Source organism: Eucalyptus grandis, chromosome 4, assembly GCF_016545825.1.
Source record: "Eucalyptus grandis isolate ANBG69807.140 chromosome 4, ASM1654582v1, whole genome shotgun sequence".
Taxonomy (NCBI): domain Eukaryota; kingdom Viridiplantae; phylum Streptophyta; class Magnoliopsida; order Myrtales; family Myrtaceae; genus Eucalyptus; species Eucalyptus grandis.
The window spans coordinates 27,577,998-27,712,966 of NC_052615.1; the positions used below are offsets into that span (position 1 = coordinate 27,577,998).

Genomic DNA, 134,969 nt, shown 5'->3' on the forward strand with positions numbered 1-134,969 from the left:
AATTGGAAATTTTCAGTTCTTTTCCTACTTTAATAACTCGATTTAATAGACATGCAACCTCTATTACTTGATTTTCATCAACGATATCAAAATATATGGAGAAACATAAGTCCAGAAAGTATTTTCATAGTATTTTCTTTTACAAATGGATTTCCATTATTAAGTAATTGAATATTGACTGATTAAATCAAATGGCGGAGAAATTTTATATCTTCAATGAAAATTTTCATCTCTACATATGTAACGATGATTGGTTAATGAAATGCCGTTGGTCTTATTAATGTCATTGCTGTCCTATCTCAGATTTCTCAGTATTGCTAAAATTCCATTTTCATACCAGCACTCTTTGCTTCGGCCAACCAAAAGAACAAATTGATCTTCTCTTTTGACTGATCTTGACCTCGAGAAACCTACCAATTTTGCTGTCATTTAACTGCATCTATCGGTCCAATTTTAGCGTCCAGTCATAAGTTTACCTGTACCTGTAAGTCAATCTTCAAGAAAACCGACAAATGAAGGGAGGTAAAAAAAGGGCAGGTAAGGATTTCAAGATAAATGTACTTTGATCACCAAAGTGGCAAGCCTAGTATTAACGAGATACATTGTACTTCACAAGATCAAGCGAATCTCAGAATAAATATCTAGTTACAATGTATCTTGTATAGATATACATCTCAACTGATAGAATTTTGGTGGGATGTAATGAGCTTACCAAGTGGTCAGAAACTAAGAATCCATGCAAGGTATAGGACCCTTATGATAGCCCAAAGGACGTCGCTAGCGAGCTAACCGCCCCTCCTTTTTTTTTTTTTTTCAAGAAAAGAAAAGTCTAATTTGACTTTTCTTTTTCTTTTTTTTGCTTGTCGTACATACATGACTCATAAGTATTTTGTTTGTACATATCAAAAAGTTAGAAAGATATAGAATTTTTCTAATAATCTAAGGGCACAACCGTAAAGACTCAAATATCTAAAAGACCACGTAACTCTCTTAAAGTCCATGAATCGGTTGAGTTCAACCTTTTTGACGCGTGCGCATGGTCTTAATCGAGAGTAGCTTTTCACGCGATCGGTGCTTTCCAATAATTGGCCTCAAGCAGCGGTTATCTCTTTAGGAACAGTGTCGGCCACATTCTCTTCTGCGGTAAGAAAGGCAAGGCACATGGGTTCCTAGCACTTTTGTCCACGCTGAGCTGCAATGTCGACAGCATCATAATCGAATCATCCAAGGATACAGCCGAGAAAGGGACCATTTCTCTCCACGCTCCAATCTTTAAGGAGTTCCGATCGCTTTCGAGTCGATATACGGCTCGTGTCTTGCCCGTCAAGTGCCCTCGTTCTTCATCCGCTCTTTCGGCCTGTTTCGATCCTCATTTTCAAAGGCGTACGCATGCAGGCGTGCGCTTTTATATACACTGTCATTAAGCGATTTAGGCACATTTTTTTTAATCTTTCTTCAAAGTGTAGAACTATGCGAACACACTTATGTTTAAATTTTTCACTGTGGATAATTATACTTTTTCAGCTATTAAGTGCCCTCCTCCATTCCCCATCCACTACCCACATAATTCTTCTAAATTTAATAAGTTGGGACCACTACAGGATGAAGAAATCGGTTCGGGCCTTCTAGAGAATAGTGAGAGTCGAGTTTCCGATGCTCTGTCCCTAAAGAGTAAAGGGGCTGATGATCGACACTTAATTGCTGAGGTCCAATCTCCATCCCAATTTGTTTCAAATGACCCTTTTCCTAATGCTTAATTGGATCTCCGCTAACAGCAGTGTCGGGGCAACCCATGAGATGTGAAATGAAAGCCGTTGTTAGCCCCACGGTTCCCTACGCGGCAACAATTCTGGAGTACCAGACAACCGAGGTACTCGAGCTCACTGGGCAACGCAAACAAAAGACCTGAAGGCGAAGAGGATGACCATCGAGTTGTTCATGTGACAAATTGTGACGAACGCCCGGGAGTATCTTCTGGATTTCTGCCCCAAAAAAAAATGGACTTTCTATGTCAAGCTGGCCAGCTCGGAGTCTCGGACAAGAGAGAATTGGACCCGTCGGTCCGGTGAGGAGTGACCGGTGTCGATGATCGACTTACATTAAAAGTTTTCACACCGCCCCTCACCATGAGCAACGCGGTAGGGCAAAAGATGACGAGGATGCAACGTCAGTGGAATTTCAGTATTTCCGCGATGAAAATTTTCATAAGTAAAGGCTATTACAACTTTCTGCATCTCCCAAGTATACAGTAAGGCTATTACCACTTTCTTGCTACTCTAGTCTCTCACAAAGGGGTGCATTGGCATTTAGGAATCACAGAATAAGTTTCACACTGCCGTCTTAACTCATGAGAGAGACGTTTGCCACCTTCGCAGGATGGATCCTTTGCCATTGCTCCTGCATACTTAGCGCAAGAGAATGTGGTGGAAAGGGAATTACCGCAGGAATGAATGCGAAATGAGGAACCGAAGGAATACTAACGAAATGTGAGGCATGGAAATGTATGAGCTAGTGTGCAGAAATTTTGTGGCAATCCAAAATCATTTGACTGTAATATCGAATATGCACCCCAAAAGGAAAAATGACTAATACGATCCATTCCATTTAGGATGCTCACTCCATTGTTAAATATTTTCTACCTAGCGAGAGAAAAGAGTCCAGGCTGCAATCACAATTCGCATCCCAGCCCTGATTCAGCATATGCTAAACATCTACTCGAGATCAATTAACACAGGCAATATAAAAGCATGGGTAGCACGTCCAAAAGTTGCGAACAAGGGCCGTGCACACTGCATTTATACATGGTGAAAGGTTTCATGTCCACTGGACAATTAAGAGATGAAATTTAACCTCAGTGTTGATCCAGCTGGCTTCTCAAGGAAACATAGTGTAGGTGCTCATCATCTTTGTGATCGAGAAAAGTTGAATCACCAGATCCTTCAAACATCTCCACATATATTCAGTGCATCGATGCCTAACTACAGATGGGTCATCTCACTAGCTCAACATCTACTCACGCTCTATCTGAATAGTGACATGACTGATGTTATATTCTCTTCTGATGAAGTCAACAACCTTGTTCAGCACCATGTCCGCATTGGCTTCACGCTTTATTTTAACATGGCAAGCCAGCAAGACTTTCCCGACTGTTATTGCCCAGATGTGCAACTCATGCACTGCAGTCACATCATCCATCTCGCACAGACCCTGTGCCAGCCTCGTGGCATCAATCTCCCTCGGTGTGCTCTCCATGAGAACCTCCAAAATATTCCGAAGCATTCTTATTGTAGTGCAGCACAATCACTGAGAATATAAGGGTACATATCAAATCAATGATCTTCCACTCAGGCTTATACCATATGATCGCTCCACCAATCATCACACCAACACTCTGAATCGAATCTCCTAGCACATGAAGATAAGCACCCTGTACATTGATATTCCATATCTTCTTCTGTTTCAGCCCACTCTCTTTCTTGTTATTGATATCACAGCAAGACTTGACCAATGGCTCTGTAAGATCTGTTTCATGGCCATGATGATGATCATGCTCATGATGATGTTCCAGAAATTCTTTATCATGATGGTGGTGATGTGCATCAGCTGTGACTTGGGGTTTTGGGTTATGTCCAGCATGATCCTCATCATTATGGTCATGGCTTCCATGGTCATGACCATCTCCACTATGCTGGTGATCGTGATTATGGCCTTGACCGTGACCGTGTGCATCAGCTGTGACTTGGAGTTTTGGGTTATGTCCAGCATGATCCTCGTCATTATGGTCATGACCATCTCCACTATGCCGGTGATCGTGATCACGGCCTTGACCGTGACCGTGACCATGTTCGTGACCATGGCCGTGACCGTGGCCGTGACCGTGACCGTGACCGTGACCGTGACCATGTTCTTGACCGTGACCATGACTGTGACCATGACCGTGGTTGTGACCGTGGCCGTGACCCAGCAAGAGTGCCATGGCAATATTAACCAATAAACCAAAGGCAGAAACAAGAAACATTAGAAAACCCTGAACTTCACCTGTATCATGGATCAGCCTTTCGATGGCTTCATATACGAGAATCCCAGCAAGAAGCCATATCATTTGAATAGACACAAGAGCACCAAGAATCTCAATCCTGAAGAAACCATAGGATTGACAAGGTGTTGCCTCCCATCCCAAAGCCCACAGAGAGAATAAGGATATAGCAAATGCAGCAACGTCTGACAATAGATGAGCTGCATCTGTTAGAATTGCTAGACTGTTCGCTTTGATGCCTCCAACAACCTCTACGGCCATGAATACTATGCAGAGGACAACTGCCACCAAAAGTTTCCTCATAGATGCTGACCGCTCCTTTTCATCTTGAGAACTGGCACTAGAATCTTTAAATCCACAGGGTGCCTCACCACAAATTTTCATCCTGCCTGCGCCTGTTTCTGCTGGCACTTCCCCACAAACTTCAATTATATGTCCACTTTCACCACTCCGAGCTTCCATCTGAAAACAATCCCAGAATAACATGTCAAAGGATTTAATGCAAATGCCAAGTATTTCATATAACATATATACCCACTTTACATTAAAACAAGAGTAATCTAGAAGAATCTCTAGATAAAAAATACACGCACATGAAAAACAGATTAGCATAAGAAAATGTGATGTCAAATGGTTGAATAATAAAATATGCAGCTTGCAGAGTCATTTGATTGTGACGTGCCAAATTATAAGCCCCATGCCACATAGAATCAAAGAAGAAACTTACACTTCAAAGGCTGGATCACTCTATGCTAAAAGCAGAGAATAAAAAGAAAGAAAAAGGAAAAAGTAGCTTACCCTAAAATTCCAGTCTAATACCAAAAGACAAGTATCTTATGGAAACTTATCGTTTGAATTTTCTCTATTTCATATTCCAGTATTTCAATCTGTGAATAGCACTGAGTCTAATCTTAAAAAGTATCACAATTTAATACCTCAGCAATCTTTTTTTGGTAGATGCAAGATTCCCAAAAGACAGATTCCAAAGTACACCTTCATATCCATCAAAAAGGAAGCCTCAAATGCCTCTCAATGAACATTTAGAATTCTAGTTACTTCAAAGTTCAAACCAAAGCCATTGAACATACCATCATGACCGTAAACTAATGCACTTTAAATGAGTATCTAAATCTACGTATAGAATTTTCAACACATATGTCAATGGCCCAAACATCGCCTCCTATCTGAATACTCACCTTTTGACTGATATACAAACCCAACTGGAAAGCATATTAATTTCCAGATAACTGGGACAATTCTGCATGTGGTCTCTAAAGCATATACCATAATGCAGCAAGATTCTCATCTAGTTGTCCATTCTTTGGAAGCATGACATGTAAATTCCTAATTGATGCTAGTGATGCAACTACTGTTGGCCAAACCACAGCCTGCAACTATTAATGTAATGATGAAACTAGCTTGAGGAACAGTATTCACTAATGCCGAATTATTATTATCTTTCTTTTTGCTAACCTATAAGTTCCTCGATTACCATGATGCAAAAATTAGTAGCACTCCACAAAATTAACTGGTGAGTGCGCAACTGAATGAAAAGTAAACAGGAATTTTATTCAAAACAAAAATTGTTAAGCTTGGAATCTTACCAATGTCTTGACACACATATGGATTGTGTAACTAATTAATACCATAAAATTCTAAAAACGTACAGCTATACCAAAATGTCATAAATGAGTGCAAAACTGAGATTCCCACTCCAGACACTTTTCTCCCCATCCCTCTCAAGTATATACAATGCCGCATCCTTTTCGCATCTATATCAGAGGAGACTCTAAAATCTAGAAAACAATAATTGAACTCTATATACTAATCCCATACATGACAATTAAACACTATCCAAGATTCTCCAGCGTCCATGTTTCAGACTAATCAGACTTCGGATTGGGACATTTGGAACTAAATAAGATTGTAACTCACATCCTTATAAATAATTTGAAAGCCAGAAATATCTGAGACTTGCAAAGATTCAGTAACAATGAGTTTTGAGCAGATGTAATTAGTTTGACTCAAGCCATAACTGATAGAGCATGGTGCGAAATCTACTATCCCATGGACCATGTCCGTGACTGGGTCCCTTTCAGAAGTTTTGTCCACTTTTCACTATATTTTAATCCTCCTGGCTCTTTTCAATCATCATCCATTTATGCTGTCATTATGCAAGGCATCAAAGCAGAAGTTCATCAAATGTTATGCATTAAAGTAGAATAAAAAACTCAGAGCAGCCAAACTCTGAAAAGCAAGGACACTTTGCTCAAAATACATTGAATCCAGCATAGTCAACTCAATGGGTCACCCTGATAGTTATCAAAAAAGCACAAGCGACACAGAAAATAACTGGCGTTATCAACCATCCAAGCAACAATCGCCACTGAAATTCAACGTGCCATCACAAATTTTGGATCCACTCTGTTTCAAGTAGAAGAAAACACCACTCAAGCATGTAAACCAAGCAAAAATATCGCAATCATAGAAACCTATCCACTCCGGCAAATCGGATGCACTCCTCAATGACTTCCACCACATATACAAACACTGAAACCTAAAATTATGCAAGGAAAACCCAAAAAACCAGGCATGTGGAGCAAATTGACAGTAAAATAAATAAATAAAACAAAAACACAGAGCAAAGAATTTTCACAAGGTCCAACGAACAAAACAACCGCAGAAACAAACCTCGAACATACGAATTCTCAATTGCTGAATCTCTATCAAGCGTGCGCGTAAACACAACAAACAAAAACATCAACAACAACAAAAAAAGAAACCCATGTCCGCAACCAGGAAAATACAACACCCCTCGCAAAACTCGACGCAAGCAAGTCTTCCAGAGATAGATGCTGAGAATCACGCGACGCATCAGCCATGCAAAGCCCAGAAACTCGCACTGAACCCACCACAACCAAAACCCATCTCGCAAAATACCCACAGACACGCCCTGCACACCGCCGAAAAGTCCAAAGCCTCCTCCTCCCGCTACAAATCGACATAATCTCTCAGACTGCATTCGCAAAACAACCCATCGATCGAATTCCCACGAGCAAAAGAAGAACCCGACGAGAATCAAACGACGACTAGAACACGCAGAGAGGACCACGCAAGAAGCCATCGAAGGAAGCGATCGACTTTAGCCTGGCGACGTCAGGCAAGCGAGCAACTACCGTCTCCTCAAATTTCCACGGCGGTTCGACTTCTTGGACATGTTCAAGATACCCTCGGCTTAGAATTTATTCTAAACTTCGGTCTTAGAGTTTTAGCGTTGGTGTGGAGAAAAATCAGGTTGTTCCATATAAATAAATTATCGTGTCAATTTATTCTAAACTTCGAGTTGTGGAGCATTACGGTACATGCATTTTTATAACACAATATTTGGCCAAGACATCGGACGGCAAGATTGAGTTGTCCATTTTGATGAAAAAGGCTGATAGGGTCAAGCATAGGGAGTGAGAACGCACAAAGAAGAAGAAAGAGCAAAGAGAACTTTTGGCACACGAAAAAAGATGAAGCTCTTGAACACACCATGATTTGTACCGTGAGATCTGCATCCAATTGAATAGTTAATTTAAGTGTGGAAAACACTCAAATATATAAATAATTGTAACTCTGAAACTCCGATTATTAATGAATTATTTGTTGCTAATTTTTCTTTTTAGAGTAGGTATCAATATTTAAATCAAATTACGTAAATCTCGAATGTTTTTATTATTTAATGTTTATTTTTCTAATGATTTCGCATTAATTTAATTACAAGATCCAATTGTTTTCTGCTTTAATCTCGAAACACATACTTTGTCCACCTGAACGAATGTAATTTGACATGACGACCTATGGAAAATGCCTTGGTAGGCAAATACGAGATCACATCAAGGTCAAGACAAAATCGACTCTTCCTTTTATATTTTAACTACTTTAAAGCACACGGCTCTCCAGTGGGTGGGTTCCAAGTGAAGTTTTTAAAAGTCGGGAGCATTCTCCAAAATGTAATTTTCTAGAGTCTGATATTTGTATAACAAAATGGAGCAACATCGAGAATCTCTCAACAGCTAAAGTATTGGACCCAATTCGACCAAAAAAAGGCATAAGACCCAAGAAATAAAAGGGGAAGAAAGCGTACTTTTCACCAACAGACGGTAATTAAAGGATGATGCTAATCGAATCTACCATCAAAATCCAGAAAAATTCACTGGCCCACCCGGGAGAGGAAAGAAAAGGTACATTTTCCAGTGATTGATTTTCACTAACACGTCAGAATTGGAAAAACAAGCCTACCAAAAGTTGACCTCGATTCTTCTTTTAAAATTGGGTAAATATCATGAAAAATCCAAAATCCAGATTTTGTGACAAATTTACCCCATGCTATTTTTTTTTTTACCACCAAAAACCCTAAAATAGTATACATTTGACAAATTTACCACAAACTGGTATATTTGTGATAAATTTACCATATGTTAGTTTTTGTTAAATTTTACCGTCAAATTATTAAGTTAAATAACACGTGACAATTGACTCGGTTTACCAATTTTGGATTTTACACTCCATTTGTCATCGTTTACAATTTTTGTGATTTTTTGTGGTACTATTTCAATTTAGCAGAGGGTATATTTGTCACAAATTTATCGGTTTGGAGTTTTTTCGAATAAATTAGTTTGGGGTAAGTTTGTCATAGATGTACCAATTTAGGATTTTTTATAGTCAGTCAGGGTAAATTTGTCACGGTATACCGGTTTGGAGTTTTTATGGTAAAAAAAATAGTTTTGGGTAAATTTGTCACAAGTGTATCGGTTTGGAGTTTTTAAGGTGTTAACCCTTAAAAATTCCAAGTGTGCCGACATAATCTGTCGGCACATGTTTACTGTTGTTGCTAGTTCAAATCTTTTTGGCTAGCAGAAAGTGACGCGGGTGAGTACTGCACAATAGCAAGAGAGAACCGGTGGGCAATCCATTGGAAGCCGTATCATAAAGGCCTCATTTGACTAACCATTCCCAAGTAACTTTTAGCCCCAAAAGTCCTTGGGAAAAAATTTAGATATTTGGTTCGGTATTTGAAAATGTCATTAGCCAAATGTGACCTTTAAATGCTTTGAAAGCCCAAAGCAAGTGACCCGCTTTGGGCTTTTAGCATTTCCAAAATGCAAGTCCATCTTTACTATTCATTCGTTAACTTTTTTTTTTTAAACCAATCATCTTCCCCACATCCCAACCGCCGTTGATCGGCGACGGAGTTTTATCGGATTTTATTTTATTTTAAAAAAAATAATAAAACTTTTTGCAAATGGTGGGTTCACCTTTTTTTTTTTTTTTTTTTGTTATTTTTATCTTTTGACAATCAATAGCCCAACTTTTATCAATACACTAGAATGATCACTAATTAACAAAGATGATTAATACTACAATAATTTTAAAAAAAATATTCAAAGTTGAAAACAAACCTAAAAGAACCCTAGACGAAAAGTTGAGCTTTGCATCTCCTCTATAATCAAATTGTTTTAATATAATTTTTAAATAAATTTACTAATATATATCTTTTATATTACTTTTAACATGAAAATATAAAAGGTTATATAGTCATTGTTTCTTTTTGCAATTTTAAAAATACTAAAACTAAAAATTTAATTTGGTAACACTAAAAGGTTTTTCAAATATATGTTTACCAAACAGTCTTACATTTCCCTAAATCACTTTTTAGTTATAGTTTACCAAACAGATCTATTTCACGCCCCAATCCTCGAGCATGCACACATCCTTCTCACTTGGTCGATTTTATAATGCGATATTCCAGGACTATGTATCGCCGACCCTTTTATTTATTAAGCACATGCGGAAGCAGTTATAATCTCCAGACAATAAATACGATGGGATAGAAAAGCAATGCCATATTTTTCATATTGAAACTTATAACCTAACTTTTATACAAAACACAAACCAAAGTACTTCATTACTATTCACATCAAAATTGAGATCTCAAAAGAAGATGGAATCTCAGTCCAATTCAGTTCAATCAGTCAATCCATGACAAACGAATCAAACCATATCAATGATTTCATCTATACTCGATAATTAATCTCAACATTCCCATTCAACATTCCCACTCAAATATAGGCTCAAGGCGCTAGAGGTGACCCCAACACAAAGTCTCGTCATCGTGCAGTACTTAGTCATTGACCACAAATAACAATAGTATAAGGCGCTAGAGGTAACTCACACGAAATCTCGCTGTTGTGTAGTACTTAGTCCTTCACTACAAAATGCAATAGGATAAGGCGCTAGAGGTGACTCACACAAGATCTTGCCATCGTGTAGCACTTAGCCATTCACTATGCATAACAATGATGTAAGGCACTAGAGGTACTTCCCATGCGACTCAGGTCGTCATGTAACACTTAGCCCTTAACTACAATAAGCAATGGTATCAGACGCTAGAGGTAACTCACACGAAGTCTTCTACTTGTGTAGTACTTAGTCTTTTACCTGCTCATGATCCATTGGTTTCCCTCAACACAACACACATCACATCACATCAACTTCCAATAATCATCTTGCTTCAACTATAAGCCAACACACAATTAATCCCTCACGGCCCAATGACATTATGCCTCGCAATTAACTTCCTCAATTAAAGTAATGTCTTGACCTCATTTCTTCGTATTAGAAATATTCAATAAAATATCGTGCGTGGGCACACAGCTGGCCTTAGCCAAAATCTAATATTTTCCTTTCCATAACTCCCACATTTTCTATAGTCCGCTCAAATAGTTTTGGCATTATCAACCGATGTCCGGTTATTTTTCAATTAATAACTAATGATTTTCCAATTAAAGAATAATTCCATCCTTCGCAAATAATTCAATTCAACACAAAATAAAGCTCCATTAAATAAACGAACTTCACCGCGACGATCATCATGAAATTTCGGTCGTTGACTAACCCGACCTTAATTTCCGAAAAATAAATCATTAATTAATTAATTTCGAAAATTAATAATTAATTACAATAAATCCAATTTAGCTCAAAATAAAGCCCAATTAAATAAACGGGCTGCACCACGATCATCAGCATAAAAATTCGGCCACTAGCCATCCAAGTTGAATTTCCAGAAAATAAATAATTAAATAATTAATTTCGAAAATTAATATTTAAATACAAGAAATTCAATTTAGCTTAAAATAAAGCCCGGTGAAATAAACGGACTTTGCCATGGTCATCAGCATAATATTCCGATTACTGGCCATCACTGTTGAATTTTCGGAAAATTAATTAATTAATTAATTAATTAATTAATTAATTAATTAATTAATTCCGAAAAATAATATTTAAATGCCAAAAATTCCACTTAAGCCCGAATTACCAAATTGAAGCCCGATTAGGATCGGGAAAATCCCGGGCTACCCTCAATAAATAGTAGACCGCGTCTACTTGCTAAATACATATTCAATTTGTCTAATTTGTATCACAATTGACTAATAAACACTAATCTAACAATCTAAATCTAATTAAATAAAACTAAAAAACCAATAAGTGTCATTAGCTCACTAAGCAAGGATTAGTGAGATTACTCACCGGAATGGCGCGCAAATCGGATCAATCCGACGGGGACGGCGCGATGAACGATTCCTTCCAAAGCACGGCTCGGGTTCGAGGCCTGGAAATGGCCCAAAACCACCCACGAGTGTGCTGGAAACCCACTCGGTGGGTTGCTGGTTTGGCTGCAAAACAGAGAGGAAGTGAGTTGGTTGGGGGCGGCAAGGGGTCGGGAAGGTAGGTGGCGGCTTGGCAAGGCCGAGCGGTGGCCCACGGTGGCCGGAGGTGGTCGGATCGTGGCTTGTGATGGCTGAATCGAGCTGAACAGAGGGCGGCACGGGCGGCTAGTCCAATCTTCGGTGAGCTGCTGTCCTTCCTCCGTTTCTGGTTTTCACGAGCAAGAAACAAGAAGAAGGGGAGCTTTCGGTCACGAGGGGGAGTGGGGGAGAAGAGAGAGGAGAGAGAAGAAGAGATAATGGTTGAAAAGTCAAATGGGGAAGAGAAAGCAAAGTAGAAAACGGCAAGGGAAAAGGAGAGAGAGTCGGCCTGAGGAGGGGGTGTCCGCACGAAGGAAAAAGGAGGGAAGAGAGAAAAGAGAGAAAGAAAAGGGAGAGAAAAGAAGAGAGAGGGGAGAGAGAAAAACAAAATAAAATAATATCCTTGCTCTTATTTTATTTTTCTTTTCTCTTTTCCACTCTAATTTCTTTGGATCTTCGATTTTTCCTCCGATAATTTCTTTCCTGAAATTTCGGGCTCGTCAATAATTTGACGGACGATGAGACGGTCCTAAAAATGAATTGTGACACGCTCGAATATTCGATTCTCAAAACCAAATGAAATTTCATGATTAAAATCAATTGGACGCGATTTTAGTCCAATCCAACAAATTAGGTAGCTTTTAGGGATTTTACCGCGGATATATCCCTTAACAGCTTCACCCAATAGGTTAGTTAACTCATGAATGATCGGTTCGGAGAAAAAGGACCATAGGCGCGCCGACAATATGCACATTTCATTTTATCGAAACGAGGTCGAATTTCAGGATGTCACAGTCTAGCATTTCGGAAAACCCATTTCCCTCAAAGGTATTTACATTCTCCCAGGAGCATTTCCCCAAAGCTGAACCAAATGGGCCTAAAAGCTGGAGCTTGCAAGGGATTGCAAGAGCAAGAACCTGAAAAAACATAATCAGCACATGGCATTACGTTGTGTCTGGTCCACAGCCAAAGCTACTGTACGGGTTGCCGAGGCTATAGTGACCAGAATTTGATCGCTATCCTCCTTCAGGATGATACACTCGACTTACAAGTTCTTGGAGATGGAAAATGGGTTGCTTTCAATCCCATTCCCAGCACTTTCGTTCCAACATAGTAAAAGAAAAATAAAAGGTTGAGATGGAAGTTGCGCATTTTTTTACTCAAGCTGGAGATCAAAAGTGTACATTTAATTGAAGAAAATAACAATAAATAATCACAGTAGATGGATCGGTTCCATCTTTTTGTCAAATCTTCATACAAGTACTAGACCACACTTTAGAGCCATGGTGAACAACTGTCACGACCTAACCTCAGGTGTTCCACCTAAGATTTGGCTAATGGACATAATTTTATCAAAGAGTCGCCACTAATCAGTTTATAATAAATCGATCAGACACATGAGTATAACTCTTACGAACTGGATAAATTGGATACGGGGACTTGATTACACTAGATTTATCTAATACTCTTTTGGTACCATTCTTTTTATTTTCAACAATTATCTTTGCGGGCAATCTGGATTGGTTTTAACCTAAATCATTGTGATGCAATGGGGTGATTATGCGAATGCACAACCATTATTAAACATTCAATGAATCAAATAAATTGCATTAAAAGAATTATACACACAAAGCAAGCAATTTTTTTTTTTTTGTATTTTCTTATCTTGAAATTAGAACTTTACTATATGACGTGCGCTTTAACTATATGACCTAACTCTATTGACAAGCAATTTCTAATCAAATGAACTTAATATACAGACTATTTGACATGCACCTAATATTTTTTGTATTTTTTATTAAAATTCGTAATAAAAAAAACCTAATTAAACTATCTAAAATGAATAATTTTCTAGTCTATTTTAGGGACTAATTTGACTTAACCATGTCCTATCTTGGAAAACTATATTAGACCCTATCTATATATAATATAAAAAAATGTTTTTAGATTCTATCCTAATCTGTTACAAAATTATCTAAGCGTGCAATTAAAAAAAAAAAAAATGAAATCCTAATTTATGAAGGCATCATATTCCGATGCAAGATTTGATTTTTTTAGTATTTTCCAAAACAAGCAATCATCATATATAGGCATTATATCCAAGCTACTCAAGATATTCATCAAATGAAGGGTTAGCATAATTGAAAAATTCACAGATTAAATTAACAATTATTCTAATCCCAAACATCACAACATGTAAAAAGTTCAAAATAATTAAAAATTTAATTTGAAATCTTACGGATCAAATTAATAATTATACTGAATTAAAAGTTAAAATACTATCAAAGTGCCAAAAAATCAATATAATTAAAAAAAATATCCGACATTTTACGGATCGAATTAGTAATTGTAGTGATTTCTAGATGACAATACCCTACGAATAATGCCTAAAACATTCATATAATCAACATTAGCATCGAATGTTCCAATTTAAGCCATAATACCGAAACTTGATTTAAGAAAAATTACCTTGACTGAATTTTTATTCTCTAAACGGACCGGTGCTGGGATTCGCAAATGACGATTTGCGTCGGGGTCGGCTTAGTGATAGCGGGTGGTAGGAATGCAACAGCAGCTCCCGGTCAAGCTCGTCGCGGCTTTGTGATGGCAGCTCGGGCGCAAAGCAACTCAAGAGGAAGGGCTGGTAGGCTAACGAGCAGGCCGGTGTCGGGCCAACGGGCTCGGGACGGCGGGGCTTGTAGCCGGGGGTGCTTGTTAGATATATGCCCTAAATGAATTGATTAATTAATTATTTGTTCATTTAATTAATTAATTAACACTTTTTAATAACCAACATAAATTATATAAATATATATATATATATATATATATATATATATATATATATATATATAAAGCTTCATGCATGTGCACGAAGCACATGCATGAAACTTGGATGGTCGGCAACCGCCGACCATCATCCACGAATTCGTGCATGAACGGTCAGCAAGTTGCTGACCATCATGCACGAAGTCGTGCATGAGCAACCGCTCATACACGAAGTCGTGTATGAGCAACCGCTCATGCACGATTGTTCGTGCATGAGTGGGGACGATCAGCAACGGTTGCTGATCGTCCATCGATCAGCAATCGTTGCTGATCGGTTTATATGTTTTAGTTTAAAAAGAGTTGTTTTTGAAACACTAAAACGAGTTGTTGAAAAACAGAGAAAAGAGTTAGTGTTTTTTTTTGGTTTTGTTCGAGAGAAACACAAGCAAGAAATCAGTGATGCTTTGCTGAAAATAGAAAGCAAAGTGCATGCGTGTTCTTTTGTCTTTGAGACACGAGGAAGAGAAACAATTCTCTCGTTCGGGCCGTGACTACTATACACCAAGAATACGACGGATTCTTTTCACGTGATTGCTAGCACGATCGAAGTGGTGGATATCCGAAAGTTCTCCCTTCCGTTCAACGTTCGTTGTTGGTGTGTCCGAACTAGAGGTCCGACGCTTGTGGGACTCGTCTTTGTAGAACATCCGAACCGACTTGTTTCAAAGCGCTTCAAGAGGTATTTCATTTAACTCCCTTTTATGTTTAGATTTTTGATTAAAACGCACGAACAACGCCTAAGGAGAATCATGTGTAAAATATATAGTTGTTTCCGCTGCGTTTATTTCGTTAATTTTCTTATACATGATTCATGAAAACCAAACAGTGGTATCAGAGCCAACCTTAGGCGTTTTTGTGCGTTTAATTGATTTATAGTTCAAATATATTTTTGCATTCTAATGGCCAATTTACTTTTGTTAAGAGAATTGGTTCTCTTGCTCTTATGTGGCCTATAGAAGTTGATTGATTTATGTGATAAATTTAATCAACAAAGCAAAAAAAAAAAAAAAAAAAATTAGAACTAAATCAATTTTGAATCAAAAATCCGTAACTTGTTATACTTTGTGTTTATATTCTACAAATGATATGCAAAATTTTATGCATGCCTTCCAGAGCTTTAAATTTTGAATTTATGGCTCGTAAGGAAGGGTGGTGATCATGGAAAAATCCCTAATTGTTGTGATTATTGTATGGATGAATGTATGATGATTACGGGTATTCTTTTTGGGGATGTAATTATTAAATGGAGGCTGCGTCCTTCTTTTTATATTTATTTTTATGAAATGTAATTTAAGTATAGTGTAGTATTTCAATTATTGATGTAAATACTACAAGAGAGGAGGAGCCATTGGAGGAGCCATTAAACCGGTGAGCTCTCTGGGCCCGGTCTTTGAAGAGTTCAAAGATTGAAGAAAAAGTGAAGAGCAGGTCCATATTATTAAAATATTAAAATGGCTAAATGGGTCTCTTTGGCTCGAGACCCATTGAACCATAATTCCATGATCACCACATAGGATAGATATTATGTGATATCTATTTATTTATTGTGTTTATGGTATCGTGCATGTTAAACCGGTTAATGTGCAAAGTGAGACCGTTAATAACGACCTAAATCTCCTTACAAAGAATATTAAGTCGAAACGGGTTTCGGACTCATGGCCTTCCATCGTCGTGGTTTGATCCAATATTATAGTGGTTAATTAACCGGTTATGGATACATAGGGTTAATTACCATTTATAATATTGGACCACTCCATTATGCATATGATGTTGTGGGGTTGGAGCCAAATGATTTCCAATAACTGTTAGGTGAGGGAATTATTTGTGTTTTCAATACTTGCATGAGACGATGGGCTAGACTTAACTATGATCATGATGCCAATAACTGTTAGGTGAGGCTTTCATGGTTTAGAGGCCGAAGTTATGATTGGGACTCGCATATGATGCGTTGAACAAGCTGGTTCACTCACTAAGTTCATAGGACACCAATAACTGTTAGGTGAGGTGGACTTTGGGCTAGTGGGACTCCAATCCCCACTAGTAATATTTACCCAACAAAGATTACCGCTTCCCATCTTAAGGAGTATGGGATTCGAATATAAATTTAGTGGGAGGATCTATTTCATTTAAAGGCCAAAATGAAATAGCTACTTTGAAAGATACAACGGCTAACAATTTATTTTCTGCAACAGATATATTATTACTCTGAAAAATGGTGACCACAAACCCACTCGCTTCTATACTTGACAAGAATTGTTTGACTGGACCAAATTTCTTGATTTGGGTGAGGAATTTGAGAATTGTTCTCAATTCAGAAAAATTGGGTATGTGCTTGATGAAAAGATGCCAACCTCCTTTCCCGAGGGTGGGACCCAAGAGGAGCGTGTCACTTATGATAAGTGGCGTGATGATGACTTAAAAGTTAGGTCATATATGCTTGCTTCAATGAACAATGAATTACAGAAGAAGTATGAATCTATGGAAGATGCTGGATCGATCATTTTGCACTTAAAGGAATACTTTGATGAGAATGGTCGAACCTCTAGATATGAGATATCTAAGGCATTGTACCGTATGAGGATGGCTGAAGGATCATGCATTAATGATCATGCTTTGAAAATGATCGGCACATTGAAGAATTGGCTAGGCTGAATCTCGTTATGGACAATGAGTTAGCTGTGGATTTGATCCTCCAATCTTTACCCGATTCCTTCTCTGGTTTTGTCCAAAACTTCCACATGCATAAGATGGAGAAAACTCTTGCTGAGTTACATAGCATGCTGGTAGTTTATGAGAAGGAAATGCATAACACGAGGCCAAATGTAGTGGCTATGGCTAAGGCTTCTTCTTCAAAGGGTAAGACTGTTTTAAAGAAGAATAAATGGAAGAGGCTTGCCAAACCTGTTGTGCAACCAAAACCCATGATTGATAAAGGGAAATGTCATTACTGTGGTGTCAAAGGGCACTGGAGGAGGAACTGCAAGAGGTACCTTGCGAGCTTGAAGGTCAAGCCCAAGAACCGACCTTATGAAGGTATGGTGTCTATGCTTATTGAAACCAATCTTATGGTTAGTGCTGAATCCAGCTCATGGGTTCTAGATTCTGCTGCAACTTCACATATTTGTATGTCTTTACAGAATCTGGAAATAAGCAGGATGCTAGGGCGAAATGAGATTGTCCTGACGTTTGCTAATGGAGCAAGAGTTGCTGCATTAGCTGTAGGGACTTTTCGTTTATGTTTGCCTTCTGGACATGTATTGGTTTTAAAGAACTGTTTGCATTATAAGAATGCTGTTAGGAACATCATCTCGTACCTCGTTTGGGTAAAGAGAATTATGAATTTTCTTTTGCTGATGATGTATGTTCTATTTATCATAATAGAATATGTGTTGGTTCTAGCTTATTAACCAACAATCTTTATACCATTACAATGTCCGGTAATGCGATTACCAATGCCAATAAGCAAAATAGAATTGATATAAATGCCATAACTAATAAACGCCCTAGAGACGGTCCAAATAAAAAATATGTTTGGCATCTCCGATTAGGTCATATTGGAGAAGACAGAATTAACAAGTTGAGTAATGATGGATACATTGATCCTTCAAATTTTGAGTCATACTCGACTTGTGAGGCATGTCTTCTAGGAAAAATGACCAAAGCGCCTTTGTGGGACAAAGTGCGCGAGCTGCTGACATATTAGAATTAATACATACAGATGTATGTGGACCGATTAATGAAACTGCTAGAGGTGGTTATAATTACTTCATTACTTTCACCGATGATCAGTCACGGTATGGTTATTTATACCTCATGAAGTATAAATCTGAATCCTTTGAAAAGTCCAAGGAATTCAAGGCTAAAGTTGAGAAACAAACGGGAAAATATATTAAGGCTCTTCGATCGGATTGAGGAGGTGAATACCTTAGTATCGAATTCTTAGACTTTCTTAAAGAGAATGGCATTTTATCACAATGGACACCTCCGGAACCCGTAACATAATGGTGTATCCGAACGAAGAAATCGTACTTTATTAGATATGGTACGGTCTATGATGAGTTACACCGATTTGCCAATATCCCTTTGGGGATATGCCCTTGAGACTGCTGTATATATACTGAATAGAGTGCCGTCCAAATCTGTTCCAACTACGCCCTATGAGATATGGCATGGTAGGAAACCCAGTCTTAATCATATTAAGATTTGGGGTTGTCCAGCTTTCGTGAAAAAGCTAAAAATGGAAAAATTGGAGGCAAGATCTGAACAAGGTCGCTTCATTGGATATCCAAAGGAAACTCTTGGATATTATTTCTATTTTCATTCAAACCAAAGAATTTTGGTATGCAAGCATGCTTCTTTTTTGGAGAATCAGTTCGTCCAAGAAAGTGGTGCTGGGCGGAAAATAGTCTTACAAGAAGAAAATAATAAAGTACCAAACAATCGAGTTCAGATACCAATCTCTAATTCAGTGGAAGCTTCTGATACACAACCTCTTTGGAGAAGTGCGAGAACGTCTCGCCCACCTGCTCGTTATAGACACTCGGTTGATCATATTGAACCATTATTCATTGTGAATGATAGTGATCAACCCGGTGATCCTAAAACCTATGAGGAGGCGATGTTGGACATCGATTCGGTAAATGGCTAGAAGCCATGAAATCCGAAATGGATTCAATGTATTCCAATGAGGTATGGACCTTGACTGACCTGCCTGATGGTATTGTACCAATTGGCTGTAAATGGATCTTCAAGAGGAAGATGAATGTTGAAGGTCAAATTGGAATTTACAAAGCACGGCTGGTGGCGAAAGGATATCGTCAAAAAGAAGGAATTGATTATGACGAAACTTTCTCACCTGTGGCCATGCTAAAATCTATTCGGATTATGTTGGCTATAGCTGCACACCTTGATTATGAGATATTCCAGATGGATGTCAAAACGGCTTTTCTAAATGGTTTTCTCGATGAGGACATCTATATGGAACAGCCACGGGGTTTTGAATCCAATAGTGAAAACGAAGGTGTGTAAGCTTAAGAGATCCATTTATGGACTCAAACAAGCCTCGAAGTTGGAACATTCGTTTTGATGAGGTAGTCAAATCATTTGGCTTCATCAAAAATCCGGATGAACCTTGTGTATATAAGAAGATCAGTGGGAGTGCAATTGCATTTCTGGTTTTGTATGTAGATGATATACTTTTGATTGGAAATGATGTACCAATGATATCATCGATAAAACTATTCTTGTCACAGAAATTCTCCATGAAAGATTTAGGAGAGGCAACCTACATTTTAGGTATCAAGATCTATAGAGATAGATCAAGACGATTGATTGGCCTCTCACAATCTACGTACATAGACAAAGTGTTAACACGGTTTAACATGCAATGTTCCAAGAGAGGATTATTGCCTTTTAGGCAAGGGATCCGTCTTTCTAAGGAGATGTGTCCCAACACTCCCGAAGAAAGAGAGCGGATGGCAAAGATACCATATGCATCCGCTATTGGAAGCATAATGTATGCTATGCTATGTACTAGACCTGATATTGCGCATGCTGTAAGTATTACCAGCAGATATCAGTCTGATCCAGGAGAAGAGCATTGGATAGCAATCAAGAATATTCTTAAGTACTTGCGAAGGACTAAAGATTTATTCTTGATATATGGAGAAGGAGAATTTAAAGTTGTAGCTTATACTGATTCCGATTTTCAATCGGATCCTAATGATTATAAGTCTACATCCGGGGGTTTGTCTTTACATTCAATGGTGGTGCAGTTAGTTGGAAAAGTTCCAAACAAAGCATAACCGCCGATTCCACCACGAGGCGAGTATGTAGCTGCTTACGGCTTCGAAGCAAAAAAGCAAAGGAAGCCGCTTGGATGAAGAAGTTTATTTCTGAACTTGGAGTCGTTCCTTCAATTGAGCAACCGATCACATTGTTTTGTGACAACAATGGGGCGATAGCTCAAGCTAAGGAACCAAGGTCTCACCGAAGTCTAAGCATATTGAGAGACGCTTCCATCTCATCAGAGAAATTGTTGGGAGAGGTGATATCGCCTTGCAGAAAATTGCCTCAGCAGAAAACGTGGCGAGATCCCTTCACTAAGGCCTTACCTCGTCTTCTTTTGAAAGACATATTGACAAAATGGGTTTGAGGTACCGAGACAAGTTGGCTTTAGTGTAACCGGGAAATTGTTGGATGTATGCCCTAAAGCTACTATGTAATAGTTACATATTAGGGATTTCAGTTGTACTTTCATTATTATTATTTAATTAATGGCAATGACGTATTCATTCATTTGTCCAATTATTTTATATTTATGAATGATTCCATAAGATCAGTTGCAACTAGACCTATTCTTGAGACGTCAAGAATATATGTGACGGGTTCATAGTTAGACTGAATCTTTAAATTGTTCCGGTCGATGGATTATTAAGTGGATATTAATAATCCTGTTGAGACCGGTGTGTTCTTAACTTCGCCATTAAGTATTGGATACTTAAGGGAATGATGAGTCACATGTCATTGGGTATTATGATGCCTGAGTTAGAACACAGGTGTTTGTATTAGACAAATTCACTGAACGTGACGCATATGGAACGATTAGCAACATGGAAGCTTTTAGCGTGGTCAATGTCTAATTGTTCATGCTTTGGTCTTGTGTAAATAATCCTTAGACCTGAGGCACAGTGTTAACTTGTGTATCGAACAACTATGGTTCACGGGTGCACATAATGCCGGGTCGTCGATCCGTCTTTATACTTGATGGTCATAGTTTGTTCATATACGAAGTTACACGTGTGCGCAATATGAAATCTGTTTCCTTATTACATGCAAGGTATAATAATGATGTCCTATGCGATCTAGTTATGACAATGCATTGAAATCCTCGGCCGGGGTTATAACCAAGAATAATTTTTTTTTTATGTCTTGAATAAAATGTATGTCAATTAGATTTGTGCATATGATCGAATTAGTGATTTGACAAATATTCCATGGTCTTTATTTGATCGAGACATAGTAAGGCAGAGGGATTGAATTACACTATAGCCAAAACTAACGGGTTCATTATGTTCTTAAAGCATTCACACTATCACTATCTGAGTAGCCATGACATATTGCTAGATGTCAATCGTGGGTTGTAGGACCTAAAAGATTAATCGGGACAATTAATTCTTTTGAAAGTACTAATGTGTTAGTACAAGTCTTACTACCAGCTTAGTGATGAACCTAGGGATGTCACACACCATAAACAACTAGGATGACGTGGAACAAGAGAGAAATATTATTGCAAATGTGTTTGCAATTACTACAATCGAATTGAGTCGATTTGAAATTAAATTAAATGAGATTTAATTTAATTTGTATCATAGTCACGAGCCTACTTGCATATGATGCACACGCATACCCAAAGTGGATATATGTTAACATACCAAACAAGTTGGCTTTAGTGCAAGTGGGAGATTGTTAGATATATGCCCTAAATGAATTGATTAATTAATTATTTGTTCATTTAATTAATTAATTAACACTTTTTAATAACCAACATAAATTATATAAATATATATATATAAAGCTTCATGCATGTGCACGAAGCACATGCATGAAACTTGGATGGTCAGCAACATCCACAAAATTGTGCATGAACGATCAGCAATTGTTGACCATCATGCACGAAGTCGTGCATGAGCAACCGCTCATACACGAAGTCGTATATGAGCAACCGCTCATGCACGATTGTTCGTGCATGAGTGGGGACGATCAGCAACGGTTGCTGATCGTCCATCGATCAGCAACTGTTGCTGATCGGTTTATATGTTTTAGTTTAAAAAGAGTTGTTTTTGAAACACTAAAACGAGTTGTTGAAAAACAGAGAAAAGAGTTAGTGTGTTTTTTTGGTTTTGTTCGAGAGAAACACAAGCAAGAAATCAGTGATGCTTTGCTGAAAATAGAAAGCAAAGTGCATGCGTGTTCTTTTGTCTTTGAGACACGAGGAAGAGAAACAATTCTCTCGTTCGGGCCGTGACTACTATACACCAAGAATACGACGGATTCTTTTCACGTGATTGCTAGCACGATCGAAGTGGTGGATATCCGAAAGTTCTCCCTTCCGTTCAACGTTCGTTGTTGGTGTGTCCGAACTAGAGGTCCGACGCTTGTGGGACTCGTCTTGTAGAACATCCGAACCGACTTGTTTCAAAGCGCGCTTCAAGAGGTATTTCATTTAACTCCCTTTTATGTTTAGATTTTTGATTAAAACGCACGAACAACGCCTAAGGAGAATCATGTGTAAAATATATAGTTGTTTCCGCTGCGTTTATTTCGTTAATTTTCTTATACATGATTCATGAAACATCAACAAGTGCTCGGGAGCGCGGCGACGGGCGGCGTTCAGCGAGGATCAGCCAACAGCGCGACAGGAGGAGGCGCGGCGATGGGCGCGGTGACGGGCGAGCTTCGGCGCGGCGACGGGGGACGGGCGAGCGTCGACGCGGCGACGGGTGGAGCGACCGGCAGGGCGCGGCGATGAGTGCTGTAGGTTGCGGGCGCCGGGCGGAGGGCAGCAGTAGCGACGGCGTTCGGAGCTCCGGCGACGAGCGGGCGGAACGAGCGGGCGGACTGCTGCGGCTTCAGCGACGGAGCTCGCCGGTAGGAGGGAGGCGGCGGCGAATCAGCAGCTGCGAGGAGCCGGGGGGACCTGAAGAAGACGACCTCTCCTCTCTCTCTCTCTCTCTCTTTTTTCTTTCTTCTTTTTCTCTACGTCTCGCGTCCACTCTCTCCTTCTCTCTCTGTACTTTGCTGACTCCTCCTTTTCTCTGCACTTTGTAGAGAAGAAGAAAAAGTGGCTACCTTTTGTTGACTTCTATGGATGAGGGAGATGGACGAGGGAGAGACTCTTTTTTTCACGAATTGTGACCCCCCTTTCCGTCCGTAATCGAGCCCTCTTTTATAGGCCAAGAAAGGATTTTATTTGAATGTTTCATTTCATTTTTCAACTTTTCCCAGCTGCCCATATCAGCTTCAAATTTCCTTTTCTCAATATGCATGAAAATCAATTTTTGCTCGCTCATAACCTCCTGAATATATCGTCGATACACATACACATATCCTCTTTTATCTCTTTTCAATATTTCATCCGAAACCTTTATTTTTGCCAAGAAATATCTCCCGGCATATCATCCAATATTGTAAGAATAGAACAAATCCTTTCCAAAATATATCTATCTTCAAATCATAAAATTAACGCTCATTTATCGTCAATCAATCCAATGCAAATGCAATAAAACAATAATATAAACTAAATAATGAATGCTTCTAAAACTATATGTTATTTTTGTTTAGGGGTTAAAAATTAATCCATAATTTTTAATGCGATAAATAAATGACTAGGTTGCCAAAATTTAAGTGTCAATAGCTGTGATCGGCAAAAATATCCATCCCGAAATTTCATTGCCCATCTCCAAATGCACTTATTAGACATGCTCGAGACTTGATTGATTATGAATGTCCTACTATCTACAAGACCTTTACATACGAAGATTACTATCACAGATTATGGGATGGAGGCTTAGCTCTGAGTGTTGCTCAGACATGTTCAAGACACCCTCGGCTTAGCGTTTATTTAAAACTTTCATATGATTCCGAATCTAGTACCGGGTCTAAGATGAAACTGAGAATATGTGTCTATTTCTTTACCGGTTATTATTATTTTATTTTTTTGGTCGAAAAAAGAGTTTCATTCTTAATCAAAGATTTAATAGATACCCAATTAGAAGGGAGGGTGTTTTAGATTTGGATTTTGACCACCCAATCTGCTACCTTATGTTGGGTCTGCGAGCAAAGGGCCAGCCGAAGGCCTTTACTGCTGATAAGGACATAGTGGCATTCCTCGATTAACCCATCGTTTGAAAGGATTTTAAGTGAGGGAAGAAAAAGGTAGTAAAGAAATAAAGATAAAGAAAATTGAGATAGAAAGATAAAAAAATAAAAAATAAATAAAACAGTTTGTTTATTGTTGTTTGGAATGGGAGGAAAGCGAAGTGTAAACAAATGATTGAGATCTGAAATGTGTTGTTGGAAAGACGTGAAAAATGAAGGAAAAAACGAATTTTATGTGAATTTACCATTTTTCCTCCCATTAAAGATAACGACCAATTTTATTTTGTAAAAAAGAAGGATAAATTTGAGATTGTGCACATCCTATGAGAATAAAATAGGTTGTACTCTTCATATTGAAATTGATGAAAACCACTTGATTTCCAATAAAAAAAAAAATAAGTATGGACACATAGATTCGCAATTTGAACTTGTTTTTTTTTTTTTTTTGGTCAGAAACGAAGGAAACTATATTGACGTAGAGAACCCATTACATCCGGCGGCAATAGCATCCGCGCAAATAAGGTCTACCAACTGAAAAGGGGGAAAAACAATCCAACATTGGACAGAGGAAAAAAGATCATGGGCCTTTGCAGCCCAATCAGCAGCAACATTTGCCTCCCTCCGGCAGTGCCCTAGCGAGAGATTAGGAAAATTGGAGAGTAAAGAGGCGGCTTCGAGAAAGAGGGACCGAGCTTCCCATGGCGGTTTGCGGCGAGATTTGAGGACCTCAACCACAATTTCGCTATCAGATTCAAGAACAATCAGAGCATCTGATAAGGCCTGGCGCTGGAGACGTTGTAGGGAGAAGGACACCGCTTGGATCTCAGCTTGAAGGGCAGACGCTGCAGGAAAGCTCCTGGAAAAGCCATCAGTAAGTCTTCCTTGATGGTCTCTGCATATACAGGCCATTGTACCTTCTCGTGATCCAATCTGATACGACCCATCTACATTAACCTTCAAGGAACCTGGATCTGGAGGCCTCCAAAGAGATCCCCTGTTCAGTAAGGAGCAACCCTTTTGCGTTAGCGACGAAGTCAGCAGACGAGTAACATGGGAATCCGCAAGTGCAGCCTCAGCCACCCGAGCCGACCGAATGCGTTCTTGCCGGAAAATGAAGCCATTCCGGGCGCGCCAAATCTGCCAAAGAATTGAGGCCAAAGTCTCCAAACCAGGTACGAAAGCTCGAGATTTTACTAGCTGGACTATCCAGTCATCAATTCTGTGAAGTTGCAAAGGAGATATTTGAATATGAATACCAGGGTGCGTCCATACCTGCTTAGTCCACGGACATAACAAAAATAAATGTTCAAGGGTTTCCGAAGTATCTTGATCACAAAGGAGACAACAGGGGTTAGTGATAATATGTTTGTGAAACAAATTAGCCCTTGTAGCAAGGGCATTTTGATAGATCGACCATAGAAATGCTCGAATTTTTGGGGGGGAACGCATTTTCCATATTCTGTTCCATAACCAGCTGGGATTCTGATAAGATGAGGAAGAGTTATTTACTGGCTGTTGTGTTGCTGTTGTTGTGAAAGAATGATAGGCGGATTTAACAGAGAAATGACCATCTTTAGTGGCAGTCCAAATCAGCTGATCAACGGTAGATAGCGGTCGGAGAGGGATAGTTGTGATCTGCTCTATAACCGGAGTGTCGAAATACCTATGTAGTAGGCTGGCATTCCAGGTGGCGGTGGGTTGATCAATAAGATCAGCCACCAAAGAGGGTTCTTCACGGTTTGAAGGGCCAGGTAATATGCCAATAGGGAGCCACAGATCACCATGTATCCTGATTGATGTACCATCACCTACAGACCAACGTGTGTTGGGTAGTATGGCATCCCGACCAGTGAGAAGACTCTGCCAGCCCCAAGATGGGCGAGAGCCTTTGTCCGCATACATAAAAGATTTGGAATGAAAGTATAAACCTTTAAAAACTTTACTCCAGAGAGACGAAGGTTGATTAAGTAAACGCCAAGCTTGCTTGGCCAACATAGCTCTATTAAACTGAATAAGATCTCGAAATCCTAAACCTCCATCTGCTTTCCGTTTTTTCAGAACATCCCAACTTCTCCAATGAATTCCTGATTTATTTCTGTCATTCTGCCACCAAAATCTGGCTATACTTCTTTCAATAGATCTGCAAATAGACATAGGCAACTTGAAAGTAGACATTGCGTACTGAGGAATAGCTTGAATAACATTTTTGAGTAGGATTTCTTTCCCGCCCTTTGAGATCAAATTGGCTTTCCAGCTCTCCAACTTAGAACGAACTCGGCTTAATATCCAGGAGAACATATCCTTTTTCGAACGTCCCCAATCTAACGGTATCCCTAAGTACTTCCCACATTTGTTAGAATAGGAACCCGAAGCTCTGAAGCCAAATTCTGCTGCAAACTGAAGGGGCAATCTTTTGCACAGTAGATACCTGATTTATTTCGGTTAATTTCCTGCCCTGTTGCAAGACAATACTGTTGTAGTATATTTGATAGGTTTTGACATTCAGTAATAGTACCATGAAGAAAGAAAATGGCATCATCCGCAAAAAAACAAATGAGTTAAGGAAGGGCACCACCGATTAAGTTTAATTCCTGTGATATGATCAAGAGCAACAGCTTTCTTAATAAGTGTAGAAATGAGATTAGCCAACAAAATAAACAGGTAAGAGGAAAGAGGATCCCCTTGTCTTAGACCTCGAGAAGGGTGGAAATAACTAAGATGTTCCCATTTAATTTAACACAGACGATTGGGTGGAAATGCATTGCATAGCCCAATTCACCCAAATAGGATGAAAACCCAATTTTAATAAATAATCTTAGAGAAAATCCCATTCAACCCTGTCATACGCTTTCCTCATGTCCACTTTCAACACAGCTGGATAAGTAGACATTCCTTTCTTAATTCGAAGCTGGTGTAGGACTTCTTGAACCAATAGAACGTTATCCTGAATTTGTCTAGCCCCCACAAAAGCCGACTGTTCCTCTGAGATAAGGTCTGGAAGGATGGGTTTTAATCGATTGGCAATAATTTTTTAAATGACCTTGTAAGCAAAATTGCACAAACTGATAGGACAATACTGATCAAGACTTTTCGGGTGAGGAACTTTAGGAATCAGGGTTATCAAAGTTCTGTTTAAGTAGGAAGGCATAATACCAGTAATAAAGAACTCATGAACCACTGCAAAAAGATCAGATTTAATGATATCCCAATGCGTCTGATAAAATAAACCACTAAGTCCATCAGGGCCTGGAGCTTTAGCTGCTCCTAATTGAAAAGTAGCCTGCTTTACCTCTTCCAGGGTAAGAGCAGCTATTAACTGAGCATTCATATCCTGATTTACCAAAGGATCACATTGATCGAGGATGGGAACATAATGACGACTTCCTACGGAGGTATATAGAGAAGAAAAGAAAGTCGTTACCATTTCTTTAATGCGGGTAGGATCCTGCTCCCATAAGTTGTCATCATTCTTAAGCATAGTAATCCGGTTGCACTGACGTCGTTGAACAGTTGTTGCATGAAAAAATCTGGTGTTCTTGTCTCCCCATTTTAGCCAGTTTAGTCTCAAACGGATAGCCCAATATTGTTCTTCTCGACTCCATACCCTCTGCAGTTCTTCTTTCAACGCTTTAACTGTTGTCTGGTCAGATAAGATATGTCGTTGATTTATAAGGTCTTTGTAGCTGCAGCTGCAACTCATCAGCCCTGATTCTGTTATGTGAAAATTTCGAACGGCTCTATTTCGTTAAAGCATAAGAAACTACTTGAATTCTCCCGTTGAAAGAAAGCGTGTTCTTTGTGGATAGAGTGCCAAGAAGTAGTAATAATGTCCCTACATTCCTCATCCTGATTCCAATAGGACTCATACTTAAAGTAGTATCGTCTAGAGCCTCTCATTGGGAAAGTGTCAAGGATCAGAGGGCTGTGGTCTGAACCAACAGCAGGTAAGGCAGAAACCTCAGCCCTAGGAAAACGAAGTCGCCATTCCAGTGAGCATAGTGCGCGATCAAGACACTCCTTGACTAACTCGTTTCCTTGACGATTGTTTGTCCACGTAAACGCGCAACCCTTTGCTTCAATTGACATTAACGAACAATCATTAAGAACAGATTGAAAAGATGCCAACCTAGTAAAATCTACTGGTCTACCTCCATACTTTTCCCAGTGAAAAAGAATCTCATTAAAATCACCGATGCAGGCCCAAGGAAGAGTATTAGCAAAGCTGATGTTGATGAGATCCTGCCAAACATCTTGACGCAGACGAGCACCAGCAGGGGTGTGAAGACACGTGAGGCGCCAAGTAATATTTCCTACTACTTCTGTACATAACATGTCAAAGTAATTCGGTGTCGAACGCTCAAAAGAAAGAGAAACCGAATCATTCCATAGAACTGCTAAACCCCCTGCTAAACCGACCGGATTATAAACGAAGGTGAGAAAAACGCAACTTAAGCTGCAACTGAGTTAGGACAGCTTCACCGTTTTTAGTTTCCATCAAAAATACAAAGTCAGGTCGTTCCTTGAGAACTAGGGCCTTTAAATGCCGAACTGTCAGGGTATTGCCCAACCCCTGGCAGTTCCAACTGATCAGTTTCATTTGTGAGTAGGGGGCTGTTGAGGGCCAGCCACCCATGCCCAACTTCCATTGCCAGGAGCTTGCACTACTGGAGTGTCCAGTAATAAAGATTCATCCAGATCATCAGGTACAACTCTTAGTATATCATAGGGGTTATATCGCTTTAGTTTTTTAATAGGGCCAGCTCTTGAGAAATGTCGAGAAGTTTTTAAAATCTTATCCTGTTGAAAAGAATTTGTGTTAAGCTGAACCCCTTTCTGCTTTGCTGATGCTGGAATCAAGGCATTATGTAAGCCTCCAACCATTTTTTATGCAGGGGGAATCTCAGTTGCACAAGGCTGCAAGGGTGGAGATGCTCCAGAGGAAGGAATAGGCGGCAGCAAAGGAAAGGGTGGAGCAACTGTTGGGGGAGTTTCGGGTATCACTTCTTCCACAATATCCTCCACTGCTTCGGTCTCATAATATAGTTTCCAGTACGGGCTATGTTCCTTGAGCTCGGCGCGCAACCATTGTCCATACGGCAACTTATCCTCCCCTATTAAAACATCAGCAAGTAATGATTTCTCGGGACAGAGGTAATATAATGTCAGCTTGCCACATAGATAACAATAATGAGCAAGACGTTCATATCTAAAGTCGAGCCAAAGAGTCTTATCATTTATTCTAATTAGACGACCTATCCGAGAGGATGCCGAAAGTCAATCTCATTCCGAGCACGCCCGATCTCATGGTAAATGTATCTTGACCATCAACTCTGACTTCTAAGACTTTCCCAACTGTCATAACTGCTTTTCTAATAGTCGGCTCTGAACACAATTCCATGGGCAGGCCAAAGACTTGCACCCAAAATGTACAGGTGGAGAAGTCATAGCAATGCAACGGTGTATTAGGGATCCAAGGCTTAAAGACGACCAAACGACCAGAGAAAACCCAGGGTCCCCCCTCTGAAACCCGTTGTTTATCAGTAAGTAATTTAAATTTCGCTGCATATAAACCGTCTTCACGCTGAGATATATCCACCTGTTCTGTACGCCACACCTTTTTCATAATACTCTGAAAAGCCTGAAAATTAACAGGAGAGTCAGCAAATACCTTGCCAATCAGAGTTAAACGGCATTCATTCAATTTCGCAGGAGTGGGCTCATCATCCCAAACTTCCAAATCATGAGGGGAGCACAGTCGTCCCAAGCTCGACACAAAAGCGGCGGACGAGTCGAATTTTCTTCATCACCTTGTGCCATATCAGCGAGAGGCAGAGTAACGGTAAAACCGAGCAATCAAAGAGAAAAGCAGGAAGGCGGAAAGCATTGGGACCCAAGATAAGTGGGAGGAGGTCGCATGCAAGTAGTTTGATGGGTGACCAGAGGAAGGGAAGCAGTGCGAATTCGGAGAGAAAAGATGGAGAAGAAAAGGAGCAGAAAGAGAGAAGGTGACAACGTAGAGCAAATCAACACTGGAGATTGGAATAGTGCGAAGTGGTGACCTGTACCGAGAAAATTAGCTGGTAAAAAAGAAAATCCATTGAGAGATCCAAGGTAAGAAGAAGAGATTAGGGTTTAAGAAATCCAGAAATTCGAAAGAGAAGCTCTGCATGCGCAAGAGAAGAAGCTATCCCTGAAGGATAGAGAGAACTTTTTTAATTGTGTAATGCAATTTGAACTTGTTGACGGTAAAAAATTTCAAGTTCCTAACCGTCAACTCAGATTGGAATAGATTGACCAAGGCACGATTGACATAAATTTTGTTAAATCTTTTTGGTTGGTAACTACAAATAATCGACAAAGGTGATGAGAAGTTGCTATCAAGCTACAGAAAATTATTTAGTGTTGAGTCATGAAATGTTGATAAACGACACTCGGTTCAATTGATAGAAAAATTAAAGTTGAAGTGAAGATGGATAAATCAATAAAAGGATAAATGTGTCATGGAGCCAAAATTTTGACTACAATCATAACGACCCATTCAATGATGAAGCCAGCACGATCACCATTATATGGAGCCGAAAATCTAAAAAGTCCCAAATAATAATAATGGTCGAGAAAGGCTATTATAAAGGGCGGAAAAGAAGTTACAAGCTGCAGAAGAAACTAGCGGCCTTGGGCGAATGATGAGGAATATTCAAACTACAAATGAACCAAAACTTTAGAGTTTCTCATAATATTACTTTCTTGGGCTCCCATTTAAAATGTAATCTACAGATTTATAGACAGCGGCTGACGATGAAATTACTGCCCACCTCGAGATATTTAAGTTTTGATCTCATTCGTCGACATTGGATCAATTTTTATCGCGGCTAAGCATCAAAAGGCGAAACGAATTCTCCTTTGTCACTCCTGTCGCTTTTAATATTTTCGTCCTCGAAAACTCGATATGGAGAAGATCTGTCGTGGCCATCATCGTCGCCCAATCTCGCCATCTCAATGCGTACGAAAGAAGCTAATGACGGGCAAAGTTCTCGTTGGCGTGGTTAAGTACAGCTCTTGCCTGGGCAATTTACAAGCTGACGTCGGCCACCCCCACGTAAGCATGATCACGTCATCGTCCTTTTTTAAGTCAATGATTAATGGTGAGAATGAGAACGGACGAATAGTTCTCGTCTCCCTTTCAAACGACGCCTAACTGCATCGAGAGCTCATCTTCACATTGGCTGACATAGGGCTGGTGACATCTTCACCTACGTAGGCTTATCTCCTGCACTATCAACCTTCTAGTCGTTTGGATGGGGAGTACACGGATCTGCCAGAATGGGTCATGTTTTCTCTATAAATGCAGACTCCCACGAGTTCTGTGTCCAGCAAAAAGATATATCATTTGCAGTGCTGAGCAGGATGGCTACGCCCGCCACTAAGCTCTTGCTCATCGACCGCGTGCCCAACAATTACATCCGGCCCCAGGCTGACCGCCCTAACCTCACTGAGGTCGAGGCCTCAGATGCCTCCACCATCCCACTCATTGATCTCCAAGGCCTCTTTGGTCCCAACCGTGATGATATTATCAGACAGATTGGTAAAGCATGTCGACGAGATGGTTTCTTTCAGGTACGACATAAGAATATTACACTGCGGATTCGCCAAAAAATGCTAATTAAGCAAAAGGGTATCAGTTAAAACTTGATGGATGCGATCATTCCATAATGAGTTTTTGCTCTGTCTCATGTGGTTCTGCTCATTATTTTCTTTGGCAGATCAAGAACCATGGGATACCGGAAGAGGTGGTGCAGGCCATCATGAACATAGCGGAGGAATTTTTCCGGTTGCCGGAGAGCGAGAGGCTGAAGAATTACTCTGATGACCCGTCGAAATCGACCAGGCTTTCGACTAGCTTTAATATCAAGACCGAGAAGGTGTCTAACTGGAGGGACTTCTTGAGACTCCATTGCTACACTCTTGAAGAATACATGCATGAGTGGCCAACCAATCCTCCATCGTTCAGGTAATAAACAAAGCTTATTCTCATCATGTGATTTATTTATCTTTTACTCAAATATTCGACATTAATTAATGTTTTATTTTAATATATCTTTCTGATTAGAATGGTTCAGTAGTTACAGAACGAATTTGTGTATCCTTAAAAAATCCACAACGGATTTAATTATCACTATCATCACTCGTAAACAATTTCTATTCAGATCATCCATTCAGATTATGACTCGATCTTATTTGATCCACAAGATTTATGGCTATTTTACAAGCCCGAGATTTTTCCATATCAGGTGGAGCTTCCTTCTAAATAGACATGCATGATTTTCGTGACATTCAAACGATTGAAGATTCCCGTTGATCATGAGGATTTCACAAGCTTTCACCAGTGAAGTTTGGAAAATTAAAGGCTTGATCACTGTAATTTCTAAAGTCTGATATTAGCTAAACAAAAAGATTGAAAGATAAGAATCTCTCAACGGAAGAAATGTAGGACCCAAGAAAATAAGGGGAAGAGCCTGATTTTCACCAATAGACAATACTGATCCACGTGGAATGTCAGCCACTCAAGAAAAAGAAAGTGGTACTTTCCAGTGATTTATTATGACTACCACGTTGCGGAAGTTAGAAAGAGCATGTCTAAAAGTTCTCTATTTTTTCGCCAAACTTCAAGTGTCTTGGCTTGCTGGCACACTTTAACTGCATTACCGGTTAAATATTCTTGACTAGCAGGAAGGAGGTGGGAGAGTATTGCACAAGAGTAAGAGAACTGGCGCTCAAACTGTTGGAAGCCATATCAGAAAGCCTGGGGCTTGAAAGGGAATACATAAGCAAGAACTTGGGCAAGCATGGTCAGCACATGGCTATGAACTACTATCCGCTGTGCCCACAGCCCGAGCTCACCTACGGGTTGCTGGGCCACACTGACCAGAACTTAATCACCATCCTACTTCAGGACGAGGTGCCCGGGTTACAAGTCCTTAGGGATGGAAAATGGATTGCTGTCGATCCCATCCCCAACACCTTCATTGTCAACATAGGAGATCAAATGCAGGTACTTTGGCTACACTCTTTTGAAACATGTCCAGGATGAGACTCTAAAGCTAATGAGGAGAATTTGGTACAACATATCATAAAAACAGGAAGGAGCGGCTTTTTTTTTAGCTTAGTAAGAGAAACAAAAATTGCATGATTGTTCTGGCTGATGAAGATTGATTCCATCTCTTTGCACAAGTTCATCATTTGTTTTTTCAACGAGCCTTGGAACTGGACATGATTTTTTTACTGATTCAGGTCATTAGCAATGACAAGTACAAGAGCATACTTCACAGAGCAGTGGTGAACTGTGACAGGGAGAGAATCTCCATTCCAACCTTTTATTGCCCATCACCAGAAGCCCTATTTGGACCTGCTCAGGGCTTGATTGACCACGAAAATCCTGCGGTTTACAGGAGCTTCACTTATGAAGAATATTACCACAAGTTCTGGAACAGAGGACTCAGGACTGAATGTTGCTTGGACATGTTCAAGATACCCTCGGCTTAGAATTTATTCTAAACTTCGGTCTTGCAGTTTTAGTGCTGATGTGGAGAAAAATGAGGTTGTTCCATATATCACACCCTCCTCCGCCACACACACCCCCCACCCCCACCCCCACCCCCGGTCATCCTCCTCTCTCTCCTTCTCTGAACCTTTCTTCATCTCTTTCACTTCTGATGGGGAAGGATTCGACCTAAATCTCTCTCCCTTCTCCTAGTTCCTTTTCCTTTTATTTTCTTTTGTTTCTTTTCTTACTCTTTGATTTTGATTTTGATTTAGATCTTGTAGTTTTGCTCTTCCAATCTTAAATATGGAGCTTTTCTCTCCAATCTAAATCTAAATTTTGGAGTTTTAATGAGTAAATACTCCGCCTTCCATTTTAATGGTGTTCACAACAGTTTAGATGTCTAATCTATGATCATCAACCCATTTTCATTTAGAGTTTTGGCACTTCTCATTGGCTTAAGAGCCCACTCTCACGGGTGTCACGGGTGTCAAATCTAAGTTTTTCCAGCATGTTTATGATGTCCCCATATGGTGATGGTGTTAAGAATACCAAACCTTGTCACACACCACCGAAAGGCAAAGTTGTAATTACAGATAAAGATCCAAGCATGTGCTTGTCACTGATGGTGCTATGAGATTCGGCGATTGGCCATCAATCCTTTTGTTTAGATGCAATCTCAAATCTGTTATTGAAAGACAAGTCTGTGATTATCTCTGATAATCATGCTCTAATGAAACGCCTTATTTATGTTTTTTTTGTTTGTTTTAGAGTCTATGAACTTGCTATGTTAGTTTGACTTTAAGGTCCCCTTTCATGTATTATTTTGATAATGAATGGAAATTTCTTATCGACCCAAAAAAAAAAAAAAAATCTTATTGATATCAAACAACATGGATATACAACCTCTGATTCACAACGCAATTGGAAATTTTAAGTTCTTTTCCTACTTTAATAACTCGATTTAATAGACATGCAACCTCTATTACTTGATTTACATCAACGACATCAAAATATATGGAGAAACATAAGTCCATAAAGTATTTTCATATTATTTTCTTTTACAAATGGATTTCCATTATTAAGTAATTGAATATTGACTGATTAAATCAAATGGCAAGGAGACATTTTATATCTTCAACGAAAATATTCATCTCTACATATGTAACGATGATTGGTTAATCAAATGCCGTTGGTCTCGATTAATGTCATTGCTGTCCTATCTCAGATTTATCAGTATTGCTAAAATTCCATTTTCATACCAGCACTCTTTGCTTCGGCCAACCAAAAGAACAAATTGATCTTCTCTTTTGACTGATCTTGACCTCGAGAAACCTACCAATTTTGCTGTCATTTAACTGCATCTATTGGTCCAATTTTAGCGTCCAGTCATAAGTTTACATGTATCTGTAGGTCAATCTTCAAGAAAACCGACAAATGAAGGGAGGTAAAAAAGAGAGGCAGGTAAGTATTTCAAGATAAATGTACATTGATCACCAAAATGGCAAGCCTAGTATTAACAAGATACCTTGTATTTCACAAGATCGCGAGTTCAATTCTTGCCGTAAGCGAATTTCTGAATAACTTGTATTATACAACCTAGTTACAGCGTATTTTGTATAGATATACATCTCAACAGATAGAATTTTGGTGGGATGTAGTGAGCTTACCGAGTGGTCTGAAACCGAAGAATCCGTGCAAGGTATAGGACCCTTATGATAGCCCAAAGGAGGTCGCTAGTGAGCTAACCGCCCCTCCATTTTTTTTTTCAAGAAAAGAAAAGTCTAATTTGACTTTTTCTTTTTCTTTTTTCTGCTTGTCATACATGCATGACTCATGAGTATTTTGTTTGTACATATCAAAAAGTTAGAAAGATATAGAATTTTCATAATAATCTAAGGGTACAAGTGTAGAGACTCAATTATCTAAAAGGTCATGTAACTCTCTGAAAGTCCATGAACCGGTTGAGGTCAATCCTTTAACATGTGCGTGTGGTCTTAATCGAGAGTAGCTTTTCATGCAATCGGTGCTTTCAAATAATTGGCCTCAAGGAGTAGGTCCCTTATCTCTTCAGGGACAGTGTCGGCCACATTCTCTTCTGCGGTCAGAAAGGCAAGGCACATGGGTTCCTAGCACTTTTGTCCCCGCTGAGCTGCAATGTCGACAGCATCATAATTGAATTATCCAAAGATCCAGCCGAGGAAGGGACCATTTCTCTCCACGCTCCCATCTTTACGGAGCTCCGATCGCTTTCGAGTCGAAAGCTCATGTCTTGCCCGTCAAGTGCCCTCGTTCTTCTTCCGCTCTTTCGGCCTGTTTTGATCCTCATTTTCAAAGGCGTACGCATGCAGGCGTGCGCTTTTATATACATTGTGATTAAGCGATTTAGGCACATATTTTTTTTTTAATCTTTCTTCAAAGTGTAGAACTAGGCGAACACACTTGTGTTTAAATTTTTCACTGTGGATAATTATACTTTCTCAGCTATTAAGTGCCCTCCCCCATTCCCCATCCACTACCCACATAATTCTTCGAAATTTAATAAGTTGGGACCACTACAGGATGAAGAAATCGATTCGGGCCTTCTAGAAAATAGTGAGATTCGAGTTTCTGATGTTCAGTCCCTAAGAGTAAAGGGGCAGATTATCGACACTTAATTGCTGAGGGTCAATCTCCATCCCAATTTGTTTCAAATGACCCTTGTCCTAATGCTCAATTGGATCTCCGCTAACAGCAGTGTCGGGGCAACCCATGAGATGTGAAATGAAAGCTGTTAGCCCCACGGTTGCCTACGCGGCAACAATACTGGAGTACCAGACAACCGAGGTACTCGAGCTCACTGGGCAACGCAAACAAAAGACCTGAAGACGAGAGGATGACCATGGAGTTGTTCATGTGACAAATTGTGACGAACGCCCGGGAGTATCTTCTGGATTTCTGCCCCCCAAAAAAATGGACTTTCTATGTCAAGCTGGCCATCTCCGAGTCTCGGACAAGAGAGAATTGGGGCCGTCGGTCCAGTGAGAAGAGTGACCGGTGTCGATGATCGACTTACATTAAAAGTTTTCACACCGCCTCTCAGCATGAGCAACGCGGTAGGGCAAAAGATGACGAGGATGCAATGTTAGTGGAATTTCAGTATTTCCGCAATGAAAATTTTCATAAGGAAAGGCTATTACAACTTTCTGCATCTCCCAAGTATACAGTAATTGACCAAAAAAAAAAAAAATATATATATATATATATATATATATATATATATATACAGTAAGGCTATTACGACTTTCTTGCTACTCTAGTCTCTCACAAAGGGGTGCATTGGCATTCAGGAATCACAGAATAAGTTTCACACTGCCGTCTTAACTCATGAGAGAGACATTTGCCACCTTCGCAGGATGGATCCTTTGCCATTGCTCCTGCATCCTTAGCGCAAGAGAATGTGGTGGAAAGGGAATTACCGGAGGAATGAATGCGAAATGAGGAACCGAAGGAATACTAACGAAATGAGGCGTGGAAATGTATGAGCTAGTGTGCAGAAATTCTGTGGCGATCCAAAATCATTTGACTCTAATGTCGAATATGCACTCCAAAAGGAAAAATGACTAATACGATCCATTCCATTTAGGATGCTCACTCCGTTGTTAAATATTTTCTACCTAGCGAGAGAAAAGAGTCCAGGCTGCAATCGCAATTCGCATCCCGGCCCTGATTCAGCATATGCTAAACATCTACTCGAGATCAATTAACACAGGCAATATAAAAGCATGGGTAGCATGTCCAAAAGTTGCGAACAAGGGCCGTGCACACTGCATTTTATACATGGTGAAAGGTTTCATGTCCACTGGACAATTAAGAAATGAAATTTAACCTCAGTGTTGATCCAGCTGGCTTCTCAAGGAAACATAGTGTAGGTGCTCGTCATCTTTGTGATCAAGAAAAGTTGAATCACCAGATCCTTCAAACATCTCCACATATATTCAGTGCATCGATGCCTAACTACAGATGGGTCATCTCACTAGCTCAACATCTACTCACGCTCTATCTGAATAGTGACATGGCTGATGTTATATTCTCTTCTGATGAAGTCAACAACCTTGTTCAGCACCATGTCCGCATTGGCTTCACGCTTTATTTTAACATGGCAAGCCAGCAAGACTTTCCCGACTGTTATTGCCCAGATGTGCAACTCATGCACTGCAGTCACATCATCCATCTCGCACAGACCCTGTGCCAGCCTCGTGGCATCAATCTCCCTCGGTGTGCTCTCCATGAGAACCTCCAAAATATTCCGAAGCATTCTTATTGTAGTGCCCAGCACAATCACTGAGAATATAAGGGTACATATCAAATCAATGATCTTCCACTCGGTCTTATACCATATGATCGCTCCACCAATCATCACACCAACACTCTGAATCGAATCTCCTAGCACATGAAGATAAGCACCCTGTACATTAATATTCCATTGCTTCTTCTGTTTTGGCCCACTCTCTTTCTCGTTATTGATATCACAGCAAGCCTTGACCAATGGCTCTGTAAGATCAGTTTCATGGCCATGATGATGATCATGCTCATGATGATGTTCCAGAAATTCTTTATCATGATGGTGGTGATGTGCATCAGCTGTGACTTGGGGTTTTGGTTATGTCCAGCATGATCCTCGTCATTATGGTCATGGCTTCCATGGTCATGACCATCTCCACTATGCCAGTGATCGTGATCATGGCCTTGACCATGACCGTGACCATGTTCGTAACCGTGGCCATGGACCGTGTCCGTGACCGTGACCGTGACCGTGACCGTGACCGTGACCCAGCAAGAGTGCCATGGCAATATTAACCAATAAACCAAAGGCAGAAACAGGAAACATTAGAAAACCCCGAACTTCACCTGTATCATGGATCAGCCTTTCGATGGCTTCATATACGAGAATCCCAGCAAGAAGCCATATCATTTGAATAGACACAAGAGCACCAAGAATCTCAATCCTGAAGAAACCATAGGATTGACGAGGTGTTGCCTCCCATCCTGAAGCCCACAGAGAGAATAAGGATATAGCAAATGCAGCAACGTCTGACAATAGATGAGCTGCATCTGTTAGAATTGCTAGACTGTTCGCTTTGATGCCTCCAACAACCTCTACAGCCATGAATACTATGCAGAGGACAACTGCCACCAAAAGTTTCCTCATAGATGCTGACCGCTCCTTTTCATCGTGAGAACTGGCACTAGAATCTTTAAATCCACAGGGTGCCTCACCACAAATTTTTATCCTGCCTGCGCCTGTTTCTGCTGGCACTTCCCCCACAAACTTCAATTATATGTCCACTTTCACCCCTCCGAGCTTCCATCTGAAAACAATCCCAGAATAACATGTCAAAGGATTTAATGCAAATGCCAAGTATTTCATTTAACATATATACCCACTTTACATTAAAACAAGAGTAATCTAGAAGAATCTCTCTAGATAAAAAATGCACACACATGAAGAACAGATTAGCGTAAGGAAATGTGATGTCAAACGGTTGAATATTAAAATATGCAGCTTGCAGAGTCATTTGATTGTGACGTGCCAAATTATAAGCCCCATGCCACATAGAATCAAAGGATAAACTTACACTTCAAAGGCTGGATCACTCTATGCTAAAAGCAGAGAATAAAAGAAAGAAAAAGGAAAAAAGTAGCTTACCCTAAAATTCCAGTCTGATACCAAAAAGACAAGTATCTCATGGAAACTTATCGTTTGAATTTTCTCTATTTCATATTCCAGTATTTCAATCTGTGAATAGCGCTGAGTCTAATCTTTAAAAGTATCACAATTTAATACCTCAGTAATCTTTTTTTGATAGATGCAAGATTCCCAAAAGACAGATTCCAAAGTACACCTTCATATTCATCAAAAAAAGAAGCCTCAAATGCCTCTCAATGAACATTTAGAATTCTAGTTACTTCAAAGTTCAAACCAAAGCCATCAAACATACCATCATGACCATAAACTAATGCACTTTAAATGAGTATCTAAATCTATGAATAGAATTTTCAACACATATATGTCAATGGCCCAAACATCGCCTCTATCTGAATTACTCACCTTTTGACTGATATACAAACCCAACTGGAAAGCATATTAATTTCCAGATAACTGGGACAATTCTGCATGTGGTCTCTAAAGCATATATCATAATGCAGCAAGATCCTCATCTAGTTGTCCACTCTTTGGAAGCATGACATGTAAATTCCTAATTGATGCTAGTGATGCAACTACTGTTGGCCAAACCACAGCCTGCAACTATTAATGTAATGATGAAACTAGCTTGAGGAACAGTATTCACTATGCCGAATTATTATTATCTTTCTTTTTGCTAACCTATAAGTTCCTTGATTACATGATGCAAAAATTAGTAGCAGTCCATAAAATTAACTGGCGAGTGCGCAACTGAATGAAAAGTAAACAGGAATTTTATTCAAACCAAAAATTGTTAAGCTTGGAATCTTACCAATGTCTTGGCACACATATGGATTGTGTGACTAATTAATACCATAAAATTCTGAAAACTTACAGCTATACCAAAATGTCATAAATAAGTGCAATACTGGGATTCCCACTCCAGACACTTTTCTCCCCATCCCTCTCAAGTATATACGATGCCGCATCCTTTTCACATCTATATCAGAGGAGACTCTAAAATCTAGACAACGATAATCGAACTCTATATACTAATCCCATACATGACAATTAAACACTATCCAAGATTCTCCACCGTCCATGTTTCAGACTAATCAGACTTCAGATTGGGACATTTGGAACTAAATAAGATTGTAACTCACATCCTTATAAATAGTTTGAAAGCCAGAAATATCTGAGACTTGCAAAGATTCAGTAACAATGAGTTTTGAGCAGATGTAATTAGTTTGACTCAAGCCATAACTGATAGAGCATGGTGCAAAATCTACTATCCCATGGGCCATGCCCGTGACTGGGTCACTTTCAGAAGTTTTGTCCACTTTTCACTATATTTTAATCCTCCTGGCTCTTTTCAATCATCATCCATTTATACTGCCATTATGCTAAGCATCAAAGCAGAAGTTCATCAAATGTTATGCATTAAAGTAGAATAAAAAACTCAGAACAGCTAAACTCTGAACAGCTAGGACACTTTGCCCAAAATACATTGAATCCAGCATAGTCAACTCCATGGGTCACCCTAATAGATATCAAAAAAAGCACAAGCGACACAGAAAATAACTGGCGTTATCAACCATCCAAGCAACAATCGCCCCTGAAATTCAACGTGCCATCACAAATTTTGGATCCACTCTGTTTCAAGTAGAAGAAAACACCACTCAAGCATGTAAACCAAGCAAAGATATCACAATCATAGAAACTTATCCACTCCAGCAAATCGAATGCACTCCTCAATGACTTCCACCGCATATACAAACACTGAAACCTAAAATTATGCAAGGAAAACCCAAAAAACCAGGCATGTGGAGCAAATTGACAGTAAAAAAAAATAAAACAACAACAACACAGAGCAAAGAACTTTCACAAGGTCCAACGAATAAAAACAACCGCAGAAACAAACCTCGAACATACGAATTCTCAATTGCTGAATCTCTATCAAGCGTGCGCGTAAACACAACAAACAAAAACATCAACAACAACAAAAAAAAGAAACCCATGTCCGCAACGAGGAAAATACAACACCCTTCGCAAAACTCGACGCAAGCAAGTCTTCCAGAGACAGATACAGATAATCACGCGACGCATCAGCCATGCAAAGCCCAGAAACTCGCACTGAACCCACTACAACGAAAACCCATCTCGCAAAACACCCACAGACACGCCCTGCACACCCCCGAAAAGTCCAAAGCCGCCTCCTCCTCCTCCCGCTACAGATCGACATAATCTCTCAGACCGCATTCGCAAAACAACCCATCGATCGAATTCCCACAAACAAAAGAAGAACCCGACGAGAATCAAACGACGACTAGAACACGCAGAGAGGACTTCACGAGAAGCCATCGAAGGAAGCGATCGACTTTACCCTGGCGATGTCAGGCGAGCGAGCGAGCAACTGCCGTCTCCTCAAATTCCCACGGCGGTTCGACTCCTTTATATACATGCGGACAAAAACCATCCCACTGCCCATGTGTCCCATTTTTTTTTTTTTTTTTTTTTTTTTTGTCTTTGTATGTCTAATGATTCACTATTTATTTCTGCTGAGACAAAAGGTGTGGCCCCAAAAACCAAATCAATTAATGAGGATGCGAAAAAAAAAAAAAATTTTAATGATTCAATCAATTCAGGGTTGGAATAAGTCTAAGAGAAAATTATACAAATAGTAACTTTCCTGTGACAAAAATATGGCATGTGTGCAATTTAGTCCTTACACTAGATAATCTAGGGACTAGATTGAAATCAAGGAAATAATAATTCAGGTATTAAATTGAGTATTAATTAAAATTTTATGGATTTCATTTAAAAATTAAAATTTTATGAATTATATTAGATATTAGATAAAATTCATTAGTATATGTGTAATTATCCAAAGTCTGACGATGGAGATTTTGTTTGGCGGTCATTGAATGGCCACGAAAATGCCTTAAGATAGTACCTTCTTTTATTAGTTTTGCAGCGTCAGACCTCGTTGTCCGCTTTTGTTTTGGTTTTTTTCTTCTTGGGCGGATACCGATTGGATATTCTCAATCCACCAGCATACATTGCTTTTCCTTTTTAGAAAAAGGATTTTGTATTTTTGGTATAAAAAAATTAGGGAGAAAAAAAAAAGGATTAGGTGCAATGTTTGCGTATCATGCAAAACTGGGGACCAAAAGATTCCAGAAAATAAAATAAATATTACATTTGTCGATGGTGCAATTAAGGGGGCGGATGAGTCATCTTGAGAGGGTGGATGAGTCATATACTTATCTTTAAATTGTAATGCTTAATGGGAAAAAAGAGTTATTTCCTATTAAGTGAATGTGATCCGTTGCATGTTTTGGTAATAATCTATGTTCTTAGAATTTTAGTAAGGGTTAATACCACGAAATCGTACACTTGTCACAAATATATCTCAAAGGTAAAGGCTTGTGAAAAATATTATGCCTTAATATTTTCGTAGGGAGGATTATAGTGGAGACAATTTCATTTTAGGAGTGGGTATCGATTCCCACGCCCTACAATGGGGTAAGGTAAAAGTCTGAGAGTGAGGGTTAAAGTAGGATTAGAGTAGGACCAATCAAAGAAAAAAAGAAAAGTAGAGGGCTGGAGGGAGGAAAGCCCAATAATGGATAAGCAAGAAACGAGTGAGTCCTTCATGTACACATGTCACATGATGAATTCATGAATGGACTAATAAAAAAAGACTTGGCACTTTCTCCGGTGGATTCCTTGCCGACCTGAAGATATTTAAATCTTTGATCTCTCTCGTCAAACGTCGAGTCAATTTTTATGTTGTCGGTAAGCATCGAAAGGGCAGACAGAGTTTCCATTTTTCGCTCTTTTCTCTTTCCACATTTCCATCGTTATATAAATGAAACATCTGTCCGTCACCCATCATCTCGGCATCCCCCACGCGGTCCACATGTAAGCACGATGGCAATCAAAGTGTTCGTTGGCATGATTAATAGAGCTAAACAGCTGTGGAGCATATTCTATGCTGACGTCGGCGGCTCAAATCAACACGATGACGTCATACTCTGCTTTAGGTCGACGATTTGGTGAGAATGAGAAAAGTACGAATTTGTTTCTCTTGCATCCTTTTCAAATCAACAAGGCGCAATTGCCTCGAGACTAATTCCAGTTTGGCTAAGGTAAGGCTGGTGACGGATTCCCTTACGTAATCGTTCTCTTTCTAGATGGAAACGTGTACATGAGAAATTAGATAAGCTCAAGTTATAGATGTCTGCAACCATGCCACTTTTACATTAAATATCAGCTCGGCACCGAAAACGGGGATAAAAGGAAAAAGAATAAGAAATCAGTCAGAATTTATATACTGACCACACGGGAAGAGAGGTATTTATATTCTTTTTAGTTTTTCGATCATATATTTCTTTATAAATACAAAATTTGTTGTGCGTCCACCAAGCAACATTTGCAGTGCTGCGGTACGTGGCTCCAGCTGCTGCAAAGCTCTTGCTCACCGACCTCGCGTCCGGCATCGACCGCGTGCCCGACAATTACATCCGGTCCGAGGCTGACCGGCCAAACCTCACTGAGGTCGAGGCCTCAGATGCCTCCTACATCCCTCTCGTAGATCTCCAAGGCCTCTCTGGTCCCAACCGTGATGATATCATAAGACAGATTGGTCGAGCATGTCAACAAGATGGTTTCTTTCAGGTGCGATATTTGTATATTACTCTGTGCGTCGGCTTAAATATGCTAAGTAAGCGAAAGGGTGTCACTTAAGACTATCTGATCATCCCATGATGAGTTTTTGCTCTGTCTCATGTGATTCTTCTCAACATTTTCTTTGGCAGATCAAGAACCACGGGATACCGGAAGAGAAGGTGCAGGCCATCATGAACATAGCCAGGGAATTTTTCCACTTGCCGGAGAGCGAGAGGCTGAAGAATTACTCCGATGACCCCACGAAATCGACCAGGCTTTCGACTAGCTTTAATCTCAAGACAGAGAAGGTGTCTAACTGGAGGGACTTCTTGAGACTCCATTGCTACCCCTTGAAGAGTACATGCACGAGTGGCCGACCAATCCTCCATCATTCAGGTAAAAAACAAAGCTTATTCTCATCATGTGATTTGTTTATTTTGACTCAAATGTTCGGAATTTAGTGATGTCTTCTTTTAATATATCTTCTCGATTGGGATGGCTTAGTGGTTAGAGAATGAGCTTATGCGCCTTTATAAGATGCCCAATGAGTTTGATTATTCCTATTATCACACGTGAGCAATTTCTATTAGGATCGGATCTTATTTGATCCAAAAGGTTTCTATTTCATAGGCCGAAGATAATTACCATATGAGATGGGGCTTCCTTCTAAATAGAAAAAAGGGAAATATGTAGACGCACCTGATCTTTGTAATATTCAACCGTTGGAAGATTCGTGTTGATCATGAGGATTTCACAAGCTTTCTCCTGTGAAGTCTGGAAAGTTAAAAGCTTGCTCGCTGTAGTTTCTAAAGTCTGATATTTGCCAAACAAAAAGAGAGCAATATCAAGAATCTCTCAACAGAAAAAATGTAAGACCGAAGAAAATAAGGGGTAGAGCACACCCTTCACCAACAGACACTACTGATTCAAACGAGGCGTGGGCCAATCAGAATTAAGAAAAAGAGAGTGGTACTTTCGACTGATTTTTTATGACTACCATGTCGTGGAAGTACGAAACAGCCTCCCTAAAAGTTCCCGATCCGAACTTCAAGTGTCTTGACCGATATCATCAGTGGGCACGCCTTAACTGCATTGCTGGTTCAATCTTTTTGATACGCAGGAAGGAGGTGGGTGAGTATTGCACAAGAGTGAGAGAACTGGTGTTCAAACTGTTGGAAGCCATATCAGAAAGCTTGGGGCTTGAAAGGGAATACATAAGCCAGAACTTGGGCGAGCATGGTCAGCACATGGCTATGAACTACTATCCACCATGCCCACAGCCCGAGCTCACTTACGGGTTGCCCAGCCACACCGACCCAAATTTGATCACCATCCTTCTTCAGGACGACGTGCCTGGTTTACAAGTCCTTAGAAATGGAAAATGGGTTGCTGTCAATCCCATCCCCAACACCTTCATTGTCAACATAGGAGATCAAATGCAGGTACTTTGGCTACATTCTTTTAAACCATGTCCAAGTATGAGATTCTAAGCTAATGAGGAAGAGAATTTGGTACGACAATTTATTAAAAGTGAAAGTAGCGACTCTTTTAGCTAAGTACAAGAAACAAAATCGGCATAATTATTCTGGCCAATGAAGATTGATTCCATCTTTTTGCACAAGTTCATCAGTTGTTTTCCTAACAAGTCCAAGAACTGGACATGATTGTTGCTTGAATCAGGTCATTAGCAATGACAAGTACAAGAGCGTCCTTCACAGAGCAGTGGTTAACCGTAACACAGAGAGAATCTCCATCCCAACGTTTTGTTGCCCATCCCCAGAAGGCCTAATTCAACCTGCTCAGGGCTTGATTGACCACGAACATCCACCAGTTTACAGGAGCTTCACTTGGGAAGAATTTTACCAGAAGTTTTATCACCGAGGACTCAGGACTGAATGTTGTTTGGACATGTTCAAGATACCCTCGGCTTAGGATTTATTTAAAACTTCTGTGACAATATATCAGGTCTACATTAAGCATTACTATGTGTCAATCTGTTTGACGTTGGGGACATGATATTATCAGGAATAAAGAGTACCAGATAACAGATCCTTTTTCTAGAGTGGCCGAAAAAAAGAGCTGTATCTGTAAGTCCATAGTTAAAAAAGGGGAAACGAAGGGAGGAAGAATAAGGGTAGGTAAGGATGAATTCAAGATAAATGTTAGTTGATGAATGGTCACTTATATTCCTCGTCATCACGAGAGCAATTTACTTTGTGATCGAAATTCTAAATGGCTCATACTACATTACCTAGCCGGGGCACAACTTGTATGGAGATATGTCCTGACGGCTTGCATGTTGGTGGGCACGGCGGTGTGGATCTAACATTTCGTAATCAGTGTGGGACTCTTTTGATAATGCCCAAAAGGAGGCACCAGCGAATTGGTCGCTCCTCCCAACCCTTTCAATTATCAAGAAAAGAAAAGTGTCCTTTGAATTTTTCTTTTTTTGTTTTTCGCTTGTCATTTATACATAGACTTATAAGCATTTTGTTTGTGCTTACTAAAAAGTTAGTACAAATTAGAAATATGTTGAATTTTTTTTATAATCCAAGAGCACGGGTGCAAAGGACCATGTACGTCTCTTAAAGCGTATGAACTGAATAAGTCCAACCCTTTGACATGTATATGCAGCCTTGACCAGGAGTAGTCTGTACATATTTGGCGCATCCGAACGATTGTTCTTGAGCTGCACGTGGATGCTGATCTCGCTTGGAATGGTCTTGACCACATCCTCTTCTACTGTCAGAAAGCAAGAGACGTGGGTTCCTAGCGCTTCAGTCTACGCCTGAGCTGAAGTGCCGCCAGCATCACGAGATTGGAACTCTTCCTCGGGCCACTGTTATCTCTTGGCCTACCCCCATGTGTTGGCACAGTGTATGGCCAATCCCTCATGATGAGAAAAGATTCCGCGAACGGCACCCGTTCCATTCGCACTTGTATCTGCAACTCGATCCAAGGATGATCAAGAAGTCATCCATAGGCACATCCTCAAAGGGAGCGTCCTGTTGGAAGTAGTAAAATTGATTTAGATTAAAGAAAATTTTACTTGGACATGTCCTTGTACGTGGCATAGACGGTTTGAGTGCAGGAATTGGACTGTGTTGGAGTTCCCACTCTCAACCGACTTCAACTCTAATGAAAAAGAAGAAAACAGCGTGCATGAAGATAAGTGGTGGACCCGACATTTAAGACCTGAGTTGCTTTTTTTTTTCTTTCGACAAAATGAAGTCGGTTAGCATGCTGAAGTTGGACTTGGCCTTTGATAAAATTTCGGCAACTCCCATTCACACTGAACACGGCAAACAAGAGGAAAAGTTCAACTTTACTTCTTGTTTTGTAGTCAAAGGCGGTGAAGTCCAGGTGGTGGAGATGTTTATAAATATATGACGTTAGTTTTTTTTTTTAGAGAGAGTGGGAGAGGTTAAGAAGCATATATATATAGAGAGAGAGTTAAAGCCTAACAAAGCTTGTATTGTTAAGTTTGTAAAGGTGCATTTGGTTCAGCTTTGCAAAGGGATTTTGAGTGTAATGCAAATGTTAAAAGTCAAAGCTATTTGAAGAAATGCAAATTATATTTGGTAAAAACTCTTTATAAATGGACTTTGAGTTCAAGTTATGTTTGGTAAAAAAAAACTTTTGTAATGAGTTTTGGGTATATATTTTTATTAAAAAAGATCTAAACCCTTCACCGGTCCAACGAAAGGTTACGGCCACCGACGAGTCAAATCTGGCAAAGACAACTATTGGTTGAGGTCGCCCAAAGTAGTGGACCTAGGTGCCGACCTTCGGCACCTGGGTCTTGCAACCTTAGTTGAGGGTTGTCGAAGGTCGCACAGGTCATGTAACCTCTGATGACCCTTGCTTGAGGTCATGCGACCTCCAACAATGGTCGCTTGGGGTTGCGCAACCCTTGTGAGACCTAGGCAAGGGCTCATCCAACCCCAAGCAGCCGCCACCTAGGTCGTGTGCTGTGTGGGTTGAGTGACCCTCCCTGGAGCTCGCCCGAGGTCTAGTTCACCAGCAACTGTAGCCCTTCATCGGATCGGCGAAGGGTTTAGGTCATTTTTTTAATAAAAAAAAATATAACAAGGGACAAAATTGAAAATTTAAATAATTTGTGATAATAGGTTTGGATAAAAAAAAAACTAGTTTGAGCATTTGGTGAAATTCTAAAAGGCCAATGCTAGTCTCAACTAGCATTAGGCTTTCAACTTTTCCAATGCCAGCTTTCAACCGAAAGCTCCTCCGGAAAAATTACCAAACACCCCAATAGTTCTCCAAGAGGCTTTAGAGGTCAAAAGTCCTTTGAGAAAGTTTTACCGAACACACTCTAAGAGTGTGGCGTGTACTCCATATTAGGCCTTCGCAAGGCATTTTGAATACTATATTCTCTCTTGTGTGTTTACATTCTCTCCTCACCAAAGCCTTGAAAGCTCCTTTATCTTTTGGGTTCCAACACCAACGCTCCAATCTTTACAGAGCTTTGATTGCTTTGGTATCGATATTTGACGCATCTATCCTTGTTCTTGATTAGCTCATTTGGCACGTTTTGATATTCATTTTCAAACGCATACCAATGTAGGCATGTATTTTTATATATATCGCAATAAGAAGTTGTTCGCGCTTCTCATTGAGGTCAATTATGAAATATAGATAGACAAAACAAATGAAAAAGCCTATATTGAATAGATTTTTTATTCATAATTTGAAAATGAATCGTCACATATATATTGTCATTCAACTGCAAGGTATAAAACACAATGGATCTCTTCAACTCATTAATATAACATATGAGCTCGCTATTAATTGGGGTCGCGAATGTTGTATGGCCATAAGTAATGACCATCAATGCTAGAATTCACTTTTCAGCTCATTGAGGTCAATTATGAAATATAGATAGACAAAACAAATGAAAAAGCCTATATTGAATAGATTTATTATTCATAATTTGAAAATGAATCGTCACATATATATTGTCATTCAACTGCAAGGTATAAACACAATAGATCTCTTCAGCTCATTAATATAACATATGAGCTCGCTATTAATTGGGGTCGCGAATGTTGCATGGCCATAAGTAATGACCATCAATGCTAGAATTCACTTTACAGCGTCCTCATACGGATGTAAGAGCGAGTCTTCAACTTACTAATTCTCAATGCCCCTTCCTCTAGGGTTTGTATGACACCATTCATCTTTCAAGTGGTACGAGTATGAGCAGGAGTGGTTTCTGCGGAATCGAATGAAGGATGGAATGGATGCTGGAATGAATGAAGCCTACCCAGGTAGGGTAGCGCAGCCTCATTCCTGCCCTTCATTCAATAGGTCGCTTAGCTCTACTTCTCAGTCAAACCCCTTTGTTCATGGTTAAAGTGAAGGGCGAGGTTCAAACGAGGAAAGGCTTACGGTGGATACCTAGGCACCCAGAGACGAGGAAGATTTTTTATTGTGACACTTTTTTTACCTAACACTCTTACATTTGCATCTGTATTATAACATATTTCCGATGTGACACTTCTTTCACCTAACACCTTTACACACGCACCATAACAAATTTCTCTCTCATGTTCAAACCACCTATGTGTGACCCGCTCTCTTAATTGGAACATTCTTCTACACCAACATTATATCGTTTAAAATTGGCGAGTTCTAGTCACTTTTGTTGCTTACTTTGTTTTTTGTTTTCTATATCACAAAAGGTCGAGTCGTTTTTTGAGTTTTATATGCATTATTCTCTCAAGGGAAAGATATAGATGCTTTGATACAATGTTTGGAGTATGTAATATCTCCTAATCCGTTTCATGTATTAACTAAAAGCTTGAGTAATTCATAATGTTGACTTATCTATACAGATAAAGCGAAATTATAAAAAAATATACAACAATTGATATAATCAAGAACGATTTCATAACTTTTCCTTATAGACAAATGAATAAGATGATTAAAAAAATACAAATCCCTAATTACCTTTAGCCAAGAGAAGAACAAACAAAAAATAAGTACAAATCATTTTATTAAAATATAAAAAAAAAAATTCCAGCTTAAGAAAAGGAAAAGAGGAAACCCATATTGGCTCACGTAGTCATCCGCCAATCTTCATGGAGGCACATGATTGTTTACAACCCAAAGGGAAAGTGATTTGGGAGGATACCTAGTGTATTTCGGATGGCTCAAAAAAAATCTCAAATTATGGTCACATTTACTTTAAATAATTTTTTGTTTCACAAAAAAATATGAATTTTATCAAATTTTCACAACTTAAGGGAGCTCTTAGGGAAAATTAATAGATTCTAGTAAATTTTTCAATCAAAGATTTTGATGATTTGCATTTTTCTATGACACCAAAATTAATTTGGGGTACATGTAACACTAGTATATCTGTTTGGAATTTTCTATGACATAAAAATAAATTTACGATAAATGTGGCTCAGATGTCAATTAGAGATTTTTTGTAGTATTAGCCTTTAATACCACATGGTACTGTGCTGATCATGATAACTTTTAGAGTGTGAAAAGTTTCTCATATCACCTTAAGAGGTCCGTATACTTTTTATATATGTATTATCTCTTTCCGGTTTAAGTTTTTTTGTTGTTTAAACTCTATAACAAAGAGACCTGGACACAAGTTATTCAAAAGGGGAAAAAACAAGTAATATTTTTGTGTTGCACTTGTAATAAAACCGGTTTAACACTGGATAAGAATTTTGTAAGTCTGAAAGGTATCGGGCCAGCCCAAGATGATTTTGAACATGCCTCCTTTTTTGTGACCTCAGTTCCAAAGCCTACACAACGTGGGAAACGAAATTTAGTCCTTTCTATGACCGAAGGTTACGGATCAAACATGTAAATTTAGTCATTAAAAAAGTTGTTTTTGTTCTCGAGATTTCAATCCGGTGATGGGAGGAACCGTTCGAACATTTGATCACTTATCTCGATCAAGCCTCACTCGGCAGATATCGAAATTACACAGCTCTGCAATTTGCTTTAGAGTTTGACACACTCGCACCGGAAAAGATAAAGGTGGGAACTTGAAGGTTATCGTACTCGGCTTTCGATTGCCTTGTTTTATGAATTCTCAGTGTCGGCATCTTTCTCTGGCACTTTAACCATCGATTCCCCACCCACGTGCATAGTTGCGTCCTGCTCGGTACTTACTGCCAAGTTTAGTGCGGTTGGCCTTTCTGGTCCAAAGTACTGAACCTGTCCATGCTTGCCAATGCTGGGTTTGGAGTCCAGTGGACATTGCTGACTGAATGTAGTTACACCAAACACTCTGCTTCCAACGAAGTTTGCATTCTGTTTCAGGGGCACTCACTTCATCCCAAAGGTAGTAGGAAGAATATAAACACTGGTAGAATGAATTAAAAGTGGGTGGACCTAACATATGGAGGAAGAATGATTAAAACTCAAAAGAGGGCAAAATCCATGGTCTGATGATGTATACTTTGTTTAAAGAACTGACCATCAAAGAATCTTTAACTCGGGCAAGAAGGCAGATAGAACATGTGACATGTGAAGTGACTCAAAAGTTCCATCTTAGAAAGCTCACAGTTTGCCGGTGGTGAGAACAGGATAGATCGTTGCTTGTTTTTCTGTTTGAATTATTAAGTTGATCAGTGGGTGTGGGTTTCTGTTGGTTTTAGTGGCAGCTTCATGTGCGATGAATTAGTACTTTAATGTGGGTGACATTCTCCTAGTGCTTGTATATGCTGCTGCTACCGATTTTGCTTTTCTAGTTATGTCTCGATTTTGTTTTCTTCTCATGATTTACTTATTTTTGCTTTCATTTATTTGTGCAGACTGTTCTGGGAAAGTGCTTCGAAAAATGCATTACTAAGCCAGGATCAAGTTTGAGTGGAAGTGAAAGTAGTTGCATTTCTAGGCGCATGGAACACCACATTGAAGCCACTGGTATCTTTAGTGGAGCTATGCTTCGCGCCCCTCATTGATGTTTCACTTCAGATTTCGTTCTTGAAGAATGTTCAAGGCTGCGATATCACCAAGTCATATGGTGCAGAAATTGTCTGGCATTTGATATTCCATCTTAGTGGAACAGTTTCCCTTTAGATGACTTGGATTCTCCCTTTTTAATTATCACTAGCGAAGCACTGTCTGTACTTTCATCAGGTATTTGTGCAATCAAAAGTTTGAAGCTTAATCATTGTTGCTGGTTGATATTCATTGTCATTTGGTCTTCTTCGATGAAACCTCATCGAAACTAATACTATAATACGAACTGAATACACAAAGAAGCAGTGAAACACTGCTTCAGTCAATGCATCTAAGCAATTGGCTAACATTTCTTGGAACCCGTTTTGCCTCATCATCTCTTTCTTCTGAAAGTCATGGAGAAGCGATCCCTTTCATCTTAGGCTGTGTAGTCCTCGAGCAGTTAATAACTTGAGTGAGAACCATCAAGATTTTCCTTCTATTGACTTGCATTCCCGTTAGTTCTTCAATGTGCACGTTAATAACCTCAAATTCCAAACACATAACGCTTTCCGCTAATCTGCACCTGGCTTGCGATTGGGCCAATTTGTGAGTCAGTATGCCTTAAACGGGAATAATGCACCCTAACTGCGCTTTATAGACATTATCGCAAGGCCAGGTCCTTTGCAGCGAGATTGGTCTCCACCTAAAGAGTTTCGGAGGATTTCATTTTCTTCTTGTCTAGCTGCATGCAGCTTAATCTTAAGTTGTTCTCTAGTTCTTTGCTATGATCTCTCTGATTCATATACACCGTTACATTCAGAAGACAGATCATAATCTTCTGCTTGATTGACATGAACATCGGCAGCGTGATTGCTTTGGTGGAAACTCAAGACGTCCATTTGAAAGGGCGTTCAGGGAACTGCCTTTTGAGGTTTCCGCATTGACGACCCACTGATTTTTGGAAATGCCTGTGTCATTGGGAGCTCCCATTTCAGGTATTCCTACTATTCCTCTGAAGAAGATGCATTTATTCTGGTAAGTAGACATCTTCCATGGACACATAAACAAAGATTAGTCACCATGGGTCCATGTGTGCAGTATAGCCTTGGAAATATACGTTTCTTCATTTGATTTTACATTGTCTGTAGGCTTTTTACCAAACTAATACGACAACTGATGTTTGATGTCTCAATTAGGCGAATGGATGCTTTCTAGGTTGTTTTTTCCTGAAAAGTCCGCTTCACGTCTAAACTGCAATAAAATCCGTACCTAAATGACATTATGCAATGCATCTAGGCATTCGTGAGTCTAGAGAGGTAGCCATGTGGTGTACTAGTTAATCAAACGCATTCTCTCTCCAATTGCATGAGTTCGAATTTGAATTGAGGTTCTTTGTCAGATTTGTAGACATTTTCTGGCGGAAGGGACTACATTTTCAACTCTTTCCGGCATATCTTTTTGAAAACTAGAAAGGTGGTACTTCAAAAGATGATTGCCCAAGAACATCGGTTGGTCGCCTCTCTAGCTCAAGTAAGTTGGGCCTTGATGTTAGGCTGATTCATTGAGATAAATGCTCCTGGGAAAACAGAAAATCAGTCTGCCGGAGTTGTGCACTGTCACTTTCTTCACCTCTGTTCCTCAGCTACATAGACTCTTTCACTGTTAGAATGAAATCGACTGTGATTACGGATTCGAAAGGTCCCTCTTGCTCTTAGAGATATTTTATGGTAGTTGATGTTACCCATTTGTATGGGAAAAAACTGCAAGCTGTAACGGAAAAACAAAACGATACATTATCGCCATGTCTAATTGCATATTCTGCTATGACGTTATAGGTAATAGGTCTTTACATGTTACATTATTCGCTTGCAGTAATCTTACGGACATATCACGAACAAGTAAAACTGTAATAGTTAGTATAGGACATTTACGCAGCATATCATATGATAGCTATTCCGATCACTGATGGATACTCTCTCTCTCTCTCTCACATACACACTGTCAAGGAGACCTAAGGATGAATGAAGACCCAAGTACACTTCCAGAAGGTCTTACTCTACCTATCCTCTACCTAATTTTTTTTTTTTTTTTTTTTTTGGTAAAGCCTCTACCTAATTATTGAGCTTCATAGAATTATACAAACCACCTTTTTTTTAAAGCCTTACCTAACTAATCAATTTCATGATAAGAAAGTGGCTAGCCTCCAATCATGAAAAAGCAAACCCTCCACTTGTGTGATCTATTTTTTCTTTTTAATAATATATCCTGTATAACTCAATACAAAACCAAAAGGTCATTCAATCAAGATAAGGCTTCCTTCCTCCATCTTATCGCATAATTAGTCTTTTTGAAATGCTAAGGGATTTCCCTAAGTTTTTGTACCTCATCGATTAATGATATTCACATATTTGCATAAAAAAAAAAAAATTAGGGTAAGCATGATAAGAACAAATTGATTTCCTGCTTCCTCTTGGAACCATGCACACCTGCTTCAACATTAATTCCATTTTGGCCAAAGCCGGGTGACTGACCACTTCACTTACGTTATTGGATGACAAGATAACCATGTCTTCGTAAGAGATTGAATGGCAAGTGTCGAATTGGTGAAATTCTGGCACAAATGAGTGTGTGCATATTGTTCACGTTACTTTTAGATCCGCAAATTCTCATGAGACACATTCGGTTTTAAAATTTGTTTTGAATTTATGTTTGCCTTAGCTGATTAAAGGAAATAGAAAACACGATTCAAGTAGGTTTTCTATTTTGGATTCAAATCTTTCATATATAAGAAGTGAATCTTCTTTGTGAAGAGCATCCTAGAGGCGGTTTCTTCGTGAATTACACCTTTAAGCACTCCAAGATGAACTTTTGTCTGTGATAATCAATTGTTTGACATGCCTGTACCTTACATCTCTAGTGTTTGAAATCGTGACAATCTTGTGTTTAGAATTTGTAAATTCCTTTGGGAGATTATTTCATGAAGAAGTATAAGGGCTAAACATTATTGTGAGGTATTGAATGTAATTGGAAGTTGGAATTACTTGAAGTGTTTGAGTGACTCGGGTATTATTGTAATCCCATTGTGTCGCTTAATTCACAAAGAAATTGGGTGCTTCTCACATTGTGGAGTAGGTCCCATCAATCAAACTACATAAATTCGGCATCCAATTTATATTTTTGTTATATATATTTTATTGTTCGATAGCTTGTTTTTCTCAATAATGGGATTGTATTGGATAAGCATACATTCCTCGGTACAGTATTCACTGTAATGTCAAGACCGAGAAGGCGTATATCTGGAGGGACCTCTTGAGACTCCACTGCTACCTTAGTGGCTTGCCAATCCTCAATCGTTCAGGTCATTGACAAATGTGACGTTAATTATTCTCATCCTTCGATTTATTTTAGTCTCTATCAACTTTTCATAAATGGGTTTGTGCGCACGAAAAACAGGAAGCCTTTGAGATTGGCCCTAGCGGTCAAGCAATAGTTTCGTGTTTGTTGATAAGGCAAACGACGGTAGGTTCGAGTTTGGCTCGTGTCTCACTCAGACCACTAGGGAAAAATATTAGGTCGAGATATATAGAACGCTAGTGATCTCTGAAGTATTCATGGGTTGAGGACTCTTATCAAACAAGACAGTGATTCTCTAAAATGACGTTGAAGCCCAATTGAAAGGGATGCAGCTTGGTAGCTTGTTTGTTTTTGGTACAAAATATTTTTCAGAGTTCCAAAGGCACGCGAAAATACAAATCCATCAAAAATGGTAAGACTTTTGGCGCAACAAGAAGAGGCTAGCCCGTATTATCATGACTTAATTTTGATTCCTCTATTTTAAAGAATACTATTTTTCTGGCCCATATCGCATCTAACATGTTGAGCAAAGGAAGGGAGATAGGTGGTTCAGGGCTTACTATCATAATATTAACGTGGAAACTGATAGGATCTTGCAGTTAAATTAACAATAAAATTGTTAGATAATAATTACACAAGCAAAAACTCAAATCAAATTCCAAAAAATATGATCTTAAGCTCTAATACCAATTGTTGTCGGAAAATATCAAATCTTGTAATTATGTTTAGAGCAAATGTAGAAATTAAGAAGTTTGATGGGAAGAACGACTTCAGGTTGTGGAGCATTAAGGTACATGCATTTTGTTTTTTTGATAACACAATATTTGGCCAAGACATTGGACGGCAAGAATGAGTTGTCTATTTTGATGAAAGAGGCTAATAAGGTCGAGCATAGGGATTGACAACACACGAAGAAGAAGAAAGAGCATAGAGCACTTTTGGCACATGAAAAAAGGTCGAGCTCTTCATCACACAATGATATGTACCGTGAGATTTACATCCAATTGAATAGTTAATTTAAGTGTGAGAAACACTCAAATATGTAAATAATTGTAACTATAAAACTTCGATTATTAGTAGATTATTTGTTGCCAACTTTTCTTTTTAAAATAAGTACCAACACTCGAATCAAATCACATAAACCTCTTGTATCTTTATTGTTCAATATTTATTTTTCTGACGATTTCGTATTAATTTAATTATAAGATCCGGTTTTTTCCTGCATTAATCTTAAAACACATACTTCGTTTACCGAACAAATGTAATTTAGCATGACGACCTATGAAAAATGCCTTGGTAGGCAAATACGAGATCACATCAACATCAAGACGAAATTGACTCTTCCTTTTATATTTTAACTACTTAAAGCACACGGCTCTCCAGTCAGTGATGGGTCAGTTCTCAAGTGAAGCTTTTAAGAGTCGAGAGCATTCTCCAAACTGTAATTTTCTAGAGTCTGATATTTGTAGAACAAAAATGGAGCAACATCGAGAATCTCTCAACAGCTAAAGTATTGGACCCAATTGGACCCAAAAAAAGGTATAGGACCCAAGAAATAAAAGGGGAGGAAAGCGTACTTTTCACCAATAGACGGTAATTAAAGGATGATGCTAATCGAATCTACCATCAAAATCCAGAAAAATTCACTGGCCCACCCGGGAGAGGAAAGAAAAGGTACACTTTCCAGTGATTGATTTTCACTAACACGTCAGAATCGGAAAAAGAAGCCTACCAAAAGTTGACCTCGATTCTTCCTTTAAAAATTCCAGGTGTGCCGACATAATCTGTCGGCACATGTTTACTGTTGTTGCTGGTTCAATCTTTTTGGCTAGCAGAAAGTGAGGCGGGTGAGTACTGCACAAGAGCAAGAGAAAACCGGTGGGCAATCTGTTGGAAGCCATATCATAAAAGCCTGGAGCTTGAAAGGGATTGCAGGAGCAAGAACCTGGAAAAACATAATCAGCACATGGCTTTACGCTGTGTCTGGTCCGCAGCCAGAGCTACTTTACGGATTGCCGAGGCCACAGTGACCAGAATTTGATCGCTATCCTCCTTCAGGATGATACACCCGGCTTACAAGTTCTTGGAGATGGAAAATGGGTTGCTGTCAATCCCATTCCCAGCACTTTCGTTCCAACATAGTAAAAGAAAAGTAAAAGGATGAGGTGGAAGTTGCACATTTTTTTACTCAAGCTAGAGATCAAAAGTGTACATTTAATTGAAGAAAATAACAATACATAATCACAGTCGATGGATCGGTTCCATCTTTTTGTCAAATCTTCATACAAGTACTAGACCACGCTTTAGAGCCGTGGCGAACTGCGACACGGCAAAAATATCCATCCCGAAATTTCATTGCCCATCTCCAAAAGCACTTATTAGACCTACTCGGGACTTGATTGATTATGAACGTCCTGCTATCAACAGGACCTTTACATACGAAGATTACTATCACAAATTCTGGGATGGGGGGCTTAGGTCTGAGCATTGCTCAGACATGTTCAAGACACCCTCAGCTTAGCGTTTATTTAAAGCTTCCATATGATTCGAAATCTGGTACTGGATTTAAGATGAAACTGAGAATATGTATCTATTTCTTTACCGGTTATTTTTTTTGGTCAAAAAAAGAGTTTCATCCTTAATGAAATATTTGATGGATACACCAATTGAATTTCAGAGTATAATAAATCCAAGATGGCTTGAGGAGGGTCGGAAACCCAATTATAAGGGAAAATATTTTAGATTTGGACTTTGACCATCCAATCTTACCTTATTTTGGGTCTGCAAGCAATGGACCAGCCAAAGGCCTTTAAAGCTGACAAGGACCTAGTGACATTCCTCGATTTACCCATTGTTTGAAAGAATTTTAAGTGGGCGAAGAAAATGGTAGTAAAGAAATAAAGATAAAGATAATTGAGATAGAAAGATAAAAAAAAATAAAAATAAAGAAAACAGTTTGTTTTTGTTGTTTGGAATGGGAGGAAAGCGAAGTGTAAACAAATGATTGAGATCTGAAATGTATTGTTTGGAAAGACATGGAAAATGAAGGGAAAAAAACGAATTTTACGTGAAGGTACCATTTTTCCCTCAAAGAAGGGTAAATTTGAGATTGTACACATCAATGACAATAAAATAGATTGTACTTTTCATGTGGAAATCAATGAAAACCACTTGGTTTCCGACGAAAAATAAGCATGGACACGTAAATTCACACTTTGAACTCGTTGACAGTAAAAATTTCCAAATTTCTAAGTAAAAATTTCCAAATTTTAATTGTCAACTCATATTTAAAAAAATTGAACAAGACAAAATTGACAAAAATTTTGTTAAGTCTTTTTGGTAGCTATAGATAATCAACAAAGGTGATGAGAAGTTGCTATCAAGCTAAGAAAATTATTTAGTGTTGAGTCACGAAATGCCAATAAATGATACTCGATTCAATTAACAGAAAAACTAAAATTGAAGTGAGGATGGATAAATCAATAAAAAGATAAGTGTCCAAGTCATGGACCCAAAAATTTCGACTCCAATCATAACGACCCATTCAATGATGAAGCCAACACGATCACCGTTATATAGAGCCGAAAATCCAAAAGCCCCAAATAATGATAATGATCGAGAAATATAGGCTATTATAAGGGCAGGAAAAGAAGTGACAGGCTGCAGAAGAAACTAGCAACCTTGGGGGTTTTCCCATAATTAGTTAATTTTCCGAGGATTTATTATTACTCAAATGAACCAAAACGAAGTAATTTAAGGATTTGCTCAAATTCGATATTACCAAAACATTAGAGTTTTTCATTTAATATTACTTTCTCGGACAGATTTATAGACAGCGGCTGAAGATGAAATTACTGCCCACCTCGAGATATTTAAGTTTTGATCTCATTCGTCGACATTGATCAATTTTTATCGCGGCTAGGCATCGAAAGGCGAAACGAATTGTCCTCTGTCACTCCTGTCGCTTTCCATATTTTCGTCCTCGAAACTCGATATGGAGAAGATCGCCATCTCAATGCGTACGAAAGAAGCTAATGACGGGCAAAGTCCTCGTTGGCGTGGTTAAGTACAGCTCTTGCCAGGGCAATTTACAAGCTGACGTCGGCGACCCCCACGTAAGCAAGATCACGTCATCGTCCTTTTTTAGGTCAATGATTAATGGTGAGAATGAGAACGGACGAATAGTTCTCTCGCTTCCCTTTCAAACCACGCCTAACTGCATCGAGAGCTCATCTTCACGTTGGCTGACATAGGGCTGGTGACATCTTCACTTACGTAGGCTCATCTCCTGCACTATCAACCTTCTAGTCGTTTTGGACGGGAGTACACGGATTTGCCGGAATGGGTCATGTTTGTCTCTATAAATGCAGACTCCCACAAGTTCTGTGTCCAGCAAAAAAATATATCATTTGCAGCGCTGAGCAGTATGGCTACGGCTGCCACTAAGCTCTTGCTCATCGACCGTGTGCCCGGCATCAACCGCGTGCCCAACAGTTACATCCGGCCCGAGGCTGACCGCCCTAACCTCACTGAGGTCGAGGCCTCAGATGCCTCCACCATCCCACTCATTGATCTCCAAGGCCTCTTTGGTCCCAACCGTGATGATATTATCATACAGATTGGTAAAGCATGTCAACGAGATGGTTTCTTTCAGGTACGACATAAGAATATTACACTGCGGGTTAGCTAAAAAATGCTAATTAAGCAAAAGGATATCAGTTAAAACTTGATGGATGCGATCATCCCATAATGAGTTTTTGCTCTGTCTCATGTGGTTCTGCTCATTATTTTCTTTGGCAGATCAAGAACCATGGGATACCGGAAGAGGTGGTGCAGGCCATCATGAACATAGCGGGGGAATTTTTCCGGTTGCCGGAGAGCGAGAGGCTGAAGAATTACTCTGATGACCCGTCCAAATCGACCAGGCTTTCGACTAGCTTTAATATCAAGACCGAGAAGGTGTCTAACTGGAGGGACTTCTTGAGACTCCATTGCTACCCTCTTGAAGAATACATGCATGAGTGGCCAACCAATCCTCCATCGTTCAGGTAATAAACAAAGCTTATTCTCATCATGTGATTTATTTATCTTTGACTCAAATATTCGACATTAATTAATTTTTTATTTTAATATATCTTTCCGATTAGAATGGTTCAGTGGTTACGGAACGAATTTGTGTATCCTTAGAAAATCCACAACGGATTTGATTATCACTATCATCACAAGTAAACAATTTCTATTTGGATCATCCATTCAAATTATGACTCAATCTTATTTGATCCACAAGATTTATGGCTATTTTATAAGCCCGAGATTTTTACCGTATCAAGTGGAGCTTCCTTCTAAATAGATGCGCCTGAGTTTCGTGACATTCAAACTATTGAAAATTCCTATTGAACATGAGGATTTCACAAGCTTTCACCAGTGAAGTTTGGAAAATTAAAAGCTTGATCACTCTAAAGTCTGATATTAGCTAAACAAAAAGATTGAAAGATAAGAATCTCTCAACGGAAGAAATGTAGGACCCAAGAAAATAAGGGGAAGAGCCTAATTTTCACTAATAGACAATACTGATCCACGTGGAATGTCAGCCACTCAAGAAAAAGAAAGTGGTACTTTCCAGTGATTTATTATGACTACCACGTTGCGGAAGTTAGAAAGAGCATGTCTAAAAGTTCTCGATTTTTCGCCAAACTTCAAGTGTCGCTTCTGGCACACTTTAACTGCATTACCGGTTAAATATTCTTGACTAGCAGGAAGGAGGTGGGAGAGTATTGCACAAGAGTAAGAGAACTGGCGCTCAAACTGTTGGAAGCCATATCAGAAAGCCTGGGGCTTGAAAGGGAATACATAAGCAAGAACTTGGGCAAGCATGGTCAGCACATGGCTATGAACTACTATCCGCCGTGCCCACAGCCCGAGCTCACCTACGGGTTGCCGGGCCACACTGACCAGAACTTAATCACCATCCTACTTCAGGACGAGGTGCCCGGGTTACAAGTCCTTAGGGATGGAAAATGGATTGTTGTCGATCCCATCCCCAACACCTTCATTGTCAACATAGGAGATCAAATGCAGGTACTTTGGCTACACTCTTTTGAAACATGTCCAGGATGAGACTCTAAAGCTAATGAGGAGAATTTGGTACAACATATCATAAAAACAGGAAGGAGCGACTTTTTTTTTAGCTTAGTGAGAGAAACAAAAATTGCATGATTGTTCTGGCTGATGAAGATTGATTCCATCTTTTTGCACAAGTTCATCATTTGTTTTTTCAACGAGCCTTGGAACTGGACATGATTTTTATCGATTCGGGTCATTAGCAATGACAAGTACAAGAGCATACTTCACAGAGCAAAGTGGTGAACTGTGACAGGGAGAGAATCTCCATTCCAACCTTTTATTGCCCATCACCAGAAGCCCTAATTGGACCTGCTCAAGGCTTGATTGACCACGACAATCCTGGGGTTTACAGGAGCTTCACTTATGAAGAATATTACCACAAGTTCTGGAACAGAGGACTCAGGATCGAATGTTGCTTGGACATGTTCAAGATACCCTCGGCTTAGAATTTATTCTAAACTTCGGTCTTGCAGTTTTAGTGCTGATGTGGAGAAAATGAGGTTGTTCCATATATCACACCCTCCTCCGCCACACCCCCCCCGGGTCATCCTCCTCTCTCTCCTTCTCTGAACCTTTCTTCATCTCTTTCACTTCTGATGGGGAAGGATTCGACCTAAATCTCTCTCCCTTCTCCTAGTTCCTTTTCCTTTTATTTTCTTTTGTTTCTTTTACTCTTTGATTTTTTTGATTTAGATTTAGATCTTGTAGTTTTGCTCTTCCAATCTTAAATCTGGAGCTTTTCTCTCCAATCTAAATCTAAATTTTGGAGTTTTAATGAGTAAATACTCCGCCTTCCGTTTTAATGGTGTTTACAGCAGTTTAGATGTCAATTCTATGATCATCAACCCATTTTCATTTAGAGTTTTGGCACTTCTCATTGGCTTAAGAGCCCGCTCTCACGGGTGTCACGGGTGTCAAATTGAGTTTTTCCAACATGTTTATGATGTCCCCATATGGTGATGGTGTTAAGAACACCAAACCTAGGCGCACACCGCTGAAAGGCAAAGTTGTAATTACAAATGAAGATCCAAACATGTGCTTGTCACTAATGGTGCTATGAGATTCAGTGATTGGCCATCAATCCTTTTGTTTAGAAGCAATCTCAAATCTGTTATTGAAAGACAAGTCTGTGATTATCTCTAATAATCATGCTCTAATGAAACGCCTATTTATGGTTTTTTTTGTTTGTTTTAGAGTCTATGAACTTGCTATGTTACTTGACTTTTAAGGTTCCCTTTCATGTATTATTTTGATAATGAATGGAAATTTCTTATTGACCCAAAAAAAAAGAAATCTTATTGATATCAAACAACATGGATATACAACCTCTGATTCACAACGCAATTGGAAATTTTCAGTTCTTTTCCTACTTTAATAACTCGATTTAATAGACACGCAACCTCTATTACTTGATTTACATCAACGACATCAAAATATATGGAGAAACATAAGTCCAGAAAGTATTTTCATATTATTTTCTTTTACAAATGGATTTCCATTATTAAGTAATTGAATATTGACTGATTAAATCAAATGGCACGGAGACATTTTATATCTTCAACGAAAATATTCATCTCTACGTATGTAATGATGATTGGTTAATGAAATGCCGTTGGTCTCGATTAATGTCATTGCTGTCCTATCTCAGATTTCTCAGTATTGCTAAAATTCCATTTTCATACCAGCACTCTTTGCTTCGGCCAACCAAAAGAACAAATTGATCTTCTCTTTTGACTGATCTTGACCTCGAGAAACCTACCAATTTTGCTGTCATTTAACTGCATCTATTGGTCCAATTTTAGCGTCCAGTCATAAGTTTACATGTATCTGTAAGTCAATCTTCAAGAAAACCGACAAATGAAGGGAGGTAAAAAAAAGAGGCAGGTAAATATTTCAAGATAAATGTACATTGATCACCAAAATGGCAAGCGTAGTATTAACGAGATACCTTGTATTTTACAAGATTGCGAGTTCAATTCTTACCGTAAGCGAATTTCTGAATAACTTGTATTATACCTACCTAGTTACAGCGTATTTTGTATAGATATACATCTCAACAGATAGAATTTTGGTGGGATGTAGTGAGCTTACCGAGTGGTCTGAAACCGAAGAATCCGCGCAAGGTATAGGACCCTTATGATAGCCCAAAGGAGGTCGCTAGTGAGCTAACCGCCCCTCCATTTTTATTTTTTTTAAGAAAAGAAAAGTTTAATTTGACTTTTTCTTTTTCTTTTTTCTGCTTGTCATACATGCATGACTCATGAGTATTTTGTTTGTACATATCAAAAAGTTAGAAAGATATAGAATTTTCATAATAATCTAAGGGTACAAGTGTAGAGACTCAGTTATCTATCATGTAACTCTCTGAAAGTCCATGAACCGGTTGAGGTCAACCCTTTAACATGTGCGTGTGGTCTTAATCGAGAGTAGCTTTTCATGCAATCGGTGCTTTCAAATAATTGGCCTCAAGGAGTAGGTCCCTTATCTCTTCAGGAACAGTGTCGGCCACATTCTCTTCTGCGGTCAGAAAGGCACGGCACATGGGTTCCTAGCACTTTGGTCCCCGCTGAGCTGTAATGTCGACAGCATCATAATTGAATCATCCAAAGATCCAGCCGAGGAAGGGACCATTTCTCTCCACGCTCCCATCTTTACGGAGCTCCGATCGCTTTCGAGTCGATAGCTCATGTCTTGCCCGTCAAGTGCCCTCGTTCTTCTTCCGCTCTTTCGGCCTGTTTTGATCCTCATTTTCAAAGGCGTACGCATGCAGGCGTGCGCTTTTATATACATTGTGATTAAGCGATTTAGGCATTTTTTTTTTTTAATCTTTCTTCAAAGTGTAGAACTATGCGAACACACTTGTGTTTAAATTTTTCACTGTGGATAATTATACATTTTCAGCTATTAAGTGCCCTCCCCCATTCCCCATCCACTACCCACATAATTCTTCTAAATTTAATAAGTTGGGACCACTACAGGATGAAGAAATCGATTCGGGCCTTCTAGAAAATAGTGAGATTCGAGTTTCTGATGTTCAGTCCCAAAGAGTAAAGGGGCAGATTATCGACACTTAATTGCTGAGGGTCAATCTCCATCCCAATTTGTTTCAAATGACCCTTGTCCTAATGCTTAATTGGATCTCCGCTAACAGCAGTGTCGGGGCAACCCATGAGATGTGAAATGAAAGCTGTTAGGCCCACCGTTGCCTACATGGCAACAGTTCTGGAGTAACAGACAACCGAGGTACTCGAGCTCACTGGGCAACGCAAACAAAAGACCTGAAGACGAGAGGATGACCATGGAGTTGTTCATGTGACAAATTGTGACGAACGCCCGGGAGTATATCTGGATTTCTGCCCCCCCAAAAAATGGACTTTCTATGTCAAGCTGGCCAGCTTCGAGTCTCGGACAAGAGAGAATTGGGGCCGTCGGTCCGGTGAGAAGAGTGACCGGTGTCGATGATCGACTTACATTAAAAGTTTTCCCACCGCCTCTCAGCATGAGCAACGCGGTAGGGCAAAAGATGACGAGGATGCAATGTTAGTGGAATTTCAGTATTTCCGCAATGAAAATTTTCATAAGGAAAGGCTATTACAACTTTCTGCATCTCCCAAGTATACAGTAAGGCTATTACGACTTTCTTGCTACTCTAGTCTCTCACAAAGGGGTGCATTGGCATTCAGGAATCACAGAATAAGTTTCACACTGCCGGCTTAACTCATGAGAGAGACATTTGCCACCTTCGCAGGATGGATCCTTTGCCATTGCTCCTGCATACTTAGCGCAAGAGAATGTGGTGGAAAGGGAATTAATGGAGGAATGAATGCGAAATGAGGAACCGGAGGAATACTAACGAAATGAGGCATGGAAATGTATGAGCTAGTGTGCAGAAATTTTGTGGCAATCCAAATTCATTTGACTCCAATGTCGAATATGCACCCCAAAAGGAAAAATGACTAATACGATCCATTCCATTTAGGATGCTCACTCCGTTGTTAAATATTCTACCTAGCGAGAGAAAAAGAGTCCAGGCTGCAATCGCAATTCGCATCCCAGCGCTGATTCAGCATATGCTAAACATCTACTCGAGATCAATTAACACAGGCAAATATAAAAGCATGGGTAGCATGTCCAAAAGTTGCGAACAAGGGCCGTGCACACTGCCTTTTATACATGGTGAAAGGTTTCATGTCCACTGGACAATTAAGAGATGAAATTTAACCTCAGTGTTGATCCAGCTGGCTTCTCAAGGAAACATAGTGTAGTGCTCATCATCTTTGTGATCGAGAAAAGTTGAATCACCAGATCCTTCAAACATCTCCACATATATTCAGTGCATCGATGCCTAACTACAGATGGGCCATCTCACTAGCTCAACATCTACTCACGCTCTATCTGAATAGTGACATGGCTGATGTTATATTCTCTTCTGATGAAGTCAACAACCTTGTTCAGCACCATGTCCGCATTGGCTTCACGCTTTATTTTAACATGGCAAGCCAGCAAGACTTTCCCGACTGTTATTGCCCAGATGTGCAACTCATGCACTGCAATCACATCATCCATCTCACACAGACCCTGTGACAGCCTCGTGGCATCAATCTCCCTCGGTGTGCTCTCCATGAGAACCTCCAAAATATTCCGAAGCATTCTTATTGTAGTGCCCAGCACAATCACTGAGAATATTAGGGTACATATCAAATCAATGATCTTCCACTCGGGCTTATACCATATGATCGCTCCACCAATCATCACACCAACACTCTGAATCGAATCTCCTAGCACATGAAGATAAGCACCCTGTACATTAATATTCCATTGCTTCTTCTGTTTCGGCCCACTCTCTTTCTCGTTATTGATATCACAGCAAGCCTTGACCAATGGCTCTGTAAGATCTGTTTCATGGCCATGATGATGATCATGCTCATGATGATGTTCCAGAAATTCTTTATCATGATGGTGGTGATGTGCATCAGCTGTGACTTGGGGTTTTGGGTTATGTCCAGCATGATCCTCGTCATTATGGTCATGGCTTCCATGGTCATGACCATCTCCACTATGCCAGTGATCGTGATCATGGCCTTGACTGTGACCGTGACCATGTTCGTGACCATGGCCGTGACTGTGACCGTGACCGTGACCGTGACCATGACCATGGTCGTGACCGTGGCCATGACCCAGCAAGAGTGCCATGGCAATATTAACCACTAAACCAAAGGCAGAAACAAGAAACATTAGAAAACCCCGAACTTCACCTGTATCATGGATCAGCCTTTCGATGGCTTCATATACGAGAATCCCAGCAAGAAGCCATATCATTTGAATAGACACGAGAGCACCAAGAATCTCAATCCTGAAGAAACCATAGGATTGGCGAGGTGTTGCCTCCCATCCTGAAGCCCACAGAGAGAATAAGGATATAGCAAATGCAGCAACGTCTGACAATAGATGAGCTGCATCTGTTAGAATTGCTAGACTGTTTGCTTTGATGCCTCCAACAACCTCTACAGCCATGAATACTATGCAGAGGACAACTGCCACCAAAAGTTTCCTCATAGATGCTGACCGCTCCTTTTCATCTTGAGAACTGGCACTAGAATCTTTAAATCCACAGGGTGCCTCACCACAAATTTTCATCCTGCCTGCGCCTGTTTCTGCTGGCACTTCCCCACAAACTTCAATTATATGTCCACTTTCACCACTCCGAGCTTCCATCTGAAAACAATCCCAGAATAACATGTCAAAGGATTTAATGCAAATGCCAAGTATTTCATATAACATATATACCCACTTTACATTAAAACAAGAGTAATCTAGAAGAATCTCTAGATAAAAAATACACACATGAAGAACAGATTAGCATAAGAAAATGTGATGTCAAACAGTTGAATATTAAAATATGCAGCTTGCAGAATCATTTGATTGTGACGTGCCAAATTATAAGCCCCATGCCACATAGAATCAAAGAAGAAACTTACACTTCAAAGGCTGGATCACTCTATGCTAAAAGCAGAGAATAAAAGAAAGAAAAAGGAAAAAAGTAGTTTACCCTAAAATTCCAGTCTAATACCAAAAAGACAAGTATCTTATGGAAACATATCGTTTGAATTTTCTCTACTTCATATTCCAGTACTTCAATCTGTGAATAGCACTGAGTCTAATCTTTAAAGGTATCACAATTTAATACCTCAGCAATCTTTTTTTGGTAGATGCAAGATTCCCAAAAGACAGATTCCAAAGTACACCTTCATATCCATAACAAAAAAAAGCCTCAAATGCCTCTCAATGAACATTTAGAATTCTAGTTACTTCAAAGTTCAAACCAAAGCCATTGAACATACCATCATGACTGTAAACTAATGCACTTTAAATGAGTATCTAAATCTACGTATAGAATTTTCAACACATATGTCAATGGCCCAAACATCGCCTCCTATCTGAATTACTCACCTTTTGACTGATATACAAACCCAACTGGAAAGCATATTAATTTCCAGATAACTGGGACAATTCTGCATGTGGTCTCTAAAGCATATACCATAATGCAGCAAGATCCTCATCTAGTGTCCATTCTTTGGAAGCATGACATGTAAATTCCTAATTGATGCTAGTGATGCAACTACTGTTGGCCAAACCACAGCCTGCAACTATTAATGTAATGATGAAACTAGCTTGAGGAACAGTATTCACTAATGCCGAATTATTATTATCTTTCTTTTTGCTAACCTATAAGTTCCTTGATTACCATGATGCAAAAATTAGTAGCACTCCATAAAATTAACTGGTGAGTGTGCAACTGAATGAAAAGTAAACAGGAATTTTATTCAAACCAAAAATTGTTAAGCTTGGAATCTTACCAATGTCTTGACACACATATGGATTGTGTGACTAATTAATACCATAAAATTCTGAAAACTTACAGCTATACCAAAATGTCATAAATGAGTGCAAAACTGGGGTTCCCACTCCAGACACTTTTCTCCCCATCCCTCTCAAGCATATACAATGCCGCATCCTTTTCACATCTATATCAGAGGAGACTCTAAAATCTAGAAAACGATAATCGAACTCTATATACTAATCCCATACATGACAATTAAACACTATCCAAGATTCTCCAGCGTCCATGTTTCAGACTAATCAGACTTCGGATTGGGACATTTGGAACTAAATAAGATTGTAACTCACATCCTTATAAATAGTTTGAAAGCCAGAAATATCTGAGACTTGCAAAGATTCAGTAACTATGAGTTTTGAGCAGATGTAATTAGTTTGACTCAAGCCATAACTGATAGAGCATGGTGCGAAATCTACTATCCCATGGACCATGCCCATGACTGGGTCGCTTTCAGAAGTTTTGTCCACTTTTCACTATTTTTTAATCCTCCTGGCTCTTTTCAATCATCATCCATTTATGCTGTCATTATGCTAAGCATCAAAGCAGAAGTTCATCAAATGTTATGCATTAAAGTAGAATAAAAAACTCAGAGCAGCCAAACTCTGAAAAGCAAGGACACTTTGCTCAAAATACATTGAATCCAGCATAGTCAACTCCATGGGTCACCCTAATAGATATCAAAAAAAGCACAAGCGACACAGAAAATAACTGGCGTTATCAACCATCCAAGCAACAATCGCCACTGAAATTCAACGTGCCATCACAAATTTTGGATCCACTCTGTTTCAAGTAGAAGAAAACACCACTCAAGCATGTAAACCAAGCAAAAATATCGCAATCATAGAAACCTATCCACTCCGGCAAATCGAATGCACTCCTCAATGACTTCCACCGCATATACAAACACTGAAACCTAAAATTATGCAAGGAAAACCCAAAAAACCAGGCATGTGGAGCAAATTGACAGTAAAAGAAAAAAAACAACAACAACACAGAGCAAAGAACTTTCACAAGGTCCAACGAACAAAACAACCGCAGAAACAAACCTCGAACATACGAATTCTCAATTGCTGAATCTCTATCAAGCGTGCGCGTAAACACAACAGACGAAAACATCAACAAAAAAAAAAAAAAAAAAAAAACCCATGTCCGCAACCAGGAAAATACAACACCCCTCGCAAAACTCGACGCAAGCAAGTCTCCAGAGACAGATACAGAGAATCGCGCGACGCATCAGCCATGCAAAGCCCAGAAACTCGCACTGAACCTACCACAACCAAAACCCATCTCGCAAAACACCCACAGACACGCCCTGCGCACCCCCGAAAAGTCCAAAGCCCCTCCTCCTCCCGCTACAGATCGACATAATCTCTCAGACCGCATTCGCAAAACAACCCATCGATCGAATTCCCACGAACAAAAGAAGAACCCGACGAGAATCAAACGACGACTAGAACACGCAGAGAGGACTTCACGAGAAGCCATCGAAGGAAGCGATCGACTTTACCCTGGCGATGTCAGGCGAGCGAGCAACTGCCGTCTCCTCAAATTCCCACGGCGGTTCAACTCCTTTATATACATGCGGACAAAAACCATCCCACTGGCCATGTGTCCCAGTTTTTTTTTTTTTTTTTTTTTTTTGTCTTTGTATGTCTAATGATTCACTATTTATTGATGCTGAGACAAAAGGTGTGGCCCCAAAAACCAAATCAATTAATGAAGATGCGAAAAAAAATGTATTTTTTTAATGATTCAATCAATTCAGGGTTGGAATAAGTCTAAGAGAAAATTATACAAATAGTAACTTTGCTGTGACAAAAAATATGGCATGTGTGCAATTTAGTCCTTACACTAGATAATCTAGGGACTAGATTGAAATCAAGGATATAATAATTTAGGTATTAAATTGAGTATTAATTAAAATTTTATGGATTTTATTTAAAAAATTAAAATTTTATGAATTATATTAGATATTAGATAAAATTCATTAGTATATGTGTGATTATCCAAAGTCTGACGATGGAGATTTTGTTTGGTGGTCATTGAATGGCCACGAAAATGCCTTAAGATAGTACCTTCTTTTATTAGTTTTGCAGCGTCAGACTTCGTTGTCCTGCTTTTGTTTTGGTTTTTTTCTTCTTGGGCGGATATCGATTGGATATTCTCAATCCGCCATCATACATTGCCTTTCCTTTTTTAGAAAAAGGCTTTTGTACTTTTGGTAAAAAAAAAATTAGGGAGAAAAAAAAATGATTAGGTGCAATGTTTGCGTATCATGCAAAACTGGGGACCAAAAGATTCCAGAAAATAAAATAAATATTACATTTGTCGATGGTGCAATTAAGGGGGCGGATGAGTCATCTTGAGAGGGTGGATGAGTCATCTTGAGAGGGTGGATGAGTCATATACTTATCTTTAAATTGTAATGTTTAATGGGAAAAAAGAGTTATTTCCTATTAAGTGAATGTGATCCGTTGCATGTTTTGGTAATAATCTATGTTCTTAGAATTTTAGTAAGGGTTAATACCACGAAATCATACACTTGTCACAAATATATCTCAAAGGTAAAGGCTTGTGAAAAATATTATGCCTTAATATTTTTGTAGGCAGTGAAAACAAATTTCATTCATTTATTTTGTAAGCGATTATTTTTTAAAAAATATTTTCTAAATTTCTCATTTTCCACCAAACAAACAAAATGCTTGTCCTTTAGCAAAAAAAAAAATGCTTGTCTTTTTTTTATTGGGTTAACACCCTAAAAAACCTCAAATTAATACACATATGACAAATTTACCCATAAACTATTTTTTTTACCATGAAAAACCCTAAATTGGTACACTTGTGGCAAATTTACCCTAGCCATAAAAAATCATAAACTGGTACATTTATGACAAATTTACTCCAAATTAATTTATTCGACCGCAAAAAATCTCAAACTGGTAAATTTGTGACAAAGATGTCATCTCCTAAATTGAATTGATACCACAAAAAAATCACAAAAATTGTAAACTGTGACAAATGAAGCGTAAAATCACAAATTGGTATACTAGTTAACTATCACGTATCATTTAACTTAATAATTTGACAGTAAAATTTAACGAAAACTAACAGAGAGTAAATTTGTTACAAGTGTACCGATTTTGAGTAAATTTGTCGAAAGTATACCGGTTTTGGGTTTTTGGTAGTTAAAAAAATAGTTTTTGGTAAATTTATCACAAAAGTGTACTGGGTTTAGAGTTTTTTGGAGTATTAACCATTTTTTCTTCTGAGCATTCTAGGAATTCATCGAAGTCCGCGTTCCCATCGAAACACACCCCTCAATTTCTATCAACGATCTGCCCTTAAAGGAATGTTTAGAGTGTTTTTCTATTGTGACTTCGCTATTTGTCCTTCGTGTCTTCTATTTTTGCGTTCCAGAAGTGGCCTTTGTAACTTCATGTCATCCTTCGAAGACAGCATGTTCTCAATTATCGATCGCGGTAAAATCCCAAAAGATTGACGGAATGTAAACAATCTGATTGTTGGATGAATAAAATGAGAAAAATAAGGAACGCCGAATGATCCAAGATGCTTGAAAGGAGAATGATAAAATCTTGGAAAGGAGGAGCAAGGAAAGGAAGAAGTGACCCCAGAAAAAATAAAGTAAGCAATTTGTCGAGCCCTGAGGAACAGTGCAATCTGGCGGAATCCGATGGGACAAGAGAGAGGTAAGTGGAGGTGGGCAACACCTAGGGATTCCACTTACTGATAAAGCTGTCCCCTTTCTTGTCAAGTTTGATGTCTTAAATTGACAAGTATGGGCTACAAAAGTAGGAGGAGACATCCATGAAGAAGTGGGCACTTCTCACAACTTGAATTGCTCCGTGGCACACATGGATTTTTTTACTTTAAAAGCGCGTTTGATAACATTTCTTCTTTTTATGTTTTAGAACAAAAAAAAAAAATATTTCTATAAGGAAAATAATTTTGAACAAAAGAACGTGTTTAGTAACGTTTGTTCGAGAATAAAAAATAAATAGAAACACGTTTAGTAAATTTTATTCTTTTTTGTTTCTTTTTAATTTTTTAAACATTTTTATTTTATTTTTCATTTTTTCCTTTATTTTTCTTTTTTTCTTTTTTCGGCGGTCCCCAACCCGGCGAGGCTCGCCATGGACGAGGCTCGAGCCTCGCCCGCCCGCCGAGCCTCGACGGCGGGCGAGCCGCTCGCCCCCTCACCGATGGCCGGCCCTCGACGAGTCGCCATGGCGAGGCCGGCGGACAAGAAAAAAAAAAAAAAGAAAAAAAAAGAAGAAGAAAAGAAGAAGAAGAAGAAGAAGAGAGAGAAGAGAAACGTTTCTTCATTTTTGTTTTGGAACAAGAAACAACAATTTGTTATTTCTTTTTTTTTTTGTTCTTATTTTGCTCTGGGAATAAAAAAAGCAAAAAAAAAACGAAACGCAACCAAACGCGCATTTTTGTTTTTTTTGTTAAGAGAACAAAATCCAAGTGTTACGAACGTTGTTTGAAACGTTTCCATGCACGCCCTAAACAACCGGGATCGACATCTAATTTATGCATTCTGTATTACTAGCAAAGTGGGTCACACAGGACCATTAATCAAAGAAAAGCGAACACATCACCCTTCTCCAATAAGTTTCCCTCTTAAGTTGTCATTATTTATTTTGTCGGTATAGTCTCAATGATTCCTGAAGTGTATACGCAAAAGGAATCCAATGCTTGATTCTCTTCAATTGCCATGTTGAAGCTTGCTGGTTCCCTGTTTCCTTAATCGGGTCTCAGCATATCTGAGAAACCCAGAACTGTTCCCTTTCCCTTCGATCTAGAAGAAAGGTCTTACCATGGACGTTGCCTCCTTTGTCTGCTGAGAGTGATAAGCCATGTTCGGAAGGGCATGCGGAGCTCGAAGATATCCATGCTGTGGAGATGACAAGCCGTCGATGCAGCGGAGCAGGGGGGAGAATGTGTTTTCGAGAACTAGAGTGAAAAATTTCCCGAGAGATGGATAATGAGTCCATTCATATTCCAATAGATGCATCGGAATGTATGTGCTATGTTCTTTTGGATAAGGGGATATGGGATCCAATGGTCTAGATAGATAGAATGGACCCCATGGAGGTTTAATCTTACGTAAAGTAAGCTTTTTCCAACACGCAGTGTACGAGCTCCACTTTGCAAGTTTTTCCAACACGCAGTGCACGAATTCCACATTATAAATGATTTGGGCCCGTCTCTTCTTTGTGCCGCTGACCCATAGTCTACGGGTGGCGGCGAAGACTCCGCAGAAGCAAGAACTTCCCTATTAATTGACTATCTCACCCCCCAAAACCTATGTTGGATATTTTAATTTCGGATGTTCATGAAATTGTGTTGAGTCAATGGAATTATCAGTATTTCAGACCAAAAAAGAAAAAGAAAATACAATGGAGATAGCAAATAAAATGTAGATATATCCGTCAAAGTTGTTGAGTAAAAGTCATATAACTAGACACGTGAACTCCAGGCTTTCAAGATATCCCTTTGTAGTTTAAAGCAAAAAATTTGTTCACGGGCTCGGTTTGGCTGGCCCGCACAGCCTGTCCATGTGCAGAGATGAGCTTGGATGGGGTCGGGCTGAGACTGTCCGAAACCTGTTGATTTTTCATATGGACAGATTTGGACTCACCGGCTCTCGGCCAGCTTTCTTCATGCTTGGACTGTAAAATGAACAATCATCTGATTTTTCTGTATCTTGTTTGGTCAATAACTTGATATGAATGTCTGAATGTACATGTCCCGTTCGATTATATGTATGGAGCACATTGGATAAAATCAGATCGAGAATCATGTAAGATGGGTAACAAAGTGCTTGCGAAAAAGGTTGATGACCTCATCGCTTAGTGCAACTGGTTGGACGATTGCTGCGTGACTTGAGGAGGGAAAAAGTACGTGTCCCATTCGTTTATGTTCACTGTGAGTTTGTGACTATGAATGAAACGAATATTTTTATGCTATGAAGCACCGACACTCTTCAAAAAATTTCGTATCGTATCGTATCGACACTTCGACACGTATCCGACACTCAATCAACACATATCGGAAAATTTGGCATATGATCAACTTTCTTGGTACTCTCCGACACTTGAGTCGGAATTCTGACATATGAGTTTCCGACACATGATTCTAATATCAAGTTTAATTTTAAAAATTCAATAAATGAGAGGTTAAAATATATATATATATATATATGAAAAATAAAATACAATAACAAAAAAAAATAAAGGGTTAAGTGTTGCAAATGTCTTAAAACTTGTCACAAAAATACAATTAAATCTTAAAACTTACAAAAATGGGGCAATCAAGTCCTAAAACTTGTTAAATTATTTCAATCGAATCCTAAAATTAACACCGTTAGTCTTTTTAACGGAAAATGCGATGTGGTGCTAATGTGACCTTTTAAATAATTTTTCTTTTTACAAATGGTTTTTTTTTAATTATTTTTTATTCAATTATTTGAAAAAAAATAGATTTTAAAAAAATAAAAAGAAAAGTTAAAATTTATTTTAAAATTTTTTTAAAAATAAAATAAAATAAAATTAGCGACTCCTCCCCGTTGCCGCCCATCGCTAGAGGGGCCGGCGACCGTCGGCCCGGCCCCTCCATTTTCTAACGATTTTTAAAAAAAAATTAACTTTTCTTTTTAAGTTTTTAAATCTAATTTTTTTAATTGAATAAAAAATAATTAAAAAGCCACATGGAAAATAAAAATTAATTTTAAATGCTACGTCAACATTTTCTGTTAAAAAAGCTAACGGTGTTAACTTTATAATGGAGAAAGAAGAAAAACAAATCTTCTCTTCTTTTCGACTCTCATTATCTGTGATACAATTCACCCCTTAATTTTTTTTTTTTCATCTTCCAACATATCTACCATACAAGTCCAGAATATGGATCGATTGTTTTTTCTCCAAATTTTAAGAGTTAAATTTGTCAAATTGAAACAATGAATTATATTAATAAATGACTGATTAATGTTTTTAGTGTATATTCATTTTAGGCTTTTTTTTAATTATTTATTTATTTACGAATTTGATTCGAATTAGTTTGATTGAAATAATTAAAAAAAATTATAATTTATTATGTATATATAAAAATATATATTTAATATACAACGTGTCCTAACGTGTCAAAATTCTCTATTTTTTTAGAAATAACGTGTCATAACGTGTCAAAATTCCCTATTTTTTTAGAAATAACGTGTCAACGTGTAGTGTCGCGTGTGTCAGTGCTACTTAGTTTTTATGTGTGCTCTTCTTTCGTTTCAGGAAAAACACCTGCCCAGACAAGCACCATTCTCAGCATTCAAACCGTGGATGAACAAGACGATTTACAAAGCTGAATCTACACCATTTCGCTAAGCTATACTTTTCTTGCCAACAAAAAAATGAGTTACAGACATTCGCCAAATGCGGGAATTTTTGGAAAATCTTACGATACTCAACTCTAAGCGCCATGAGGCAAAACTTATAGCAACAGAGAATCGACAGGACTACACAAGTTCTTTCTTTTTGGGCTCAAGAACAGGTGGGTCGATATCGATACCCATATTAGCTGCGGTTCCAGCTATTATTCTCATGGCCGATTCTATAGTGGTGCAATTCAAGTCTGGCAACTTCTCCGTAGCAATCACACGCAGTTGGTCGATGGTGATCTTCCCGACTTTCTCCATCTTTGGGTCCTTCGAACCTTTCTCCACACCTGCATTATCACCTAGGTCAGTAAAAGCCAGAATTTCGGACCATCATTTGCAATTCACAATGAAATGAAAGAGACTCTAGTTTTTAATTACTAGCATGAGGACAACAGATTCATTCATGACGACTGGAGTCACACGATTGAAACCATAATATTTACCCTCCCTAAAGTTAAACTTTCAGCATTTTTCTGAATGACCTGGATATTTATTAAGGTTCTAGTAAATGCGCCGCTGACTCTGACACAGTAATTCGCAAAGATGTGCTCGTATAAGAGTAAAGCCAATCCTGATTTTGTGCTGAGACAAGCAGATTGCACAATCGAGTTCATTCCCAAGAACCAATAGAAACTTTTTATCTCCATGATACTAACAGAATTTCTACAAGAAATTGCAGCAAAACGAATACATGGACCCATTTTTTTCTCCTAGGCCAAAAGGAAAGGCTCATGTTTTGTCATCACTGCCATACAAATCGGTCCTTTAACATGTTACAAACACACACCACTCTCAAAGTGAGAGCTCAAACCCAACAATCTTCAGAAGATAGTCAAGCGTCCAATACTAAATTTCTGACTGTGGGTGCCAGCACGTACTTTGCATTAGGTCGCCCCCCATGCTGCCTAATGACAAACTCATGGACCTTCCAAAGATTATAGCTTTTCTTGCCTATACTAAATATGTGAACCAACTAGGACATCATACGGTAAACATATGTGAGAGTTTACTATGTAGAAAAATATTAACTCCATGCAAACGCTTAACAAATGCTATATAGATTCAAACATTAGAAAAAGCAAATCAGAATATAGAAGGTACTCACAACCTTGCTAACCAAAAGATAAAGGACATCAAAATTCACTACGGGAAATAATCTCTTCATTTTGCAATGACTAACACATTCGCTCAACTGAATGGATGGCAAGAGTTAATCTAGTTTCTACACATGCCCAAAGTTCTCCAGACTGAAACAAGCAGAAGTCCACTCGTTTGAACTTCCATTGCTGCACACAAATCTAAATTATCTAAATGTACCCTTTACTGTGACATTAAACTAATCAAAGTTTTGTTACAAGGTTCTTTCTGCCACAATTTTCATATGTTTCAAAAAATGCATTGGCAAAACAGATATCTGAAGCCACTAAGAAAGAAAGCACTCTCAAAGAAATATATAGAAGCTACAAAGTGTCTCAAGATCAATTTTACGCAAATTGATCGTCCTCAAAACCATGACAAGCTGTTGGCAGGAAAGAGCTCCCAGAATTTTTAAATAACTTATTAGGGAGCAATGCATGTAGCTTTATCACAAACCACAGGGAACAAAAGTTTAAACTGGTTACAATCAGAACATTTATGAGACACAACTGATCACAGGTTAGTCGCAAACCTTAAAGGAACCCAAGCTTTACAAGCAATATAACTAAAGCCACGACAGGTGTGCAGCCAAACCGATTCTACCTGGGAACCGGATCAGACAGCCTGAAAAACAGGTCTGAGAACTGGTTCCCATTAGGAACTGGTCCAGGAACAGTTTCCAAATATTTGGAACTGGTCCAAGAACAAGTTCCAAGTAAATACCCACCCAGGAATCAGACCAGACTGCCCTGTTTTGGAACCGGTTTCGGAACTAGATTGATAAGATAAAAACCCAAAACCCTGGTTTCTTTTTCCCCTAAATTCTAACCTCAAACACTCTTTCGTCATTTGTCCTTCCTTGAAAGTCCTCATCAGTCTTTCTACTTCCCCTAAATTTTAATGGATGAATGGGGAATGGAGTTCTAAAATTTATGTTATATGTTATGTATTTGAACTTTTTATCGTTTATAATTATACGTGATTATATATTCATCTTATGGATTGTTATTTTTGGCAAATAGAGATTTCCATTATTCATCTTTTACTTTGAATTGTTTCATTACTCATTGCCTCATATGATTTTGCTGTAAAAAATGAACCCAAAAAAGGAAAATAAAGAAAAAGAAAACAGTTTCTCAGGAAAACATTGGAATCAGACCGGCAAAACAGGGTAGGCTCCAAACTGGTACCAAGCAAATAAGATAAGTTCCAGGATCCAAAAACTAAGAATTGTTATAATATGGTAGGTTCAGATTCTAACTTTGAAACCTATCCACCCTGAAACCGATAATCCCTAAAAGCCACCTCTATCATCATAGTTCAACATCTATCATTCCTAAATGCTAGGAAAAGATGTCAAAGAATCACAAAACCCCCTAGTCAACTACACAGTAAAGAAGAACAATCTAGATTTCTTCACCCAGCTAGCTGCCTGAATGATGAAGAGATTCAAGACCTAAATCCAAAACTAGACTTACAAATATGGCTTGACAAGGTTATCAATTTAGCCGCCATTGGTAAATGTGCTCTTAGATATGTACAACTTTGGCAAAAGAATATATTAACCATCTTCTGATGACAATCAACATACATGTATTTCTTTGCACCTAAGTGTAATTCATACAACACAGCAAGGATATCAATTTATTAATCAAACTTAAATTTTAGATCATAGCACAAATGACATTGGGAGTATTTGCATTCACATCTTAAATTAGTCTCATATGTCAATGTTTCCCTCATAAGGTGTTCATGGTCATACTTCCCCCTTATTTTTTGTTATTTGGGAAACAAAATTAGTGCTCATCAATTGATCATACCAAATCTTTAAGTAGGATCAACTACAACAAATAGCCGAATAAGCATATCATGCTTGCAATACTGGAAGATGCAGGACACAAGCTTTCATGAGTGACTTACAATGTTCAATGAAAAGGTCAAACTGAAATGGATCCTTCGAAGCCTTAACTGTACTACTCCACTATCAATCACATGGACTTGAAAATTGGGTCTTCCAGTTCGTATTTTAATATGCAACGAGAGAAACAGACCCCAGCTTCTTGATATCTGCTGAAATTTGCTTTCTCAATTCTCCCATTTTTTCTAAGAAAATTTTACCCATAGTTTTCCATCCCCTCATAACCAAATCCAGCATTCCCCATCTACACTACCGCCAAAACAAACCCAAAACCAACAATCAAATATTCATGCTGGAACTTAATTTTGCTTTACAAATTTCATGAGCATTATACCAGCACTGAGTTTGTTAAGATCTTACATGTACTGAAAATAATAAAAGATATCCATAAAGCAAGCCGAGGGCACAAGAAAATATCGGAGCATAAAGAGGCTTGCGGAAGGGAAATAAAATCGAGCACTTGGTGCCCATTATACCTGCAGCCTTAAGTAGTAGAACTGAAGCTGGAGGGGTCTTCAAAATGAAAGTGAAGCTCTTATCCTGCAAGAAATCCCAGGCATCCTTACACGTTACATCAGCGAACTATATATATTCACCATACGAACAATGCCATCCCACAGACCCCAAGAAACTCACGTCGTAAACAGTGATTTCCACGGGAATAATATAACCGGCTTTATCGGCGGTCTTGGCATTGTAATCTTTGCAGAAGGCCATTATGTTAACGCCCTTGGCACCGAGCGCAGGCCCCACGGGGGGCGCAGGAGTGGCTTTCCCAGCTTCCAGCGCGAGCTTTATCAACCCAACCACTGCAAAATTCAACAAGCAAAAATGCACAGACAAATAAATATCCGTAACAAAAAGAAAAGGAAGGGAACATGAAGCACCATAACTTGAGACCAAGGGCACACATGCCTTTCTTGGGTTTGCCACCGGGTTTAGGAGGAGCCATGGCGACGACGGAGAGGGACTTCCTGGTCGGAGAGTGAAGCGGGAGGCGCGCCGTGTTCAAGAACTGAACAGCAAGAAGGTTCGATTTTGAGGACAGATTGGCGGTGGGCGAGGGCAAGAAGGAAGTGGGTTGGTGAGGAACTCGGTTCTTGGGGGAGAATTGGGAGGGCGAGAGGCCGCGGCACGTCGAGATCGAAGACGCCATTGCTAGTTTGCTCGCAGAGAAGTCCCGGGCGAAACAGAGCGAGGTCGAGGGAAAACGATATCCTATCCAGTACTGTAATCGCCAGACGACGTCGTCGCGGACAAAAACTGAGATTTTTACAATTACCCTGGTGTAATCGGTTTCTAATTTCTTTTTACCGCCCACGGGATTTCTTGATTTACTTCTCTTCTATTTTTATTTTTTATTTTTTTACTTTTAAGTGTGTCAATTTCATCACGCATAGAAGAAATCCGCTTGCAAATTTTTCACAATGTATATGATTAACATATGGGTGCGCGGATAAAACATGGTATTTTTGGGAAAGACGCTGAGAAAAACTACATTCTTTAATGCCTTGCATCGTGCTTGAACTTTATGATGCTATAGTATTTTGGGAAACTCCATTCTTTAATGCCTTGCAAAATATGAAACTCCCAAAATATGAAATATGATAAAAGACAAGAATATTCATATTATATATAATCACTAAGTAATAAACTTTATAAGAATGAAAAAATATTTTCTTTTTTTACAAATTTAATCAAATTTGACTCTATTGAGCACTGATAGGTTATGTCATAGAAAGAACTATGCCACAAACTAAAAGGCAATATGATTGTACCTTATCTATGTTTATTGTAACTTTATATTGGGTTTTAGGGCGTGTTTATTTTGAGAAAAAAGAATGATTTTAAAAATATTTTTTCCTAAAAATAATTTATCGCATTGCTTATTAAAAAATGAATGAAAAATATTGTCATCCTTCATGCAAATGTTTAAACATAAATTATTATCGATAATGAAAATATTTTTCATTAACTAATTATTTCAAGTAATATTAGTGATTATTTTTCAAAAAAATTATTTTTCAAATTATTCAATATCCGTGAAATAAACAAAGCCTTAGTATATAGACTTTTGATGTATAAAAAATGCTTCAAAAGCCAAACTATGCATTTAAGGTCAATAGATGACGATTGACCATTTTCTAATTTGTAGACACTACAAATAATGAACTTGAAAGAATAGAATCAATAGTATATTGCTCTACTTATAAACCATATGCATTAAATAAGAATCCTAAGCTCCTAGAAACCAAGATTTTACTTTTAATTGAAGAATTTATTTGAGTTTTTACATTACCTAGTGGGATTAAGTGAATGACACCAAGATCTATACAGAAGATATAAAGTCAGAAATAACTTTTTGGGGAGGTGTAAATTATGAAAATCAATCTTTCTTTTTTTCTCTTGCAGAGTTCTGAAAATATAAAAAGCGGAACTTCTTTTGTTCTGGAAGAATGAAAAATAAAAGGATGGAAAATCACACTGCTTTAGTGAGAAGGTTATTCGAAAAAAAGAATATTTCCAATGCATGGACTTTTCCGCGTGCCTGAAGATGGGCCTCTAATGGGCTGCATTGCAATGGGCAATGCGGACCCATTTGGGCCGCAGACCTTCAGGCCACATTCCTAACGTGAAATTGCTGCGGCGTTCGTCATACACTTTTGGCTATAGGTATAAGTTTTCATTGAAAATTTGACTTCATCGACCAAACGTATTCATCTTCTATTTTCTTTCTTTCTTTTCTTTTGCATGTGATGCAATCTAATCGGTAAGTGCGCAATATTCCAGCAATATATCGACGTGACACCAATGGAACCTCTAAAACATCTCCAAATATGAGAAAAGTCAAAAGATTAAATAAATAAATAAATAAGAACATAAGAATTGGGTGAACACGGCTCTCCTACCACCTCGCCACCTCCAATGGAGGGTCGTCAGCCATATCTAAAAACATCAATTTATACAAATGGATTTTTAAGTATATACACCTTTAGACTTTATTGTACAGTTGACAGCCGCCTATCACTAAAAAAAATGTATAATTTGCGAGATTCAAAGCAAAAGTCGTGCCCATCAAAAGCCATTTAATTCCTGTAAGTGGCTCATGCTACGAAATGTAATGTACCCACGATGGATATACATATGAAATTTCCACAGCTTACGTACATGATATCCATATAATTTTATTTTTTTTTTGGTTGGAAGCAGGTGATTTCGAAAAGTCAAGACGCAAATTGATGGAGCCACAAAAGAAAAATCAGGATAATCTTTAAGTATTTTTATTATATATAAAAGAATCCGACAGTATCCCTAGCTAAAGAATTGGAGCCTACGACAGTGGTGTCTCTCCTGTGAGACAAGTTGGGGCGGCGGAACCTCGAATGATACTCATCATACAATACAATACAATACACACGTTACATCCACACAAGGTGGACCGCACAATGCGCGATACAAAAGGCCAATCGTTGGAGCTCGTAGAGGTATTATATTCTTATGCTCCGTGACACGGTAATAATTTCTCTGTTTAATGCGATAAGTACCGTCGGATGACGATCTCAAGGACCACCTCGTTTGTGAGCAGATCTGCCCCTGCCTCCGTGACGTGGATTAAGGATCTGTTTATGTGGAAAAAATGTATATTTTGAAAAATTGTTACTCGACTTTCCAGTGTTTGGATAGCGGAGAGCTAAACGTTTTCAATGAACTGAACACAACAAATTTAGATTGGAGGAAAACGATTTCCCCTTCTGATAAGGAAGAAATCACTTTCTCTAAACCACCAAACATATGAAAAATAAATATTTTCCTTGAAATGATTTCTATGAAAAATATTTCTCTTTGTTATGAAGCTTTCAATGAAATAAACACCCCCTAAACTTGCGTAATATGGATTAGAGTATTTGCTTTCTATCATTTTCATTGCGGTATATTCCCTTGAATCTTTGAAGCTTATTGTTGACTTTTGAACATCTCAAAGCGTAAAGTATAAGATCTAGCCTGTGAAAGAAAGAAAATAGAAAAAAGAATGAAAACCCTCTCTGAACATATATGAACTCAATGGTCAAGATAAGAGATGATGTTGGGGTTGGGGTGTACTTTGTACTCGGAGACATAAAGGTCTCGTCCCCGATGAGTGGGCGCAAGTTCTAGGGTTGCTTGGGTGGGGGTCACAAGGACAACACCCTTGAGCCACCAAAGAGCTTTAAATTTGAACTCATATTACATTGGTAGTTTAGGTTTTAACTCATGAATAGTTACTAGAAACATATAATCTATTTCTCTTGTTACTAAGAGGTGGGATGTGCCGATTATAGTGGAATTTTTTGTCACATGTTAGGATGAATCATGATAAACATTATGTCTTGATATATCTTTCTTGCTTTTTACTTTTTATTTCGTTATGTTTGTGCATTGAATCCTAATATTTGGACGAATCTAGATAAGGGTAAATTCAAACATCAAGCTTGCTTTATTGCATAGGCCGGCTCATAGCTTAAAATGTATATCGATGTATTCATGTTGAGCCAAGTCGGCACCTACCAAAGTCGAGACTAGCTAGATCTTTTAATATTGGAGAGTTGCCCAAAGCATGCCTATTAGCTCTTTGGGCATCTCAAGCTCGGGAGGTTCAATAAGTCCCTTGCTAATTGATTAAGTCTTGACGACACAATTAGTTGAGTATCAGTGTAACAAGAACCAACCCCACCCCCCTCAAAAAAAGAAAAGAAGAAGGAGGAGGAGGAGGCTCGATGTGGTAATGCTACAAATTCAACACAATAAATAGGTGAATATGATTAGAATGGATGTCAAGCCTAAAAAATCACAATTCAGACAAGTCTATCAAACTTCTTCAACAAGGGTTTTAAAAATACTCTTTAAGGTCTTGTTTGGTAACCATACTCAAAACAATTGATTACATTGTTTTGTTCTCCAGAACAAAACAAAAAATAAAAATCCATTTGCTAAAAATTTATTTTCGAGAACAAAAATCTTTTTTTTGTTCCCAATAATAGATTTGAAATAGAATCAATAAGTAGAAAAAAGTTACTTCCTATTCCGAGAATAATTCTTAGAAGTAAGTCTAAGTTTGTTTTCTTTTCTTTTCTCTTTTCTTTCTTTTTCTTTTTCTTCTTCTTCTTCTTCTTCTTCTTCCTTTTGGCCAGTCACCAACCTCGGCCATGGCCAATGACCAGCGAGACGAGGGTCGGCAACTTTGCCGAAGCATCACCAGCCTCTAGGGAGGCCAAGCCACGATTAGGTTCATCAACCCGAGCCTTGCTGGTGGTTGAACAAGCTTAATCTCACCGGATCTGGGTGAGGTCTTGCCAGAGGCTCGTCGAGAACTCATTGGACCTTGCCCAACCGGTGACTAGCAACCGGCCACAAGGAAGAGGAAGAAGAGAAAATGAAAAAGTGAAAAGAGAAAAATATAATAAAAGCATTGAAAAATTAAAAGATAAAAAATAAGAATTTTATTAAACATATTTCTATCTCAGAAATAGAAATTTTGCGTAATTACTAAACACGTACTTTTACTCAAAAATTGCTCTAAAAGACCGAATTAGAATAAACTATTTCTAATTAGAAATTACTCTTGGGAACAAAATGATAATTAAACGCGCCTTAAGAATATTCCAAAAAAAATGAGAAATTTTCTCCATAAGGTGATTTGGAAAGTCTCGCCCATCTCTATGCAAATCGAACTTCGCTACTACTTGTTTTTTGTTTTTTTTTTTTTTTTTTTTTGTGTGTGTGTGTGTGTGTGTGTGTGTGTGTGTGTGTGTGTGTGTCGGTAACTTCGCTACTACTTGGCTTTGATGGTTTTGTCGTGCTCAAGCCCTTCTAGAAAACTAACTTGTAGCTGGGACCGCATGAAATATATCATGATTAACCGGACAGAAGAAATATAGCAACGGGGTGATCATCGTATTCGAATGATGTGAAACGTGAACCGTTAATCACGCTCGAACCGCGCATTTAGTCCAACCCATCAGATCATACAGAAACCCTAACTCCCTCCCCGAGACACCGGTCCCCACCGGCGCAATTGCCAAAAGGCCGTGCCCACATGCATCTCTCTCATCGATGCACGCTCGAATCCAAGATCCGCTTTACTTTTAATCGATCTCGAGAGACAAAAAGGAGAGCGCCAGACAAAACTACAGGGAAATCACGACAACGACAATCCCTCTGCCGCTGCCTCGTGGATCTCCGTCCCTGTACCTCTCTCTGCTTTCCCTGCCCGGCAATAACTAGATTACTCAAACGAAAAAGATTCCAACTTTATAATTGTATTTTAAGCCATCCACTTTGCTTTCAATCACCGTTCCGAAAAGGTTCCAGACACTTTCTCCTTTTAAAAAGCTGCGTCACCCTTCTCTCCTCCATTTTCAACTCATCGTCTCCTTCCTTTCTCCGTCCCCGCTTCTCCCGTTTTGTGGAAAATGGATGCGGCTTTCACTTTCCTAGGCATGAGGATCGACCCCAGGTGGATGACCCTCAAGTTCGTGAAGAACGTCCTGTTCCACGCCAGGATCGTGCTGATCTCTTCTCTCGCCCATCTGGGGGGCCTGATGGAGCTCCGACAGCGAGAACGCGCGGGGGAAGAGCTGGAACCGCACTCGCTGGACCAGTCCAACAGCTCCGTCCTCGTGATGGACGGCTTGACGCCGGCCCTCGTCCCCGTCCACGTCCTGGCGTCCCAGTTCAGGAGCAGAGTGCCGGTCCTCGAGTTCGGCGAGCTTCTCGCCAAGGGCAGAGCATTGGACGAAGATGGCGGCGGAGGAGAAGGAGGAGAGGGAGGCGGGGATCAATGCCGCGAGAAGATGTGCGCGGTGTGCCTGAGCGGGATCGAGGGGAGGCACGAGGTGCGGGAGCTGCTCAACTGCAGCCACGTTTTCCACAGGGAGTGCTTGGACCGGTGGGTCGAGGAGAACCAGGTGACGTGCCCCCTCTGCCGGTGCTTGCTCTTCCCGGCAGCCACCCCGAGGCGGAGAAGAATTGCGGAAGCTTGCGGCTGAAGATGAAGATGAAGATGGGATCGAGTTGACTCCGACTCATTTACTTAATCCGATTATGCAAGTGGGGGACTGTATATTAATCCTCGGTCCGGGGATTCCATTGGATTGGGACATAGTACTTGCGGATTCACGGAAGCCGTATGTAGCGCGAGCGAGAGGGTACTTTGACCGTGCATCGGTTGCTGCAAAGGGAAGCTCGAGCCCCTCTTCGGAGGGATCTGCGTGGCTTTGCAGATTTGTAATTTGAAGGAATCAAATTTTTCTCTCTCTCTCTCTCTCTCTCTCTCTGCGCATTTCTGCAATTGCAGCTTCTTCTTTTTGACCTCTTTTTCTCTCCATGTCGATGCAAAAAGCGCGGATACATGATTGGGTGTTGCCTTAGTTAATTATCATGGACGATTCAAAAGTGTTTTCTGGGATTCAAATCTGCCATGACAGACCTTGCAACGAAAGCGATTTTTATTAGAGGAGACATATTCCGTAATGATTCCATACAAGATATATTATAGGTAGTCGGATTGAACATACACATATTGTGCCGGAATTTTTTAATCAACATCGAGGCAACTAGAAATAACTAAAAAAATATATGTCGGAATTTAATCGATGATATGGATTTAGAAACTATAGTAAAGAAACAAGTCGGAATTTAATTGATAACGCGAATCTGGAAACTATAACTACAGTGCAAGAATTGAAAACATAGATGTTTTATTTGTGTGGTCTCCCCAATAGTCAAGCATCAATAGTTATAATGCCTAAGATAAAATCGCTCAAGAGCAGTTCTACAATTCTAGCCAATGTTTTCACGTCTTTGGGAATCTCAATCCCATATTCTCGTAATGCCATGATCTTACCTTGGAATCTCAATCCCATATTCTCGTAATGCCATTATCTTACCTTCAGGTTACTCCTTTAAAACCGCACATTGATCTTTCACCTTACTCACTCTGTTTTTTCTCCATGATTTATTGGACTCTATTACTCTTTCCACGAACGATTTCAAATTAGAACATTATAATAGTTTCTTCACGCCTCCCAGACGTTTAGTTATCGTTTGTGCCTCTATTGACAACTTATCGTTCCTTTTCATCGCTATCTTCATTTTTTTTGTTAGAATCAGTGTCTCCGTTGACTAATTTGGTTATGACAACCATTATCCATACATCGTCGTATATCTATTATTGATCCACAGTCATTGAGGTATATTAATATTGACAACTCTTTCAGTCATCAATAATGGCTCATGTATCCACCGCCGATAACTTTTCTAGCCTCATATTTGTTCATGTCCACGATCTGGTTAAATTTTGGTGCAAACAAAAAGCAAGCCAAGAAAGCAATGGCTTTATAAACGGCCGCTAGGCACCTGCTCCGGTGGTAATAGGCGGGGCTGGGAGCACACTCACCGGTCTACAACCATCGACATTTCAAGTGATGTTTGAATTTGTATGTCTGGCAAACTATATCAAGTGATGTTACCAAAAATTTCATAAGGGATGTGGCCTAACGTCTAGAGAGGATTGCTGAGCTAATCCCCACTTTCCAAATTTCCGAAGAAACCCTCGTTCAAATTCTTTAATCGTGTTGACAAGCTTTACCTTATTTGTCACGTATCTAGACTTAAAAAGTTTGAGCGTTGATTAACGTAAACGTGTAGCGTTGGGCCATTGCTTCAAAATTTCAATTTTTGGAGAAAGAGTGGCTAATCTAACGTAATATTAAAATGCCGCTGACGAGCTACGATGATGACCCCATCTCATATATTCTGTCTATTACTGTTTGGCATTGACCAACATATACTTGGCACACATTTGATTGTCTTTGGAGTTTACCAAATTACTAGTCATGAATTGTCTTTCTTGATGGTGCGTGCAGGCATTACATGATGAAGGACTTGTTTATTTTAGAAGTCCGTGGTTAATTAGTAGGGCGGTTGTGCAACCTACATCGTTTAGCGACCAGATCGAAACTAATACGTCTCAACCGTTAGCATCATCTGATGAATTGAGCTTCTAACCATCCTTGTCAGCAATACCTGCTGAGCCAGCGCAAATCTTGCGTGCTATCTGTATGTGGTAGGGGTTTGGTCGTCCGGCCCCAGTTAGCCATGGCTACTAAAAGGAAAAGAAAAAAGATCCCATTTAGCCATAAAGCACGTGCTCTACATCTGAAGGTTCTTTTTGTAGTTGCGATCGAATTTTTCATAAGAATTCGATGCAACTTATATCTAGATCGATGCATTTGATGCTGGACTCTTCCTAGGGCTATCATAATGTATATTACATATATAGTTGTGTTATTGATTGTACAATACTCCTGTCTGGCCCTCTTTGACATGTCGAAGGACAATTTTCTGTGAGAGTTTGTCCATGACAGAGCCGGTGGCCGTGCCATGCATCTATGACTACTATCGTGGGGCGCATGACAATCTATCGCTGTCCGTTATCTTCAAAGCGTATTGTTTAGGGGTTGACCATTTTATACCAGATTGAATTTGGTGATGGCGGTTGAGAGAGACTAGTTTATTGGTGATCGGCCTAAGTGATTCCAACTTCCTTGTCTAGTTGACCAACTTGAGGAATTCCATATGAGTTATGGATAAGTTTGCTTATTCTGAAAAAGCATCTAGCGGCTACCTGCCTCTAACTTGAAGAACAATGCTGAAAGGAAAGGAAAAAACTTGATTTACCAAATGACTTTTTTGTTGAACATGGCCGGGCGGCCGACCGTTGTATTCACCCACAGGAAAAATACTCAATCATTGCGCAAATAATGTATGGAAAGTAATGGTCTAATCTCCAATTATTATTTGTGCAAACTGGCCGGGTGGACTTGCTCCGGAGGAGGGTCTTGGCTTGGGTTACTTCTTCAACATGCTTTGGGCTACTTCTTCAATTTCACATCCTCTATTTTTTCTAGCTTCGATGATTTAGCTCAATTGAAAAATTAAATATTTTTCTACTTTGAAAGGACAAACATCAAACATATTCCATACTTATTTCACTACAAATTAAATTATCATATATTTCAGGCTGGGGCAGACCTCAGCCCTAAAACACTAGCATAAAACCCGATCATAGACCCAAGGCCCATGTCAGGCCGGCCAAAGACAGGTTTTTGGGACTTCGGTTTTTTATTAGCATCCCTACTCTCCTTATGTTGAAATGTAATTTTTTTGATTTAATTAATGGTATTATGTTCTATTATTGTAAGAGTTAATTTTATATATCAATCTTTTAATCCATTTGAGAGAGGGGTGAAACAGTATCCATGAAGAGTTCTTGGCCAAAGGGTCAACAAGAGCGGTGTGTACGAAACAAAGGTTTGCTTGGGTCGATGAACCAACTTTGGACTTTACATTTCCAAAACCTCGAAGTCTGAAATGTTTGGACGTCCTTTCCTTTTCTCCTAGGTTTTCTGAAAAGTAATGTGCACATCGAGTAATTTTCCCTCTAAAGAAAGCTGTGTCAGTCGTTAGTTCTCTCTCTCCTTGGCAGTCGACTCGCTTTTGACAACTCACAGGACAATTGTCTTCTTTTTTATGCTTTTTAGTCAGATCACGACATGTAAAACTTAGGGACCACCGCACTAATGCACTTGTTAAATCTTTCGGGTGGGAAGCACGAAAGTTTCCCTCCCCCACCAAACTATATTGTCGAGAAAATATTTGTGGCTACCTAGATTTTTTAAGATCATGACCTTTAGGAAGGAGGCCATGGTTTCACTACTCAGTGATTTAATTTCCCCATCATGGCATTGCGGATCAGCAAAGTTGATGAAAAACTATCTTTGACGATAGTGTTTTCAGAATTTTTAGAAGACATTTTGCATTTTGCAGTATTTAGAAGATTGAGGAACGTTGGTTTAACTTTTCCCACAGAATTTGGACATCTAAAGTGCCTTATTCCAAAGTTGAGGTATTAAGTAATCTAAACCCAAAGGCTTTTTAGCTAAAGTTAGCATTTCCGCAAGCCCGCAACCCCATATATTTTCCACCCGGAATTTGCATTTCCATAGTGCTATTAAGGGGTTAGTGATTTCTTTTTATTTCTTCCAACTTACTCTCATTAATAGTTTCATAATCCAGCTTTGCCCTCACTTTATTGTCCATTGTCTCTCTTTGTGGACCTAACGCACACATTATTGCTCTTTTTGGTTGATGCGAGTGCAATTCGACAGTCCTCGAGGGTCGATGATCAAGATTGACAGTCACTAGTCTATTAGGTGAATTTTGGAAGGTCGAGGTTGCTGAGGACCTGTGAGGCTCATTAACAGCTGCAAAGGGACGCTAAAATTTGGCTTCATGCGATCTCATGTGAGGTTGTCCCTCCAACATTGTGCAACTCTCGGCGTCGCCTCACTTGGCCTCTTCAATAGTTTGATTTTTACTAGCTCTATCTGCTTCCACTAGATTTGCTACTCCCATTTCGCAATCCTTCACGGTTTTTTCCTCTCCAATTCTCTTTTTTTGCTTTTTCATTTTAAAAAGTTGGTTTACTAAAAGCCCTCTAGTTAGCAAATAGTGTTTATGAAAAGCTATGGGCACTTCATGAAAGCTCTTTAATTTAAAGTCATTTGCATTCATGCAAAGGCATTAGGTAAGAGCTCTTCCACACGCCTCCATAAACCCACTAGTTTGACTTGGGAAAAATGCCTTCATTTTTTTATAAGAAAGAAATCATTTTCGAGCTATCATCAAATACAATTTAAAAATAAAGTGCGAAAGTCTATCTCTCATATCTTTTCCGTTGTCTTTGGCTACTCATATCTTTTCTGTTGTCTTTGGCTAGGTTTTTTCTTCACAAATTTTATCAACCATCTTTTCGGTCCATTTTTTAGCACTCCCTTCCGTATGGACTAAGAAAAATTAGTATCGGATCTGATTGTATTTGTTTTTTTCGCAGTTTCCTTTGATAGTTGAACATCGCGAAAGGACAATCTTTTGTGTATCGGTAAGAGGCTAAGAGCTGCCTACTCAAACAGGAGCCAATTACATTTTCTCTTTTGATTTTCAAATGAAACTGCAATAAAATCTACAAGAGGCATTAAAAAGGAATATACAAATTCACAAGATCAACAAAAAGTAGTAGACTAATGGACTTTAATTTCGTTCATGAAAGGTTATGCTCTTTCAAGGACTCTCTTCTTAAGTATTTTGTTGGTGATTCTCTTTCATTGTCTCATGTTCTCTCCATTGCTTTACTCCTTGTATAATACGTCTTGCATCATTTTCTATTCTCTACATCTTCTAATTTCACCGCTTCTATTCCAATTTCACCCAACACATTGCACATTGGAAATCTTCAAATCTAACCTCCACTAAATTTCATTAAGATAATTACCCAAAAAAATTCTTAAACTTATTGTACAAATGTCAATTCAGTCCAACCAATTTAGTCATATATCTATTGATAATTTGCCAACCAATTTCATCTAGTCAATTTTAATCGAAAATTATTGACGTGGCGATCTAGTGGACTTCGACCATCATACGTGGTAAGATGGTCAATATCAACGTCGACGATTTTGCAATTTTTTTAAATATATTTTTTTCTTTTTTTCTTGATTTCTCTCTATTGGCCACTTGGCAATGGTCGCCCTCATTGGATCCGGTGGAGTCATCCTCGCCAACCACCCCTAACCCAAATCTGGTGAGGTCTAGAGGGTGTCATGGCCTCACCAAGGGTAAGCGTCCATGTCAATCATTACCAACCAATATTGACTGGAAATTATATATTTGCAAATCATTAAAAAGCTTAGGACTCAATTGATTAAATTAAAAAGTTTATGATTGAATTGGTATTTATACGATATATTTAAGACATTTTTTGGTAATTTTCTCCATAGTCATCCTCACAAATTTTAGCACAAGCTCAAACTGGTCACCACATTTTAAAAATAAGCTGGTATCACCTGAAAGGAAAAAAAAAAGTTGAATGCATAAAATTCAACTATCTTCTTACCACGCATGTCTTTTCCGTTCAGGTTAATCCAAAATGGATTGCCATCCATCCGAAATACATTACAAATCCAAGGCATGATATGAAAATCTCCACTTAGCTATTTGGACTGTCTCCAATCCATACCTTAAATATTTCAACTGCCGAGAATATCGCAACTTGACTTTTCTTTAAGGTGGAATACCAGCGGCCTTTTAACATATAAAATCATACAGAGTTATCTATTATAAGTTTTTGAAAATTTAAATATCTCCTTTCGATTTTTAAATTCTTAGCGGAAAAGTAGAAAACATGCAAAAATGTTTTTTTTTTTTTAATATCTAGACCAATGGACCTTTTGCTCCTTTTTTAGGATATTTCTACTTGATTAACGGGCCTAATTTTCTTTAAAAAAAAAAAAAATCTAACTTTACATCAAATCTGAATCATGCCTTGACTTCTTTTTTTTGGTCTAAAAAAACTCCAATTTTTATTCTAGTCCCAATCATTCAATGCATTTACAAAATCGCCATTGATTTCTTCAAGATTATCAACAATAAGAGGCTATTCCGTATGAAAATGAGAGCGCTAATGAAGATATATCTTATTATAATGAATCTCTAACTCTTCGGACCTCATAATTTCAAATATTTCTATTCATTCTCCGTCTTAGCGAAAACATGACTGTTTACAATGTGTATGCGAGTGTGACAGCTACTAATAAATATATCGGCGGTGCCTCATTGAAATGAAATTCTTAGTTGAGATGAACTACATTAGTTTTCAATGATTGCAGAATATGTTTGTGTTATGTCCCTGAAATCTAACCCAGGACAAAAGCTCCACCGTTTTAAGGGCACACGTGACAAAATTTTTAAAACGGATTCAATTCCATAAACGAATTTCTGAGTAAAGAAACGTGTTTGATAACAATTCAAAATTTATATTTTCAAAATAAAAATTCATTTGATAAAAGAATAAAATTTCTATTTCTAGGAGTGGCGACGACTAGCATCCTAGTGGCTAGAGTCCAACGTTCAACGATCGACGGCGAGCAGCCGAAGTTCGAAGTCTAGCGGTGACGTCCAACATCCGGAGTCCGCATCCGGCATTCGGCGTCAACGTCGGCGTCCGGAGTCGGCGACTGGAAGCAGGTGGCCAACGGCCAAAGTCCAGCGGCCGACATCCGACGGGTGGTCGGCGACGGACGTTCGATAGTCGGCGATGGGCCTCCATCATCCAGTGGTTGGCGATGAGCGGCCAATAACAGGTGGGCATCTAGCATCCGATGGCCGACAGTCAACGATGGGCGAGCGGTGGCGAGCGAGCAACAACCGGTGGCGGACGTCTAGTGTCCCACGTGCGGCAAGTGAGCAATGGGCGGTGACAAAAGTAAACGATAAGAAAAGTTTGATTTCTCATTTTCATTAAGGAAATATAAAAACAAAAAATTTTAGCTTCTGATTTTTATTATAAATCTATTTTGGAATAAAATTTATTTCAGAAATAGAAAAATAAAATTGTATTACAAAACGAATTTCTATTCCAAATCTATTTCGGAGAAAAAAAAAAGAACATAAAAAAAAAAAAAAAACATATAAAAAAGAAACAAAAAATTGTCATGTGTGCCCTAAAACTCTCCAGGTGGCATTAACAAATCCTCCATACACGAAACACCTCTTAAGACAACGTAAACTCCACGCATTGCAAGATCCAACGAAATGTCTGCCCATCGAACCAACCGCAAAGAAGGTCGCAGCTCATGCACGACATCATTAAAGGCACATCGGGGTCATCGATCACCGTTCACTTACATAAACTACGACGGCCGGCATCGTTTTGACTATTCACTCTTCTTGGCATTACTGTATGATATTGACTACATTATAGTATTAGAAATATATCAGATAGTGATGGCTTCGGAAATTACGTCCACAATCGGGAGTTTTAGAGGATCAGATCTGGTTTATCCAATTGCTCATTCAATCCAGATGCCACACCACTTCCTCCAAGTTTATGACCCCATTTAGTATTTACGTGATCTTCATCAGTTCACTCAATTCTCACATTCCTTTTGAGTTGTCTTCATGGGTTTCCCTTGTGGAAGCATGAGCCTACCGAACTCCATCAGCTTCATAATACTGATAGCTCTACTTCGTTACGCGAGACTCATGGCGAGGGTGATACTCAAGAGGCTGAGTTCCGAGGTGGTCTCGGCGGATGAAGAGTTCGACATGTACAGCTCTGGATTTCATGAGTTCCCAGATTTCTGGACCTCCCCTTCATTAGTTCCAGCATCGGCAAGTGTTCAGGCGGGAGCACGGAAGAGGCTTCCGGTGGTTGAGTACGGGGATTTCGTGAGAAGATTGAATCTGTGTGAAGACGAGGGTGCCGCCCTTTGTGCGATCTGCCTGCAGGAGATTGGGAGGAGGCACGAGATTAGAGAACCTACCAAGTGTTGTCACGCATTTCACAGAGAATGCCTGGATGGGTGGGTGGATGAGGGGCACGACACTTGCCCTCTGTGTAGGGCTGCACTTTTCGAAGGCGAGAAAGAAAGATCAAGTGTCGGAGATCTGCGGACAACAGAGAGGAATACAAACTTCTTTGGTAATCATTCGTCCTAATGGATCTGGCATGCGCCCGTCAATACGGTATGAAATTAGATAGTTTTAGTCGCGTGAAGCATCACCGAAATAGGAAAGTCTATGTTCAGATAAAAAACGCCGTATGAATAAAAGTACAGAACAAGCTCGAGGACTGGCGGCAACAGATTTCTTTGTGTTGGGTTTGAACACTAGGAAACAGAGCCGGCAAAGGGATGATTAGGCATGTGCATATGCCAATTTGCAAGTAAAGACCCAGTAATTGCATCGAGGACATCCTGGATATACCCGTCTTTGCAGTTAAACACATATGGATAACTGATGATGCTGGTCCAAAACAGGAACTGAAAGTTTTCATCCCTGGAGCTGTGGCAATTGCAAGGGGAAGGCTGTTTTCGTGAGTTTGACAGAGTGAAGACACTATGGCGCTTCTGGGAATGGGATAATCCTATGTTCACTCATCTGTTCTGTTCTTGTTTTTTCACTTATGACGGCCCTTTTACGGGCATCTTCAAAGTTTGTATGCAACAAGCTGATCATTCCATCAAGCAAGTTTAATACTAAATCCTTCATTATAGTGTGTTATTTACCTTTCAGATCCTTTCGACCATAATATGAAGCTAACACCAAACGCCACACAATAAGAAACTCACCATGTTAGGCAAAGAAAAATAAGCGAACACATGATCAGGATTTCCCCTAAACAACAGTCAGTCTTCAAAGTGAAAAAGTTAAAACCATTTCACATTCATTTTATACTAGTCTGCCCATCATTGTATCCTGAGTGTCGTTAAGACCAGATCAACTAAGCTACTGGACCGAGCATATCCAAACCCAAGAGAAAGATCACCGATGGGAAATTTCAGGCCGATCAAGTCTTAAAAGACTTGTTCCTGTTCTTCTTCCTTGTTTGACAGCCCTTTTTATGGTTATGTAAGAGTTGTATCCAACAAGATGATAATTCCACAAAGCAAGTCAAAATTCAATATCTTCGACCAAAAAAAAAGAGTCAAATTCAATATCTAAACCCTTCCTCATACGAGATCAACGAACAAACAAACACCTCGTACGCGCAAGTAAGCCCATTCTTAAGCCGAGTTCTAAGAGATCAAGGAACAAACACCTAGCACGCACCCAACAAAAACCCAAGCTCGAGCTTGAAAAAGAGTCGATTTTTTTTCATTTCCACTAGAAAGAAACGAATACCCAACATTACAACCCAAACAATCTACGCCCTATCCAGCAAAAGCATACACCTTTACTTCTTCTTCCTTTTCCCTTTCTTGTTAACGGCATAAAAATTACACGAGAAAGCACCAGCTTGCGCACTGCACAGAACCCATCTTCACCCGCCGAACCCGTAGAGGGTGCGCCCCTGCCTCTTGAGCGCGTACACGACGTCCATGGCGGTCACCGTCTTCCGCCGGGCGTGCTCGGTGTAGGTCACGGCGTCGCGGATCACGTTCTCGAGGAAGATCTTGAGGACGCCCCGGGTCTCCTCGTAGATCAGCCCGCTTATGCGCTTCACGCCGCCCCGTCGGGCGAGCCTCCGGATGGCGGGCTTGGTGATGCCCTGGATGTTGTCCCGCAGCACCTTCCTGTGCCTCTTCGCGCCGCCCTTCCCCAGCCCCTTACCTCCCTTCCCTCTGCCCGACATTTTCTCAGCACCGAATGAAGCTCGCCCGGAACTCGTACGAAGAAGATGGAGCTGGATGGAGGTGCAAAGATCGGAGCTTTTCTGGGTGATGAGAAGGGTTTCGGTTGCGGTCTTGTTTTATAGGTGGGGAAGGGGTTCGAAAATTTTGAGGATTTTTCGTTTTGCGCGGGCAACGAGCGTTTGCGCTGGCTTTTTGAAGCGGGCATCGGGCGGCGAGTTCTGGTCCGTCGGATCGGAAGCGCATCGACCGATGGGAGGGCGCAATCCGTGTGCGCTCGGTGGGTTTAATCTGGGCCGTTGAATAGCAGGGATCGGACGACCTTGATAGATGTGGACGCTGCGCCTGGATTGATGACGTGGAAGCATCCGCAAGTTCTGACTTGGACGGTTGGACTCGGCGATAACCGACATCGTTCATGCTTCTCAGACTCTTTTTTTATATAATTTAGAAACTGAAAATAAATTTTTCAATAATATTTTAAGAGTTCTCATCATATGATTATGGAGTTAATATCATAAAAACTCCAAACCGATACATTTATGATAAATTTATCTCGAATTAATTTTTTCATTGTGAAAAATCTCAAACTTTTACACTCATCACAAATTTATCATAGATGACCGCACAAAACCTCCAACCCATATATTTATGATAAATTTATTCTAAATCAATTTTTTGACCTCCAAAAATCCTAAATTGATATATTTGTCATAAATGTACCATTCATTAAATTTGATTAATACTACAAAAAGTAACAAATTCGGTACAATTGTAACAAACGAAGAATAGAATTCCAAATTTTACCATCAAATTATTTGTATCATCTAACTTAGCAATTTGATGGTAAAATTTAACAAAAATTAACAAATGGTAAATTTGTGAATTTATCAAAGGTGTACTAGTTTGAAATTTTTAGTGGCCAAAAAATTAATTTGTGATAAATTTGTTATAAGTATATTAGTTTGGGTTTCTTGCATATTAACCATATGACAAAATCTAAAACATGTTAGATTTCAAGATAAAATTGCACGATTAGTCCTAAATTTAACATCATCTTATGCTCTTTTGACTTCGAAAAAAGCAAGTAATAATAGAGAGCATAAAACAGTTCGACCAAAAGTAAGCAAGGACTGTAGGCCCTTACCTATAGTCAGTGAGGGTCATTGGCCCCTGGTCATGGCCTAGCTACCCCAACTACGCTGGCAAGGTCTTGCAACCCTCCTCGCTAGGTCTCTTAATTCTCTTTTTTTAAGCTTATATTTTAAATTTAATAAAAATGAAAATTGTATTAAAAATTAGATTTAGACCAACCCCACGTCATTTTAATCATGTTATCGTCATGTAGGATACAAAAGTAATTAAAAAATAAAGTTAGCATTTTCCATTAGCCAAATTGAATAGAGTTAATGGAATGACACAATTGAATTAGAATTTGATTGTATTTTTTGTAAGTTGTATGACTTAATTTTAGTTTTATTATAAATTTTAGGATTTTCAATACACATATCCCTAGATATTTCAATTGAAGACATATGCATATATATATATATAGAGAGAGAGAGAGAGAGAAATCTAGTCCGACATGCACATCCTTTCATATTAACGAGGGAATTGCTTAACTAACAATCACCCGGTATCGCAAGTAATGGTGGCATGTAAGCCACAAGATGTAACCGATAGAAAAGGCAATTGATGTCATGATAAAAGAATTTCCTTCCCTCCATTACAGTTGATGTTATGCTAGCATTAACTGTGACTCACATACCACGTTACCTCCCACAGTAACAGTGAACTGTATGCTACTGTATGCTATTATTATCTTATTAATAAACAAGAAAAAATCAGATTTTTTACTCAAATGGGCATTTAAAATGAAATGAGATATATTCGTCTTGATTGCAAAATTTGTTACCAAAGAAAGGCGAGTTTTCACTGCTTATAAAGCAAGCCGAAATGGGTGAATACCGATATACACCTCTACTTCCTACATCTTCTTTGGAGAATAGAGAGATATGTCTTGTGGAAATCAACCTTACCCACCTTGTTACAGTACTTGCTGCCATCAAGGTATATACCTTTGCATTCTCTATAAAATGAAGCATGGATAGTTCAAAGACAATGTAAATGGCAAGTTTGAATTATGTTCTCGTCACCGCAAAAATATATGGCTTTACCTTGTCCGACATCTGTGTTTAAGGCATTTCATCTGTGTATCATTCTTTGTTCTCATATGAGTGCCTCTGCACAATCTCAAAGCATTTTTATTTACATGCATCTGACAAAAGGGTCATCTGTCCGTGTTGTTTGAAGGGAAAACCAGTTGGCCGGAGTTGGTAGGACAAAATGCAGATAAAGCAACGGCAACTATCCAGCGCGAGAATCCACTGGTGGCAGCTGCGATCATACTCCGGGGCAGCGCCCGATCGGAGACTATTGTTGCAATCGGGTTTTTGTTTGGGCTGATAACAATGGCAACGTCAGCCGTGTACCCGTTATCGGATGATGAGGAGACAATGTGATTGTTGTCCCATTTTCTCTTAATAATAAAGCTTCCGAAGCTATTTGATATGAGGCGAAATATCTATGAAAAATCGTCGATTCATTACTTCTTTTTCTAAAATCTAGAATTATTCCGAAATTTGACCGTCTTTTTATGCTCTTTTGGTCTCAAAAAAGGACAAGTGAAACTAGAGGGCAGAAGAATAAGAAGAACAACCCGATAGGACACTTAAGTGTTATAATTTCGAAAAGGTACATAACTTGGCACGGGGACACTTAAGTGCCACCTCCGGCGACCCTTGCCGGAAATCCTACGTGGCAATATTTTATTATTTTTTATTGCCTACGTAGCTCGCTGGAGAGCTGGGTCAGCTCTAACTCACTAGAAACGACGTCGTCTGCATAATAAAAGCCCCGAATCTTCCAAAAACGACGTCGTCTCCCCAAATCTAAAACCCTAAATCGTCCAAAATTCCTATTGAAGTGCTCGAATCCAAGTCTCGAACCCTAATTTTCGTTTGCCCAAAATTCCTTCATCGAATCTTGGAAATGGAGAACAGGACATGCAGCATCGCCTCAATTTCCTCTCATTGAAGTGAAGTAGAAGGCCAGCGTTTTTGTTTTTGTGGGTTACTGAGTCCAAGAAGAACATCGTGGACTCGAATCAATCATGGGAAAAGATTTTATGGATGCGCCCGATATAAAGAAGCGTCAAAGTGCAAATACTTCAAATGGGTCGATGCGAAATTCTCTGACCGAGCCATAGAGGTGATATTGGATCTACTTCATAAAAGACAGCAATCTCCATCTGTGTTCGTGGACGACTTGGACAAGGTTAACTCAATGCAAGCTCAAGCGTTTTCAGTTAAATTTTTCAAGAATGAAGTCTCAATACACGCTCAAGCATCTTCAACTAAACCTTTCAAGAATGAAGTTTCAATTATGAAAATTGAACAAAAGTGTTACCAAGCGTTTATTATGGTATTGTTTTGTTGTCTATTGTACTTTATGATGAAATGTAAATCACTTGAAAATGAGAAAAAGTTTCTCCGACTGCCATAGTTAAAAATGGTGTTGTTTTGGATTTAACGTAGGCTATTTTCTTTTTGAAAGATGCGAAGAAGTTTGTGTTGTTCCACAAGATCATTGTAGCTTTGTTGTTGTTTGTGCTATCATATGGAGTTGCCATAAGTTAAATTACCATCAGCTTCTCTATTTTGATGCAGACCAACATATACACAAGACAAACATGAGTGATTACCCGAGTGCCATAAGTTGTATTTAGTAATCACTTAAGTGCTAGTCGCGATGGAAAAATGATCACTTAAGTGTCAAATTATTATTAAAGTGATCAATTAAGTGTCACTTGTAGTTAAAAGTGAACAGTTAAGTGCCAAGTTTTTTAGAATATGACCAGTTAAATGCCAATTTTTTTTGTGGGTTTTATCTAAAAAATGCGCCGCCACCACCACCGGTTGCACCACCAACCATCACCACTAGCCACACTACACACTAGGCACTCTAGCCACCACCATGCTGGTGGTGTTGCTGCACAAGGTACTAATGCAAGCTGAGCCTTGCACTAGCTTGCACCAGTACACATGGTGTAAGCTGTGCAAACTGCACACTTGCACCAAGTGTAGGTGTAACATAAGCCTATAACCCCCACCACAAACCCATAATCACCAGGCATCACCACCAACCACACTAGCACCCCAACAACAAACTCACTACCACCAAACATCACCATCCACCACCACCAGCCACACTAGCACTCCAACTACCACCACAGAACACCAACAGCAGCAGCAGCAACAACAAGTAAAAGCAGAATCCATGACAAACAACAAAAATTGACAAGCAGCCCAAGATCATTTCATTAATATTGAAATTAAGTCTCATAACATCAATGACAAACTAAAGAAAAAAGAAGAAGATAACCATCCATAGCAAGTGTTATTATAACGTTAACGTTTACATAACTATTTTGACTCATAAGCTCTACAAATCCTATCACGTCCCATCTCATCAATCAATATGCACAACATCCCCTATTCGTGCTCCTTTCGATGAGCCTTTCACTTGATTCATAATTCTTGCACTCTTTCTAACTGGACGTGCAACTTCTGCTTCAACCTTCTCAGTATCCACTGACTCAAATGAAGCTGCAAATGCCCCAGGCCGAATTGATTCAAAAGGAGCTGCAACCGGGTTCTTTCTCTTCTTTCTTGTTGGCACGCTTGATGTTTTCTTTTTGTTGGTGTAGCCATTGATTCTTGAGTTGGGCTTGAGATAAGAACCTCTGAACTTCTCCTAGGCTACAAAAAAACAATAAATTGTCAGCAAAAGTCTACAGCATAAATTAAATTAAATGTAGCCAATAAAACTTACATTCATAATAATTGTTCCAGTACGTTCATTTGTATAAATGCCATAGTCATATTGTCTTGACCTCTTTCCAAGTGCCCCTCTTGTTTGAATAGGGGCGTCACTTTTCAGGAACTTGTGATTTGTTGACTCTTTTTCTTGCTTTATTGGGCCCTTCAACTACAGTCGAGGCTTCTTCGACCAATTCTTTAGCTGGGCGTCTTCTAAATGGCCTTTGTGTAGCTGCCCCTTCACCTGGCCTTCTTCTAGTTGTCCTTTTGTGTAGCCCTTCAACTTTAGTGACACCTCCTTCTGTTGGGCCTTCTGGTGGTACTGGTGGTGGTACTTGTGGTGCCCCTTGTAGTGATTCTTCTGGTGGCCCTTGTGGTGACCCTTGAGGTGGCTCTTGTGATGGCTCTTTAGTTGGTAGTTGAGTTCCAACTTACTTTCTTCGAACCTGAGAAAGAGGCGAAAGACACCATAAATATAACATCGGGACATATAATAATGTAAAGAAAATGAAAAACTGAATATAAATGGTTAAATTTACCACTAGGTATTTCTTTCGTTCTTTGAAGAATAGTCAATTAAACCGGCCGTGATGCTGCTTGGGCCAATTCTTCAGCTGGCCGTGATGCTGCTTGGACTAATCCTTTAGCTGGTCATCTTCTACATTGCCTTCTTCGAACAAGCTGTTTAGTTTCATGACTTACTGAGGTGCTTCTTGTGACCTAATAAACACATTACATACAATGCCAAATGTGATATTATGTACATTTTTATGATAAACGACAAAGCAACATAAACATAAAATAAATTTCATGATTTACCGGGGATCTAGTTGTCGATTGAATAACAGTCAACTCACTTGGCTTTGCTGTTTGCATTTCTCCAATTGTCTCTTCACTAGGCCCTTCACTTTGCCTCAACGGTTGTTTTTTTTTTTTTGGGTGAAAATTGCCTCAACGGTTGTTGTTGCTTCCTCAATTGACAACCTTTAATATTGTGGCACATGCTAAATTGACAACATACTTAGGCGACAATAAGAACACGTATATCTTTGCACCCCGCCTCGCTCATTCTTTTCGACCCGAGACCTCTCCCTCTACCATTCTTCGTCTTCATTTGGCCTTCCAATTTTCTTCTTCAGTGGCAAAGGTTGAGGTGCTTCATGATCTATGGGCTCCCAAAATTTGCTACTTCTAATTGGTTGCATCATGAACTGATAGGAAGCAAGGTATTTTCATTTATGGGGTCTTCATGATACCAATTTCAACAATGCAATTTATTAAAAAAATACTCAAAAGTCCCCATCCCCACGACAACAAGAGATTCGATTCGAACATGTCCAAGGTCCAATTGTTTTACATGAAGATAATGATATAGAACATCCCTAAAACCATTATCATCTTCCAAAATTCTCAAAACCCTAACAATCACTAATCACCATCGCACATTTCACATCCGACCACTACAAATTACTTTCGCACATCACAATTCAACATCAGAGCCCTAAATCACACATTATAGTGGATGGGGCGACGTTGAGCCCTACACCGAGCCTTAATTTTCCCCATGCCGAGCCCTACATTTCGAGGGTGATCCTAAATTGTCAATTCGAACCCTCCAATAGGATTCTAGCACCACATCTGAGTCATAAATCTCACAATACCATCCAAGCCTGAGCTTTCCTAGCCGACCCCCAAATTTCAAGTCCGAGCCCTAATAAAAGAGTCGGAGCCCTAATTTCACCATAGGGGAGAGGAAGAAAAGAAAAAACCTGAGCAAATCGACGACGACGAGCGACGACGGCAAGCGATGACCTGTAAACGACAACCTGTGAACGGCGATGGAGAGGACGTTAGATCTGGTGTGAACCGATGGACGAACGGTTAAAATCCAAATAAGCTAAACAATGTCGTTTAGAACTAAGGAAAAACGACGCCGTTTAGTTTGGCCAAGGCACAGTGGATGGGGCGATGTCGCTTTCCTCCTCCATGTGTGCTTTTTTTTTTTTGACTAAATTGCCATGTTGGTTAAGCATGTTGCCGGAAAATGCCACGTTTGCATTTTGGCCGGTTTTTGGCCGGATTGGCACTTAAATATTCCATTTTACTCCGATATTGGTACTTAAGTGTACCTTTTCAAAGTTATGGCACTTAAACGTCCCTCCGTGCCAAGTTATGGCACTCAGGTGTCCCAAACTCGAAAATAAAGCATAGAATATGAGAACTTAATGTAGAGCTTGGCTTTTGATATGTTTTGTCATAGCAAAACAAAGGGAAAATCAAGCTAGTAATTACTAAAAGTGTTTGATACAGAAGTAGAGAACTCATATGACACCCTAGCTAGAACAAACGTCATTTATAGGCTGTAAACCATCATGTGGCTATCAAATGAGTCGAACTCTTAGGTTATTCTTTAAACTTTGGATACATATATGCCTTTAACCCAACACGTATGACTATATGCATCCTCACTAAGTGATTCATATCACCCACCCACGTCAAGTTCCCGAATACAAACTCTCTTGGCACATGCTACATCAATTTGAAAGTGATGTTGAAGGAAAGAACTTGCACGCTCAAATTGAACGTCAATATTCGAGGATCAACTTCCATTGCAATCCTAGTAGCGGGAGCCTGCAGCATAGCTGTATACACAGATTCTATATTTCCGACATTCGTGATAGTTCTGGTCATTGTAGTGGTTTGATGGAGATTTGGGATGGTGATGGAAGGGAGGTTGAGGTTCAACCCTTCGAGCTGTCTCTCTTACATTGCATCTTGTTGCCAATGATATGTGAGATCGACTTGGTGCCATAACCAAGGGAACAGAGAAATTGAATGTAGTCATCCATGCTTATGTCATAAATAAGTCCAGGATCCACTGCTGTGTTGAGGTTGACAAACCCGCATCCAATGTCAAATGGACTCACAGGTCTGGTGGTCGGGCCTCCCTCGGTAATCCACGATCCATTGTTTCCAAATACAGAGGCTGCACATTACAATCAGCCACATCTTAATTTGCAAGACCAAACCCAACATTTCGATTTGTGGGCTTGAAATAGTATGTTGGGATATAAATTGATTAATAAGGTTTGTGTTCAGTTTTATCATCCATCCAAACCAACTGATTAACATGTACATATATTACACGTATATCGCACGAATATTGCACGTATATCTTCGTTTTATTGTGTATATCTTGATTGAGATATTATTTTAAAATAATTATCTAATAAAACCTCTAAATAAGCTCATGTATTCTTTATCTAAATATATAGAAATTCCTTCAATATCTTTTCTAATTGGATCATTGGGGTTCAAGGGCTTTGTGATGGGAGATGCTTTTCTCTTTGGCCAATTCCTTTTAAGAACCGGGCTCCGATCGGCAAATGCCCCTTTGGCGGTTCAGTACTGATACCATGTGCTCATTGCTGAAGCTTCTTAATTCCAGTTAGATTACTAGATGATTCGACATTTTGAGGGAGGTGGTGTTGCTTTTAATGCCAATCACACAAGCCGCGCTCAATAACTATTTTACCAAATAGTTCGCTATATAGGCTGCTTGATGCTACGATGCTAAGTGTATAGATCATCCTTGCTTAATTACTATTTCGCAAGTTAGCCGCATTGGCCGCTTGCTATTTTTGTCTATCATTTCTAGATGCAAATACTCATTGCCCTCAAACTTGCCATATTTGGAAGTTTCATCATGAACAACCATCGAATGCTGCCTCATGCGCCGCCTCCCCCGCAAATCCACGAGCCTATAGTTGAATGCTAATTTCGTGAAAAAACAAGTTTTTGTGGCACCATTTTACTTATTTCAATCTCAGGCTAATTTAGTCACCTTAAGTTTGAAGGGATGGTAGAGATAATTAGGAATTCTCTATGATAATTACCTTTGCTAGTAATATTTTAATAACTTTGTTGATTATTTGTATCTCTAAAGATAACACGTACATTGCACATATATTGCACGTATCTCTATTTTATTGTATATATGAAATATTATCTTTAAATAATTACCTAATAAAGCCTTTAAATAAGCTCATGTATTTTTTTTATTGAAATACATTGAAATATATAGAGATTCCTTCAATTTCTTTTCCATCTGGAGAAGATCATTGGGGCTCAATGGCTCTGCGATGGGAGATGTTCTTCTCTTTGGCCAATTCCTTTTAAGAATCGGGCTCCAATCTTGTTGCAATTTGAGGAATTGAATTGCTCTCACAGTTGGCAAGTACCCCTCCAGCGGTTTGGTACTATAGCATGTGCTTATCATTGAAGCTTCTTGATTCCAATTAGATTCCGAGACGATTCAACATTTTGAAAGATGTAGTGCTTTATGCATAGAGTTGAACATCCACCAATCTTCATTGCTTGTTCGTTTAGTTCTTTGAGCAATTGACATTTCCCTAAGTCTTCCAAATCGTTAAATTCTAAATATACTGCAATTTTGTGTCAGCACAAATTGCTAGAAGCGCGCAGACGCACATCACCAACACGCACTCAGCTGTGTCTATCAATCCAATGATACTCAGCTGTGTCTATCAATCGAATGATGATTCCTTCTCCTCGGCCACTTTTTGTCAAAAGATTGCTCATCTTGTTCTGGCGGAGGCCCAGGAAATCCCAGCTTCAAGTAGTGGAAATGTGGATCTTGTGGATGCGATTAGGGATAACTCGCAAAACTCCTTGGAAAATACGCCATGTGGAAGGAAAGAAAAGAATCAAATTTCTTTATTCCGTGAAAATTATTAACATTCCATTAAAATTTCATTGAGATCACTTACTCGTGATCTCCTCTGCGTGGGATCTTATTAGCCTCGCAGCAAATCCCAAAAAACCATGCTTGTAGCTTTAAGAATCGAGTTCCTAACGGCTTCCTCCCTTCAAAGCATACAAAAGAAAGTGTGAGTGTCTATATCAGTGCAACCTGCCTATGTAGTTTGAGAGCAATTCATTGTGAGACTTCTTGGTAGCTACTTCATCACCTTGGTTGCTCCAATATACACAATATGGACGTGCCAAAAGTTCAAGTTTAGTGTCATTCACATGACCCGGAATTTCTGATATTGTGAAATACTTTGCTTGTTGCCTGAATGAACATATTCTTGTCACTCAAATCCACTATATGAACTATGACTGCATGCATCAAGAGCGCTCTATAAACTACAACTACAAGCATCAAGAGCACATGCTTGATAGCCATCGTTGTTTTCTCAATTGACGATCATTTGGTCCAAAAGATGAACTCTAGACTAAAATGTAGAATCAATCTCAACAATGCTTTTATAAGCAAGATGAGGTGGAATTCATCATCCTTCATTTCTTTGGAATCAGAGCAAGGGAGCTGGAATATTATGTCATTAGGGAAGCTTGCGTAACTAGTGCAGGATCTCTTGTGAGAAGATAGTTAAGAATAATAAAGTTATATATATATGAAGAATACATTACCTATTTAGAAGTATTATAAGATAACAATTCTTAGATAATGTCTCAATTATAATATATACAATTAAAGGAAAATATACGTGCATTATATGTGCCATATACGTGCAATATATGTGCAACATACATGAAATTTTAAGAGACATGGATAATCAAAAAATTATCATAATTTCTCTAATAAAGGAAATTATTCTAGAAAAATCTCTAATTAGTTCTAACAAAGATAATCCTAAATTTAGGTCGATCACAATGGTCATGGTATACTTGAGAATCTAGTTGGCTCATGCTTTTCCATCTTGAGACAAAGGAGTAAAAATAGAGTATAAAACAGTAGAAGCTTGGTTTTTTTATATGTTTCCAAAAGTGCAGTAGCAAAATAGGGAAAAATCAAGTTGGTAACTACTCAAATTTGATTCAATGCGTAATCTTACTCCTAAACGTTGAATACATAAATAAAGAACTCATATGACTCATATGACACTTCGATAGAGCAACGTCATTCATAGACTATAAACCCTTTTGTGGCTATCAAATGGGTTGATAGTTAAAAGTGATTCTTTAAACTTCGGACATCAAAGTTTAACCAAAGCTATGGGAATCCTCACTGAATGATTCAGACCCTTCACTCAGGTAAGGCTCCCAAATTCGAACTCTTCCAGCACATGCTACATCAATGAGAACGTGACGTTGAAGGAAAGAACTCTCACACTCAAATTGAACCTCAATATTTGCGGCTTGACTTCCATTGCAATCCGAGCAGCGGGAGCCTGTACTAGAGTCATATGCACGGATTCTATATTTCCGACGTTCATCACCATTTTGGTCACTGTTGTGGCTTGATGGTGATTTGGGATGGTGATGGAAGGGAGGTTGAGGTTCAATACCTTAGAGCGGTCTTTGTTGCATTGTATCTCGCTTTTGGCGAGACGCAAGATCGACATAGTGCTGTAACCAAGGGAGAATGTAGTCGTCCATGCTGATGTCGTAAATAAGCCCTGGATCGGCTGCTGCATTGGGTTGGACAAACCCACCGCCAATGTCAAATGGACTTGCAGGCCTGGTGGTCGGGCCTCCCTCTTTAATGTACATCCATCATTTCCGAATAGAGGCTGCACATTACAATTGGGCACATCTTAATTTGCTAGACCAAACCCAACATATCAATTTGTCGGCTACAAAGAGTATGCAAGATATAAACTGATTAATGAGTTCTTTTTTTTACCATCCATCCAAACCAAAACGTGCACCTATTTTGCGCAGACTATACATCCATCATTTAAAATTAACGTACTTTTGAACTAGAAAGCATAATTTTTATATTGAAGAAAGTATAACCAATTCGACTGTTAAGCTTTTATTCAAATAAGAGCCTTAAATACCTCGTTCTCTGCTCTCCTTTCCTTGGAGCTTTTCTCTACCGAGTGTGTAGCAATGGAAACCCCCATCCTCATCCCCTCAAACCCTAATCACCCACCATAATGCCACTCTCATTCCCATAATACAAATGGTTCTCCACTGTTTCATTCAAGTTGCGGTATCCCAGGAGGTATTTCATTGAACCCCAGCAAGGCCTTCATCCCACATCTCTCCATTTCACCTCCCAGGGGTTCGCTTCTCGATTGGGGAAATTCTTCAGCCAACAAACCCTAGTGGTAGGTCCCACCGAAATCCAGGCGTTCGTCTTTGAGAGAGCTTCGCTCGCGTTCATCTTTGAGAGAGCTTCGCTCGAGTTCTTCTTTTCGCATTTCAGGGGTTCTTCTTTCAGATTGGGGGTAGTGAACGGGATCTTCAAACAAACCCTACTACCATGTCCCTCTAAAATCCAGGCATTCGTCTTTGAGAGAGCCTTGCTCGAGTTTTTCTCCTTGCATTCCAGGGGTTCTTCTCTTAGGTCGGGGGTAGTGAACGGGATCTTTAGAGGCCATGGCGGAGGAGGAAGAACAGTGGGTCGGCTCACCCATCTCTGCAATAAACTGGGTAAGCTAATGTATGAGAATGATATGACTATTCTGGATGAGGAAATATCGGCGGAAAAAATCCATGAATGTCGCTTCTCCCTTGTTGGGCAACTATATAAGAAACCTAGCGTTAACTTTCAAGCGCTTATAACAGCAATGAAAAGTCCTGGAAAATAGAGAATGTGGAGATTAAACCTTTAGAAAATGGGAAAATAAGCTTTAGTTTTTGTAATGAAGGGGACAAAAACCAAGTGCTAGAGGGAGGGCCTTGGTCTTTCTCTAACAATTTATTGTTGTTAAAAGTTTAGGAGCCGGATACCCCGCCACATTGTTATGAATTTAAGACCTATGCATTTTGGGTTAGAATCTTTGGTCTTCCTTTGGAATGGAACTCTGAAAATATGATACAGAAAATAGCAAGCTCAATGGGGAAGGTTTTGGAAGTTAAAACAGATGCTCGAGGCCCTGCTTATCAGAAAATTGGGAAAGCAAAAGTGGAGATAGATGTGGAGGCTGAATTACGAGTTGGCCAATTAATGCGACATGGGGATAAAAAAGTTTGGCTGGACTTTAAATACGAACGATTGCCCTTCTTTTATTACTCATGTGGCAAAATTTGGCATTATGCTACTTATTGCAAAGACATACCTTATGATGAAGGAAAATTCACCACTGAGCTGGGAGGGTGCTTTGGAGGCTGGTTGAAAGCAGAAACTTCTGATCATAGCCCATTCTGGAGGGTGTTTTACAATGAAGTATCGATAGCAGCAAATACTAAAGAGGTGGTTCCTGAAACTCATGAACAGCAAAGACAAACGGAAGTTATGGAAGTTGGCCAGCCTATTACTCCAATCAATTAGCATTTTCAACAGGGAGAACCTACCCACATAAGTACACACGAGGAGACCATGCACAACTCAGGAAAAAGAGTACTAATGCTCACCGGTCCGGAGGATTTCAACTATAAACAGTCCCAGCCAGCAACTTCCTCAGATTACAACAAAAAGAAAATCAGCTCCCAACTCAAACCTCACTCCTTCAAAAAACAAAGAAAAGGCAGCACTCAAATTACAACACCTCTAGCAAAAAACTGGTTAGATGAGACTCAACTTCTTGATACTCCCATTCAGATGACTGAAGATGTGGCAACACGGGCTATGGTGGCTAGCCCTAATAAGCCACCAAGTGACCCATGAATATATTAAGTTGGAACTGTCAAGGGTTGGGCACACCCTTGATAGTTCGAGAGTTGAGAGCCTTAATGGCTCAATTCAGGCCCTCTTTGGTTTTTCTTATGGAAACAAAAAATAAGGCTGAGTTTGTGCAGAGACTAAGGAGAAGACTTCAATTTCAGAACTGTGTAGTAGTTGATCCAGTGGGTACGGCGGGAGGTTTGGCTCTTATGTGGGATGATCGAATTTCAGTGGAGATTGACTCAATGATTGATAACTTAGTGAATTTAAAGTGTGAAGAGGGGGTCATGGGTAAGAAAATGAGAATTACTTTTGTCCATGCGCCATATACATACCCGAAGAGGTTACAACTTTGGGAAAGCTTGCGACATATAAGCTCTACCAATACTCTACCTTGGGTGTGCTTGGGAGATTTCAATGAAGTGTGTTTCTTTTGGGAAAAAGTGGGGAAGAGACTAGCTGCAAATTTCAAAATGATAGCCTTTCGGGAATGCTTGGATGCATGCTCTCTAATGGACATTGACAGCAAGGGTTGTGCATTTACTTGGGCAAATAACAGGGAGGGGGAAGAATATGTGAAAGAAAGACTTGATAGAGTGGTAAGTACTATTGAATGGCGGTTGATGTACCCAGAAGCTGAAGTTTTTGCTCTTCCTGCAGTAGGATCAGATCACAGCCCTCTCATCTTGTCTCTTCAAACAGTTCATAATAGAAGGAAACGGCTATTTAGATTCGAGGCCTTTTGGCTAGAGAATGAAGAGTGTAGGGAAGTGGTGTTGAAAGCCTGGGAAGCTACAAATCAGCACCAGAACACTTTAGTCGGGAAACTTCATGCTGTCAAGAAAGCGCTTTCTCAATGGAGCAAAAGGAACTTTGTGAATAGAAAGAAGAGAATCAGCTTTTTAAAGCAGGAACTTGAGGGTCTTACAAATAATATTTCAGATGTCTTCAATAAGGCATATTTTAAAAGATTACAAGGGGAAATTGATGAGCTTGGGAGACAAGAAGAAATGTATTGGGGGTTAAGATCTAGAATTAATTGGCTGAGATGGGGAGACAAGAACATAAAATACTTTCATGCAACAACCATACAAAGAAGACAAAGGAACATGATTTCTATGTTACAAAATGCAGAAAATACATGGTTGGTGGAGCAAAATCAACTGAGAGAACATACCGTGAAATTTTTCAAAGAGTTATATCAGTCCCAAGGTCCCAGAAATTTTGAGCTAGTGATTGATCAACTACCTGAAATGGTAACAGAAGATATGAACAGGAGATTACTTGCTGAAGTTACTATAGAGGAAGTCATAGATGCAGCATTTCAGCTTGGAGCCACTAAAGCACCGGGCCCAGATGGTCTCAATGGTTTATTCTATCATCATCACTGGGAAGATATTAAATGGGACATTTTTAAGGAGGTGGAGAAGCTTTTTGGTACTAATTCCATTTCACCAGCCTTGAATCAAACACACATTTCCCTTATCCCGAAAGTTCCTAACCCTGAGAGATTGGACCAATATTGTCCAATTAGTTTGTATAACTTTGGCTACAAAATCCTCTCGAAAGTGCTGGCTAATAGACTTAAACCTCTCCTAACAGAAATTATAGCACCAAAACAAAGTGCCTTTGTGGGTGGGAGGCAAATACAGGACAACATTTTCATAGTCCAGGAAGTTTTGCATCAAATTAGAACAAGGAACAGAAAAAAAAAAATGTTCTAGGCAGTTCTGAAATTAGATATGAAGAAGGTATATGATAGAGTGGAATGGGACTTTTTGGAGGCATGCTTACTAAGGATTGGCTTTGATGAGACATGGATGAAATGGGTTATGCAATGTGTCACTACAGTCACATTTAGTGTTAAATTCAACGGGGAACCTCTTCAATACTTTCAACCTTCAAGAGGACTCAAGCAAGGGGATCTCTTATCGCCTTATCTCTTTATTATTGTTGCAAATGTCTTATCCTCATTGATGAAGCAAGCTGTAGAGAATGGAAGTATTAAAGGTATTAGGCTAAATCGAAGATGTCCTACGCTTTCTCACTTATTATTTGCCGATGATTCCATTTTTTTCATGAAGGGTTCTATTCTAGAATGCCAAAATCTGGCCATGATTCTAAATCAGTATTGTCTAGGGGCTGGACAGGAGATTAACTTGAATAAATCTGGCATTCTTCAGCAAGGGTTGCCCTCAATCTTTGAAAGAAAATATGGCAAGGGCATTGCGGGTTCCCATTATTGATAAAACTGGTAAATACCTAGGTATATCTTCAGACTGGGGAGAGTCGAAAAAACAAATGTTCGCATGGATTATTGGGTGCATCAGTTCAAAATTGGAAAGCTGGAAGGAGAAACTGCTCTCAAAAGCTGGAAAAGAAGTCTTGTTGAAAATGGTGGTTCAAGCACTTCCTCAGTATGCCGTGTTTGTTTTTAAAATACCGGTTTCCATTTGCAAGGCTATTGAACAAAAAATTGCTTCCTTTTGGTGGAAGACCAATGAGAAAAAATCAGGCATTCATTGGAAGAAATGGGATATATTGAAAACAAGGAAAGATCGAGGCGGAATGGGTTTTAGAGATCTTATATCTTTTAATAAAGCGATGTTAGGGAAGCAGGCTTGGCGGCTAGTACAACAACCAAATTCTCTATGGGGCAGAATATTTAAGGGACTATATTATCCACACACAGACTTTTGGCATGCAGCATCGGGCCTACGACCTTCATGGAGATGGAGAAGCCTTGTCTTAGGGAGAAATTCTATAGCTCCCAAAGTCCGGTGGAAGGTAGGAGATGGATCGATGTTTAAAATTAGGGAAGATAAATGGCTACTCAGGGGTATTATGGAGGGTCCAGTGAAAATTAATGAACCTTCCTTTGTCTCTGAACTTATAAATAAAGAACAGGGGAGGTGGGACAACATGAAAATAGCAACACACTTTGATGAACAGTTAGTGGAAGAAATTCTGACCATCCCTATTAAGCCCCACACAGAAACTGATCAGCTAGTATGGATTGGGACACAGGCAGGCAAATATACAGTGAAAAGTGCATACAACTTCATCAAAGAGGATACAACACAGGGTCAGGTGAATCAGGCCACATCTTCGTTTCAACCTCCCCCCTCACTTTGGAAAGACATATGGAATTTGCACACTCCACCCAATATAAGAATTTTTATGTGGAATCTATATCAAAATGCTCTCCCAACAAAAGATAACCTGTTTCGACGGAAAGTATTACCTGATCCAATGTGTCCATTATGCCATTATGAGAGAGAAACGGTTGAACATCTCTTCCTGCTGTGCTCGTGGACAAGACAAATTTGGGATAATACAAAGCTGAAAATAAAAATATCAAGTCAGGGCTTGACAATGATAGAGGAATGGTTTAGCAAACTCAAACAGACACCAAATCTTACAAACCTGCACTTGGTGGCTGTTACGCTGTGGAATATGTGGAAGGCCTGCAATCAGGCCATCTTTTGGGGTAGAAAACTAGAGGCGTCGGCTATCATCGGCTCAGCACTAGCGATTCTCAAAAGCTATAACAGGTGGAATTCGAGGAAGGGTGGTTCAAGTGATAGCGTGGATGAAAGATCTGCAAATCAAGAAGCTCAAACAGGGGTTAGAGAGAGAATTGAAGAACCGAGACAGGGGAATGGAGAACTAGGGGATGTGTTGCAACTTGACAATAGCCACAGAGTTGATGAGTGGAGAGACAACAGGCCAACAAGGCTGAGTGATGAGTGGAGCCCGAGGAGGAGAGAGCCGCAGAGAGTAGGAGAGGACGGGCGAGCAAAAAGAAGAGAAGAACAATCTTCGCACGATTCCCTGAGCTTCGAAATACCGGTGAAGATGAGTGGGCAACGAGTGGATCTGGGATTCGGAGGCCATATGGTGAGCCGAGAAATCGACCCCGAATGGAGGGAACCACCGAAGAGAGCTGTGTGGGCGAGTCACACGGAATGTCCCTTCGACCGAGAGGCGGCTTCGCGGGTTCGGGGAACAGAGCAAGTAAAGGAAAGATGAGATCTGTGACTCCCGAAGCAGCTGGACAGAGAATACTCGAAATTAGAAGATTTGCTGAGACCCATGAAGCTGATGGACATCCAACCCATGCAATCAACGAATCTAAAAATCAAGAGGCGGTAAGGGAAGAACAGAGATCAAACGAACCCAACAGATCTGAAACTACAAAAGCAGTAGAGGGCGGATCTGGGACTAGGAGATCGCACGGTGAGCTGCAAACCCGAACTCGAGCGGAGGAAAAGGGAGAAGAAGATGCTCCGGGAAGGAGTGCACGCAAGCTTAACGGAGAGCCGTCTCTTCGAAAGGATGATGAGCGGAGGCAGAGGAACCGCGCGCCGGACGAAGAAAGCTTCGCTGATTTACAGAACAGAGCACGAAGAGGACAGCTACGAACCCAATTCCGACATAACCCAGAGACATGAGCTGCTGAGGTATGGAGAACTCACGCCCACAGCAGATCTGCAAACCTAAAGATTGAACCACCTCAGACATGGATTCCACCGAAGCCAGGAGTGTTGAAGATCAATATAGATGGAACGTATGTACTTGGTTTGCTGAAGAATTCCATCGCTTGCATCAGTCGCAATTCGGAGGGGAGGTTGTTGGGAGGAGTTGCGAAGGAAATAAGAGCCTCTTCCCCATTAATGGCAGAAACCCTAGCCTTGTGGGAAGCTCTTCCCTAAAAGACACGAAGTACTACTTTTGGAGTCAGATAGTTCGCAACTGGTCAAAGCCATGAACAGTTCACAGCAGTTAAGTTGGGAAGTTCAGCCTCTTATCAGTAAGTGCAAGGAAAAATTGCAGGCCTTTTCAAAAGTTCAAATAGCCCATTGTTCAAGACAGGCCAATTTTGTTGCAGATTGGGTAGCCAAAGCCCACCGGAACAATTATCTATCTATGAACTGGGTCTCATCCCCTCCACAAACTTTGTTGGACCTCTTATGTAATGACGCTCATTTACCGGGCCTCTCGACTTCGAGTACTTAATGAAATGTTTCCGTTTATGACCAAAAAAAAAAATAAGAGCCTTAAATGTGCCGTACTGATGTGCACGGCCTTTGGACAAAGAGGAAGAAGATCTACCGAATGTGGCTCACCACTAGTGACAAGAGCCTATCTCATTGCCGACAAAGACCGATTTGGATGGACAGATTTGATTAAGGCGGCAACGCTGGCCACGTGAAGGCACGCCGGGCACGCCGGCCACGTGAGTGCACACCATTGAAGTTTCTTAGAGCAATTTGTACTCATCTTTGCTCTTCACATCAGTCGTTGGAAACCTTGCCAAGATGTCCACGCCAGGTGCAGCTATGTCAGGCTACCACCAATGCGGAGCATCATCAAAGGTTAGTAATAGTGGCATTATCATCAACATTCTCTCTTCCCATTGTTGAAAAAACTCCTAGTAAATTTGGAAGTTGACAAAACTTTCTACTTTTAACGTCTTTGCTTCTGAGGATTTTTCAAAGACCTTTGTCAATACTTTTCCAGAAGCATATCCCACTCTGACGAGCCTAGAACGAAATAGTGTGCAAAACAAAGAAGAGTCCAACACCAGACTTAACAATTTTGCGACACAGATCTAAATTGAATTTATTTGGAAATTGTTATACAACATCTAGTTTTCTGGTAAAGGATTTTACTTTCTATCTATACAAATATTGATTGAATCAATCGCATATTGATAAAATCAATTTAGAAGATAAGTTCATTTTTTGGGGAAACATCACTTATGAAAATCAAGATTTTGATTATATGGACGACCAAAATCAAGTGGAAATCATATTCCTGTCTTCAACGGTCACAAGATCCCTCTGAAAGATTCAGTCCGGCGGTTTGAATGGAAGAAATTTCTCTAGAGAATGTCAACGGCTAGTATAGGATGGAGAAGTATTTAAAGGAAGTCATTCGGTCAAGAAGGTATAGGAACGTGAATTCGAAATTCCAAAGTCTAAAACAACCCTTTTTACTTATCTATGAGCATTACAAAGTATGATCAAGAGAGAAAATACAAAAAGATTTTCTTAGTGTGTTAGAGAAATCTACCAATGGAGTGTTTGCACTCATTAGTTGTATTATTTTATTGATCCTATAGTGAAGTCTTAGCTAGTGTGCTGTCGGTGTAAGAGAGTAGACATAAACTTGATCTAAGTCGAATCACTATAAAATTTGTATAAAATTTTCTCTTCCATTAACTTTGTTTATTTTAAGTCCGTTACACACTTAGAGTGCGTTTGGTAACGTTTATGTTCAAAAATTGTTCCGGGGAACAAAAATAGAAAAAACTATTTCTGTTCCGGAGAATAATTTTTGACCAGAAAGACGCGTTTGGTAAACTTGTTCCGAGAATAAAAAATGAATAGAAACACGTTTGGTAACTTTATATTCTTTTTTTGTTTCTTTTAATTTTTAATTTTTTAATTTTATTTTTCCTTTCTTTCCTTTCTTTTTTCTTTTTTTCTTCTTTTGGCCAGTCGCCGACCTCCGGCGATCGGCCGACGGGGGCCGATAGCCTCGCCCAGCCACGGCGACGCTTGGCCTCGCCGGGGCCAGCGACGCTCCAACGAGGTCGCCGACCCTCGACGGCGTCGCCGGCCCTCGACAGCCGATCGCCGGCCATGGCCAAGGCCGGTGACCGGCCAAAGAAAAAAGAAGAAGAAAAGAAGAAGAAAAAAAGAGAAGAAAAGAAAGAGAGAGAATTGTTCTTCAAGAACTATTTCTGGAACAAAAAAGTAACTTTTTTTGTTTCTTTTTTCTGTTCCAATTTTGTTCCGAAACAAAAAAACAGAAACAAACAAACGTGTTTTTATGTTCTTTTTTTGTTCCCAGAAACAAAACAAAAAATTTGTTCATAAACAAAAAAAAAAAAGAACATTACCATGCAGGGCCTTACTGGCTAAGAAGTCTGGTGTTTCTTGAAATTGATTATGTTCTTCATCCAGACTTTGTTTGTAACTTATTTTCTTTCGTGTTTATTTGTTAATATTTCTTTCAATTACCTATTCACCTCCTATAGGTGTTAGATCTAGCTACATAACCCATTTCCCTAAAATATCAAGTAGCTATTGGTAAGCTACTCGGCACATACCTTTAGCACCTAAGAAGTTGTGGAGCTCGGTCCTCGGGATGAAACAGTCGCCACTCGTAGTGCAGCCCGTTTCCCAATTACAATCCTTTTTTTTTTTTGATAGAAACCAACTAATATATTGATCATAAAGGACTTTACACCCCGCAGCTATAGCATCCGTATACACTAAATCCAAAGCATGCAGACGGGGGAGGGGGGAGAACTTCCGGTTGAGGGTCGGGTTAGCTAATTGGGCTTTGGCAGCCTAGTCAGCGACTAGGTTAGATGAGCGTCGACAGTGACGCAGATAGAGGTGAGAGAAGGTGGATAGCCAAAAGAAAAGCTCGTCTATCACAGGTCGCAGCTCCCATGGCGGCGATCTTGTGCCGTGCGCAATCTCTACAAGTTGAAGGCAGTCAGAGTCGAGTTGTAGTGGTACGTCTTGAAGGCCTCGTCGGTGAAGATGTTGGAGGCTGAGATTGAGCGCCCAGAGTTCTGATTCAAAAGGAGAGTTCACTGGAAAACTTCGTAAAAAAACATCTATGAGACGACCTTGATCATCTCTGCAAATACAGGCCATAGAGCCTTCAGGTTTACCCGGTCGATAACTGCCATCAATAGTACATTCAGGGCACCCTTTTCCCGAGGTCACCACAGCTGATTCGGATTAAGAGGATCCAGTCCAGATCGTGGTTGGGGGGCAGCAACAGAGAGCTTGTAAGATCTGGTTTGTGCCATGGCCGTATCGACTACAAGAGAAGGGTTTGGATTCTGGTTTCTAAAGACAAAATTATTTCTATTCCGCCAAATCTACCAAAGTAAATTTGCAACCACCTCCAAACCAAGTGAGTGATAAGGTAAAATCACCTTTTCCATTAACCACGAGTTGATACTGGAGGCTGTGGTAGCTGAAGACAATAAATCAATCTTCAAATTTGACCAAATAGTGCTAGTCCAGGGACATTAAAGAAAAAGGTGTTCACTGGTTTCAGGGACAGATTGTTGGCATAGAGGGCAGGAGGGGTCTTGGACAATATGGTGGTGAAACAAGTTGTCTCGGGTTGCAAAGGCTTTCTAGCAGATTGACTAGAGGAAAATCCGAAGTTTGGCGATAGTCTTCATCGACCAAATGTGTTGCCAGAGACGATGCAAATTCCGGTAAGATGTCGAGGCACTTGAAACTTGATGCTTGCTATTTGAATGCATAATTGAATGGTAGTTGCTTTTGACAGTATACATACCAGTAGATGTGGCTGAGCAAATTAGTTTGTCCTCCGAGTAAAGAGGTCAAATTGGGATAGAAACAATTTCTGTAGCAACCTTATCTTCAAAGAATCTGTAAATCACTGATATATTCCAGTTCTGGTGAGTCGGGTCAATAAGATCTGCCACTTTAATTGGTTCTTCTCTAGCTGGAGGTCCATAGATAATTCCCATCGGTAACCAACAATCACCACGAATTCGAATATGATTTCCATTCCCAACAGACCAAAATAGATTCAGTAAAAGAGCATCCCTGCCTCTAAGAAGGCTTTGTCATCCCCAAGATGGCCGAGTTCCTCTGGCAGCTTATAAGAAATCGGTCGAGTGAAAATACAAACCTTTAAAAAGAGCTTCCCATAACGAATCAGGATGGTTTAGCAGTCGCCAAGCCTGTTTTCCCAGCAATGCTGTATTCAAAGTAAGAATGTCGCGAAATCCCAATCCTCCTTCCATCTTTCTGCCTTTCAAAACTATTTTGTTGACGAAAGACAATTTGTCTTCATCGATTCTTGCGTAGTACATTCTTCACTAAAGCTTACCTAGCTCTTCTCAGGTATAAAACTATTTCCGACCCGACTTGGTAATCTACTTTAGCACAGGGAATGGAATGGCATGGGTCTAGGCCATCATGTAGAGAGTCTATGTAGATTAGTCCAGTCCCACCTGCCTTTCGCACTGCAGCGGATGCATTGACAGCTCGTGCGTGTCTGACATTGCAAAGCAGAGGACGATCTTGCCCGCCACTAAGGTCAAATTAAGACTTCCAAAGCTGCAATCCTTGCTTTGAAAAATATGTACCCTGTACGCAGAATGCAGAAATTGAATGAACTATTAAGTAAAGAAACTGGAGGAACTTACGCTGAGAAATGCGTGGAATCTGTTGCTACACGTTTGCAATATGTAAGGTTTGAAAAACCGCGATGAGCTTTTCCAGTTTCTAGTGATTGGCCCAGCGATAGAAGTTGATTTCAGAAGCTATTTAGCAATTTTATATTCCTATAGAACTACTAATATTCCGATGACGCGTCTCTTGCCTACCAGTAGAGTCCCGTTACAAGTTCGATCTCCACAATGAATGTTCTATCTATCGTGCTTGCCGCCAAAGTGATAAGCCAGGGCGCTGTATTCCCTACTGTCCGTGATAAAGGGCCATCGTTTCCCGCTGCACAGACCACGATTATCCCCCGTGCTGTTGCATTGAAGGAGCCAATTGCAATCGTGTCCTGCTGATCGACGTATGAGAATAATGGGATCTTGCCTCCAATGGATCAAGATAAGATGTCCACTCGGTCATGTATAGCCATGTCAATGGCCTTCATAATTTCTGCATCGTGCGCATATCCGCCCTTTACTCCAACAAGGCTTATACATTGCCAGGTGAGCAAGAGGTGCGCCTCCTCGAGCCAAGCCTGCTGCAAGGCCACTATCGACGTCAGCTGCTTTCACAAAGTGGCCAGCCGCGGTGGAAGCTGTGCGAGTTCCGTGGCCACTGCCATCTCTTGCAGAGAAAATCAAAGAAGGTGTCAGTGACTCTGTGATAGGAGATGTTCATTTCTTCGACCAATACCTTCAAGAACCAGCGTTCCGATGATCTTCTTGTTGCAATTGGAGCAATTGAATTGCTTTCCCAGTTGGCAAATGCCCCTCCAGCGGTTTGGTACTGATCCCACTTGCTCATCGTTAACGCTTCTTGATTCTGGCCAGATTCCCAGACGAGTCGACATTTGCAAGATTTAGTAAGATGCTTAGTGCATAGAGTTGAAGCAAAAACTGATTCGATACTTTCTGAGAGAACCACCGATCTTCGTTGCTTGTTCTGTCAGCTCTTTAAGCAGTTGACATTTCCCTGCTGAGGCTTCGAAATTGTTCATTTCTAAATATACTGCAATTTTGTCAGCACAAATTGCTAGAAGCACGCTCACGCACATCAGCACGCACTCACCTGTGTCTATTATCACTGTGGCCGGCAACCGGCGATAAGCAAGAAGAAGAGAAAAGGAAAGAAAAAAAATTGAAGAAAAGATAAAAGAAAAAAAAGAAAATTTGGCTTAATTCTAGAATTGTTCCTGAGATTAAAGAAGTAATTTTTTTCTACTTTTTGATTCTATTCCAAATCTATTCCCATTAACTTTTTTGTTCAACAAATTTGTTCCCGCAAACAAAAAAATTACCAAACGAATTTCTGTTTTTTTTTTTTTTGGATAATAAAATAATAGAATCAGGTACTATTAGTTCAGTTAACAAATAAACCCTTAGGTGATTTTTCCCATCATTCTTGGTTTCTGAACTTTTGTTGTGTAATTTAAATCTTAAGCTTTTCAAAATCTGCCCGGTGTGGTCCTTCCGTGTAATTGAGCGCCTGGTCAAGTGTTTATATCTGGCATGTCATGGCACCTCAGCGGTGAATGGGCAGAAATATAGACATGGATTGCCACCTCATTTCTTTATTTCTATCTAATGTGTTTTCCCTTATTTGTTTATGATTTCGTGTTGAAAAATGGATTGCCTAGCGTGTTCTTTAGGTCGCCAAACCCAGAGTCAAGCTGTATTGTCTTTACAGACTGCAGCTCCCGGAGACAGACCATGATGCCATATACCACCAGTAACTTCCAATGCAGTCTAGAAGCATAAGACCTGACTGGGGACATTTTAGCCAAAGGTTTCATACATACAGTGCAGAACTCTTTCTTCGGCTGGTCAAACAATGTTCGTGATATCAGCGACACAGAACATCCACATGTATGTGATGCTTACACATCGATTTCCCAAAATATGGTGTGGAGATTTCGACAGGAAAATGAAACATTTTTTGGTGGAATAACTCAAATTTCCTAGCACTAAGAAGCTGGGAAAGTGTCTGCAAACTCAACAATGCCGGCTTATCAGGAATTAAACAGTGCGCAAACTTCAACAACGCAATGAATACCAACCTTGGGTGGGCGATGTTGAAAGAAAGAGATAAACTGGGGGTTACAGTCAGGGAACTGAAGTACTTACACAAAGAATTCCCCCTTGAGCACATCCTGAAACCTTGGGATTCAAGGATTTGGAAGATCATCAAGTCTAGCAGGTGAGTGTTGTGCTGGGGACAGGTATCATATTGGCGATGGCAGAGCAGTGGATGCTTGGAGCGATGCTTTGATTCCGGGCATGCAAGGAGCGACAGCAAAGCTGAGAACAGAGGAGATCAATACTAGACCCCTAAGAATCTGTGAACAATTCAAAGAGAAAGCCCAAACCTGGGATGCTGGATAAACTATGACGACTATGTCCTGATGACACGGTGATGGAGATCTTAAACATCAAAGTCCAACACTTTCCAACGAAGAATCGTCTCTTTTGGTGGCCTGATAAAATAGGGAAATTATCTATGAACTGTATTTAGGGACATAATTCAATGTAACTTTAGTGTCATGAAGGACGGTTTATAGCGCCTAATTTTGAGGGGACCAATTCATGAAAGACGTGATGCATGGGTACGGTGATTAGCAGCTGAGGTGGTTCCTCGCCCAGCAAACTTAACGTGTTTGGCATTGTAAACAACCTCTGCCCTTTATATGAAATGAGAGCAGAAGCTGATCTCCATCTACTACTCGAGCACCATATTGCGAAAAGTGGGTGGAGGAACAGCCCACGTGGGATTAGGTCGGAAGCACGGTCGGTGGCCACATTCCCGGAACTCTTCCAAAATCTGTTCTGTCTTTTAAAACAGACTTACGGGGAATAGAGTGGACAGGAGAAACTCAATTACTTTAACTGCTGTTCTATGTGAAGAAGATTAGCAGGCGAAAGATGCTAAGGTCCACGGCAAAGTGGAGGTGAATCCTAAAGATTTTATCAAGAAGATCAATGCTAGATTCCATCTCTTTATTCTCAGGTGGATGCGAAACCAGCTAACGAATGGCAACGCAATTTGGAGATCACCGGATCCTGGAATTGTCAAATTCAACTGTGATGCAGCATGGAAGGACGGCATTGGACAGGTTGCCCTCGTTGCCATCGACCATGTCGGACAAGTCAAAGGAGCTTGGATCAGAAGAATGGCGGAGAGGGACGTGGCTTGGACCTTAATTTGCAAGACCAAATTGTCGGCTTGAAATTGTTTGCTAAGATATAAACCGATGAAACTGAAAAATTGAAAATTTTCAATACTATTTTAAGAGCTCTTGTCATATTTTGTAAACTAAAATGTTCAAACTTTTCAGCTTATTTTGTAAAATTTATTAAAATAAAAATGGCATTAAAAATCATATTTGGATCAAATGACATCGTTTTAGTCATATTTTCGTCACATAGGATAAAGAAAATATTTAAAAAACCATGCCGGCATTTTCCATCAACCAAATTCGATAAAGTTAATAGAATGACTTGATTAAGCTAACTTGATAAGTTTTAGTATTTGATTGCATTTCTTGTAAATTTTAGGATTTAATTACACTTTCATAACAATTTTAGGACTTCTAGTACGCATATCCCTAGATAATTCAATTGAAAGACACGTGCCTATATGTATAGACTTGTATATCCTTTCATATTAGTAACTCTAGCCACAAGAAAAAAAAAATCAGATATTTTTTATTCCTAATGTGACAGATGTTTATTTTCTCAAGTGGACATCCAAAATTAAATGAGACATATTCGTCTGGATTGCATGATTTGTTTCCAAAGAAAGGCGAGTTTTCACCGCTTATAAATCAAGCCGAAATGGGTGAATACCAACATATACGGTACCTTTCGACTATACTTCCCACATCGTCTTTGGAGAATAGAGAGATGTCTACTTGCGGAAATCATCTTACAACCTTGTTATAATATTTGCTGCAGTCCAGGTACGTACCTTTTCATTCCCTATAAAATGAAGCATGGATAGTTTAAGGACAACGCAAATAGCAAGGTTGAAATATACTCTCGTCACCGCAAAAATATATGGCTTTACTCTGTATTTTCCCCTTCCAACAACATCCGTGTTTGAGTGATTTCATCTGTGCATCGCTCTTTATTCTCCTATGAGTTCCTATGCACAATCTCCTCAAAGCACATTACTAACATGCATCCGAAAGAAGGGCCATCTGTTTGTGTTGATTAACGGGGGGCCAAATCCAGTTGGCCAGAGGCGGTGGGACAAAATGCAGAGCAAGCAAAGGCAACTTGCGAGGGCGAGAATCCCCTGGTGACGGCTGTGATCTTGCCCCCGGGGCATCGCAGGATCTTCGACGACCGCTGCAATCAGGTTTATGTTTGGCTGATGACAATGGCAACGTGAACAGTGTACCCGTCATCGGATAATGAGGAGACAATGTGATTGTTTTCCCATTTTCTCTTAATAATAAAGCTCCCGAAGCTATTTGATATGAGGCAATATATCTATGAACAATCATTAATTCATTACTTTGTTTTCTTAATCTAGAACTAGTCCTAAATTTGACGTCAATTTTTGCTCTTTCGTCTCTAGAAAAGACAAGTAAAAATAGAGCATAGAACAGAACAGTAGAACTAAAATGATTTTCAGGAGCCATAGCTTTCCCTCGTCGGTGGCCATTTCTCGCTGCCGGTCGTTAGTGAAAACCGAGAAGTCCCCAACAAGAAGCACCACGGGTCAGCCACCAAGCCGCGAGACACAACTGCCGACCACCACTTGTACTTCGTGACTCGAGTTGATTAGGGAGCGACCAATCTGGATGAACGTTTTGATTAAAGCAGTGACACCGGCCACGTGAGGGCATACCATTGAAGTTCCTGAGAGCAATCTGTAATCTCCTTTGCTCTTTACATCAACGGCTCGAAACGCTGCCAAGATTTCCATGCCAGGTGCAGCTATGTCAGGCTACCACCAATTCAGGACATCATAAAGGGTTAGTAATAGTGACATTGTCGTCCACATTCTCTCTTCCCATTTACTGGAAAGATCAAGTAACTACTGGCGAGCTGCTCAGCACGTATCTTTAGTACCTGAAGAGTGATGGAACTCAGTCCACGGGATGAAAAAGTTGCCACTCGCAGCGCGGCCTTTTTCCCAATTACCATCCTTGGAATGCTCAGCTTTGCCTTGGGACGCCTTCATCAATGAATATTTAGAGTCATGACAAGTTCATCGATTCTTATGTAGCACATTCTTCACTAAAAATTAATATTTAGAGTCGCGACAAGTTTGTCGATTCTTATGTATTACATTCTTCACTAAAGCTTACCTAGCTCTTCTGATGTATGAAAGTATATCCGACCCGACTTGGTAATCTACTGCAGCACAAGGAATGGAATTGCACATGGCTGGCCCGTCATGTAGAGAGTATGCGTAAATTACTCCAGTCCCACCTGCTCCTAGCACTGTGGTGGATGCAGTGAAGAGATCCAGCGTGTCTGATGTCGAGGAAGAGAGGGCGATCTTGCCAGCCACTGATGTCGAGCTGCGATCCTTGCTGAGAAAAATATGTTAATCACATGCGGAATGCAGAAATTGAATGAACTATGAAGTAAAGAAACTGAAGGAACTTACGCCGCTTAATCCATGGAATCAATTGTTCCGAGCTTGCAATAAGTGAGGTGTGAAAAATCGCGATGACCTTTTCCAGTTTGTAGTGATTGGCCCTGCAATAGAAATTATTTTCAGAAGCTATTTAGCAATATTATATTCGTAAAGAACAACCAATATTCTGATGAGGCATGTCGTGCCTACCAATAGAGTCCGGTTATTTCCAAGTTTGATCTCAACCATGAATGATCTATCTATCGTGCTCACCGCCACAGTGATTTTATGGATTACGCAGCGTAAGTTCCTCCAGTTTCTTATGATCATATTTTTCTCAGCAAGGATCGCAGCTCGACCTCAGTGGTGGGCAAGATCGTCCTTTCTTTCTCAACATCAGATGCAGGATATTTTCACTGCATCCACCGCAGTGCTAGGAGCAGGCGGCACTGGACTAATCCACGCAGATTCTCTACATGACGGGCCAGCCATGTGCAATTCCATTCCTTGTGCTACAGTAGATTACCAAGTCGGGTCGGAAATACTTTCATACATCAGAAGAGCTAGGTAAGCTTTAGTGAAGAATGTACTACATAAGAATCAATGAACTTGTTGCGACTCTAAACATTCATTGATGAAGGCGTCCCAAGGCAAAGCTAAGCATTCCAAGGATGGTAATTGGGAAACAGGCTGCGCCACGAGTGGCAACTTTTTCATCCTGTGGACCGAGTTCCATCACTCCTCAGGTGCTAAAGGTACGTGCTGAGCAGCTTGCCAATAGTTACTTGATCTTTCCGAATTAGCGGTAGCCTGACATAGCCATACTTGGCGTGGACATCTTGGCAGCGTTTCGAGCGGTTGATGTGAAGAGCAAAGGCGATTACAGATTGCTCTCAGGAACTTCAATGGCATGCCCTCACGTAGCCAGTGTCGCTGCTTTAATCAAATCAGTTCATCCAGATTGGTCGCTCCCTAATCGACTCAAGTCACGAACTACAAGTGGTGGTCGGCAGTTGTGTCTTGCGGCTTGGTGGCTGACCCGGTGGTGCTTCTTGTTGGGGACTTCTCAGTTTTCACGAACGACCGGCAGCGAGAAACAGCCACCAACGAGGGAAAGCTATGGCTCGACAACAAGCTTGTTGGCCGTAAGAGTTGTTAGACACGTCTAGGAATTCCGACGTGGTGATAATGTTCTTTTGATCATTCAATTCCGCGTGGTCACTCCCTTGAGAACTCAGAGTCAACTTTCCACGTTTCACCGGACAAGAAGAGAAAAATTCTCTTCACCTTCTTGTTACTTCTCTACTACCTAAGTTTGTCTTCTTCCCTGCTCCCAAACTCCAGTTTTTATTTGCTTGCAAAACCAACGAGGGCAAGATTGAAGTATAGCCGTGGGCACATGTGGGAATCGCGAGCGGGGACACTGATAGACCTGCAAGAATAAAAGTCAATCACGGTAGCAGAACTTAGAAGCTCGCAGGTGTTCGTAGGCGTTGAACTAGGACGTTGGTAGTGCTGGAATCACCTCGACACCACGGGTCTTGCTACTACGTGGGCGTCGTGCGGTAGGATGGCGGACGACACGTCGGCGACCGCTGGTGCTCACTGAAAACTGCAGCGCTTCAAGAGCGATGAAGAACTCGCCCGGAAAGACTTAACTCGCCGGACTCGCCGTGTGAAGCGGGAGTTGCCGCTGGGACCTTCACTGGCAGGCTGGCTGTGGCGCTTTGCTGGTACTGACCGAGATATGGCATGCGGGCGCGGTGATGCGCAAGGAAGGGAGCTGCGGCGAGGGGGGTGCTGCCATGCAGTTTTCTTCGTGACTGCAAAGTGAGAGCTTCTTTTGCACGGTGGTCTTCGGTCGTCTATCTTGTCCCATGTGGCCAGCAGGAAGAGATAAAAGGACTTTTCTTTTCTCTGCTCTCTCTTGTTTTGTGAATATGGAGAAAGTCAAGCCTTTTTCCCTCGTGAAGATCAGAGAGAGAACCCACCATTTTTGCCGTGAGAACGTATATTTCTCCGTCCCTTCTTTCGTGAAAAGGTTCTCTCATTCTCTCAATGTGGCCGTGTCTTCTCTTCGTATGGTGGCCCCGATTGGACTTCACTGGCACGGCAGGAGCAGCATGTGTGTCGCGATGAAGGGATGCGACTTGGCTCGGTCTGGACAACGAGATGAGCGGCTTGTCGTCGTCAACCCGAGGACCAGCAACTGGATCGGTAGAGATCGTACAGAGACTTGGGGGCAGCAGCAACGTGGTCGCCGGGACAGGGAAAGCAGCCGAGTTGGTCGCAGCTCGCTCGCTGCCTGCCCAAGGAGTGGAGCAGCGGCTTTATGGTGCAGCGGTTTCTTGTCACGGAACGTTCATCTCGGCTGCGTTGAATCTTAGTCAAGGAAAAGCAGAAACGAGCAACGACCAAGTCGTGGAATTGGAAGAACTCGGTCGTGACTGTGGAGACGCACGACCGAGGAAGAAGGCGACTCCTTTCCCTCCCTCTGGCTCTCTATACTCTGGCCGGGGTATTCTCCAATTCTTCAATGCGTGGCCTCCTCCCTCCTTTCACTTGTCACTATCAACCTCCTCTTATACGCACAAAGCAATAGGGCCCCCTGAGAAGCAATATAATTTCCTCTTTCGCATGATCGATTCTCTTCCTCTTGGGAGGTCTGTCTTTTCTTACTTATATGCCCTGATTTTCCTCTCAATTCATGGAGATTTGATGGAGTAGGTAGTGGAACGTGATCCTGCAGAGCAATCTTCTTCTTTTGTTTATGGTCTTTTGTCTTCTCGCTCCTTCACGCTAGACCTAATATTGCCGTAAACATGCTCATAGAATGGTCCCTAATGTTGCCGTAAATAAATATGTTCATAGAATGGTCCCTGATGTTGCCGTAAACATGTTCATCGAATGGTCAGTCTTCTTGCTCCTTCATGTTGACTGAATATTTGGCGCCCAATATATTTTCTAACTCTAGGCATCGGCATGCTTAGGTCACAATCACATCATGGGTTTGGCAAAATCTTACCCTCTCGCGAGCTTTATTAAGCTCAGAACTTCGATCACGTGAAACCATTGGTTTAAGTCCATTCACAGCTAGTCCAATTGAATGCAATTTATTGAAATGTGCTTCTAATAACTACATGCAATTTAACTTAATATTTTTGCTAGGGGTTGGGGTCGATCTCTAATTTTATATATAATAAATGAATAATCGAGTTGTCAAAATTTACTTGTCAACAAGACTAAATTGGTCTAATTAAAATATTTAGGATTAAATTAGAACCAATATAATAGGTTTAGACTTTTTTGGTAATTTTCCCAGCTTTTTGTGATGGGTAGGCCTTAGCAACATATTAGGCTCGAGTAAGTCTAGCCAAACTCACCCGTTGATCATTTGTAATGGTGGAGGAAAAAATTGAACACATGTTTAATAAAAAAGTCATTCCTCAATAGTCATTTTTTAAAAAGAAATGGTATACAAGTACCTCATTTACATGTATAATTATTAAAACTTAATCATTCTATTCTATTCATACGAATTTGAAAATATAGCTTCTTTTTTTTTTTCTTTTAACATTTTAAAACAGTTGATACTTGATTTACGAGAACACTGCCTCGATTGATAGTTACTTTTGGTTTTTGTTCAAATTTAAATCGTGATGCTTGTGTACTTCTACTTTTTTCAAATCCAAAATACCCGAAAAGCAAGATTAAACATTAAAACGCTTAGACTCACATATATAATACTCTTCTGATTTTTTAGTCTACACATTAAAACAAAAGGGGCTTTTGCTTTTGCTCAATATAATCAACTTGGATATTGCATGAATGCATGAAAGCACACGGTATGCTTGCTACCCACTAAACTAAAGTATCATGGAGGTAAGAAAATCTATGAAGGGCCATGTTTTAATTTATTAATGGAACATGGTATCTTAAATCCGATTTTCACCCCAAAAAAAAAAAAAAATCAGAGCAGCTTTTCTTGTTTTTTACTGAGGCCTTACCACTGGCGTAGCCCCACCATACGCTGTCAATTTATGTTAGGCTTGAATGCCAACCAGAATAGTTCGTTCGGTGCTCACTGCATGGCTGTGTATATGCTTCTTTATATAGTCATTTCATTAATTTTTTTTTTTTTTATGCAAAAGTTCAATGCCTTGATGGAGACTGGAGAGAGAAGTTTCCGGATTGCTTTTGCTTTTCTTGCTCCTTTAGGTTTACAACTTGCACGCTGGAGGTGTTCTTTTTCAGGGAGAATTTAGCCCGATTAAGGGAAAAGAGATTTTTCTGTAATCAATTTTAGGGAAAATTCCAAATAAAGGCCTAAAATAAGGTGATTTTCTCAAATTTGGATACAAAGTGAACTTTGTTTCAAATAGGGCCTGAAATCCTCGCTTAAGCACTTGATTTTTCCTTCTTCTTGCTCATCTTCTTCTTCGTCCAAGCCATTCCAGTATCGATCGCGGCGGCGTCCGTTTTAGTCCTCACGTGGACGTTTTCTCTGCACACCCTAGCTTCTCCCTCACTCCGTCATCACCTCAAGCCCCAAAGTCATACATCTAACTCCAGAAACCCTAATCAAACTGGTAAACTCTCACAAAATATGATAAGGTTAGAAACATATCTCCAAATCACTTCGACTCAGGACATTCCACCCGGGAAAAGCAACCTTCAAAACTTTAATTCCACCAACAAAACCTCCACCAAGGAAACAGATCGTGAATTCCGTAGGGTTCAGCTTGCGCTCGTAACTCGAAGAAACAGAGACGATTGGGGCCTACCAGAAAAACCACACCAACAAACGAATTAGGGCTACGAAATCGCTACCTCTCTTAAGCTTTGATCGGATTTTCGACTCTCTCTCTCTCTCTCTCTCTCTCTCTCTGGGAGGATCACATAAACATCTTACTTGTTCCTTGTTTCTTGACCGTTCTTTATTTCTCAATCGATGTTTTGGCTTAATCGAAGGGAAGATGATGGGCAAATTTCAGTTACTGATCTGCAGTCTTGGGGATGGCCACAAACTAGGGAACTCTCGGTTTGGGTCCGCCAGAGATGATGCCGGCGACTACCCGTGCTCGTGTGGGGTGACTGAGCTTGCAAATGGCCGTGGATAGTCGTTAGAGGTGTCAAAATGGATCATGAACACATTTTTGGACTCATATTTTACTTATATGGGTTATACATAGTCCAAAATGGATATGAACTTGTGACCTATTTTCAACCCATTTAAAATATCAAGTGGGTTGGAACCTTAGAACTCATTTCTAAATTTCCAACCTAAGCCCCACGCAATCTTTCCCTCTTTAAATTTATAAAAATGTGTCTATATATATAATCGAAATTATAATTATTTTTCATATTTCAATTTTCTTTTTTTCCTTTTTTCTTTCTTTTTCCTCCTTCCTAGCTAGTGGCTGGTACGGTGACAGTTGGCGACAGGCTAGGCGAGGCTCGAGCATTGCTAAATCTGGCGAGACTTGAGCTTATCGGCGTCAAACCAAGCCTCGGCCTCGCCAGATCAGTGAGATCGAGCCTCGCTAGATTTGGCGAGACTCGAGCTTGCCGGCATTGGGTAGGGCCTTGGTCTCACCTGTGGTCGATCGCTAGCCATTGTCGTGGCCGATGGCCGTTGAAGAAGAAGAAAAAGAAAAGAGAAAAGAGAAAAATAATAATTAAAAATTATATATATATTTTTAAAAAACATATTTTTTAAATAAACATAATTAAAAATTATGGTTTAAAAAATAAAAATAATTAAAAATTCGATTTTTTTTTTAAAAGTATTTAAAAAGATTTATAAAAATTTTCATTAAATTTGTATTGCGTAAATGTGTTTTAGCAATACTTTTTTAAAAATAAAAAATCATAAAAAGGAGCTTTCTTAGGTTTAGTTAAAGATCTTTCATGTTACAGTTTTCAATTACCCAACAATATGTTCACTTCAAATAAGAGAAGCATGTGCATGGTCTAATTCCTTGTAAATATTTCAATTTATAGGTTTTTTTAAACTTATTTTATTTTATTTTATTTACTATTTTTAATTTAATTCGAAGTTTTAATCTAATTAGCATATAGTAGGTGTGGGTTTTCCTAGAATATTAATAGGTTTTAGCAATACGGGTCTGGTCGGATATGAGTTGGGTATGAATCGGGTCGGGTATAGGTCACTTCGTGTACACTACATAAATATGGATAAAAACGAGTTAAATGGGTCAAATATGGGTAGACCCATTTTCGACCCGACCCACCTATTTGACGGGTCTAGTAGTCGTGCGGAGCAAAAGCAAGAGGTGGTGGAACTTGAGCTTGCGTTTTTCTTTCTGCTCTCAATCCTTCTACATTTATTTATCTTTTGCAGAAAGTCTATCCATGAGTATGTGTGTGTCCTTGTGGGGATATCAATCAAGGTGGAAAGGAAGTAATAGATGGGATGATGCCGAAAACAGAGCTGGGTCTCTCCATTCACCTTTGCCCGAGCCGAATTTGAATGGTTTCAGAGGATTACGCATGAACTTTTTTCAATTTGGCATTCATCTGTAGAAATTCAAGAACTAATCCCATGTAAAATTAATACAAAAAAAAAAAAAGGAAAAAGAAGCAAGAAAACCCTACCAATATCGACAACTGATTTTGCGAATTTGATTAATTGGACCTTCGTGGCATTGAAGAAGGGACGAAGAAACCAAGCAATTTGAGAGTTTACTAGAGAAGGTGCCGATCTCATATTTCTTTGAGTGTTTTTCTTTTTAATCTTTATCCAAATTTTGTTATGGACAAAAACGCCCCGGTTTCAGTCACTGGAAAAATTAAGTGCTCGGCCGGCCGATAAGTTTATGTCATTATTTGAGACAAAGTGGCCACTTCAAACCCTTATTTAAGACAAAGTCCACTTCGGACTCCCATATAAAAAAAAAATGATCTCATTTTAAGCTCTTATTTAAAAAATTTCCTCGATTTTATAATGCACGATTACTTATCTTCAATATATTGGCATATATCCCAGGATTGTGCAGTGGTTAGGAAGAACCGGCTCAAGATGTTTGTTAACTTGGGAGATGCTTAGGAGATTTTTCCGTTCATTCTAGGTTTCTGAACTTTTGTTGTGTATTTTAATTCTTAATCTTCTCAAAATCTGCTCGGCATGGTCCTTCCGTGTAATCGAGCGACTGGTCACGCGTTCATATTTGGCGTGTCGTGCCATCACGGCGGTAAATGGGCAGAAATATAGATATGGATTGCCACCTCATCTGATGTGTTTTCCCTTATCTTTTTTGTGATTTCGTGTTGAAAAATGGGTTGCTTGGCGTGTTCTTTAGCTCCATCGCCAAGCCCAAAGTCAGGCTGTAGTGCCTGTACAGACAGCAGCTCCCAGAGACTTTACGTGACGCCATATACCTCCAATAAACCTGTAATGCAGTCTAGAAGCATAAGACCTGAGTGGGGACATTCTAGCCCAAAGTTGTCTATAAAGTACCGTCCCCCTCTTTCGTAGGCTGGTCCAACAATGAATGCGAAATCAGTGGCACAGAACATTTCCATGTTACTTGATACTTGCACATCGATTTCCCAAAATATGGTGTAAAAATGTTGACAGGAAAATGAAACGTTTTTGATGTAATTTGGAGGGGAACAATTCACGAAAGACACGAGGTGTAGGTGCAGCGATTAGCAGCTGAGGTGGCTCCTTGCCGAGCAAACTTAACCGTGTTTGGCATTGTGGACAACCTCTGCCCTTTATGTGAAATGAGAGCAGAAACTGAGCTACATCACTACTCAAGCACCAGATTGCCGTAAGTGGGTGGAGGAACAGCCCATGGGGGATCAAATCGGAAGCACGGTCGGCAGCAACAGTCCTGGAATTATTCAAAAATCTGTTCTGTCATTTGAAACAGTTTTACGGGGAATAGAGTGGATAGGAAAATCTCAATTACTTTAACCGCTGCTCTATGTGAAGAAGATTGGTGGGCGCGAGATGCCAAGGTCCAAGACGAAGTGGAGGTGAATCCTAAAGATTTTATCAATAAGATCCATGCTAGATTCCATTTCTTTATTCTCAGGTGGACGCGAAACCAGCTCACAATGGCAACAATTTGGAGACCGCCGGATCCTATAATTGTCAAATTCAACTGTGATGCATCAGGGAAGGAGGGCATTGGACAGGTTTGCCGTTGTTGCTAGGGACCGTGACGGACGAGTCAAAGGAACTTGGATCAGAAGAATGACAATCCAGACACCCTTGAAGCAGAGAGGGAAGCGGCTTGGACCATACATTGCATTCCGAAGAGCCAGAACCTCGACAAATTCCAGTTTCGGGGGAGATTGTTGATTACTCTGCTCAGTGATTTCGGGAGCAGCCCAGATTGTTGAATGGCGACTGCACCTTCTTTATTGGCGATCTGAAGACTGGGGTTGCCTCAACGACACCTGTGGAAGTTTGACTGGATTTCCCTTGAAGCTTAAGAGTCTCTTTGCTCATAATTTGGGAAAGCTAATACTTTTTGAGAAAGTGATGGATTTATGCTTTGGGTCTGCTTTCCGACCATTGGAGTCAGCTTCCTCGAACGACATTATTGCCTCACAAAAGTCACCAGCCAAATCATGCGCAATCAGTAAACAAATGGAGAAAAATAAAATCAAATTTATAGCCAAGCTTCGCTTAGTTTGTGAAGTTTGGAGATTCTCCTCTTACTTTGATGAGGTGGATATTTCCATTTCCGATCGAGACATAATCATTTTGTCACCATTTAATCTTGATAGAACATCAAATCAACTTTGTAAGGTTCATTTGAATATGCTTTATAGTACATAAGAAGTGATGGCATTTGTGAGCATATATTTATTTAAACCGAGTCTTAACAGCTATTGAAAAACGGTATATTAGTATGCACCATCATGCATCCCCCCATTCAATCAATCTTCATTTATTTTACTTATCAACTTGTCTATAAGAGTCTCTTCGGAAACTACTCTACAATGATTAGTGCATGATGCGGTTCATTAATTGTCATCATCAACTTCGATACCAATTCAAATCTTTCCACCCATGAAATGGTTAATTCTCATGATCGAAATGGGGCAAAGGAAAATGAAAGGAAATAATTGCATTTCCAAGCCCTTAACTTCTCAGTCAACTTTGCACTTATAGAAACCTGAAGTTTCATGTTCAATTAAAAAGAATATGTCATCTATGCTTCTATATAACTTCAATGAAACTTGCATTGCTGTATTCGCCCCTGCCTTTACCTGTTATTTGCGTGCATATTGGCACGATTTTTTCTTCCTTTTTTTTTTTTGGGACAAATTTAGTATTAATCGGTCGTGTTTGTGTCCGTTTTTAAACGGAGGAAATTTGATGATGCTGCCTCTAGTTGATGAGTTATGAATATGGAGATAAATGATATCGAGATTTTAGTCAGGTTTGCAGGCGATAACCATTAACTTGCATTGCATCCAGTCAATTAAAGGGGCGGTGAAATTTTTTTCCAAGCAAGATGATTTTAGGGATGGTCCCCATTGTCGGTCACGGGCTTTTTTTCCTTTTCAATTTCGATGCGGTTTTGCAGGGAGTGACTTGACTTCCCCAACCCCTCATTACAATTCAAGCAAAGACTCTGTTTTTAGAATCGTTTTCTCTAACCCTCACTAATCCCTCCTATCAAGCTAATGTGCCTGAGCACGTGCGGTGCCATATAATTTGCTTGATAGAATGAGAAATTGACGAACCAAATCAAATCCCACCTCTCTTTAGTGAGAAGCAAGGGGAAAATTGGGTGAGGAATGAGAATGGGAGTGATCGAGAGTGAGAAATCGAACTTGCAAGGCTCTATGCTGGAACCCATATTGCGCTGCACCACCAATCAAATTGGATCTCGAGTGCTTTTCAGCCTCATAAATTGAAACTGTAACAGCGACGGCTCAACCCTTGGGGTATTTTGGATTTGAAATTGGCCAATGAAGATGGGGTCAATCAAGTGGGGACCCCGTGAAATGTCCCAAGCCATGAAGAAGGATTTGAACTAGTTTGTGTGCGACATCGCCGTACATACGCCCCTCGGAGCTGCTCCAACTTCCACAAGCAGGGGCTAGGCCGATCGCCCTGGATATGTACGAGGACCCCGATTCTATTTGTTTTATATAAAACAAACGATTTGCACAACATTTTCCTCTAAAAACGGCTGTTTGTATCACATGTTATTGTAAATGAGCGA

At 39.7% G+C, this 134,969-nt stretch overlaps 7 protein-coding genes, 1 long non-coding RNA gene and 2 pseudogenes across 9 annotated transcripts; 4 read left to right on the top strand and 6 right to left on the bottom strand.

The window, feature by feature from the left end:
- Positions 1-2,800: 2,800 nt before the first annotated feature.
- LOC104428858 (metal tolerance protein A2-like) lies at positions 2,801-42,222 on the bottom strand. The gene is given in 3 exon segments (XM_039311430.1): positions 2,801-3,292; positions 3,294-4,498; positions 42,121-42,222. Coding segments are annotated over 3 exon segments (1,581 nt in total). The 5' UTR covers positions 42,214-42,222; the 3' UTR covers positions 2,801-3,009.
- Positions 31,925-34,172, top strand: LOC104443082 (protein DMR6-LIKE OXYGENASE 2). The gene is made up of 4 exons (XM_039311432.1): positions 31,925-32,148; positions 32,295-32,542; positions 33,262-33,583; positions 33,823-34,172. Exons 1-4 carry the CDS (start codon positions 31,939-31,941, stop codon positions 34,072-34,074), a joined length of 1,032 nt encoding a protein of 343 aa, XP_039167366.1. The 5' UTR covers positions 31,925-31,938; the 3' UTR covers positions 34,075-34,172.
- LOC120292896 lies at positions 37,791-42,101 on the bottom strand (annotated as a pseudogene).
- A 1,931-nt stretch (positions 42,223-44,153) lies between the features above and the next one.
- LOC104431331 lies at positions 44,154-46,387 on the top strand (annotated as a pseudogene).
- Positions 46,388-60,106: 13,719 nt separating this feature from the next.
- On the top strand, positions 60,107-62,434 carry LOC104428363 (protein DMR6-LIKE OXYGENASE 2). Its single transcript, XM_039311277.1, is given in 5 exon segments — positions 60,107-60,351; positions 60,498-60,745; positions 61,454-61,783; positions 62,021-62,054; positions 62,057-62,434. Coding segments are annotated over 5 exon segments (1,050 nt in total). The 5' UTR covers positions 60,107-60,123; the 3' UTR covers positions 62,267-62,434.
- A 3,257-nt stretch (positions 62,435-65,691) lies between these two features.
- LOC104441588 (metal tolerance protein 1) lies at positions 65,692-70,328 on the bottom strand. Of its 2 annotated transcripts, none has more exons than XM_010054738.3 (2): positions 70,226-70,328; positions 65,692-67,535 (listed from the first exon to the last, which is right to left on the bottom strand). In XM_010054738.3, the coding sequence occupies exon 2, from the start codon at positions 67,533-67,535 to the stop codon at positions 66,201-66,203; it is 1,335 nt and encodes a 444-aa protein (XP_010053040.2). In that variant the 5' UTR covers positions 70,226-70,328; the 3' UTR covers positions 65,692-66,200. The 2 variants fall into 2 exon arrangements, with proteins under 2 accessions (XP_010053040.2, XP_018727752.2); XM_018872207.2 differs by lacking the exon at positions 70,226-70,328 and adding an exon at positions 68,008-70,205.
- Positions 70,329-76,032: 5,704 nt separating this feature from the next.
- LOC104441589 (50S ribosomal protein L11, chloroplastic) lies at positions 76,033-80,428 on the bottom strand. The gene is made up of 4 exons (XM_010054739.3): positions 80,139-80,428; positions 79,860-80,032; positions 79,700-79,763; positions 76,033-76,455 (listed from the first exon to the last, which is right to left on the bottom strand). The coding sequence occupies exons 1-4, from the start codon at positions 80,377-80,379 to the stop codon at positions 76,247-76,249; spliced, it is 687 nt and encodes a 228-aa protein (XP_010053041.1). The 5' UTR covers positions 80,380-80,428; the 3' UTR covers positions 76,033-76,246.
- A 5,244-nt stretch (positions 80,429-85,672) lies between these two features.
- LOC104443086 (E3 ubiquitin-protein ligase EL5) lies at positions 85,673-86,248 on the top strand. The gene has a single exon (XM_010056445.2). The coding sequence runs from the start codon at positions 85,673-85,675 to the stop codon at positions 86,246-86,248; it is 576 nt and encodes a 191-aa protein (XP_010054747.2).
- A 9,615-nt stretch (positions 86,249-95,863) lies between these two features.
- On the bottom strand, positions 95,864-96,602 carry LOC104441591 (histone H4). The gene has a single exon (XM_010054742.3). The coding sequence runs from the start codon at positions 96,451-96,453 to the stop codon at positions 96,142-96,144; it is 312 nt and encodes a 103-aa protein (XP_010053044.1). The 5' UTR covers positions 96,454-96,602; the 3' UTR covers positions 95,864-96,141.
- A 27,913-nt stretch (positions 96,603-124,515) lies between these two features.
- On the bottom strand, positions 124,516-125,187 carry LOC120292818. Its single transcript, XR_005550428.1, has 3 exons — positions 124,966-125,187; positions 124,786-124,877; positions 124,516-124,708 (listed from the first exon to the last, which is right to left on the bottom strand). It is a non-coding gene; the product is annotated as an uncharacterized LOC120292818 (long non-coding RNA).
- Between the last annotated feature and the right edge of the window lie 9,782 nt (positions 125,188-134,969).

Coding starts and splice junctions, on each gene's coding strand:
- LOC104443082 (XM_039311432.1), top strand. CDS start 31,939: ATGGCTACGCCCGCCACTAAGCTCTTGCTCATCGACCGCGTGCCCAAC. Junction 32,543..33,261: donor ACCAATCCTCCATCGTTCAG/GTAATAAACAAA, acceptor CTTGACTAGCAG/GAAGGAGGTGGGAGAGTATT. Junction 33,584..33,822: donor ACATAGGAGATCAAATGCAG/GTACTTTGGCTA, acceptor TTACTGATTCAG/GTCATTAGCAATGACAAGTA.
- LOC104441588 (XM_010054738.3), bottom strand. CDS start 67,535: ATGGAAGCTCGGAGTGGTGAAAGTGGACATATAATTGAAGTTTGTGGG.
- LOC104441589 (XM_010054739.3), bottom strand. CDS start 80,379: ATGGCGTCTTCGATCTCGACGTGCCGCGGCCTCTCGCCCTCCCAATTC. Junction 79,764..79,859: donor TGGAAATCACTGTTTACGAC/GTGAGTTTCTTG, acceptor GATTTCTTGCAG/GATAAGAGCTTCACTTTCAT. Junction 76,456..79,699: donor TCTACTACTTAAGGCTGCAG/GTATAATGGGCA, acceptor GTGATAATGCAG/GTGTGGAGAAAGGTTCGAAG.
- LOC104443086 (XM_010056445.2), top strand. CDS start 85,673: ATGGATGCGGCTTTCACTTTCCTAGGCATGAGGATCGACCCCAGGTGG.
- LOC104441591 (XM_010054742.3), bottom strand. CDS start 96,453: ATGTCGGGCAGAGGGAAGGGAGGTAAGGGGCTGGGGAAGGGCGGCGCG.